This window comes from Peromyscus eremicus, chromosome 20, assembly GCF_949786415.1.
Source record: "Peromyscus eremicus chromosome 20, PerEre_H2_v1, whole genome shotgun sequence".
Classification (NCBI taxonomy): domain Eukaryota; kingdom Metazoa; phylum Chordata; class Mammalia; order Rodentia; family Cricetidae; genus Peromyscus; species Peromyscus eremicus.
The window spans coordinates 13,284,488-13,428,666 of NC_081436.1; the positions used below are offsets into that span (position 1 = coordinate 13,284,488).

The window sequence follows — 144,179 nt, forward strand, 5'->3', positions numbered from 1 at the left end:
CAACTTTGGATATAGAAATCAATGGTGGTCTTCACACTGTCCCTAAGTAGATGAAGGAGGTGCTCATATGATTGTGTCTGGCAGAGTCATTATGAAGAGACATGACCACAGAGCTCCGATCAATTTTCTAAGAAATGGTTAGCAGCTGCTCAGAATGTTCTCCTCTGGATGAAGCCACAGGAAAGGGATCCCAGGACTCCTGCTCAGGAAGCCTTCCATTACCAGAAAGGGTAAAATTGACTACCAAGTCATTTTGTGTTTGAGCCAATGCTGCTTTTCTGAGCAATTATTCATTCCTGTGCTGAAAATCCATTTCGAAAAATATTTCAAGAGGTTTGTCATTGGTGTGTACGACTAAATCCTTAGTGATACCATTTAGAAATTAGTGTGATGACTGTGTTTTGGGAGAGAATTTTTGTAGAGTGACAACATGGCCACATTAAGGTAGAAACCGAAATGTGTGTCTTAATGTCCAAGGAGGAAAATTAGTTATCACAAAAGAAAGAAAGAAAGAAAGAAAGAAAGAAAGAAAGAAAGAAAGAAAGAAAGAAAGAAAGAAAGAAAGAAATGAAGAGAAGAGAAGAGAAAAGAAAAGAAAAGAAAGAAAGAAAGATGTATAGCAAGACTTTCTTTGGACCACCAGCTCCCGAATAATGACACTAAGACTTCTTATTAATTATGAAAGCTTGGCTTTAGCTTAGGCTTGTTCCTAACTAGCCCTTAAAACTGAAATTAACCCATTTATATTAATCTACATTCTGCCATGTGGTTCATTACCTCTCCTCAGTACTGTACATCCAACTTCCTCTGTGTCTGGCTGGTGAATCTCTTGAGCCTCAGATTCTTTTCCAGAGTTCCTATCTCTCCCCCCACCCCCAAAAGTCCCACCTATCCTCTCCTGCCTAGCTATTGGCCATTCAGCTCTTTATTAAACCAGTCAGAAGGTATCTTAGGCAGGTAAAGTAAAACAGAGACATATCCTCACAGATGTACAAAATATGTTTTTCTGTATTTTAAAATGAATATTCTGTTGTTTCCCAACTTGGTTCCTGGAGAAATGGCCTCTGTATTTTCATGTTTCATGCCATTTATGGTTCATTTATGTGTGTGCTATTATGAGTGGGATGGAACCAAGCTTGGTTCAGGTGGTACACCATAGTCTTGCATATACTACATTTGTTTCTTACATTTTATATTACATTTGTTTATAAAATAAAACAATATATAAGCCGGGCAGTGGTGGCACATGCCTTTAATCCTAGAATTTGGGAGCAGAGGGAGGTGTATCACAAACCAAAAACAAAAAAAAAAAAAAAGAAAAGAAAAGAAAAGAAAACATACAAAGCCAGCATTCCTAAGGGAAGCATGGCCTTTACTGAGGTCCAGTCATTGTAAAAGCGGGCTACACAGTGATTCCTTCCTGCTTTCGGTTCTCACTTCATGTACTCCTATCCCACGCATCTCCCAATCCCTCCATATCCACCCTTCACCATAGCAGCACCCCCAACCATAAGAAAATTAAAAATTAAAATTTTAATTAAAAAAAAAGCCAATTTGCTCCTCTGTCTTTTCCTCCTCTCCATCACCTCTTCATCTGTCTTAACAGCTTTGGGAGCTGTCATGCAGTATACCCCTTTGTCCAAACAGCTTTACTTGAAAATGTTCATTGTAATGAGTTGTTGGTCTGGTTCAAGGCTTCTGGATTCTGGAACACCATCAATACTTAACCCTTACCAAAACTCCTCTCGGAGATCCTGCTGTTACCCCTGAGTAATGGAGATCCTGTGGCTATGGTTTTGCAGAACCAATCCCTTCATGTAATTCTGAGAGAGGCAGTAGAAGCATAAGAGAATGATTAGCTGAAGCCCAGCCAGAATAGAGTAAGCCAAGAAGGGAAGCAATTCAAACCTGGGTCTCTGGTTCTTTTGTGACTGTTCTCAGGTTCACCCAGAAACATCTGGATAAGATGAGACAAGACTTCCAAACCATCAGATCTTAAGAACTCACTTCTCTGCACTGCAAAGGCCTTGATCTTTGTCCTAAAGAATTAAGATAAGGTTGGTCCAGAGAATTGAAAGAAGACGCAGCTAATATTTTACTGTACTCCCTCTGGCCACGATATAAGCTGACAGAGAAGTGTGAGCAAATGAGATTTAAATTCAACACTGCCCTCCAGCTGGGCCTGTTTGGTAAAGATCAAGGGAAATGATCTAACTAAAGTGTCTATGTTCAGGCCCTCAAGGCTCTTTGCCAGGATAGGGGGCCATGAAAGGAAAATGGAAAAGGAGGGAATTAAGCCCTTCAGGCAGCAAAGGAAAGCTAATTATCATCCATCCACACCTCTGTCTACTGCATTCCCCTAAGGAAAATGTCTGGACCCTCAGGAACAATCAGAATACATGTTTCTTTTTCAAACATAGATCATAAACAATAAGTGAAAAAGTTAGGAGGCTTCTCTGGGGACTCCTAAGCCATCACTGGGATATTAGTATACACTGACCACATCTAAATATATCTTGTATCTTGATTCTCTCTTGGCTAGTGGAACTTCCTGAAAACATAAATTCTCTATCTCATGTCTCTACATTCTTTTGCCTTCCTGATGCTTTCCCGGACAGAAAATCATTTTCATCATGCTAGATCTACTGCCCAGAGTCTACTCCTGAAACTTACTAACACACATAACTGTGTTAGACAAGCACTTTCCAACATACAGGAAGCTCAAGCCCCATAGACCAGGCAATATTTTTGTTACCACTGAGTTAAATGAAGAAAACCAAGAATAAAGTCAGCTCGTAACTACTGACAGATTAGCTGATTCTATCTAAATAGGCTTACGTAAATAGAAAATATCTGTGTTCTATAGCTTAGGTGGCTGTGATTCTCCTACCTGGCAAGTTAGTGGCCCATACCTGAGATATTATGGGAAGGTCTATAGAAAACTAGCATTTGTTTATCTCTTTCCTTTTAGAGAACCCTTTCTACTCTTTTTATATTATTACTAATAATTTCACTCTAGTTATACCTTCTTGGATTACTAATAATTTCACTCTAGTTATACCTTCTTGGATTTAAGGGACCCCCTTGGTTTCATCAGTCTTCCTTCACCATTTGTCCCATATGATGGGTTAGGTCAAGGTCTTGATGACTGGATGACTTTGGAAGCATTGAGGACTTTGTCTTCTGCATTGACACTCCTCTTTTCAGGATGCACACTGCTTAGAGTTAAGTCTCTGAGGTCTCTAACATCTCTCTTCAAGAGAACAGGAATCTCCCCAGAACAGTAGCACTTTGGGGGATATTCCATCATCCCCTGCGACTGAGCTGACTTGGAGGCAGGCAATTGACTTTCCTTTAATCCCTGCATCTTCATTGGCTCTGTTCTCCCAGCTCATGGTTTAGAACACCCAGAAGTCCATCACACCAGTACTGAACTACAAAGTCACGCTTTAAAATTTAAGTATTGTAAAACATTGAGATAAAACTTTACAGAGATAAGGTTTTAAGTAAACCTTGACTTTCTTAAGATTTGGGATTATTTTAGTTAGAAGCCTAACACACTCAGTAAAACCATGAGCAATTATTTAAACAATCCAAAAAATCACAATTCTAAGAGAAAATGACATCAAGATTAAAATTTAAAGGAAAGTCAGATGGCAAAGAAAGTATGGTAAGCCTGGAAGCCCTTCCCTTCCTGGGCTTCATGTACAAACAAAGCACACACACACACACACACACACACACACACACACACACACACACACATACACACACACACATACACACACACACAAACACACATATATATACACACACATACACACACACATACACACATACATACACACATACACACACATATGCACACTACACACACACATATACATACACATACACACACATACACACACATATACATACACATACACACACACATATATATACACACACATACGCACACTACACACACACACACATATACATATACATACACACACACATATATATACACACACACACATACGCACACTACACACACACACATATACATACACATACACACACACATACACACACACACACGCACACATACACACACACAAATAAATAATGTAATAATGTTACAAGCCTGGAAGAAATGAAGATACTTTTGTTTCTCAATCTGACCATTCAACTATTGAAACACTGGACCACAAACAAGTGGGAATTTCCCCAGGAATCTCATGCTGAGAGAAGGAGAGATCGAGAGAAGGAAATCGCTCCCATAAAGAGATTTCACACAGTTCTAACAACTTGTCAGACCACCTTACGAGACGAGACTGAAGCACCGATAATAATGAGTCAATGTTGGGTGGGGCCACACCTTGACCAGGCCTTACCGGTAGCCCTCTTTAAACTTTGATCTGACTTGAATGGTTTGTCCCTCTTCCCACTGGGGCCTCATTGAATAAATTCCCTTTTCTGATTTCTATTTTAAATTTGAGTCTCTTAACTGGCCTATTGAGAAGGGTAGCCAGACCTGAGTTGGGGCACAGATTCTGACCCCAAGATATATGACACTACCACTACTACCACACCCAGGTTTAGAAGCCCTGAATTCTTTCATGCAACTTATGTACCTATGGACAAGATCGTAGGCAGGGGACAAAGAGACCACGTACAAGAAGCCTTCATTGTTCTTCATGTTGCAATACCGGTTGGTAGAACACAGGAATGGAGCCTCCCAGACAAGTCCAACCAAGCTGAAAAATGTTTTGCTCATCATGTGGTTAGGAAAGGAGCATGTCAAGCTTCTATTCAGATTCCACCAATCACAGTGCACATGAGAACAGCTTCCAGATCCACCAATTGAGACAAGCCTTACATTTATACAAAGCATGATATTTGTCAATGAAGCATTCACAAGCCCTGTAGTACCAATCACACAGGCTTTTCACTGACTTACTGGAGACATGATCCCTAACCTGTCCAACTGAGAGCAGCTACAGGAAGAGCAAGGATCATACAGAGGTTTCTAATGCCCACAGTGTCATCTTCCAGAGCTAGTACAAATTGCCAGACCAAACCCTCCTGGAGCAGCTATGGTTTCAGTTGTCCTTGTGCCTGGGGAGTAAGGAGTTCTGCTTACTGGCTTGCTCCTTGTGACTTTGACAGACTTCGTTCTCTCTCTCTCTCTCTCTCTCTCTCTCTCTCTCTCTCTCTCTCTCTCTCTTCCTTCCTTCCTTCCTTCTTTTTCTCACCCCACTTCCCCTTTTTGGCTCTTTTGAAACAGGATCTCACTATGTCATCCTGGCTAACTTAGAACCCATTTTGTATGACCAGACTGGCCATGAACTCACAGAGATCTCTGCCTCCTCTGCCTCTGCCTCCTCTGCCTCTGCCTGTGGTGATATTTTATCTGTGTATCCCAATAAAGTTTATCTGAGGATCAGAGGAAAAAGCCAGCCACTATATTAAACATAGAAGTCAGACAACGGTAGCACATGCCTTTAATCCTATCACTCAGGAGGCAGGGATCTGTCTGGATCTCTGTGAGTTCAAAGCCACACTGGGAACAGAGCCAGGAGTAGTGGCACACGCCTTAAATTCCAACACTAGTTAACCATAAAGGTCTGGAGGTCTGTACAGACAGATAGAAAATGACAGAGCTGGGTAAGAAGAGGAAGTGATGTAGCTGGGTGGAGAGGACATGAGATGGCAGAACAGAAAGGCATATAGGCGTGGGTATAGAGGAAATAGGTCTCTTTGGAAGCTGTGGAGTTGGTGAGGTGAGGTTAGCTGTGGTTTTTCCTATTCCTCTGATCTCTCAGGTTTTAATCCCAATATCTGGCTCTGGGTTTTTTTTTTATTAATAAGACTGTTTAGCACTTTGTCTTACATCTGCCTCTGCCCCTGCCCCTGCCCCTGCCCCTGCCTCTGCATGGGAGTCAAAGGCATGCATCACTATGCCTAGCATCATAGATTGCTTTTTTATACCACCCAGGACCACCTGCCAAGGGGTAGCATGGCCCACAGTGAACTGGGCCCTCCCATGTCACTCATTAATCAAGAAAATCCCCTACAGCTTGCCTAAAGGCAAGCTGATGAGACATTTCCTAAATTAAGGGTCCTCTTCTCAGAAAACACTGATTTGTGTCAAGCTGACAAAAATTACCCAGGACAATCGACCCCCTTGTCAAATTGACACATAAATACATTACCATTAAACCATAACCTTTCCTTTTTTATTTATCCCTAAGATCTCATATTAATATCAACATCAAAATATGAAACACATTTCAACTTTTAAAAGTCTCAGTCTTCAAAAATTCAAATACTAAGAATTCAGGCACTTTAAAACATCCAAACTGTCGTTTAGAGGTCAATTCCCACCCCCTCAAAAAGGTCAAATCCACTCTAAAATATTTAGAGTCTCTCTAAAGTATCTGAAGTCTCTCTAGATTATCCAAAGTCTCTCAACTGTGGGCTCCTGTTGGGAAAACAAACAAACAACACCAAAACCTACTTACGTACTTTTACTCCAAGAGGGAGGATCCAGAATATAGTCACGAATCAAAGCAAAGCAAAACCCAAATTCAACAGTATAAAAAGTTCAGTGCTTGATATCTGGAACCCAGTCACAATCTTCTTTGCTCCAAAGAGACTTGACAGTTCCACTTTTCCATTTCTGCCATTCAAAGCACACACCCCTTGTCTCCTAGGCTCAGGCAGGCTCCACTCCACAACTGCATGTGTCCCTGGTGGTTATCCTATGAAACTGTCATCTCCAAAATACTGGAGTCTACTGCAACTGGACTGCACCTTCACCAACTGCCTCTCCTGGACTCTAACTGCCATATGGTACCATGCCTCAACTTCTCTCAATGACCCACAAACCCTGGGGCTTCTTTTGCAACCGAGGCTGCAGCTTCACTAATGACCTCTGCTGCCCTCCATGACTCCTTTATGCCTTCAACACCAGTACCCACCAGAAAACTCTCACACATGACCAAGTGCAGCTGCTAGCACAAGGTACAGCATGAGAACCCTCAGGAACACAGCTTCTGTGTACCAACCCCAAGGAAACACTTCCCAGATGATTTTGCCTCAATAACGCTTGTCTTTTTTTTTTTTTTTTTTTTAATCATAATCAGTTGTTCAGTCCCAGGTGACCAGTATCAATTGTCCCAGGAAAACAAAGGTTTCACTTTAGGGTTCTTAATTCAAAATATTACATAATTAGCCCTGATAGAGTCTTAGCTTCCCTCTGAAGCTTCACAAGTCAGGACTCCATCATGTGCACTGCTCTCAGCATTATCTTCTAAGTTCCCACAATAGCTCATTAAGCACTGCATTCAATGGCTTCTCTAGTCCAAAGTTTCAAAGTCCTTCCACATACTCCCTAAACCATGGTCAGTCATAATAATGTCCCATGAATATGGTACCAATTTCCATTTTAGGGTTTCTATTGCTGTGGTTTAACAAGATGATAAAAAGCAACATTAGGGAGAAACTGTTTAATTCACTTAAACTTCTAGGTCACAGTCCACCATGAAAGGAAATCAGTGCAGGAACTCAAGGCAGGAACCTGGAGGAAGGAACGGAAGCAGAGATTGTGAAGCATTTCTGTTAGTTGACACTTGCTCCCCATGGCTTTGTCTGTCTGCTTTTATATACCATCCAGGACCACCTTCCAGAGAGATGCCCACTTGTTGTTTTTAACAAAATCTCAGTCATTCTATTTTACCAATAAAGATTTAGGAGCTGGATGCTGGGGTGAAAGCCTGCTAGTCCAGAGAAGCAGAGAAAGCACCCACTGACCTTCCTATTCCACTGATGTCCCCGAAGCCTCCTCCTATGCTGCCCCCCCCAAAAAAAACCCAAACTAAGATGTTTTTCCCTTCTACTTCCTGTGCATCTCTCTATCCATCCTCCTGACTCCCTTTTACTCTCTGATTTTATTATTATTATTATTATTATTATTATTATTAATCATCCTATGTTCACTTCCTATAAACTGGTTGCTTGCACCGACTCTTGACCTATAGTTGACTTTATTTAATCCTGATTACAATATTCAAGCATAAAGCTCTTGGATTAAAGGTGTGTGCCAGGGCTGAGCCCCACAACTAGGAACAGGTTTTGACAACACGTAACACAATCTCAGGGTTCAAAGTGTGATCAAATATTCTGCAACATTTCCCCTGCTTTGTCTAAATAAAAAGGAAATGTTTTACCTCTAACACAGTAAAACTATTTACACTAATGAAGCTATTTCTGCCAAGCTTTCCACAATATCCTGCTTGGTTGTATTTGGCAGTCTCAGGATTATTTTTGAGTTCAAAGTTCTGTAAAATGTTTGTGTCAGTCTCATATGAACTCAGAAATTTGAATGTCCTAAGACATTTGTAGTCTGAAGCTGATCTTTGGGTGGCGTTTGTCAGCTTAGGGATAGCCCAGGCTAGGTAGAACACAGCAGTCAATGAAAAAGTGGCCACTGTTTGCACAGAACTCTTTTTCTTGGGACATTTTCTCTTGATGTCCATTCTCTTTCTTCAGATGTTTCACTTGTTCAGTGGTCTCTAGATTCCTTAGTTGGAAGCTTTTATTCTCCTGGAAAAATAAAAGCAAAACCCTGACCTAATCATAATTCAGAGGGGTTCCTTTTTTTGGCAGGCTATATCTTTTCTAAGGCAATTTTTTTGGCAACAGAAAAAATATTATCATTCAATTAAAAAAACTCTTTTGAATTTTTGTAGCTAAATATACCTTAGTAGTGTGGATAAATATAACTATATTACCCTTTCCCTTTAAATATATAAATACAGGGTTTAAGTGTATTTAGTTTTAGATCACAAAAGACATTCACTTTGAATTTTAGCGTCCCATTTGCAGGCTTTTAAATTTAAATCACTGCAATTCTTATGCACCTGCCTCTCTGCCTCCCAAGTGTGAGCATCTGCCTGGCTACGGATTTCTTATCATAGCTATTCTCATGGGGTTAGCCTCAATTAACTTAGTTCTCCATTTCTCCTTATTTTTTAGTGTTAGGGGTAAACTTTCAAATTTTTTGAAATATGTAATCTATCATTCTTGCTGATTTATTCTGAATTTGTTCCCTGGCAAATATTGAAATTCTAGTCCTAATTAAACATGATGCCAATTTGTCTATGATTTCATTATTTTGAGACATTTTGTCTGTCTTGTCTGTTTGAACTATATAAAATTTGATGTCCTTTATAGGTTTTGTTGGGTTTTGTCATTTCCATTCATGCCTCTCATGATGAGATATCTTTGCCACTTATCTGTTAGTGGTTTTCCATTTTGATGACCACATAGCTATACCATTGCACATGCACCATGAATTGGAGAAGATAGAGATTTTCCTTTTGCTTTCCCAGCTGTTTGTTTAACAGCCAATAATGCTGTACTGATTTTGTGGTTCCTTCCTCAGTATTCCATCTCCTGGTCTACAGGCTACCTCTTTCCATTAGTTTTGGTTCCATCAGTGGTTGATGAACCAGCAGTAAACCATGCATTAACCAAATGTTCTGACCATTGTGTTGGTCCTCACAGTTCACTAGGTGCCTCTTTGGGAGAAGGAGGGGAGTGGTTTAGGGATGGGGATTATGGGCAACTGAGCTATCTCCTCAGTGAAGGAAGGTACAGACCCCTTTGATACCACATTTTGGTCAAAAATTCAAATAGAAACCAATTCCACTGTAATACCTTTTTTTCCATTTCTAAGCCTGCAAAAGACTCTGCCTTTGAACAGATGAAATCCATCATGGTAAGAGGTACCCTTATGACCGTAGGGTGGTTGGCAATGATTGAATATAAGGTTATCCATGCCTCGTAAGATCTCCTAATTTGTGTCTCAAAGAGAATATTTACTCTCTGTATATGGAAAGCATTTGCAATAGAAGCCAACAGGCAAATGTTGGTGGACTCATTTTTGGTTAATGAAGAGTCCCCAGTTGCCAATTCGCCAATAAATATGATATCTATAAATAGAGTATCATCTGGTTCAATATTGGTCAGCATTGCATCATGGAGAAGACCTTATAGGCAGTCACAAAAGCTGCTCTTTGTTCCTGTCCCCATTGGAAATTAGCTCCTTTCTAGTAACCCTATAAAGGGTTTTTATAATAATCTGTAAATATGGTATGTGGCTTCTTTAGTGTGTAAACATGCCAATTAGGAGCTGTATCTGAGTTTGCGGGATTAAAGGTGTGTGCAACCACCACCTTGTTCACTGTAACTCTAGAATTTAGAAAACAACTAAATTATAGAGATCCCCCTGTCTCTTCTGGGATTAAAGGCATGGGCTACCACTGCCCTGTTCAAATATTTTTATCTTAGCTCCAAATCACTCCACCTCTTAGAGATTTAGAAAACAAGTTTGAACTGTAGTAACCCTTTGAATTTCCTAAAACATTTAAATCCCTTAATTGCATTTGTAATACCAAACAACAAAAATATTCTTTTTATTTAAAAAGAAAACTCAAAAGCTGGTGTCCAGGATGGCATGGACAATGTGGCAATCTAAAGTCTAACATTCTAAAATAGAATTAAGACAGAAACTTTTTTTTTTTTTTTTTTTTTTTTTTTGGTTTTTCGAGACATGGTTTCTCTGCGTAGTTTTGGTGCCTGTCCTTGATCTCACTCTGTAGGCCAAGCTGGCCTCGAACTCACAGAGATCAGCCTGGCTCTGCCTCCCGAGTGCTGGGATTAAAGGTTTGCACCACCACTGCCCGGCTCCAGAAACCTTTTATACATAGGTCTTTAACTTTTTACTCTGTTTGTGTGCTACATATATCCATTCTAGGATATTATCTTCTCTCTGCATAAGAATTCCTGTGGGAGAATGAGTAGAAGGCAAAATAACTAAAATACAATCAAGCTTTGGATCCAAGCACTCCACATATGCATCCTGTAATTTCTTTGCTACCAGAGCCAATTCTCTCTTAGCCTTATCTGATAATTTTCTTGGACTATTAAAAGTTCTTATCATCTTGTAAGGTTTGAAATAAACTACTTAGTTCTTGAGTACTTAATCTAGTTGTGGGCCATAGCAAGTTAGTATCTCCCAGAAATTTCTGAAAACCATTAAGAGTTTGTAATTGATCTCTTCTGATTTGTACTTTCTGTAGTCAATACTTCTGTAAACCTATTTTATATCCTAGATAATTGATAGACTCTCCTCTTTATATTTTTTTCAGGAGTAATTTGTAATCCCTGGCAAAGCAAAATTCTCTTTACTCCATCAAACATTCTTTTCTAGGGTATCTGCATCTGAACCAGTAAGTAAGCTATCATCCATATAATGATAAACTTTACATTGAGGAAAGTGTTGACTAATTATTTCTAAAAGCTACTGTATAAAACATCAACACAAAGCAATGCTATCTAACATTCCTTGTGAAAGGACATTCATTGATACCTTTTAACAGATTGAGCACAATTATAAGTAGGCACTGTGAAGGCAAATTTTTCATTATCCTGTTATTGTAAAGGTATAGTAAAAAAAAAAAAGTCTTTTAAATCAATCACTACAGTAGACTGTCCCTTAGGTAATAAAGAAGATAAGGGAATTCCAGACTGTAAAGATCTCATTGGCTGAATCACCTTATTTATGGCTCTTAAATCTGTCAACATTCTCCATTTTCCAGATATCTTCTTGATGACAAATACAGGAGAATTCCAAGGACTGGTCAATTCTTCAATATGTTCAGCATTTAGCTGCTCCTGTACCAGCTATCTGTAATTTTTCTGATGTCAGAGGCCATTGTTCCACCCAGACAGGTTTGTCAGTTAACCATTTTAAAGGTAGGGCTGTTGGTGCCTCTGAAAAGCCAACAGCTGTTGTGTTCTGCTGATGTACAACCTGAGTGGTCTGTGAGTGTTCTTGATAATACCTTTTAATGTCTTCTCAGAAGCATTCTTTATTCTAGTATTTATTTCTGAGATTGGAGGAATGTTAATCTGTGTTTTCCATTGCTGGAGCAAATCACGTTCCCATATATTTATGGTTATATTAGCCTCATATGGTTTTAATTTTTCTATTTGTCCTTCTGGCCCTATACACTCGACCCATCTTGCACTTTGTTTTAGCTGAGATAAAGTTCCAATCCCTAAAAGCTGAATACCTCCTGAAGAGGCCAATCAGGATGCTAATATTTTGGTGAAAGTATTGTTATATCTGCTACTGTGTCTACTAAACCTTCAGTTTCAATGCTATTTATTTGTATTTTTAGCTTTGGTTTCTGATCATTTATAGTAGTTTGCCAAAATACTTGTTTTCTGGGCTCTCCTAAATTTTTGTTTTATCTACTGAAGCTGTTCTGTCCTTGATTGTATCCAGAGCAATGTTGTTTTTAACAACAGTCATTAAATCTTTTAATTTCTCTGTGGATGAGTTTTTCTGATACTAACAGGGAATGATTGAATCCAATTTGATACCATGGCCTGTTGAGGCTCCTTAGAGCATTTCTTAATGGGAAAGGATTACCTTGCCTGTCCCTTGTTGATTTGCATTCATTAGTCCCATGCCAGCCTTTGCCATACTGTCTGCATACTCTGGAAGGCTGGAGCCTTCTTATTGGATTATCTATAGAAAAATCATTGTTTCTAGGAATACCTTTCCCACAATATCTTTTCAAATTATGTTGCTTACCACAATTAAAACATCTGATATTTTGATTTTTTAGAAGCTTTTAGAAATTACTTCTCCTATCAGAGGAGCATCATGAACATGAGATACAATACCACCTGTATTTCTAATCCATTCATCTATTGGTGCTGATATTTCCTTTAAAGGACTCATCATTCTTTTGCATTCTGAATTAGAATTTTCAAAAGCTATAGATTTGATTAATATTTGTCTGACTTCTGAATCTGATACCATTCTATTATAGCTGAAGTCAATCTTCGTAAAAAAAAAAAATCAGTGAAGGCTCCTTTCGGACCTTGTATAATTTTAGTAAATGACTCAGACCTCTTTCCTGATTCTTCTACCTTCTCCCAAACATTTAAAGCTGCTAAATGACATAGCAACAAGGTGTGATCATTAAATTCAAACTGTCTTTGTAGCTCAGCATTTTGATCTTCACCTAGTAACTGACCTTGGGAAATATTAATACTTCTGGCCTTATTTCATTGTTCTGTGGCCCTAGTTTCCTCTTTCCATATTCTCCCTTTCAACTGAGGACCAGCTTCCAATATTTCTGTTACCAAATCTTTCCAGTCTTGAGGCATAATTCTGTTCTGAGTTGCCCGTGAATTTTATATCTGCTTCACACAGGGTGGCTGCATACCATATGAAACAACCTCTTCCTTAAATCTCCTCAAATCTAACATTTCTATAGGATACCATTTAACTTCCTGATAATCATGGGGGTGCCTGTCATCTCCTGGTAGTTCTTGCATAGTAACTGGATAAACTAAGGTTGGTTTTCTAACAACCTTGGGTTGCTCCCTTCAGTTTCATCATGCAGTGAAGCAGTAGGTTCTTGTCTAAATCCCTCTGTCTGTGTCTTAGTGTTTTTCTTATTTTCATCTATAAGTCTTTCTAAGACTTGTATCTTATCAACTCACTTTTCATGTATGGCACAAAAAAATCACTATGGTTATTCAGGATGAAATATGAATTACCAGACTGATAGTGATTATAATTGGTATTATGTCAATCTCAGTTAAGTCATTTATCTTTTCATCTTCTGATTCTATTTTCAAGCCATATAAAGCAGCACTATACAGGGTCCTAATGCCCTGTGTTATGATGTTTCCCATCTTTAATGTGGAAAAGATTTTTCCGCTTAATATCATTTAATTCTCTCCTTAAGGACTCCTCAGGTGTCTTACCAACAGCTGACATGATTTCTCTGTCCATGTGGTCATGCCACACATTGGAGCATCAAATGTTGTTTTTGGTTTGGTTTGGTTTGGTTTGGGTTTGGTTGGTTTTGGTTTTTTAAGACAGGGTATCTCTGTTTAGTCCTTGCTGTCCTGGAACACACTCTGTATACCAGGCTGGCCTTGAACTCAGAGATGCACCTGCCTCTGCCCCCCCCAAGTGCTGGTATTAAAAGTGTACACTACCACTGCCCAGTCCAAATGTTGTTTTTATCAAAACCTCAATAAAGACTTAGGAGCTAGATGCTGGAGTGAAAGTCTGCTAGCTCAGAGAGGAAGAGAAAGCATTCCACTGACCTTTCTCCTCTGCTGATGTCCTGAAGCTTCCTTCTCCTATACTGTCTCAAAACAGCCCTCACAAACTAAAATGTCCCTTCCTTCTACTTCCTGTGTTTCTCTCTTTCCATCCTCCTGACTCTCCTTTACTCTCTATGGTTTTTTCTTAATTATCTTATGTTCACTTCCTGTAAACTGGTTGCTTGCTCTGGCCCTTGACCTGTGGTTGACTATATTTAATCCTGTTTACAATATCAATCAGAAAGCTCTTGGACTAAAGGTGTGTCCTAGGGATTAGCCACACCACAACTAGAAATAGGTTTTTCCAGTAAATAATGCAATCTCAGGGTTCACAGTGTAATAAAATATCCTGGAACAGCCATCTTCAATGATCTGAGACCACACATATCAATTATTAATGAAGAAAATGTACTAGACTTGTCTGCCAGCAAATATTGTGAAGACATTTTCTTTTTTTTTTTTTTTTGGTTTTTTGAGACAGGGTTTCTCTGTAGCTTTGCGCCTTTCCTGGAACTCGCTTTGTAAACCAGGCTGGCCTCGAACTCACAGAGATCTGCCTGGCTCTGCCTCCCGAGTGCTGGGATTAAAGACGTGCGCCACCACCGCCTGGCGAGAAGACATTTTCTTAAATGATAAACCCTCTTCCTAAAATTTTGTTGGTTTGTGTAAAGTTGACATAAACCAAGGCACTATCTTTCTGAATCACTGTTTCAGCTATATGCACATGCACACAAATGCAAGCAAGTGAGATCACATACACAAAGGCACAAGTTTTTCCTTATCATTTATGAGCTATTATTACTCAGCCTCCTTAGTAACTTCCTCTCTTTTCTGCATGGATAAGCAAATTTCACACCATAGTTTTCATGTAAAAGCTGTGTTATACTACCTATCAGAGGGCAAAGTATACATTAGACAAATATAACAAAACTGGTTAGAATTTCAAGGTCACTGACTCAGATCATGTAATTTGTTGGGCCTTTTGCAATTTCTTCTCATTCCTGTAAATGATGCCTGCACCATTGTCATATGTTGACAAGTCAGGGGGTCATTTTCTTTTGTCCAGAGTGAGATTCCACAGTTCATCATTAGGTTATAAAGTAGCAGTTAGTCAAGGATCAGGCTGGCTTTGTTTCATCCAAGGTCAGCCTTTGACTCTTCTGTCTCTATGAGATAGCTACTTATATATACAAAGTACCCACAGATACATTCATTACTAAAATTAAAATTCTAATTCAAGAAAAAGCAGTGCCCTGAAAATCCCAATTTGACAGAACAAAGAGATTCAGGCCAAGAGTCCTATAAGCCTGTTTCCTAAACTAGTTTATCCTATAGGAATTCAGAGCATCCAAATATGTTAAAATGGCTTTTAGGAATATGAGTACATGATGAATCTAAACCAAAATTGCTACTGTGAAAGACAAGAGAGAAATATTATACAGATAGGACAGCAGACGTGTAGCATACTGGTTCTCAGAAAAGCTTAGTAAGTACCCACTGGACCGTAAACTCACACTGCTAAGACAGTGTGCTTCAATCAATTCCATGCAGCACTTCAGTCAGTCACCTGCTCAGACTAAAGCCTTGCTAGTCTCATCTTCATTTGTACCAGGGCATGGGGAGCTTTAATATCATGGATGCTTCAGAGATAGCTGTGGGTTTTGTTGCTATGAAGAATATGGTCTTGCTCTTAGACATTTGTAAATAGACTCATATTCTTCAAAACCTTTACTAAACAATTTTCTAGCAGAGTAGAAAGCATACACTCAGCTGTGAATGCTAATACGAGCAATTTTATGGCTATGAAGCAGGCACAAGAGAATGCAGTAAATTCCAGGGTCATGGACTTCATTTCAGACTTGTTTTCAGGCTTAATAGTAGAAGTTTACTATGTGGGCATATTTCCACTCCAGGAAGACTTCTGGGTGGCTCCTGCAGTGTGTTGCCTTGGGTGCTGGTTGTCATTTGGAGGGAAGTCTCTGCGTCCCTTCTTGTTTCTGTGGCATTTGTAACTTCGCTCTGGGATTTTGATTGACGTAAGGAACACAACCTACTCTTTAGTAGGTAGGAATTAGCTCAGGGTTTTGAATAGATTGAGAGTTGCTTTTTCTGGCTCCTACACCCTTATTTCATACAACAGACTATCTAGAAATGACTCATAGAGCTCAGTTTGATGTAAGTAAACACCCCAGGACTTTGCAGTAGGGAACTAGATGCTTCACCATCCGAGGGCAATCCTTGCTTTGATGAAACACTTTAGTTTAACACCCCTGAGTAAGGTGACCATTAGACTCTTACCAAATATCTATGTTCTGTGTATGTTCTGGTGACAGCAGTTCTTAATGACTGGTATAGCTTAGAGCAAAAGAGAAACAAACATTTTTCTGGAACCAGAAAAATATGGCTCTGCTTGTAGTCACTGCAATTAATTTAGTCAAAGATGGACATCTATATTTTGGAAGTTGTAATCCACTCAGTCTTTGAAGTAATGAAGAACTTTGCAGAGTTTGATGGTGGTGGTGCATGTCTTTAATCCCAGAACTCTGGAGGAAAAGGCAGATGGATCTCTGAGTTTGAGGCCAGTTTGTTTTATAAAATGAGTTCCAGGACAGCCTGGGCTGTTACACAGAGAAACCTTGTCTTGGAAAACCAAATATAAACAAATAAAAATATAAATAACTTTGAAGTAATTAAGTCTCCACAAAAATAAATAAAGCACAATAAAATGATAATTCAGAATTGAGCCCTCTTCCAAATTTAAGCATTTTAACTATCGGTCTCCATAATGGCTCAGTCTCTCTACAGAAGGAATATATGTATTACTCCTGAGTGATGAAATTACTGATATCCATAGAGATTAAATACACACATTATTTTTGAGTGGTGCTGGATGTTAACTTGAGTGTGTTTTGAAGTTCTCTATCACTGATCCCCAGCCCATGATTTCTTTTTAGTAATACGTCAAGATCCTGCCTATTGTTTTCTGCCAATAGTTCAAGAAGGTCCATGTCAAGATCCTGCCTATTGTTTTCTGCCAATAGTTCAAGAAGGTCCATGTTAATGGGTGATAACAGAAATGAACAACAGTAGTAATGAATGAGGGCAGAGAAATAACAAAAATTCTGGATCATATGGAGATTTAAGAGTCAAAGATATGTGCTTTTATTGTAAGTGTGTTGAATGTTATTAAAGGATTTGGGTCATAGATGTAAAATAATGTGATTTATGTTTAAAGTGATACCTCTGGCAATAATATTCCAAACACCTGTTGGAAGATAGAGCAAACACTCATGTGTTGGGACCATTAAGATTCTACTGTCATAGTGGCAAGAGCTGTTTATGATAATGGAAAACATCAGAATTCATGCTAATTTTGACTACAGCCAAAGGGCTATCTCAGGGGGTTGTAAGTGAGGCATGAGATTAGGATCTATCAGGAATAGCACAGTGTTGTTGAACAAACACCTTTTAGGATGTAGAGTCAGCCCCCTAAAAAAAAAAAGAGGCTATAATCAGAGATCTAGAATATCTGAAGAGATTCTCTACTGAACAAGTGCAGAGTATTTTACTATGATTTCCTAAACAGTGGAAGTATAACAATTGTTATATAAACATTTATACTTTATTAGGATTAAATAACACAAAGATTATTTCAAGTACACGAGAAAAGGTATATGAGCTGTATATAAACCATGCACCATTTTGTATGTGGAACTGGGTATCCATTGGGGGAGATCCTAAAACAAATCCCTGCCAAGGTATTGGTGAAGAAGACAGTGAAAAGAGAGGGAGGTACCAAAGTACCAAGAGGGGTGTGGAAATTTTCAACTGATGCTTCCAATTATTCATTCAAGTGGAAAATTAAGAGGCAGGAATCCGAAGGTCAGGAAAAGATCTAAGCTGGAAACACAGGAGATGTTTCAGAGAACATTATGAGGCAGTTTCTGAAAGGTGTGGGTCATTGAGCTTGTAAGGGCTGGTATAGATAAAGAACTCTATGTCCGTGGATGGAGCAGGGTGCATCAGCCACAGATGGTCACAAACTCTGAACTTTACTACTGAATGAGATTTCAAGTCATCAGCCAAACTTGCTGATTTTCAAGGCCTCAGGGGCACTCTGGTCCTTACAGCTGTTATATTACAGCTGAAGGTTTCTCACTGGACAGAGATACTCCATTGGATGGTGATCCTAGAGGTGGGAAGATGAGGAGATTGTATCAAAGGAAAGCAAACAAGAGTAAGTGTGACTATGTGTCTCCAGGCTGTGTGAAAACAATGTATCAAGAAGGAGGGAGCAGTAGCCAGGCGTAGGACTAGGAGACAAAACCTCAAGATGGGTGGATGGATGAATCAAGTCATAAGTTGCGTCATTTTCTGCTATATTTAGAGCAAATACCTAATCAGAGTAGCTTCAAAGGAAAAAGGACTGAAAACACAACAAAAGTGAGTATCAACTACTACTTTTTCAAGGGTATTTGGTTGGGAACAGAGAAAGAAAACTAGCAGCGGCAGGAGGTCATGGTCAGTAAACGATTTCCCTTACAGGAAAAGCAAGGGAGGTTAGCATTCATCTTCTGGTGGACAGCATCCAGACCAGGGAGAAAAGTCCGGCTGTAAGGGAAAGAGAGATTAATGGTAACTTGGATTTAGCAATGTCTTTTACAATGGAATCAAGAGTACTGTCTACTGGCGAATGGGATAAAAAGAAGAAAATAGAGAACATGGTTGCAAATGAGAATTAAATGGGTGGCTGTGGGTGATCCCTTGCTTTTTCAAGGACATAGGAAGCATGATTACCCATGGGAAGGAACTGCCAGTGGTTTAAAGAGAATCAGTCAGGTAGGAATGAAATGGGAGAGTGAATGACCCCCCCCCCCTCACTGAGTGGTGACCCAGTTGTGGAGCAATCTTTGTGGCTTATGCCTTCCACACATATGAAGCTCAGGGTTGTGGTTACACTCCAGACCTTCCAGCCACATTTTTGAACAGTGGGTGGATAGTTGAATTTAATCACCATGAGTTAAAATAAAGCAAGGGTATGAAGTGAAACCAAATGATGGCATGTCACAGTAGAGTCATGCCACATGCCGGTGACGATGCGGAGGTGGGAAGAGACAAGGGTGTGAGGTGAAATCAAATGATGGTGTGTCACAGTACGGCCATGCCATATGACACTGACAGGGTGGAGGTGGGAAGAGACAAGGATGTGAGGTGCCACTGCACGGTGTGCCACAGTACAGCTTGCCACATGCCAAGGGAAGACACGAAGGTAGGATGAGACAAGGGCATGCGGTGATACCAAGCAGTGTGTCACAGTAATGGCTCTGCCAGGTAGCAAGCGGGACATGTGGGTGTGAATAGATAAGGAAGTAGTGATGAAGAGACAATCAGTAGTTTAACAAACTGGTTGAGCAAGCTGAATGCAGAGTAGCAATTGGAGGATTAGCAGAAGTGAAACAGGTAAGAGAAGATCAAAGATGGGGGTCCAAGCACTCCGTGTTTAGAACAGAGGTAGGGGGAACAACTGTTACCGGTTGTCACAGGTCAAGACTGACCATGAGTCTCGAAACTATTAAGGAAGCTAAGTAACTGAGAAATGAGTGTGGCAATGCTAAGAAACCAAGATGCCAGAGGGGTGATTTCTGTGGCCAAATGAAACATGCCCAAATCAACCAAGTGTTGAGAAGAGAAACTAAGTGGGAGACAATTTCCAAAACTTCCATGATACCTTCCTTGCTAAATAAATGCCTGCTGGGTGCTGTCGATGAAGTGATATTCTGGGTTGTGGAAGGAGGACAAATATGATTGATTTTCATATGAATTTGTCTAGCCTAATGATTAGTACAAAATGACACTAAAGAAATTAAGTCTTAATTGTATTATTTTCATCTCTGCTTGATGGGTCCTTAATGAGGGAGTTAATTTATTTTCATATAATTCCCTGTATTCTGGATGAATACTCAGCCTTTGGTGTTTGGTTTCGTACAATAAACATAACAATTTAGAAATAAGCCTCTGAGGATGCAGAAACTTCAGTTACCACGTGTACTGGCTGGTTTTGTGTGTCAACTTGACACAAGCTAGAGTCCTCAGAGGAAGGAGCCTGAGTTGAGGAAATGCCTCAATGAGATCCAGCTGTAAGGCATTTCTCATTTGGTGACCAATGGGGGAGGGCCCAGTCCATAGTAGGTGGTGCCATCTCTGGGCTGGTGGTCCTCTGTTCTATAAAAAGGTGGGCTGAGCAAGCCATGGGAAGCAAGCTGGTAAGCAGGTCCCTTCCATGGCCTCTGCATCAGCTCCTACCTCTGGGATTCTGCCCTGTTCAAGTTCCTATCCTGACTTCCTTCAGTGATGAAGAGCAATGCTGAAGTGTAAGCCTAATAAGCCCTTTCCTTCCCAACTTACCTTGTGGTCATGATGTTTTGTCACAGCAATAGAAACCCTAAGACACCATGGAAGCATTTTCTTCACTTACCAAAAATAGTTTTAGCATTAATAATGTAGATCTTACCCAATAATGTATATTTTTCCCAATAATGTAGAAAATAATGTTTGGTCACATAAGTATATATTAAATAATATAAAATAAAGAAAAAACATTTCAAATAGACCGTAAACACATTTTTCATTGTTTTTCTGTACATTTGTTGTCACACTAAAAGTCATTGTTCTGTAATTTACAGGGTTTCTCTTTCTTTTAATTTTTTTCAATCGTGCGTGCGTGTGTGTTCGTGTGTGCATGTGTGTGTGTGTGTGTGTGTGTGTGTGTGTGTGTGTATGGGTATTGCACACAAGTATAGATGCTCTTGAAGACTAGAAGTGTTGGACTCCACCAGTGTTGGTCACAAGTGGTTGTGAGTCACCATACATTGGTGTTGGGAATAGAATTTGAGTCCTCTACAAGGATAGTTAATACTCTTTGCTACCGAAGTTTCTCTCTAGCCCCATGTGGTTTCTCTTATATCAATCACTTTAAAAACATTTATGTGGTTTTGGTTTTTATTCTTACAACAATCTGAGAAACATATATTATTTTTAAATTTGTAACTAACATACACACATAGGATAAACTAATCAAATCTCTCTTCCTGTTTCCATGTACTACCTCCCTGTGCCAGTCACTGGTAATCACTATTCTCCTTTATGTTCATTTTTTTAATGGTTACACACGAGAAGGAATCCAGGGCACTTATCTTTCCATTTGCAGTTTATTTAATTAACATAATGTCTTCCAATTCCATCCATTTTGTGGTAAATGGTGGTAGACTTCTTCCCCTGTTATTATAAAATACTTTTCTTCTTTGTCATAATTTTTGGAGACCATTTCATGTACCTCTGCCCACTGGCCTCCAGGTACCTGAGGATGATCTTAAACTTCTGATCCTCTTGCCTCTGGCTCCTCAGTGGTGGGAATATAGATTTGCCAACAATTTATGTGGTGACAGAGACGGAACACAGAGCTTTGTGCATTCAGGTAAGAGCTCTGACAACTGGATCAGGTCCAGCCAGACATTCATCATTTTTTGACAGAATGCTTTTGAAATATAGCAGCACTGTTCTGAGTCCTTTTTTTTTTTTAATGAATTCCTTATTTTGGCTTACATTATCTATCTGATACTACATTGTGTTTACTTTAAATCTTTTAGCATAAAGGTTATAGAGGTTTTTAAAACTCCTGGTATGATAATTCCAACCTTCCTGACTCAAGTTCTACAACTGTGTTCTCTCTCTCTCTCTCTCTCTCTCTCTGATTTTTGTTTGTTTGCTTGGTTGGTTGATTGGTTTTGGACTGTAGTATGCCTTGTGATTGCTCTATTAAAAGGTGGACATAATTACACATTGAAAGTGAATAGGTACTTAACAATATGGTGGTACTACACTGGATTTTAATGATCAGTGAACCTCTGCCCTGTGAACTTCATTGGTGCATTCCAGTTCTCCTGTTATATAGAACCAGATGTCCTCTAAGTCCCCTGCATACTTGCATAACTTGTATATTTCTATTCTTCCAGATAAGTTGGGCAAATGAGTTAACTCTATCTATTGAGGTTCTCCTAAAGCATTTTCTCAGAAGAAAAGTACTTTTCTGGTAGATATGAATGTCACATGGCTCACTAACAGGGGTACAGCCTGAGAATTGTGTCATGGTCGTTTTTATCACTGTGTGATGATCTGAGATGGTCTAGATCAATCACTTGTCATAGTCAATTGATGGAATCAAGAAACATAATAAGATATGAGTCTGTTGCCAGCATAACATACTAGTTTACATGAAACATTTAAAAGTAAATAGGAATGTATTCTAAAATTATAATGAAGTCACACCTGGTACACAGGCCTGTAAACCCAGCCATCTAAGAGGCCGAGGCAGGAGGATTTCAAGATCAAGGCTTTGACAGCCTAAGGAGATCCTGTATAAAGATGAAAAGATGAAAGAAAAATAAAGAACTGGATATAGAGCTCAAGTCAGAAGGGAGAATCCAGGGTCAGTACACAAGACTGCAAAATACCCAAGCATGTGAGTAACCTCAGACAATGTAAAGTGGTAAAACACAAAGTGATAGCATAGTCATTTAGCACCAAGCATACTGGAATTGTATCATAAGAAGTATAGTTAGTATTAAACTCATTTCTTTCTTATTAGAATAGCAATATTCTAATACTCTCTTCCCCGAATAACTTGTCTCCACCAAAATGATTTTGTCAGTTGCAAAGTTTTTCTCTCTTCTTAATTTGGCATTTGTACATGCATGATTCTGAATGGGACATTCGGGTGGTTTAGAGGCTGGAGTTACTCTCTCTACATTCTACATCTTGATAAAGCAGGCAAAGTTAATGAAGTCAGCCCACATGATTTCATGCCCTTCAATGGAAGTGATCTCATACTTTATTCAAGATGACATTATATATAGCTGAAATTTTAATAAATGACTTGACATTACCTAACTAGTTCTCAGCCACTTTGTGGTCTTCAAACTGAAGTTACCCCCACGTGTCAACCACCCAGTGTGGACTGTTTATAATAAATTTATTTTTATTTTTATTTTTTTTTAAATTTTTATTTTGCAATGCAATTAAGTTCTACATACAGGCACAGATTCCCTTGTTCTCCCCCCTCCCGCCCCCCTCACCTTCCCCCCAGCCCGCCCCCCATTCCAATCTCCTCCAGGGCAAAGCCTTCCTCACAGACTGAGATCAACCTGGTGGACTCAGTCCAGGTAGGTCCAGTCCCCTCCTCCCAGGCCGAGCCAAGGGACCCTGCATAGGCCCCAGGTTTCAAATAGCCGACTCATGCAATGAGCACAGGACCCGGTGCCACTGCCTGGATGCCTCCCAAACAGATCAGGCCAATCAACTGTCTCACCCACTCAGAGGGCCTGATCCAGTTGGTGACCTCTCAGCCATTGGTTCATATTTCATGTGTTTCCGTTTGTTTGGCTACTTGTCTCTGTGCTTTATCCGACCTTGGTCTCAACAATTCTCTCTCATATAAACCCTCCTCATTCTCGCTAATTGGACTCCCAGAGATCCACCTGGGGCCTAGTCATGGATCTCTGCATCCAGATCCCTCAGTAGTTGGATGAGGTTTCTAGCATGACAATTAGGGTGTTTGGCCATCCCATCACCAGAGTAGGTCAATTCGGACTGTCTCTCGACCATTGCCAGCAGTCTGTTGTGGGGGTATCTTTGTGGATTTCTGTGGGCCTCTCTAGTACTTTGTTTCTTCCTATTCTCATGTGGTCTTCATTTACCATGGTCTCCTATTCCTTGTTCTCCCTCTCTGTTGTTGATCCAGCTGGGATCTCCCACTTACCCAAGCTCTCTTTCCCTCAACCCTCGCCCTTCACTACCCCCACTCATGTCCAGGCTGTTCATGTAGATCTCATTCCATTTCTCTGTCATTGGGCGATCCCTGTGTCTTTCTTGGGGTCCTGTTTTCCAGGTAGCCTGCCTGGTGATGTGAGTAGCAGTCCAGTCATCCTTGTTCCACATCTAGTATCCTGTTATGAGTGAGTACATACCATGTTTGTCTTTCTGAGTCTGGGATAATAAATTTAGATTGAATCTCTCTCCCCTCATTTAGATTCAGGACACCAAGTTATTACAGAGGGCAGCTTGTGACTTCAGTCCTGGAAATCCATCTTACACAAATTCTTTCTTATTATTCCTATTTGTTTTTCCATGTGTAAGTCTTGTGATGAAGATGTCCACAGTGGAACAGAAGCCTAGCCTGTGACCATGGTATTCTTTGGTATGTGATCCTAGATGGCTCTTAGAAGAATTTGAGAGTAATCCTTTGGGTAGCATAACTATTTACTAAAATATAATTTAGATATTTTCCTAACTTGGCAGAAAAATAATACTTAGAATGGTTTTTCAGGGGGTTCTAGTGCACACACACACCCCAAAAAATTTATTTGAAGAATTTATATGTACTTCTTGGAATCCAAAGGGAGAGAGAAATGTAGCTAGAGTTGAAGAAGAAACTACAATAAGAAATTAAAATGTCATTTGAGCTGTGTGTTTCATCCATGCTTATCTTCTCAAGTCCCTGTATTCTGTCTTCCTGTAGGCTGCTTTTCCTTGCTTTCCCAGCTACCCTGCAGAGACTGCCTGGTGGTTGTTGCAGTTGGAGGGTGATAATTAATCGCACCTCCTTTCCCCAATAGGGAACCAATTTTAGAAATACAAGAACCAGACAGATGAAGACAAAAATACTAGGCTTACCCCTTACTTGAAGACCTGGTAACAGACTGTGAATTGGATTTAAGGCAAAATTGAATTTCTACTACTTTCTGCCTTGAATTAAACCCTCTCAAACATATAAGGTCTCACCCTTTGTAAGGACAGTCACCCCAGGAAGACAAAACCAAGCAGCTCCCAGAAAGGGGGCTGAACACAAAACATTGTTAGTCTGTCTAATAAAAGCTGTGAACAGTGAGAGTCGAGGTCTCACGGTCGCCATCTGCTCCCTTACAAAAGCAAAGATGCTATGCAGAGAAAGATAGAAAGTGAGGATACAGGGAGTAGCATTTCTTCTGAAGAAATCATTTAGTCTTAATTTGAAAAGGCCAACCTGAAAAACGTAATTGTTTAACTTGGGTAAGCTATCTTCACTTTTGCTTTGTAAAGTCACATAAACATAAAGAAAAGGACATTAGGAAAACAATACCAGTCATAAGTTTCTCAAACACACACACACACACACACACACACGCACACACACACACACACGCACACATGCACACATACGCACGCACGTGCGCGCGCGTGCGCACACACACACACACACACACGCACATGCATGCATCTTGAATCAATGAAGAAAAGATATATACAATGAAAACTTTAAGGCACTGAAAAAAAATTGAAGAAGATTCCAGAAGATGGATAGATCTTCCATGCTCATGGATCGGTAGGATTAGTATTGTTATAATGGACACCCTACCAAAAAGCAATCTACAGATTCAATGCAATCTCCACCAAAATCCATCACAGAAATTGAGAAACTAATTTTAAATATCGTATGAAACACAAAAGATACAAGACAGCCCCAAAACCCTAAACAATAAAACATCCACTGGAGGAATCACCATTCCTGGTTTCAAATTATACTATGGAGGTAAAGTAATATAAACAGTGTGGTACTGGCACAAAAATCAGACTCATCAATTAACAGATTATAAATGAAGACCCACAAATAAACACACACTCCTACCAGCCACATGAATTTGACATAGACTTTGACATAGGCTAACAATACACAGTGGAGAAGAGGAATCTTCAGCAAATATGCTTGGTTATTCTGGATAGATGCATGTTGAAGAATGAAATGAAATCCTCATCTCTTACCCTGAACAAACTCAACTCCAAATGGATCAAGAACCTTGTACTGGATACTTTTTTGTCAACTTGACAGAAACTTAGTTCATTTTTTTTTTTAAAGATTAGCATTCTTTGCTATCAGGGAAATGCAAATGAATACTACTTGATATTTAATCTTTCTCTACTGAGAATTTGTAAGATTAAAAAAATAACTAACAACAAATTCTGGTGTGGTTGTGGGGAAAGGGGAACACTAAGTATTCACTGCTGGTGGGAATGCAAATTGGTGAAGCCATTGTGGAATATAGTGTGGCTGTTCCTCCAAAAGCTAGAAATACATGTACCGCATGATACAGCCATACCAGCCACTCTTGGACATATACCCAAAGGACTCTATATTCTAACATACAGATAACTGCAATAAACAGAAAACTGCTTATCCATGTTCATTACTGCTCTATCACAATAGACAGGAGACAAAAACAGCCCAGGTGTCTACTAACTGATGAACAGATAATGAAAATGGCATATATTTACACAATAGAATATTATTTTGCTGTTAAGAAAAATGGATTTATGAAAGTTGCAGGTAAATAGGTGGAACTGGTAACTATCACTCTGTATGAGGTAACATAGACACAGAAGGACAAATGTAAAAAAATTGTCTCATTTGTTTATGTTATCTTTGAATCATCAGATATATATGGTTCATTTGGAAGACCCATCAGAGTCAAGAAATTAGTACGTTGCCCTAGGCAGGGGGAATTTCAAGTGAGGGGGGGGGATGGAATACAATGGTACAAGAGCTTACAGGAGAATAATGGAACAGACAGGGTTAAATTAGGGTGGAGGATAGGAGAATAGGATAGAGGAAAGAATAGAGGGAGGGATAAATAACCTTTCAAAAAAATCACATGAAAATCTAACCATGACTATAGAGGCCTCTTAAAACATGTATATATTCGCATATATAAAAAATAAATACAGAAATGCTATAAAGGGATGACAATGCCCCCATTAGACACCAATAAATTAATAAAAAGCTCAGTGCAAGAAATGAGTTACCTCTTTTGGAGTTGTTGGCCAGAGAGGCTCCATTACCCCCCCAAACATTACAGGCTATTAGTTACTTTATAGAATTTGATGTGTGTTTGTGTGTGTGTGTGTGTGTGTGTGTGTGTGTGTGTGTGTGTGAGAGAGAGAGAGAGAGAGACAGACAGACAGACAGACAGACAGAGAGATAGAGACTTAACATTTAAAAAACATGCAATATATAATAAATGAATCTGTAGAAACTAACTTGATAAAGCTATACAAAATACATGTTAGTTAGCTAATCTAGAAAATGAAATAATCAGAAAATTAAAGTTAAAATACAAGCTAGAAATAAAATACAGATGTCAGTGCCACGCTCTAGAACAGCAGTTTTCAACCTGTGGGTCACGACCATCGGAAAGCATGTCGCTCTGATGGTGTCAGGAACTGAGACACCACTCAGTAGCAAAATTATAGTTATGCAGTAACAATGAAAATAATTTTACGGTTGAAGGTCACCACGACTGTATTAAAGGGTCACAGCATTAGGAAGGTTGAGAACCACTGCACTAGAAGATTCCCCCCCCAAAAAAAAGTAATAAAATAACAAAATACCACAAGAATAAATTCAACTTAGTGGACTTAAAAATCTAAAAGAAATCAGTACATATTTTAAAAAAAAACTGCTGAAAATATGAGGGGTTTACTAAAACAAGTTGAAAAAGACCAGTGTAGACAAATTCACTCCCCAAAGTCAATGTAAACATTGGTGCTAATTCAGAGTGCACAGTGGATCTCTAAGGCAAAGCAATTGGTCTCATGTCCTAGGCCACCATTTCCCAGACTACAGCTCATTGTCAGCATGTTCCTGTTTTAGATTGGGTCTATTGCCACAGCTCCCCAATATAGCAGTTCTGGGGTAGAGCCACCCCTCTGCCTAAATCTCATCCCAGAAAAAAAAAAAAAGAGGAAGTATACATATGACATTTTTTAGTCTCTGTTAGCATTAAAGCCAAACTAGTGGAAACACATGACTATGAACCAAAAGCTGAGGAGCCCCCAACTGGATCAGGCCCTCTGGATAAGTGAGACAGTTGATTAGCTTGAACTGTTTGGGAGGCCCCCAGGTAGTGGGACTGGGACCTGTCCTTAGTGCATGAGCTGGCTGTTTGGAGCCTGGGGCCTATGCAGGGACACTTTGCTTAGCCTGGGTGAAGGGAGGAGGGGACTGGATCTGCCTTGACTGAATCTACCAGGCTGAGCTGAATCCCCTGGGGAGTCCTTGCCCTGGAAGAGATGGGAATGGGAGGTGGGTTGGGGGTAGGGCGGGGGGGGGGGGGACGGGAGGAGGGAGGACAGAGGAATCTGTGGCTGACATGTAAAATTGAATTAAATATAAAATAAAAAATTAAAATTAAAAAACCTCATATTTAAACAACAGATGATGTTGCTGAGGTTATTTCAAATCCTTACCCATTCGATAATCTTGGAAATATCTTTTGGGTGATTCCAAGAGAAAGAAAAACTGAAAGAAATATCCCTTATAATTAAAATAGCACATGGCTTTCAAACTTTAGAATAAATAAAATTGCCATACATTGTTCTCAAGTTCATTTCATTCTACATGAATGAATCAAAATCTCATATATGCTGGAGAATAGCACCAAGTTTAGGTCAGGCCATTAAGGAGTCTCAACCTCCTTTCTCCTTCAGGACATGGATGAAGGAATGGGGCTTCCCATTGCTATGCAAGGTAGGTTGTAGTCTTATCTTTGCTAGCTAAGTTGTGTCAGTCCTGATGAAGAAAGTGTAAATAGTGATCCAGGAATGGAGAAGACGTCTGTGTGACTCCATCATGCCTCAACTCTCAAGGATCATCCTTCTTCCTCTTGGCAGTCCACACACACACATCTTCAACAAGAGCCTCAACTCTTTCCAGTAAGGTGCATAATGTGGCAATATTTCTTACATTTCAAATTGCCTCTCCAATGAGGCAGACAAGGTTAACAAACTTAAATCACGTGGTATACAAGAAAATGCTAACCTTGGCCTCTCAGACTGGAGATGAATGCTCAGAAAATCTGATTCAATAGGTATAGACTGGTGCGTGGACCATTTAAAGACATATTCTAAGTGTTTCAATACTAAAGAGTATTATTCATCTGTACCATGGTTCCCCCCTTATGTCGGTCATCAATTATTCGTGTCTGAGAATTCACAATTTCACCTGCTTATTAAAGTTTTGGGGGAGACTAATTACAAACAAAACTTTCTTGGTGATTTACTGCTCCCTGTCTTATGCCTTCTAATGAGAAGGTGTTTCTCACCAGCCTTGCCTCTGCCAGCTCTTCAAATAGGAAGCAAAGGCTTCACTGGGGCACTACTCTAAGGAGCAGAGAGGAAGCAAATGAGAGCCCCAGCACAGACACCATAGCAAGTTATTTCATCAGCGAGATGAAGGGGAAGAGTCTGTCTACAAGCAACAGAAGCTGAGAGGGATCCCTATTCCTACCAATCAGAAATCTATCTTCTTACGCACACTGGTGGGCACATGTGACCTATACCAATATTTTCAGTAAGACGTGTGAGATTTCCTGTGATTGAAATTGTCATATTTGGCATGCAAAGAATGAAGCATATATTGATTAATTGATCAGATGGAGAATGAATGGAAATAAGAGAGGAAACATGCATTGTTGGCATGTATATTAACAAGATAAGTTGTGTAAGAGAAAGAGAATATTGGGGTAATATGCAAGGCAACTTATTTTGTAATTTTATCTTTGAGCCATAGAAGACTATTAAAGATAGAAAGGACCTTATAAAGAAAGTACAGTAAGCCGGGCAGTGGTGGCGCACGCCTTTTATCCCAGCACTCGGGAGGCAGAGCCAGGCGGATCTCTGTGAGTTCGAGGCCAGCCTGGGCTACCAAGTGAGTCCCAGGAAAGGCGCAAAGCTACACAGAGAAACCTTGTCTCAAAAAACCAAAAAAAAAAAAAAAAGAAAAGAAAAAGAAAGTACAGTAATAGTATTCTGTGGTGAGAAAGTATGTGATAGAAACAAGACCTAGTGAGATGGCTTGGCAGATAAAGGTGCTGGCTGCCAAGACTATTGACCTGAGTCCACACCCCATAGTGGAAAGCCAGAACTGAGTGCTAAAGCTGTCCTCTAAACGCCTATATTTAAAAGACCATTTTGTTAAAGAACAAGTTAAAGCAAGACATTTTTATTCTGGCTCATTGTTTCGGAAGTTTACATTCACCACCTCTCAGCTCTGTGTTTTCAGTTCCTGGTGAGGCAGAGCATCGCTGAGCAGTGGTGTGACACTGTAAGGTTACTCACCTCCTGATAGCCAGGGAATACAGAGAAAGAAAGGAAGATATGCCCTTCAGGACACATATCCAATGACCTGCTTCCCCTAACCAGGTCCCATCTGCATATGGAAAATTCATCAGTGGCCAATCTGTGAAAAGGCTAGCTCTCCCGTGAGCCAGTCATCACTCAACAGTGTCTACAGCAGGGGACCAAGCCTTTAGCACATGGGCTTTCTTCCTTAGACAGCTTATATCCAAATAATGGCAAAAGAGATGCAAAGTATCATTTAATAAGTTTCTAGTGTATTAGTTGATGATATTCTAGGTACATTTATTCTCACAATAATTGTTAAAGACTTGGCTATATTAACATTATGAGTGGAGTGTGTGTGTGTGTGTGTGTGTGTGTGTGTGTGTGTGTTTTCATATGCGTGTGATAGGGTGGTTGTGAATGTTTGTGTGTGCATGAGTAAACCACAGGCTGACATTAGTTATCTGTCCCTCCACCTTATTTTCTGAGACAGAGTATCTCACTGAACATGGAACTTAATGATTTGGCTGATCTGGCTGTCCAGTAAGCTTCAGGAACCCAGCTGTCTCTAACTCCACAGAGATGGGGTTAAAGGTGCATGTGACCATATCTTGTTATGTGCACCCTAGGGATCAAACTCAGGTCCTCATAATTTAGTGACCAGCACTTTACTAACTGGACCAACATCCTGGTCTCTTATCCTTCTGAACGTAGAGAACCCAAAACCCAGAAAGAACTAAGACGTTAAACATCCAGTTCAAAATGCATTTCTTATAAGTGACATAGATGAACTCTAAAATGACAAGTGGGGATTTGGTCAGTACTTGACCAAGCATGAACTTTAAAACACACAATTCCATCTTACCAGGTGATTTCTAAAGAAGCCTCAGTTTATATTACCTTTGTAGTAAGCTCAGTTGGAAACTTGGAATTGGTGTTTAGATTTCATTCCAGTTACTTACAATACAAGTATATCCCTGATCTTGTCATTTCAACTCATAAAAGAAAAATATTTTTGAGGCTCTGTTTCAGTGCCAAATAAAAATTGTCACCAAAATCCACTAGTCTGCAGCTAGTCTATACCTCCCAGACATTTTCATAATTATACATAGTCACATGATTGAATTCTAACCAATGACATGAGTGGGAACAAGGCATAACTTCATAGGTAAAGACTTAAAATATTCTCAGTGTTCTCCTTTCCCTGTTGAGAGAAAGTGAGATAATGACAAAGTCCTAGGGAGGGGTAGGAACACAAGAAGAACGGATTCTGGGTGTCTGACCCAAACAGGGGCATTTGCTTCAAACTCCTGCGTAAGAGAGAAACGTTAAGTCCAACCAATAATAGCTCACCATCAAAATATAGATAGCTTGGAATTAAGAACATTTGCTGAAGGAACTCATTGGCTATATACAGTTGTGAACATATATATCCATGCATATACATGTACCAATAATAATTCAAGAAGAGATCATTAATTAATGTGGGAGGAGGAAGGAGGAGTTGAAGGAAGAAGTCGGGAGTGAGAGTGATGTAGATCCAGTACCCATGTGATGAATTCTCAAAAAAAAAATCAATATTTGGTTTGGGTGCCAACATACTAGTTAGACTGCCTTCTCTGAGTCCATTCCCTCAGTAAAATAAAAATATTTTCACTACATGAAATTATTATAAAGATTAAATGGTAGATATGAAGCTGCTTTGTATATAATAATCAGTAGGCAAAGGTATTACTAGGAGAATGCAGTTTTCAAAACCATGTTTTGTTCTCAGTCTTCAGTGTTTGTAGCCACTTGATGCTGTCAAATAGGATCCTGTTGCATAGCTGAAGCACGTTTTATTGTTTGTTTGCTCACTGATGAACAGTGGGTTCCTTCCATTCCTGGCAGTGATGAAGGTAATACTGATGCACAGAGTTCGCTCTGAAACTCCAGGTTTTTACAGGTGCAGATTTGGAGTCTCTTGACAAGTTTGTAATATCAGGTGTGCAGAGAAGGGAAGTGTGACCTGGAAGCATTTCCCATGAGCCCATCCAGCTGATTTGCAGCTTTGGTGTGACAGCAGTTCTACACAACTGAGAAAGTGTTCTGTCCTCATTTCCTCCTCCCTGAAATCTGTTTTCCCGTTCTGAAAGAGACTTCCCAGTGATGGACACGTCAATACACTTCTGCATTTGGGAAACTAAGAGGTTTGTATGCTGAGTTCGCATTTCTGCCTTTGAGAAAGAATGCCTGAGCTGATTGCACTACACTTTAAAGATGGTAAAGGGTAGGAGATTCCTTGGAGATAGGAAATGGCATGTACCATCATCTCAAAAAGATCTACAAAAATAACTACTAACTAGTGTTGGCACTGATTATTGGGAAATATCCCTCTGACTTTTTAATTTAACCATTTATGACTCTTTGCAGAGCCAAATAAGCCTTTATTTTCAGCTTTGGATAGTACAACAATTTGAAATGCTGAGTTAAAAGATTGGAAAGAACTCATAGTCCTGAGGGACTATTCACTGTGTGAATTCAGACCCCTAGGACCACCATAAAAAGCCAAGTGTAGCCACATGCTTCCATAAATGTTCCTTCCATCACCGATGTGGGGGTGAAGACAGGATGGTCAATGAAGCTTAGGGCCTCCAGCTTAGCTGCACATTCACTGAAACTGTCTTTTACAGGAATAAGGTAGAGAGGGATAAATTAAGACACTCAAAGCCATGTTTTTTTTTAAGAAAGATCAAAAATATAGAATCATACATACCTATTAACATATAGAAAGTATGTAGATAAATAATATGGCTATATAAGAATCTAATATATAGTGATATTAGATACATACTATGTTTATGTGCCTGTGTGTTTGTATGTCTGTATGTGTATGTTGTTTTGCAGTATTTTACTACCATAAAGTGTTTATTCTCTTATTATTGGGCTGATTTTAGGCACTTTTTAAGTAGTGCTACTCTAAACATGCCTGTCCATGATAGTTGCTTTTTAATAGTGCTGTGGGGATGCTGGGTATTTGTATGTGTTATTAGTGTCACGCTAGCTACATCTTACACTGTCAATTGCTATAATCAAACCTTCTTATCCCAGGAGTCATCACTTGCCCTTTTATCAGACAAGCTCTATTTCAAACGAAGTTGCCATTGAAGTATACACCCCATTATGTCACCTTATCATTATTTCTGGCCACATGAAGTGCAAATCGGCTTTAGACACGGGGATTCACCGTGACGAAATCAGTGAGTTGCTAATTAGCATAACAAACATGGAAAATAGAATGTCTCTGGGGAAGTCAGGACTGACAAAGGTCAGTAGTTTAGCCTAAACATTTTAGACAAACTCATATCACTAATTGTGCGAGGAGGTTATCAGTTACTGAGAATAGCTACATTTTCTCTAAGGTTTATAATTTTGCATCTAGAATATTATCAAATTTGTCTCCAGTAAACTATGTAAGATCAGACAACCACCAAAGGGGGTGCGGGGAATCAACATGTGTCATAGAACACAGGTTAGGACCATTACTTCTTTCTTCTTCTAAAGAAATTTCATTCAGTAACCGTCAATAGGCATGTCAACTTTTGTCTGAGGTCTGCTTCCTTTTGACTTCCTAGTGAGAGACGAGCTAGTGTCACCTCACTGAATTGCAGACATGATAGTCAGCAGCTTCTACTCAACTACACACTATTCTGGCTCAGGTGGCATGGCTGAACTAGAGGCTGCCATCCCTCTTCTGCCCATATCCAGCCCTCTCATGAAGTGGTTGTGTATTTTCATAGCTTTGGTTCCTTGTCATCGACTTCAGGCTGGACAAGTGAAACCAGTGAGATCTTGAGCAACCTGATGAAGGTGAGAAGTTTAGCACAGCTCCTTTCAAATTCTTGTATCAAACCAAAAAGCAACACTGTGGGATTTCTTTTTTATTCTTTTTTTTTTTTTTTTACTGTTCAAAGGACTGTGTTTTTCTCAATTTCAAGAATAATTTTTAAGATTTCTAAAAAATTATTCACTTTGCTTTATTTGTACATATCTGTGTCAACATGTATATTTGTGCTCTGTGATACATGCAGTGGCTAAGGGGGCCAGAAGAGGGTGTTTGATCCCCTAAAACTACAGTTACCAACCATTGTGAGTACTAAGTGGGTGCTGAGAAATAAAACCCTAGTCCTCTGCAAAAGCAGCAAGTGCTGTTAACTACAAGACCATCTAATGTTATTTTTCCGAGAACTATATACAGGACATTGCCTTTACAACATTCTCCCCTCCATCCCCTCTCCAACTCCTGTGACCCCTTCCCAAATTCATGATCTCTTTTAAATTATCGTCAGTAAATACATTTATACTTGTAAGTACACACACACACACACACACACACACACACACACACGCACACACACTTCAGTTTCATTTGTACATATGATGGAAGTCAAGGTTATTTTTGTTTATCACTCTGAATTGTAAAGTTTATCATACAATGTTATTGTGGCAATGAGTTTACAACTGCCTGTACTATTGTGTCTCCCATTTCCTCATTCTTCCTTCGAATGCATCATTTCTGTGTCATCGGCAAGAGTCTGTTTAATTTTTAAGAAACTCACAATGTACTATATTGGCTGAGATGATTTACATACTAAAGAACACACAAATATGTGGCAGCTACCTATGGGAAAGGAGTCTGCATCAATATGAAATTGTCCACACTTTACCCTCTTTTTTACCTGTCATTCTGAGATCAGCATCCTTGCAGAGCACAGGCTTCTTAACTGCAGTAACGTTTTGAAATGAGAAATTTCTGTAGATGTAACCGACCGTCTTATTAAATAAGAAACACAGAACCAATGCAAAGAAGAAAGCCAAGAGATCAGAGCTAAGAGCCTTACCCGCCTGCTGCAGCTATCCTCTTCAGCCAAGAGACCTTTCCGAAAGAGACCTACTTTCTGTCTGTTTCTCTTTATATAGACTTTCTGTTCTGCCTTCTCATTGGTTGTAAACCCAACCACGTGATTGCCTCGTCACTGCCTGTCTGTACAGACCTCCAGACACACATTGGAGCGTGTGTCTCCAATGCTGGCTGTATCCTTGAACACAGAGATCTACCTAGCTCTGCCTACCAAGTGCTGGGATTAAAGGCGTGCGCCACGAACGCCCAGATCTGCTATGGCTTGCTATTAGCTCTGACCCCCGGGCAACTTTATTTATTAACATACAATTAAAATCACATTTCAGTACAAATAAAATACCACCATAAATTTCCCCATAAACTCGGGCATCCCCAGTTGATGGCACTGTGTAGAGAAGATTAGTTAGTGCAGCCTTGCTGGAGGAAGTATGTTACTGAGGGTGGGCTCCCTTCTCCATGCTTACATTTGAGGATGCAAGTTCAAAGCCTCACACTCCAGTCTTCATGCCTTTGCTATACCATGCCATCTGTCTCTGCCACTATGGACTCTCACTTTCTGGGTCCGTAAGCCAAAATAATCTTCATCTGTAAATTACCCTGGTGTGGTGTTTTGAAAGAAAATGGCCCCATAGACCCATAGGGAGTGTCACTTTTAGGTGATGTGGCCTTGTTAGAGGAAGAGTGTCACTGGGGGAAGGCTTTGAGGTTTCAGATGCTCAAACCAGGCCCAGTCTCTGTCTCTGTCTCTGTCTCTGTTTCTCTCTGTCTCTCTGTCTCTCTGTCTCTCTCTGTGTTTCTCTCTGTCTCTGTCTCTGTCTCTCTCTCTCCCCTGCTACCTGCCAGTCCAGATGTAGAACTCTCAGCTACCTATCCAGCACCATGTCTGTCTGTGTGTCATCATGCTTCCTACCATAATAACAAGGGACTAAACCTCTGAACTGTAAGCCAGCCCCTTAATAAATGTTTTTCTTTATAAGAGTTGCCATTGTCATGGTATCTCTTCACAGCATAGAAACCCAAACTAAGATACCTGGTCACAGCGTTTTATAACAGCCACAAAAACATATTGTGGAAATGATGTAACCAACTGCTTTAAACTCCAGCTGCCTTGATGGACTGTATTTTGAACTGAACACTAGAATAGACCCTTTCTCCCTTGAATTGCTTTCGTCAGGGTATTTTACCCCAGAAACATGAAAAGAAACCAAGACAATATGGTATATTCAGTGTTTCAGAAATACAGACTGCTATACATGGGTCACCACTCCATGCTCTGTAGCCATCCTTCCCACCTTAGGATTTCTTCTGTGATGGCTAACTTTCTCTTAGAGAAGCTAAAAATATTGAATAACCACCTATATAGCCTTCATTGTATCAGGAAACGTGACTCACTTCTGGCCACAATGATCCAAAGGGAAGTCTGACTCAGCAGCTGAACACGGGAGGAGACTTCCTCTACCCCTGAACACTGTTCCTCTGCCTTCCACACATAATGCGCAAAGCATCTCGCAGCATTGCGTTGATGATTGGTTCAAGGTGAGTGACTCAGAACCCAGTGAGTTTATCACTCTGCAGGCTGTTAGTGGGCTTTGAAGAGTGGATGATTCCTGGAGTCGAAGGGGGATTTTGGTTTTGCCAGCTGAAAAGAAGAGAAGGGTAAGATCTGGTGGTTTGGATCACACACTTAGCTTCCTTGGGATATGCTGTCTTCACTTTCTGTCTGTTTTAATACCCTTTGTTCAGTGTACAGTTGGACAAGCCTTGGCTCATGTTGCCTTTATCACAATTAAGATATAAAAAGTCCTCATCATCCCCAAATATTTATTTCTCCTATTCTGTTGGTCTTTTCAATTTTCACTCTGACTACAGTCAACCACCTAGATTTTAGTAGTTCTCAACCTTCCTAATGCTGCAACCCTTTAATACAGTTACCCATGTTGTAATAACCCCCAACCATAAAATTATTTCGGTGCTACTTCATAACTGTAATTTTGCTACTGCTATGACTCGTAATGTAAGCATATGATGTGCAAGATATCTGACATGAGATCCCTGTGAAGGAGTTGTTCAAACCCCAATCCCAAAGGAATCAAGACCTACAAGTTGTGAATCACTAGCCTAGAAGGTGTTTTAAGCTAATTATTAAGTAAAAACATAGTGTATGATAAGAAGCTGATGATAGAAACAATAGAGTAGAAAAAAAACATTAGAAACTCAAGTCAAATTCAGACCAACAAAAACAGGACATGTAGCTGTGAGATAAAGAGCATACCCAGTGAGGTGGCTGGGAGAGACTCAGTCTCTGCAATGGTAAGGAAATTCTTAATTAAACAGAATGCTCCCACTTTATTGATGACATTGTAAAAGTATGAAGTTGATTATAGTGTTTCTGAAATGTCAAAAAATGAAATTGTATAGACCTTTGATAATAAATAATTTGCTCATGGCTTTACACATTTACTTACTGACCAGGGCTGCCTCACTGTTTCCCTCAGCTGGCTGACATTTAGACAAAGTTCATTTTGCTTTGAGGTACCTGGTCTGATGTCATCCTCATGATGATAAGGATTCAAGTAACTTAACCATGAAGAAATTAAATATTCTGTATTTCAAGATGACAGGATCCAGTATACATAGAAACTCTAAAACCACTACCAAAATACTGTTAACAACTAATAGACAAATTCAGTAAGGTTACAAGATACAAGATCAGCATTCAAAGTAAGTAGCCTTTCTGTATACTAGCAAAAAATGGTTGAAAAACCAAAACTAACATCTCATTTACCATATTCACAAAAATAGTACAGTGAGAAACAAGCTTAATTTGGAGGTAAAGATCTATACACTGGGAACCATGAAACATGAAAGAAACTGAAGAAACTTCTCACTAAATGAAAATGTGTCTATATTTGTGTATTTTGAAAAATAGATCCAAAGCAGGCTATTGATTTAAAAAATGCTATCAACATTCTGATTGATGGTATATTTTTGATACTAAGGTGTAGGCCAGAGGATCAGGTGTTCAATGCCATTTTTCAGTACATAGAAAGTTTAAGGACTGTTGTTGAATAATCTTTTTATACAGTGTGAAGATTTGCCACTCTGGTTTAATAAAAGCTGAATGGTCAATAGCTAGGCAAGATTTTGGGGGTAGAGAGAATACTGGGAAGAAAAAGGCAGAGTCGCCAGTCAGATGCAGAGGAGGAAGGACATGTAAGAGATGAGATAACAAGCAATGAGACATGTGGCAGCATGTAGATAAATAGAAATGGGTTGATTTAAGTTATAAGAGTTAGTGAGACAAGCCTAAGCTATAAGCCAAGCTTTCATAATTAATAATAAGTCTCTGTGTTGTAATTTGGGAGCTGGCTGGTGGGACAAAAAATTCCAACTACAGAGGGCACACTGGGCTTCATAAAAGTTCATCTTTAGAAAAGCATCATAAGAAAGCATACAATTCCAAATTATCGAGACAACCTTGGACAAAAAGGCCAAATGCATCGAACGAACTGACTTCACAGAATGATCACTCACGGAAGAATGAACTTAAAGTCCTCTCTCTTTTTATACCATGTACAAAAAAAATAATCACTCCACTGAACAAAAGACATTACAGATATGAAGCTATAAAATCATGAGGAAAAAAGAAACTAGGGGAAAGTTTTTTTCCGTGTCTTTGGGATAGTCAAAAGCAAACAGACAAATGGATCTTATCAAACCAAAAACAAGTTAAAGTGAAAAGGCTCCTGCAGAATAAGAGAAATACAAGAAAGCCATACACTCCTAGAGATTAACATAGCAACTGTGCAACACACTCTGACAATTCAATATTAGAAAGAAAAAAAAAGTCCCTAGTCATTTACAACAGATTCAGCTCTTCTTGCCACTGCCACCCATTTCATCTCTCAAAAGAGTAAAAGGCCGAGTTTCTATTCATAGTCACAGGGGTTCTTTACTGCAGATTTTAGCCTGACATATCCTATGATCTTCTCTTCTCCATTGTTTCAATGCTGTCCTTTATTCTACACATCCTGAGAAATAAAACCCTAGTCCTCAGACATCACACTAAGCTGTGTAGTGAGAATACTGAGGGCCTTTGTCATTTTCAGAATCTTCTCTTAGCTGTTGCCTGTCCTGTTGCCAGGCTTTCAAGTACTGGGGAAATGGCCTCTGTCCATCAAGAATAGAAATATTCAGGGGAATTATTTCTTATTTTTTTATCTCATTTTTGCACTCTTTATTGCTTGACGGTGTAAGTACGTAGTTTTAAGAAATTGATTTTGCCCTTTTCTTAGAAGGCTTAGATAACCATCATTTTTCTTCTAATTCTTACCTCAACCATACCATCTTTCCAATATATCCAAAATTAATACTTTTTATTCTGCAGTTATAACAGTATCTTTAAGATCTTACTTCTAAGAGGACTCTGCTCTGTAAAAGTTTCAATTTTTTGTAACTCAAGTTGAGACCAAATCTTGCTAGGGAGCCCTGACTGGCTTCCTGCTCAGCATACTCATACTCATATTCAGCCCCACCCCTGAAAATCTGGGATACAAGCTATACCTCCACATGGTTGCTGGAACCTGAAGCATCGCCCATGCAAATGGTCTATCATTGAGCTACATTCCCACTCTTCAGCCACATGTCCTTCTACCAAATGTCCTTGGAAGGAAAACTTACGAATGGAATTCCTGTGTAGCAGAGCTGGATTTGTCTGATATGCAGCAAGTAACCTCAGCTATAGCAGTTTCTCATTTGCCAGTTTTCAGCAAAAATGGTGTTTATAGTAGTTTGTGCCATACCTGCTAAATGACTTCTTCACGTTCCCATGCACTCCTCAGTGTCACTTCAATTAATTTATATATGATAAGCAGCCAAATCCAAATTGTATCTCTTAAAGTCAATCTCTTCCAAATATTTGTAAGGATCACTTACAAGTTACAGTAATTTTTTATTAATTCTCTTGGATTTGTTGTCGCCAGACTTAACAACTTATCATGAGTTATATTTAGATAGGAATATTCTAGTTGTCAATATATCGAAAGAGTTAAAGACACAAGCAGTAGACGAGTTAGAAGACTTGAAATTGAGGACAGAAGAGGTGCTTGGAAATGGATAAAATTTGAAAGCTTGAAATGAGATTATTTGTTATTTGTTAATGTTAATGTGTGTGTGAGAAAAACGTTGCCATGACATCTGTTTATTTAGTGTCAGTAACCCCCCCAAAAAACCCTCCATGTGCTCTTTGAATTCTAGCATATATACATATACATATACATATACATATACATATACATATACACATATATCACAGCTGAGTCACTGATGAGAAGATAGACAGCACCATGGGAGACCCAAATAAGACTGAATGTGTGGAGAAACATAAAATAGAAATGACAGCCAGGAGAAAGCAAGTCTTAGGATTCCCTGATGTCCCACAATGGATGTAGGACTTTCCAGGGGAAAGATGTGACTTCAGTTGGCATCTGAGAGCGCTGTAGCTTACAGAATGAGTGCTTTCTAGTCACAGCTTAGTGAATAGGCAACTAGCCTAAATATTGAACTTTTGCCACAATGTGGGTGAATATTTGTATTTTGTGGTTTCAAAGAGAACACAAGAAATAAACATATGATGAGTCACTCCATGCCATCACATTCGATGTTTGGCCCAGGTTTTTATCAAGTTTCTATAAGCCTCTTTATCTTCCTCTTAATGCAATCATTACATTTCTTACGTTATAATTTTATTATACTCTTGATGTTATAAGAAAAACTATCTGTAGCAATAATAATTTCAAACACCACAAAATATCTGCATCTACCAAGAAATTTGGGGTGGGGTTTTCTTTTAACTCCCTGGAAAGAAGTACAATAAAAAATTAATCTGGTAATCTTAAAGTGATTAAATTTCATAAAAACGTAATGATCATTCCAAGCAATTTAAAATCAGGGCCTGAATGAAGAGTCAGAAAGATGGCGTCCACTCTCCCCAGCTTGCTCTTAGGAGGCAATGGCACAGCTTCGCTCTGAGACTTCTTTTGAGGACAAGTTGTGTCGCCCAGAATTTCTGTTCCAAATGGTCTGTGCTCACAGTGATGACTATTGAAAGCTCCCTTGCTGGAAGTTTGCTAAAAAAAAGTCATTTCTTCTTAACAGAAGGGCAAATTTTCCCTGGAAACACCAGGGTATCTCAAATCATGAAATGGCCAACTCGTCTACAAAAATCAGAGGCCATTGCTTCCTCTTCAGAGCTCAGCATGCCATGGACCTGAACTAGTTGGCTAGAGTCACGTGGTGATTACATCACTTGCCAAAGTAAAGTTTTTTTAAAATCCTGTTAAGATGAACTCACAATTATTGTGCTGAGAACTCTAAAACTTCTCAATCTTTAATGTTTATTTAATATTTAATAATGATAATCCTTGAATCAAACATTTTAATTTAATTTAATTTCTTTATTGTTGTCTGTTTTCCATTCTTCCTCTTAAAGACAGGTATCTGCATTTATTCAACCTTTCCCCAACCCAAAGCCCTCTATTATTCTTATCAGAGTCCTCTTTTTCTGTTTTTGTTTTTGTTTTTGAGACAGAACTTCCCTATACAGTCCTGGCTGTCCCGGAACTCATTCTGTAGACCGGGCTGGCCTCTGCCACCTGCCCCAGCTTCCCAAGTTCTGGGATTAAAGGTGTGGGCCAGCGCCTTCCAGCTCTTATCAGAGTCTTGATGCCTACAAAAGGAAAGGAACTGGAGACAGTTTCCTCAGTCTTGTGGTGACTTTTGTGTGCTCTGTTGGGCTTTGGCAATGATCTTTCTCTTCTCTTTTCCATGTGCTAGGAGCATAGATAACAGTAGCTCTAGTGGGAGCTCACAGACTCTGGACCGACAGCTAAGGAGCCTGCATGTGGGTGATAGTTGTGTAGTTTGGTCTGTTTATAGGGGCCCTAACAGTGGGATCAGAATCTGTCCCTGGCACGTGAGCTGGCTTTTAGGAACTAATTCCCTATGCTGGGATGCCTTACTCAGCCTTGATACAGGGGGAGGAGCTTGGTCCTGCCTTAACTTGATGTGCCATGCTTTGTTGACTCCCATAGGAGGCCTGCCCTTTTCTGAATGGAGGAAGAGTGCATGGGGGGGCGCATAGAAAAGAGGTGGGGGAGGGAAGGGGAAGAGAAGAGGGAGGGGAAACTGTGATTGGTATGTAAAACAAATGAAAAAAAATTAGTTCTTTCCACTGAGTCTACAGGCCCATTGCGAGTGCCTGGTCTGTACATATAGTGTGTTTGTCAGGTGTGTCGATAAATAATACAATGAGTATAATGAAAATACACTGTGGGAAAATATGAGTGAAGAGAAAGAAATCTCAAATGGTATAGGTTTCATGCTGTACTGGCTGCACTTTCTTCTACAAAGTTGAAATAAGTCAGAATTTTCCTTCATCTCAAGGAGGTACTAATAGTTATAGGAACTACAGCAAAACCCAAGATAGTGTGATGCTAGATCCTGAATATATGTAATTTGCTTTTCTTTTGGCTGTAAGCCAAAAAGGCTAAATAGAGCTAGGAGGGTCCTCCAGAGCCAATAATTATCACCTGGGAAAGACAGATCTCTACACACAGAGAGAATTTTTGACTAGGAAAATAGTGTGGATGTTATACTGATTGAGTATTCCTGAATAAACTTGAAAACTTCAACATGGTGATCAGGAATTAAATAAAACCAAAGGATTCCTTAGAGATAATGAAAAACAAATATCTCAAAGGCACAGTTACTTTACACAACCAGGCATAAGGCATTTCAAATGTCTTTCTCAGTTATTATTTGGCAGTTTGCCAAGTTTATTTGATTCTTTTTGTAGTTCTAATTCAAAATGACTAATCCTTAAACGAGGATATATGTTTCAATTAACACATTTTTTTCTGGTAAAATCATAGTCTTACTTATAACAGATAAAAAATTAATTATAATAGATACATGAAAAAAATCATCTAACATTATCTTGGATCTTTGGGAGGGAATAAAGATCCCATGTAAATGGCATTTCACAAGTATACATGTAAGCCATTAATGACATTCTGAAATAAAGAGATTTATTCTATATTTGCCTTTATCTTTGCCTTTATCTTAGCTTAATGCTATTTACTTCAGGGTCAAGTGACATCTTAGATGCTTGATAGACAATGCCAGATGAGAACTTGATGGGAGGACTTTGGGAATACAGCTTTAATTTTGCCAAAATCATATACATCCGTGAGACTAGAAATTGTAATGTTTCTTGTCTTTATATATGGTTTCTATTTCTTATTATGCACCACTAATATTTATGATTGTCTTTTAAAAAACATTTATAATATCATTTCTTGACTTTTCTCTTTTAACTATTAAGTGCCTGCTCTGGAGTTGATTGTTTTTCTTGTTCACATTGCCCAAATAACACCCATTTTTTTCCCTTTCTCTACTCCCAAATACTTTCAAAGTCCCAATATCTCTACAATTCACAGTATAAAGCCTATCATCAGTTTTGGTTTAACAATAGATACTCAAATACAGGACTCCTTCGATGTGGGAGTCCTTCCACTCAGGGGTCTTCTTTTGGCTTGCTTTCTTGAAGTTTTACCACCCAGTCCCATAATGAATTCTAGCTTTTTCTGGATCAGCTCAGAGATTTCTGGAAACTAGTCCTCTTATTTTATGATAGTATAATATTTTGATGGTATAATAAGGCTCCATGCAAGCTACCAAAGGAGGTAGGCAACCAATAGTCCTAGTTATGATTCTTATGAACCACATCAACAACCAGCATGGTACAAGAAGCCCACAAGCATAGCACATACATTGGTGGTAACAAACAGCACTCTAATTGGACTTAAGACCCAATCAACAAGAGGGAAATCATGTCTATTACTGGAAACCTATCTAACTACTCAGTACTAGTGAAGTCATAGATATTGGAGAACCTACAACATACACTTTACTAAACCATCATAATCCCTAACAATAATCTAAACATTTATACTTATGCCTACAGGTAAATACAGTGTTAACCCCTAATGATACTTTGAAAGAAAGTGACCCCCCAAAGGGAGTGGCACTATTAGGAGGTGTAGCCTTATTGAAGTAGGTGTGGTCTTGTTGGAGAAGTGTGCCACTAGGAGGCAGGCTTTGAGGTCTCATATATGCTCAAGATATCACCCAGTAGTTTAGTCTACTTACTGTAGCCTGAAAGATGTAGGACTCTCAGCTACTTCTCCAGAACCATGTCTGCCTGCATGCCACCATGTCCCACCATGAAGATAATGGACTGAACCTCTGAAGTGTAAGTGAACCACCTCAATTAAATGTTTCCCTTTATAAGAGTTGCCATGATCATGGTGTCTCTTCACAGCAATAGAAACCCTAATTAAGACACTCCTTATCAAGGAAACTTCTCCTTGCTACAGATGGATACAACTACAAGAAACCCCAACCAATCCAAATGTAGGCTTAGGGATCCCAGTCCCAATGGTTATTTCTACAAAACACTCTGGCATCTAAGGCTCAGACAACATTGTAGAAGAAGGAGCAGAAAGATTGTAAGAGCCAGAAGGTCAGGGAATCTTCTCTGATAGTGTGTCTTCTTGTTATATCAGACATTATACTTGCAATGTCTCACCAACATGACTGCCCAAACATGAGCTAAAAAAAGACAACACCAATGGACATGCCATAGTACACCCTATATAAAAACTACAGGCAAATAAGGAATGCTGAGATTGGAGAAATAGTCTTCCCCATAGAAGAGCACAACAATTGGTTATCCAGTACCATACATACAGGTATGAACACATACATACAGGTAACATTACATAGATGAGCAGGTTATACTTATGAATATTTATGTATATGCATACAACAACAATTAATGAAAAAAGAGGCCATGAATTTGAGTGAGAGCAGTGAAGAGTACATGCAAGAGTTTGGAGACAGGAAAGGGAAAGGAGAAATACAATTATATTATAATCTCAAAAATTAATAGAAAATAATTAGAGATGACAAAGAAGACACTTAAATGGATAACAATGAAACATAGCAAATCATAAAATTATAGTTTTTAAAACCTCTATTCTACTTCATTGGAAAATCCAAAAGGAACGAACCAGTTTCTAGATACCTGTGATATACCAAAATTAAATTGAGATGAAGTAAATGATTTAAGTAAATCAATAACCACTGATGAGATTGAGATGACAATAAAAAGTCTCTGGTCCAGGACCAGATGTAGTAACTACAGAATAGTAGCATTACTTCAAAGAAGTAACTCAACACTAACCAAGTTATTCCTTGAAATATAAAATGAAGAGAAGTTTTTAAACTTTTATTTTTTTATGATGCCAATATTATCCTAATGCCTCAACCAAATATTGACACACACACACACAAAAAAAAAAAAAAAACACCAGTCTCTCTGATGAGGATCAGTACAAAAATTCACAATGAAATACTGAAAAACTGGATTCAAGATTATATTAAAAAATGGTCATTTATCATGACCACGTTGGGTTTATTCCAGAGATACTGGGATGAGTTGACATATGAAAATCAATAAATCTAAATCCATCACATGAATAGACTCAAAGACAGAAAGCACATGATAATCTCATTAGACACAGAAATGGACTTTGACAAAATTCAACATTCCTTCATGACAAAATTCATGGAAATTATAGAGATTGAGAGAGCATACCTCAACAAAGTAAAGCCTATATGTGAAATATCTATAGATAGCATTATGCTAAATGGAGAAAAACTCAAGCATTCCCACTAAGATGAGGAACAAGACAAGGATGTGCACTCTCTTCACTTTTATTCAATATAGTACTTGAAATCTTAACTAGAGCAATAAGGTGAAAGACAGAAACAAAAGAAATATAAGTAAAAAGAAAGAAAGAACAATGTATCTCTATTTGCAGGTTATGAGATTCTATACAAGAGACTCTAAAGACTACACCAAAAATTTCTTAAAGCAAGCTGATAAACTGTTTCAGCAAAGCACCAATTACAAGGTATGATGAGTACTCTGAAGTAAACACACTCCTATCCATTACACCTGGGAGGGGCATAAAAACACATTCCAAGAACAAACCAGTGTTTTGAAGAAACAGAGTTTACAAGATCCTTGTCTTACTTTCTTGGAGTGTTCTCACAATAACTCAAATTCTCCTTACAGGACTCCATCTCTGGACTGTGTTCCAACATTGGAGAAAAGACAACATCTTCAACAAATCTTGCCATAAAATCCAAATTTCAACATGAAAAAAAAGAAAGAAAGAAAGAAATGAAGCTCTTCTTTCATCCTGCACAAAACAACTCCAACTGGATCAAGGACCTCAACATAAGACCTTATATTTTGAAGCCTATTATAGAATAAAGGAAGACGTCTACTTCAACTTATAGGTACATGTAAGGATGTTCTGCACAGTGCTCTTGTAGCACAGAATCAAGACCAATAATTAACAAATGAGCTCTAATAAAATAAAGCACTGCTGTACAGTAAAGAAAATCATGCAGAAGCAGTCCACAAAAATGGGAGAAAGTATTTGTCAGGTATATAACTGATAGCAGTTGTGTCTAGACTATATATACAAAGAGTGTAAAAAAATCTAACCACTGAAAGAACAAACAATCCAAATTTTTTAAATGGGCCATGGAATTTCAACAGAACATTATCAAAACAAGATACACACATGGCTTGTGATGGACAAACTTTTTGTCAACTTTTCACACTTGAGAGAAGGGAAGCTTAGTTGAAGGATTTCCTTCATGAGATGGGCCTGCGGGCATGTCTGCAGGAGCATTTCTTGATCATTCTTTCATGTGGGTTTAACACAGTGTTTACTGTCTGAACCCTAGGCAGTTGGGCCTAGACTGTATAAGAAAGACAGCCAAATGTGAGCCAGAGAGAGAGCAAGACAATAAACAGTGTCCTATGGGCTTTACTTCAGTTTCTGCCTCCGGATTCCTGTTTTGATTTCCTGCCTTGGCTTTCCTCAATGGTAGACTGTAAGATGAAATGAACTCTTTCCTTCCCAAGTTTCTTTTGGTTTACTAGGACAGCGAGTAAACACAAAAAGAAGTGTTTGATATCTTTGGCTGTCGGGGAAATGCTGTTTCCATTGCCCTTGGTTGCCTCACAACTAAACAAGAAGCTGAAGATCAACCCACTTTGGTTGTATGATCAATAAATAAATCTGACACTGACCAGGGAACTGCCTCTCTAGCAACCAATGTTCATAGTTCTAGAAGGTGTTGTGCAGGCTGCTAGGGGAGAAAAGACATTGGTGGTCTTACAGAGTCCTGCATCCTACTTGCTACAATATAGACCTGCAAAGTCTACACACACTGGTGCAATAACGATCTCATGGTTATAGGGTTAATCAGCGGCTTTCTAATCAGATTTGAGGCCTGCTCCAGAGGAAGGATTTCATGTCTGGTACTGTAAACCCTGTCAAAAGTCCTCGACTGGGATGCTCATAGGCCCTTAGAGGAAAATGGATTGGTATTGTTACACTAAATGGTCATGCTGTCAAATCACCTTAATATTTGTTTTTTATAACAATAGCTTTGTGCTGCTTTCAGTTTGGGCCACAGAAGGTGCTATGGCAGTGTGTAGTGGTTCCTGCAGAGGCTCATGATAGACTAAACTGCTTAGAATATAGATGGTGAGTGCTCAGCCATCAATGGGTCTGTATCCACTTCTCCCATCCACGGCTCAGGGAACATCAAAGAAGAGGAGTATAGAACAAATGTAAGTACCACATAGTGGGGAAGAGAGCCATAGATACTGTTTTCTACACAAGACATTCCTGTTGCACACATCAACTCGAGACAGCTGTGGTTGCCAACATGAGATCAAGCCACTCAAAATTCCAACATGGATTGGGTGGGGCAGAGGAGCTATTAGCAACTGATGGCTTTTCAGAGAAGAACAGTCATGTTTCTCTGTGGATATGGCCCCTGGTGATTTGGTTAGGACCCAGCAGTTGACCCCACATTCATGAGTATGTGGTCAGAACTAATTAGACTCAGGGAGGCTCTTAATAGCAATAAAAAGAGAAGATATGAAATTGGAAGGGAAACTGGTTGGTGGGTCCTTGGGGTGGTAAGATCAAAATACATTATATACATGTATGGACTTTTCAAAGCATAAATATAAATATTATCTTCAATAGATAAGCATATTGATAAACATCATGGGCATTTTCATATGCTCATTTAAAACTATGATGGTTATACAAAGTAGAAACTTTGTTCACTTGCTTCATATGTCACTTAAATTTTGACATCTGGATTGTTCCTAAAAGTGATTTTATAAATTAATTGTTTTAGACCAATGCAATTGTCAACTATAGGGATTTTCTGGTGAAGTCTTTAGAGTTTTTTACATACAGGACCATATTGTCTACAGATAAGCAAAATTTGACTTCTTTCTCTGTCTGTATCCCTTTTATCTCTTTTAGTTGCCCTATTGCTCTAGCTAAGACTTCAAGCACTATATTGAACAGTAATGGATAAGAGACCTTTGTTGCTGGCCTCAGGACCTCCTTCTAGCCTACCTATATCCTCTTAAGCTGAAATTAATGAGCTAGAAATGAAAAAAAAAGTTAAAAGAAATCAATGAACAAAGAGTTCGTTCTTTAATTACCCCACTTGGGAGGATTGTTTCTAGTTCCTTCTATTTATTTACAAATTTCATAACTTCATTTTTCTTAATAGCTGACTAGGGAAAAACAGTGAGCAGGATGCATTGTGCACATGTGTGAAAGTGTCAAAGAATGAATTAATAAATGTACTCTCTTAGAAGAAACATTTATATCTAGCTTAAGTTCAATAACCAGGCATGGCTCCATAAATCTCTTCATAAGCCAGTCCTTGCCAAAAGAATAGAACTACCATGACTGTTTCGAGACCAAAAAAATATTTGTTTTGTATTTGAATATGTAGATGAACATTGGGATATAACTCAGATCAGCTCTATTTTGGCCACATGGCCTTATGGAGATTATATATTAATTCAATCAAGATAATTAAGGGTATACTCTGACAAATAAAAACAAAACAAAAGTCAAACCTAGGTATCCCAAAGTTCGTGTCTCACCAACAAAAATGCCTTGACGTCAGTAAATGCTCTTCCCTGTACTTCTCCTGTGCAGTCTCCCCACCTGTCTGCTTGGCTTCTGTGTTTGTTGATTATGGGATGGGACAGAGACTACTCCTGCCTAATTTCCAAAGTCTGTAAGTGGCACACCCCACATCCATATGTTTTGTTTGTGAGGGCTAGTCACGTGATCTCCACCTGCTAAGAAAAGAGGATGAGAGACGGATAATAATCAAACACATCACTAACAATGTATCCCTCACGCCTCTTCCCTTGCCCATGCCCTCTCCCAGTAGATCTATCTTCTCTTCTCTTCCCTCAAGTCCTCTTCTTGATTTTAAATGATGTTCTGTGCCCAATTGGTGTTGCCCGTATGCACATGGCTGTGGGACCATCCACCAGTGCATGTGGAACCCACCTAACGTAAAAGTGCCTCTCCCTCCTGTAGTAGCCACCAACTGTCATTCGCTCCAATGGCCTCGGAAGCTCTGCCCCTCCATGCTAGAAGTTTAAAGTGTTTTGAAATGTCACACCTCTTGTGTTGGTGGCCTCAGTTTCTGTGCATGTAACAGCCAGAGCCGTGTTTCACAGCACTCCTCTCCATCCCCTGGCTCTTATATTCTATCTACCCCTTCTTCCAAGATTTTTTTCCTGAGCCTTTGATTGGATATCTCATCTACAGCTGGTCACTTACAATCATTTATTCCCAGTTTTTAGTCTGTCTTCATCTTCTCCTCCTTCTCTGTCTCTTTCTCCTTCTCCCTCTCCTTTTTCATTAGTATATAGTACACTAGTATGTGTAGTCGATTCTCTATTAATATTGGTTGATTTTGATGTGAGTGGACTGCACCTAAGATCAAATCTATATCCTTGGCCTGTCTGCCACCAAGGGCTATGATGGTGTCCATGGCCTGTGCTGCAGCAGAACGCTGTGTTGATGTCCATGGTCTGTACTGCTACCATGTCTGTGATCTGTACTGCCACCAGAGACCATGTGGAAGTCCATGATCCCTGATCCACTGACTGTAAAGGACAAGGAAGCTACTTTTGCAGTGGTATCAATGACTACAGACTCACAGTTGAGAAAGAGGGACATAGAAGACTTCTGTGATGACCCCTACCACCTTCCCCAAAAGTAACTCCTAGACAGGAAACCACTAAAGATATCTTAAAAACTGTGATAAAGATTCTGAAGTGTAGCTCTCCACAGCTGAGGGCTTCTGGGAGGAGTGCAGGTGGGGAAAGACTCAGTTTTCTTTAAGGAGCTGGCCACCAGGAGCTTGATCATGCTCCAGTGAGTATACAGGCAACACAAACTAAACTTGTGGTCCTCCTCCTCCTCCTCCTCCTCCTCCTCCTCCTCCTCCTCCTCCTCCTTGTCTTCTTCTTCTTCTTCTTCTTCTTCTTCTTCTTCTTCTTCTTCTTCTTCTTCTTCTTCTTCTTCGGGGAAGGTCAAAGGATGGGGAAGATCTGAGAGGACTGGGAAGTGAGTGTGATGGGGTACATGATATGAAATTCCCAAATAATAAAAATCTTAAGTTGAGGGAGAGCTGCATAGGCCTGTATAATTGAGAAGGTGGAGTAATAGTTCATCAAGAAGCTATCTTTATACAGGGTACCCCAGGTTTTTTTTTAAGTGTTTTCAAGAGCAAGGGAAGCAAAGCCAGGACAGTACAGCTGTTTGAAGGAGAAGAAGGAGAATGCATGGGGCTCAGAGAACCAAGCAGAGGAAGACCACGATGAGGAATGCTAAGTTTTGACTCGGACGTTTATCTTGGAAACAGCTCATTTGTACGTTTGAAGAGTAATACGTAATAAGAGAACTTCTAGGCAGGTGATAGCAGATATGAAAGAAGCATAATGTCAAAGAACAGTGTGGTAAAACAAGTGAGATGCAGAGGAAGCACAGGGCTGGAGAGTCAAGTCTTGTTCCAGGGCTGGGAAAGAACTTGAGAGCTATCCAGCCTTGCTGTCCCTTGAGGCTCAGGATGGTCACTGTCAAATCCAGAACAACTGAAAATTCTCACTGCAAGGCCTTTCCAGGAATGAGAATTCATCAGTGAATGGAAACCGATATGTTTCTCTTTGTTTCAGGACAGTCTCAACAGGGCTCAACACCTAGAGTTGCGCCATTGTGTCTGATTTTAAGTCTATGAGTGTGCCATTTCGGTTCAGAAGTTACATTTACATCACGACTTGTCTAGAAGCTCAAATATAAGTTTCTTTTACATGTCTAGCTGGGACCTTCAGAAATATCAGCTTGCACTTGTGGGTATTGGTCTAAGACATTTGTAATTGAGAAGCCTCTGAGAGTGAAGCAACATTTTCAAGAAGGAACCTGTTATTACTCATACAGAAATGCTCTGTGCATCCCCTGAAATTAATTCTCAATCCCACCAGGGATAAGACTTTATGTTAGGCCAGGAGAACTTGAGTGCTTCTGAAAATTTTGCCAGTATTAGTTAAAAATTTAATTAGTTCACTTTACATTCAGTTTTATGGAGTTTATGGGTAATTAGACAGTATCATTTCTGAAAAAAATACATAATGATAGAGTGGTTCTCACTAACAGAAATTTGAGATTACCCAAGAGTTGAAAACACAAAATTACATCATTTCCCCACCAGGATGCTCATATGTCTACAGTAAGAAGTACTTCTACCCACCCTGGGATGGGGGTGCTCACTGGAACCCACCATGTGACACACATGTCTGTGCTTACAAATGCCACAAGCATGAGCTCTTGATGATGCACAACCTTCAGCTTTCCAGGGGTTATGCTGTAGACAGGAGAGACATGCATCCGAAATACTTCAGTGTTGCTCTTATGGCTACATTACCAGTATTGACTCAATGCAGTGGCCAACATTCAGTTACCGTGGTTGCAAATGCCCTCTTTTTTAAGTCATGTTTTTATTCCTTTAATAGCTTCCTGTCCTCCCTAGTTGACTCTGTTGTGTGTGCTCATGTTCTTTTCTCAATATGGAATCAACTGAATTCCATGAGAACCCTGGGGTTGTCCCCCTTGCTTAATATAAGACTTGCTTAACACGAGATCTAGGCTTCCTACAACAGAAGCCCATTACCCTCTGAGCCCCAAGCTTTACCACCTTTGTGATTTTCTCCAAAAAAAAAGTATTCTAAGGGTCAAATCTTCCAACACTGGTAACTTTCCAGGGTTTCCAGACACTCTCAGCAGCCTACCTTTAGTTTCCACCTGTTTAAATTCTTCTAACAGAATTCATTATTCTCACAGAATACATATAACAAGAGGCCCCTTTAAGTAAGTACTGGCATGGCATTTCCTTATGAGAAGATGTGATGTCCACCCTTCATGTTTCAATTAGAGGTTATCCTGTAGCCTTAGCTGTCGGGCTTTAGACGATGTTTAAACTTGAAGATGCTTCAGTGTTACCCTTGTTAGTGAGAGGGCAATTCTCTGTCCGGCATTCCAAATTCCAGGACAGAAACATGAGTTCCTCTCCTCCATGGTGAGGTGGATTCCTTCTTTCTTTCTGCACACTATGGTTAAACTCCTATTATCTTTGGATTCGCATGTTTTGAACACAAGTCTTCGAGGTTCCTGTGTCTGTTTCAGTGTAGATGATGGGTCTATTTGGCCCAGCTATTCTTCATTGGCTTTCAAATTTTTCACTAATACAATCTTCAGCACAGGACACTCTCTCTCTCTCTCTCTCTCTCTCTCTCTCTCTCTCTCTCTCTCTCTCTCTCTCTCTGTGTGTGTGTGTGTGTGTGTGTGTGTGTGTGTGTGTGTGTGTGTGTGTGATCCTGCTTTAGATCTCCTTAGATCTATGAGATAATGCTTTAATGCTTATTGCATTTGAAACTGTTTTGGTGATTTCCCCCTAGATATGAATCAGTCTTTTGAGGGACCTAGAATCCCATGTTAGCTCACAGAAATGTCCTGACAGGCTGCTGTTCTTGTATCTGAGCCCCATGCTTTGTGCCAGCAAACACCTTCCTCCACTGCCCTGTCAGTTATTACTCATGTGTCCAGTGCCTGTCTTTAACATCATAGTCATTCCTGATGCTTTCTTTGTACCAATGACATTTCTTTCAAATTTATTTGTAATTATCTTATAATGGTTTCCAAATGAGGAAGAGATACATGAGTGAATTTGGTATCTTTTAAAAAGAAAGTCTTTCATTAATCTCCAAGGCAATAAAGGACAAAACAAAATGAACAACAAAAAAATCCACCCCATACCCAAACCTCAGCTGAGAGGTGCTCCAAGAGCAAGTTTAGAGCCTATGAGGAACAAACTAATCTGGATCTGGGTCCTCTTCATCAGCGCTGCAGTACAAATCTACACATTACTTTAACTGGAATCCGTTTTCTTGGCTGTGTTTGGGTTTTTATTTGATTTGACTTTTTATTTATTTTGTTTTGTTTTGTTTGCTGGAAAGGCTTAGCTGTTCTGCGAAAGTAAGGGAAAGCAGGTAATAAACTTGCTTCAGGATGAGAACGTGGCCTGGAGTCAGAGGCAGATGGGAAGCCAGCAAATCAGTGGGATTTGTTTTAAAGAGAAAAGGCATGCTTCCAATAAGTGACTATCAAATCAAACCATCAGTATAGTCAAAACGATGATTGATACAAAGTGGCATTGTTAAACTGGATGTTATGAGGTGGTGAAATCTCACTGGTAACACTAGGGTGAGGGTGAGTAATCTGGAGGGGCTGAAGATTGGAGTCAGGGAGCAATGCATGCTGGTTCAGGATTTCACTCAGCTCTTTCTTTCTTGAGTGTATTATACAGAGACACTGAGATGGAGTTAAGAAAAGCCACCTGACTTTACAGGTTTGGAGGAAGTGAAAGGTTCCTGGACCCAGTGGCTGACTTGAATTCCAGTTTGAATAGTTGAATCTACTTTTGTCATTATTTCAAAGGAAATTACTGGGCATCTGAAAGTGTTCTGTTGCAGACTGCCTAATCTCAGATCATCAAATACCAATTTAGATAGAAAACTTTGAAGGAGGAATTTATTGAGACATGCATAATTGATTTATAATTGCAACAATATAGGAATTAGAAACAAAAATAAACATGTCCAATTAAAGGCGGGGCAGTGGTGGCGCACACCTTTAATCCCAGCACTCGGGAGGCAGAGGCAGGTGTATTTCTGTGAGTTCGAGGCCAGCCTGGGCTACATAATGAGTTCCAGGAAAGGTGCAAAGCTACACAGAGAAACCCTGTCTCAAAAAACAAAAACAAAAGAAAATTTTTAAAAAATCAAGTTATTGCAGTGTTAGCTGGCTGCATTGGATCTCACACAGGAGTGTAAGGGGCAGCTAGGCATCTATGTTGGGTGACAGCAGAGATAAGCACTGTGTTTTCTACCTTTCAGCATGTTTTACACATTATTAGACTGAAAGACCTTGTATATTCAACATTCAATAAACAGTTATACAGTTGAGTTGAGATAACTAATGAGAATTTAAATGCTAAATTGGGACTATAAATGGTGTGGAAGTTATTGAAATTTTTAATTTTTTATGGTTTTAATTTTTACTTTTTAAAAAAATGTACTACAAAATTTAAATTCACATATTGAGAAGTAATAAAAACAAAAGGCATCAAGATCAAATTCAAAGTGAAACTCAATAAAAAACAGTTTAATATACAGAAATGTACAAAACCTATACAATATCTTCTTCCTTTTTTAAAATATACTTTATGAGATGTAATTCACACTATAGAATTCACGCAACTTGATGCATCTTCCTGAATGGATAAATTCTGCAGTCTTAGAGTATGCTTTTGTTCTTTGAGCTTAGGAATTCTTTTTAAATGTTTGCTTTACATGTTTCTACATTCTTGATACTTTTATTCATCTAAACAACAAAATATTATTATATTTACCTCATATTTCTCCCCTCTAACTTCACGCATATATCCTCCAACATGTCCCTTTCCATCTTTGTTTTTGAGGGCCAGACTGGTCCAGGACTTTCCCTCACTCCTAATGTATCTAGAAGGAACTTAGACCCTGTCTAAAACCAGGTACATGCTTGCTAAGGCTAGTGATGGCCTGGGCCCAGGATCTTGGGGGAGCCTGAGAACTGTACCCTCCTCTCCTTGAAGGACTGTGTTTCTCAGTCCCAAGGCCACTGAACACTCAGTCAGTGGTTCATTTGAGATACGCTGGGTTCCCTTTGAACAACATTGTTTGATTAGCTTCCTGCTAACTTTGTCCCATTGTGTGATGTTTTTCTGTAGACGCCACCCCATCCCCCCCCACACCCCTTGCCCCCGACACAAGATTGTATATAAGATGCTGTACTTCTTAATAAACTTACTTGGCATAAGACACAGCTGTGCAAGACCTCCTGATTCCAAACTTCCCTGTTTTTATGTTTGTAGGTTTTTGGTTTTGTTTTAAATTTTCTGATCTCCTGGTCCTTTCTTTTACGAACTTGTCACTGAAGACCTGCTACTCCAGGTCATTCATGTCTTCTGTGTGTGTGTGTGTGTGTGTGTGTGTGTGTGTGTGTGTGTGTGTGTGACAATCTACTAAGTGCAATTAGTGCTACACATGTGTTCATGGATGTGGAGTTATCCACCGGAGCATGGGAAACATACCAGTAGGAACACACTGAAAAAATAGGATTTTTCCTCTGCAGTAGGGGTGGGGACTACAGAGCACCTCCCACATTTATGTCAAAATCATGGCTGGCTTTATACTGTGCAGGTCTTGCACAGGTGACCACGGCTACTGTGAGCTCAGGAGTACAATTGCTATGTCATATCCTCCAAACAACATTTCCCTGAGCTCCTCCCCATCCTCTTTTTCTTGCATTCTTTCCCCTCCTCCCCTGTAGTGTTTACTGAACTTTAGTGAAGGTCAGGGTTGGTAACAATACCTGAGTTAGGACTTAAGCACTGACTCTCTTATTCTCAGCACCTTGGCCAATTATGAGTCTCTGCATTGACTGCTGTCCAGAGCAAAAAGAAGCTTCTCTGACCAAAGTTGAGAGGAGCCCAAGCCTATGCAGAGAAATATAAATATTTATAAAGTAATTTGGCATCATGATCATTTATTAAAATGACAGTAGCAGGTTCTATCTCAGAGCCCATGGCCGGACTCTGTACCAGGTACAAAATTCCATCCCCTGTAGCACACCCCAAAACTAATCAGAAAGCAGTGTGCTGGTTACTTCCATAACTGCCATGCCACTAATGCACTAGACAGCACACTTTGCCTGGCTGGTTAGGATTGTAGCATGCAGTGTTCAGCACTTGTTAAGACTATAGTGGAAATTAATGAGGCAATTCCATGTAGTTTATCTGATAGTCAAAAGAAGTTTATTTTGGGTAAACTTACAGCAAGCAAAGGGGTCAGTTAAGGGACCCAGGAGAAGTGAGGCACAACCCAACGTGGCTCTCTGGAGAACTCTGACTTGATCTGCAGTCCAGCATCCAGCATCTAGGATCACAAGGTAGCCAAAAAAAAAAAAAAAAAAAAAAAAAAAAAAGAGCAAGCATGTACACATCTCTGGTGTTAAGGTGTCCCCGTCTCGGCCACGCCCTGGGGTGGGGGACAGGTACCTATCAGTTACCTGCTGCCTACTAGGGGTGGTGCTTGAGGGTTGAAGCACAGACAACCACCCCTACATAAGACCATTTATTTCTTTTCTACCCACAGCAGCCTCTATACCATCTTCAGGTACTACAAAGGATATCCAACAGGAGAAAAATTTCTGGTCCATTTGTGATTGATTTCTATATGTCCTGCAGCCAATTTGTAGAATGTCTTCAGCAACAGGATCTTATCGTGTAGAAGTGCAACATTTTTTAGTAGCGTTACTGATCAAAAAAGGAAATGCATCTGGCAGCAATTGAAGAGCAATTTCTAACCAGTCATATTAAGGAATTTTGAATTAATTATGAATGATCAGATGCCAATCCAATTAATCACAATTAATAACTTTTTAGGTTATAAAATGCATAGATAATATTTACTGAGATTTAATTATAGGATAATTGTCTGGTGGAAGTAATTATTTTTTCTTCTCATGGCCCCTGTTCTAATTTCCTGGCATCTATTACCCTCACTCCCATGAAGATACTGATATTAAAAAACAGAGGCTTGGCAGTGGCACACGCCTTTAATCCCAGCACTCAGGAGGCAGAGCCAGGTGGATCTCTGTGAGTTTGAGGCCAGCCTGGGCTACAGCATGAGTTCCAGGAAAGGTGCAAAGCTACACAGAGAAACAGAGAAACCCTGTCTTGAAAAAACAAACAAACAAACAAAAAACAGAAGCTAAGATCCATATATGAGAGAAAAACATCACCTATCTATATTTCTAAGCCTGAGTTGCCTCACTTGTAATAATTAATAGTTCCACTAATTTTCCTAAAAATTTCTTTTTTTATTTTTACCATTGTGCAAATTACCTTTATGTATTTCCCAGGTGATGAACATCTACTCTGTTTACATTTTGTAGCTGTTGTGAGTAGAGAAGCAGTGAACACTGAGGAACAGGTATCTCTGTCCTAAGACACAGACTCCTTTGGGAATATTCCCAGAGCGGCATATCTGGGTCGTATGAAAGTTTTTATTTTTAGGCTTTTGATAAAGCTTCCACGCTGATAACCGTAATGGATACACCAGTTTACACTTCTGCAACAATCCACGAGTGTTCCTCTTTCCTCACACCCTCTCTAGCTTTTATTGTCATTTCTTTTCTTAATATAAGGCTTTCTGACAGAGGTGATATAATCTCAGAGTTCTTTCAATTTGCATTTCCCTGATGTCTGAGGGTGTTGAAGATTTTCATGTATACTTATTGGCCATTTGTATCCCTTCCTTTGAGACCTCTCTGTTCAGTTTTACACCCATTTTTATTGAGTTGTTTGCTTGCTTATAAAGGCTTTTGAATTTTTTGTATATTCTAGATAATAACTTCTGGTTCAGATATTTTCTCATTCCAAATAGGCTGATTCTTCAATCAATTAGCAGTGGTAGAAAAGCTTCTTAATTTCATAAGTTTCCATTTGTTAATAATTGGCCTTAATGCCTGAGGAATTAAAATCTTATTCAGAAAGTCCTTACTTGCACCCAAATCTTGGAGTGTTTCTTTCCTTCTCTAATGTTTTTAGAGTTTCAAGTCTTATATTAAAGTCTTTGGTCAATTTGGAATTGATTTTTATGCAGACGAAAGACAGGATGTATTTTCGTTTCTCTAGGTGTAGACATCTAATTTTCCAGCACCATGTATTTATTATAGACTGTCCTTTCTCCAGTGAATAGTTATGACATCTTTGTCAAAAGTCACAAGGCTGTAACTGTGTGGGTTCATATCTACATCTTCTTTTCTGTTTCGGCTAATACCATGATGAGTTTATTTTTATTTTTTTATTTCTACAGATTTGTAATATAACTTGAAATAGCTCTAGGAATACTCCTTTTCATCAGGTTGGTTTTGCTATCCAAGCACTTTTGTACATCCAAATTGTTTTTAAGTTACATTTTTTAATTTGTGTGTGAGAGGTTACATATATGCTGTGTTATACAAGTAGACATCAGGGAAACTTGCAAGAATTAGTCCTCTCATTCTATCACAGGGGTCCCAGGGATCAAACTCAGGTGGCAAAGTGTATAATCAATTTCGTTTACCATCTTACTGACCCTCCCAAAATTTTGGATTGTTTTCTATGTTCCTGTGAAGAACAGTGTTGGTATTTCAATTAAAAGTATATTGAATTTGTAGGTTGATTTTTAAGATAGCCACAATCATGATACTGATTAATTCACCTAAGAGCATGGGAGATCTTTCAATTTTTTTTAAGTTTCTTTTTCAATTTATCTCTTGAGTAATTTAAAGTTGTTATTACAAATGTAATCCACTTCCTTGGTTGGTTTATTTCTATGTATTTTATTTTGTTGAGGCAAAAATATATTTGATGTGTGATATGACTTAACTTAGATGGTTATTTTTGTATGGATGATCTGTCAATTGCTAAGAGTAAGGTGATACAGTCTCCACTGTTATTGGAGGTTGATCTTTTACCTCTAGTATTATTTGTTTCATGAAATGGCATAAAAGCCATGTTTAAAATGTATATAGAGAGTATTGTAATGTCTCCTCTTGAGGTTGATTTCTTAATTAATATGAAATTATATTCCTTATCTCTTTTGACTAACTTGTCTTAAAGTTTATTTTGTCAGATATTACAACAGCAGCTCTTGTATGTTTCTGAGTTCCACTTGTTTGGAAAAGATTTTTTCTTCCTATTATCCTAATATAAAGTCTGTTTTTTATATTGTGGTTCACTTCTTAGAGAAAACAAAAAGGTGGGTCCTGCCTTTTAATCCAATCTACCAGACTTTGTCTTTTACTCTTAGGAAATAGTTTTATATTTAATTATTTTTTTTTTTTTGGTTTTTTGAGACAGGGTTTCTCAGTGTAGTTTTGGTGCCTGTGCTGGATCTCGCTCTGTAGACCAGGCTGGCCTCAAACTCACAGAGATCCGCCTGGCTCTGCCTCCCGAGTGCTGGGATTAAAGGCATGTGCCACCACCGCCCAGCATTATTTAAATAATTTTATTAAAACTTTATTATAAAGAACTTGCAAATAATAAACACCACACCCCCAAAATTAACCAGAACTAAAGTTCATACACAGAAATTAACTTCTATACAATTAGAACAGCCATTGCAAAGATGTGGGGTTTCCCACTTTCACTATTGAATAGATTTTATGTACTTATCTATGACCCAAAATATGAAAAATACATGACAGAATTAGAAAAACAATTAATTTTATCCCTGTTTCATGACTCACATGTCCATTACCATTATTTAGGATAAACTGGAATTAGCTGATATATACAGAATATTCCATACAACAGAAAGAGAATATACATTTTTTTTTCAGCAGCACAAAACCTTAATCAAGAGCAATCCTATGACAGGGCACAAATCAAATATCCACAAATTTAAAAAAATGAGATAATGCCCTGTGTTCTGTCAGACCAAAATGGAATAAAACTAAAAATCAACAATAAGAAACTATAGAAATGTCCAAAGTACTTAGAGACTAAACAATACAACAATAACTTGGACAGCAGTTCACCAAGAAACCATAGAGGAAATTGAAAAATGTCTAGAGACACATGATCATGAGAACACATCCTATCAGATCCTATGGTCTGTGAGTAAGGTAGTCCTAAGAGGAAAGTTTATAGTGATCAGTACTCATATTAGGAAAATAAGAGAAATATAAATTAAATAAACTAAAAATATCCCCAAGATTCGAAAAAAATGACAAGCAGGCAATAGCAAACACAGTAGATGATAAGAAATAATAAATATTAGGAAAGAGATTAATAACAGAGATTACAAGAATAATACACAAAACCAACCAGATTTGGCTCTTTGAAAAAGTTACCGATTGACACACTCTTAGCCAATCTGAAAAAAAAAATGAGTGAAATAAAACACAAGTTACTAAAATTAGAGATGAAAAAAATAGTGACCAAAAACATATAATTAAAACAGATTCCAATGAAATACAGAACTCATTAGAACTTACAATAACAACTTATATGCTGAGCAGCTAGATAACCCAGAAGAAATAGAAATTTTTCCAAATGCATATCATCCACTGAAATTAAAGCCAGAAGATATAAATAACTTAAAGAAACCATTACAAGCAATGAAACAGGTGCTGTAATAAAGAGTCTCCTATCTCAGCAAATTCCAGGACCAGATGAATTCACTGCTGAATTCTGTCAGACTTTCATAATAAAGATCTTACATTGATTCTTCTTAACTAGTTGCATGAAATTTAAGAAGTGAAGAAACTACCAATTTCACTCTGTGAAGTCAATATTATTCTGATACAAAAGCCAGTTAAAGACACATCAGTTAATAAAATCTACAGACGAGATTTCTTTGATGAATATAAATGCAAAAATTCCCAACAAAATACTTGCAAACTGAATTTAAGAGCATACTAATATGATTATATATTAATGACCAAGTGAGATTTCTCCCAGAAAGATAAGGTTGGTTCAACTTATGAAAATCAATAACCATATAATTAAATCTATGGATAGCACATAACCCTTTTAATTAATGCTGAAAGAGCATTTGACAAAACTCAACATGGCTTCACAATAAAAATTCCAAAGACTTTACTAATAGATAAAACATACCACAAATCTGGTATTATATTATATGAAGACAAATTGACTGCATTTTCTCTAAATTAACATGAGACAAAGATTCCTATTCTCTTCCCCCTTTGACATAGTGCTCAAAGTCTTAGGTATAGCAATTATAAGAGAAAGACACAAATGGGGGAAAAGGTGCAAGTCAAGCTGACCTTATGTGCATATGACACGGTACTTTACTTAAAGAACCCAATATCATCTACTAGAAAATTCTTGGACCTAGTAAGCCCAGTAACACTGCAGTATACATAATCAATATAAAAAACATTAGCCTTTATATAGACCAACAATATACTTTTTGAGAAAGACATTAGAAAAATTTTCATATTCAAAATAACTCCAAAAATTAATTATTCAGGAATATCTAATAAAGAAGAGAAAGACATCTACATGGAGACCTTCAAGACACTGAAAAATGAAATCACAGAAGAGACTACATTATGGAAAGACAGTACATACTCCTGGTTTGGCAGAATTAATATTGTAAAATTGATTATACTATCAAAATTAATTCACAGATTAATAAAAATTCCTATGTCATATTTCCCTTGTTTATAAAAACAATGCAAGAATTCATATGGAACCAAACAAAGACCATGAATCACCTAAGCTATCCTGAGGAGTAAGAACGCATCTGGGGGTCTTATAACATTCTACCTCAAATTATACTATAGAGAAATGGTGATAAAAGCAGCCTGATACTTCCATGAAAATAGTCAACTAGATCAACAGAAGAGACTAGAGGACTCAGAAATAAAATGATAAATCTATGCCCACTTAATATTTTATAAAGGAGGAAAGAATATAAATGGGGAAAAAAGGTGGCCTGATCAACAAGCAGTGCTGGCAAAACTGTGTATCCACATGCAGAAGAGTGAAATTACCCCCATGCCTCTCTCCTTCTACAAAAACAAATTCAAACTGGATCAAAGGCATTCATTTAAAACCTGAAACACGAAAATTTCCAAAAGAAAATGTAGCTAGAGTTTTCCTGCCTGGCCCACGGTCAGGGCAAATCTCTTTCACCTGCCAGTCCCACAGCTTCTCAGACCCAAACAAGTAAACACAGAGACTTATATTGGTTACAAACTGTATGGCCGTGGCAGGCTTCTTGCTAACTGTTCTTATATCTTAAATTAATCCATTTCCATTAATCTACACCTTGCCACATGGCTTGTGGCTTACCGGTACTTTACATCTTCCTTGTCCTGATGGCAGGGGCAGTGTCTCCCTCTCAGCCTTCCACTTCCCAGAATTCTTTTCCTTGTCCCGCCTATACTTCCTGCCTAGCCAATGGCCAATCAGTGATTTATTTACTGACCAATCAGCAACACACTTGACATACAGACCATCCCACAGCAAGAAAACATAGGCAACACCCTTCAAGACACTGGAATAGGCAAGAACTTTCTTACAAGAACACCAATAGCACAGGGACTCACCTCAAGTATCAACAGACAAGGCTGTAAGAAAATAAAAAGTTTCTGGACAGTAAAGGAAACTGTCAGCTGAGCAAACAGACAGCTCATAGAATGGGAGAACACCTTTACCAGCTATACCTCAGACAGGAGGCTAACATCCAGAATTTATGAAAAACTAAAGAAGTTAAATACCAAGGAAATAAAACTGTCAATAAACAAATGGAAAAATGAATTGAATGGACAATTTTTAAAAAATAAATGCAAATGGCCTATAACTGTTTTTTAAAGTGTTCATTATTGCTAGCCACCCAACAGAGAAATGTAATTAAAATTATTTGAGAAACCACCTAACCCTAATCATAATGGTTATCAAGAAATTTGATAATAAATGTGGGAGAGAAGAGCCCTTATGCATCATTGGTGGAGGTGCAAATTAATATGGCCATTATGGAAATTTCTCAAACATTTAAAAACAGAGCTATGATGTCACACAGCTGTTCTGCTCCTGGGCATACACCCAGAGATCTCCACACCCCTATGTTTATTGCTACTTTATTCACTATAGGAAAGCACTGAAATCAACTTAGTTATCTATCAACAGATGAATGAGTAATGGACATTTGGTACATATTTAACATGAAATATTATTCAGATATAAATAAAAATTAAATCACAATTTTTTAGGAAAATAGACTTCATATTGAACAAGGTCACACAATCTCAGACAAAAACAAACATTGCCCCATATAGATATATATATGTATGTCTATATAAACAAATGTGGCTATATAACATGTAGAAAGTAGAACGAGAAAGGGTAAATAAATATTAGCTGATAAGGCAGGACTGAATGCATGTAATAACTTTAATGTATTTGTTGAAATTTTTGTGCATGCATGCAATGTCATATCTAACCCTCTTATTCACTGCTGCAACTACTCAATTCCCCATCACATCTCCTCTCAGATTCAGCTCATCCTGTTTGTTTGTTTGTTTGTTTTTGTTTCCTTACTTATTTTTTGACCTACTGAGTCCATTTAGAGTTGTGCATATGCACATGGCTGTCAGATCATTCCCTGGCATCGAAAACCTCCTAATAGCCACACTTTTCAAGAAAAGTGACCGTCCATCTGTCATAAGCCATCTACTGCTAATAGCTCCTCAACCATAGGTCAAGAGGTGGAGCAAGACACTAGGCGACAGGAAGTGAACACAGGATTATTAAGAAAAAAACAGAGAGTAAGGAAGAGTCAGGAGAATGAAGAGAGAGCACATGAAGTAGAAGGGAGGGACATAGAGTTTGGAGAGTGCTGTTTTCAGATGGCATAGGGAAGGCAGGAGGCTTCTGGGATGTCCACTGAGGAAGAACGTCAGCTGTGTACTTTCTCTGCTTCTATGAACTAGCAGGCTTTCACTCCAGCATCTGGATCCCTAGCCTTTATTGGTAAAATGAAACTATAGAGATTTTGTTTAAAACAACATTTGGTACTCCAACACATGGCACGATCACATGGCTAGAAAACTCATGCCAGTAGCAGACAAACTGAGAAGCCCTCAGATTTGGTAAAGACACTTGGGAAGTCCTCAAGCAGAGAGCTAAGTAATATTAGGAGGAAAAATCTTTTCCATGCTAAGGATGGGAAATATCATAATACAGGGCATTAGGACCCTGGATAGTGCTACTTTAGATGGCTTGAAAATAGAAGCAGGAAATGAAAAGATAAAAGACTTAACTGAGATTGACAGAATACCAATTATAATTACTATTAATCTGGTAATTCATATTTTATCTTTAATAACCAGAAGTGGGTTTTTTTGTACCAAATATGAAAAGTGGTTTGATAATTGTGTCAAATATGAAAAGTGAATTGATACAATACAAGCCTTAGAAAGACATAAATAAAAACAAGAAAAATACCAAGACACAGACAGAGGTATTTGGACAAGAACCTACAGCATCACTGCATGATGGAACTGAAGAGGGGTTGCTGAAGGTTGTTAGATAACCAACCTTAGTTTATCCAGTTGTTATACAAGAACTACCAGGAGATGACAGGCACCCCCATGATTATCAAGAAGTTAAATGGAATATAACTTTTTCCTATAGAAATGTTATATTTGAGGAGATTTAAGGAAGTGGTCGTTTCATATGGTATGCATCCACCATAGCCAGATGGTGGTTCACACCTTTAATCCCAGCACTTGGAGGCAGAGGCAGGCACATAAAAATTACAGTGACATAAGTTCAAAAGCCACTTGCAAAAGGCAGGCTGAAATTCAAAGAGAATGTCCTTAGTGATCTAAAAATTAAAACACTTAAACCTTGAATTTATATATAAAGAGAAAGGGGGAATAAGGGTATTTTTATTCAAACATACTACGGTATATTTAGTTTCAAAATTTCAAAAGAATTTTTTAATTGAAAGATAATACTTTTTCTTTCGCCAGAAAATATTTTGCCCTAAGAAAGATATAACCTGCCTAAAAAGGAACTGCTCCCCAGAGTTAGGATTAGGTCAGGGTTTTATTTTTGTCTTTCCAGGAGAATAAAAGCATCGAGCTAAGGAATCTGGAGACCACTGGACAAGTGAAACATCTGAAGATAAAGGACAGATCCTCAAGAGAAAATGTCCGAAGAAAAACAGTAAACCAGCCTAATGGTATAGCCCACCTCCAGCTGGCCCGCCTGAAATCCTGGCTTGGAGCCCTAGACTAGTGCCGGCACATATCCCACCATCTTGCTGAGTGGCTGCCCCTTCCCACTGGACAACCACCTGATGTCTAGCTAATCTCAGTAGGGAATGTCTCTGTAGGGGAGTAGTCATTGGGATACAGATAAGGCATATAGGGAGAAACTATGGTGGACATTTTTCTATATTCACACACAAACCAAAGAAAAGCTTCATCCCTCACAGGGAGGGAAAGAAGGGCCAAGATTGTGTCATTTTCCCATGTGTCTGAGGCTCTGGTCCTTGACATAGCTGTGACCATGTCAATATCACATACTCACTTAGGATTTCATTCATTCAGGGCTTCCTCCACTCCCCACAGTCTTCCATGATTCTTTCCCCTGAGCTGTGAGGTGGGGAAGGGTTGATGTAGAGGTCCCATCTATGCCTGAGCACTCATAGCCACCCATTTCCAGTACTTTGAACAATAATGTGTCTCTTCATTTAACTCAGTGCAATGAAAAGCTACTCTTACCAAGACTGGGAGAAGCATGAATATATGGATATAAACATTTAGTAGGTAGTTTGACAGTATGAACACTTAGAAAAATAATAGCAAATAAATTGTCAACTGTGGCCTATGATTTTCCTAGCTGTAGGTTTTGATTGAAATTACAGTACCAGACAGGAATTCCCTCTTGTGTAGCAGACCTCAAATTTAATCAAGAAAGCAATTGGCTATTCCCATAAATTGCCTTGCCATTATTGCTCCAGTGAGCATACCTTGCCAGGCAAGTCAGTATTACAGCATATTGGGTAAGATCATTGATGTCTTTTCTCCTGCAACAGCCTACATATCCTTGCAAGCACTATGGGAGCTCTCCAGCGGGGAAAGAGTTTCCTGTACAACACTGATTTCTCTTTGTCATGTGACGACAGAGTCTGGTATCTTTAGCAGCAGAGTCTTGCTGTCTAGTTATGGTGAACCACCAAGAGCAATGACAGTATTCTGTATTATTTCAAATGCTCTTGAACCTGTCTCACTCATACATGGAAGGAAGTTAATACATGCCGGGCACTGAAATTTTCATTTAACAACCCAGGTCTTCTGAGAGCAGTATTGTTCCATAATGTGGGATATTTTCATTTGAACTCCTTTATATTTCTATTTTTATTTTTTGATTAGCTTTAAAATCAGTTGACTTTATAAGGCAGCTTCACACACCCTTGTTTTGATGAACACAACCCTTTACCCTCTTTTTCTGACTGTCTATGTCCATCCCTGATTAAATTTGTAGACCCAAGTAGTCTCCCCCGGTCCTTCATGTCATTTTTGTTGTATATCCTCTCAAACTATACTTTTACTGTGAATTGCATTATGGGTTACCAAGTAGCTTATTCACACACACACACACACACACACACACACACACACACACACACTTCATTTTGGTTAAGTCTTCCCTAGTCTCCTAGTTTCCCATCCTCATCATTCCACTACTTGGTTGAATCCCTGTGCATCCATTATCCCACCTCTGACTTCCTTTCACCTATATTCTATTACTTTCCCTCTACAAATGCATCCTCTCTGCTAATGGTTTGTATCTAGTTTTCTAGATTGCTCATCTAGCTTCATGTTAAACACACAAAACAAAAAAGATTGAAGCTAGGACCCTAATACGAGAGAAAATATTACAGTGTTTGTCTTTCGGGGCTTGGGTGAGCATATGAGCATAATTCTTCCAGCTCCATCCATTTACCTACAAATTTCATGATTTTGTTTTCTTTATAGCTGAATAACATTCTGTTATGTACTACATTTTCATTTTCATTTTCATTACCCATTTGTCATCTGATGAATATCCAAGTTGGTTCCATCTTCTAGCTGTTATGAAAAGAGTAGAAATGAGCATGAACATGCAAGTATTTCTGTAGTGAGATAAATCCCTTTAGGTATATAACCAGAGTGTAGCTGTATAGCTGTGACATATGGCAGATCTATTTTTAGTATTGTGAGAAACAACCAGATTTCTTTCTTTCTGGACTGGCTGCACTAGTTTACATTCCCACCAACAATGCATAAGAATTCCTGTTTTTACATCCAGGCCAGTTCTGTAAGTTGTATTCCCAATAATGGCCATTCTGACTGCGGTGGGATGGAAGGCTAACACATTTTTAATCTGAATTTCTATGACAGCTAAGGCAGATGAGCACTTTTTTGCTGTTATAATATTTTTTAAATTAAAATTTTAATTTTTAAGAATTTCATACATAAGTACTATATATACATCACTTCTACACCTCTCTCGCCCCACACAACTCTTCCAATGTCTCCTATCACTGACACCCTTTCTAATTCATTACTATTTCTTCTATAACTACTATTGTGGTGTGTGTGTGTGTGTGTGTGTGTGTGTGTGTGTGTGTGTGTGATCTACTGAGCCCCTTTAGTGTTGCTCATGTGTACATGTGTTTAGTGGTGACCTCTGGGACTGTAGTTTATCTATCAGGGGACTCATCCTAGGACAAAACTGCTTCTCTGGCTCTCAGCAATCATTGCTTGTTTGTAGCTCTTTATCACCCTACCCATGTTAGCATGTTGACTGGTACAATAATTAAGCAAGTCTTGTTTAGGCAACCACATTGTTGAGATTTCATGAATACAGCATCCCCGTTATACATAAGACACTATTTCACCAATGGCACCCTGGTCCTCTGACTCTTAAAGTCTTTCTACCCACATGTCTATGATAGTCCCTAAGCCTTAGATATAGAGGTTGCTTTCCAGATGAAAATTGCTTAGATAAACACCAAATTACATAATTTAAGAGCAATCATAAACTTCATTTAAAAAAACCCAAAGAACTTAAAGAAGACACAAATATAACTTAATGAAATCAAGTAGAAAGAGCTTAGAGAGAATAAACCACTGAGTGATGTCCAAGAAAACACAAACATAAGGGTGATGGAAATGATTAAGACAATTCAGAACTTGAGAATGGAATTCAATAAGGAGATAGAACTACTACAGAAGACTCAAGCTGAAATGAATACAGAATTGAAAAACCCAATAACTCAATTTGAAAACTCAAAAGAAATCAAGTAGAAAATTGAGCAGAAGATAGAATATTAAGATTATAAGATAATGTAGAGGATCTAAACCAATAAGCAAGGAATATGGAGGTGATGGTTAAAGTCACACAGGAAAGTAACAGAGAGGAAATATGGGACACCATGAGAAAAACCAAACCTCATTAAAGGGTTAGATGAAGAAGAAAAACTCTAAGTCAATGTCATAGACTAGATCTTCAACAAGATCATGGAAGGAAACTTCCCCAAACTAAGGAAAGAAATGCCCACATGGATGTAAGAAACATAAAAAATGACAAATAGAAAAATAAGCCAGAAAAGAAAATCTCCAAAGCATATTATCGAAATCCCCTCAGGTGCCTACCCTGAGGAAATTTCTCCCAGAGTCCTAGGGAGGATGCTACAAGCTGTGTGGGTTACTAATCTGAGGGATATCAAATGAATCTACTTACATGAAACTCTTAGGTCCATTCACTTTATTCTTCTGAGACAAAATCCTATCTACATAGCTTCCATTCTGTTCTCATATTTAGCTCCTCTCTGTCCCTTCTCCTTCTGTCCTCTCATAGTTCTATCTAAGTGCTTTCCATCTCCTTCTCATCTTTGTCTTCACTCCTATTTCTACCCTCATTCCTTCCTCTCCTCTCCCTGTGACCCGTGTCCATACACCTACCATCAGCAATACTCTGGCCCTGCTCCCTTCTGGTTGGGTGGGGTAACCTGCCTCATAGCTTGACTGTACCTGGTATGAAAAGTCCTTTGGTTCTAATAAGTTGCTCCAGGGTGCCAGTTGGGCTGTGAGAGAAAGGGGTGGGGGTGGGGGTCTGAGCTTAATTTGTACAAGAAGCAAAGCTATGTACCTAATGTCCACCTGGCCTGGGCGGTGTCTCCATATGGATATTTACCTATCGGGTGGTCTGGAGAGCTTATTCTGTCTGCTGTTTGTCCTTGGATGCTTTTGTCCAGAGCTGGCCCTGGCTTTGTGTGCTTGCTAAAGGAGATAATTGCAGAAGGCAGACATCTGAATTCTAATGCTAATGAGAAGCAGAAAGCCTGGAAGCAGGAAGCCTTGCCTGTGTGACTGTATCTAAACACCTTAGTTGTATATGCCCAAGGAATGATCAGTCCACACTGTTTAGAAGTTCTTAGAAAAAGAATCAATTGGGAAAGCTCCCATAGTGCCCAAGAAAATCATTGCAGGAACTGGCATATATATGTGTGTGTATATATACACATATTTACATATACATAAGCTAGTATCACCAAGACTCCTTGAGGCTTGGCTTTTTCCTCTGGAAGAGCCCTGCTTCTTCCAGATATTAGCCTTTGCTATAGTCAGATAAATTCCTGCTTCATATTTCTATGGCCCACAACAGCATAGCACAGTTAAAATACTATGTATTCAAAACAAAGAAAATGTACTGAAATATACACTTTTTGCTCTTTTTGGGGCCTGCTACCCAGCTCCCAAATAAATCACACTCAGAGGCTTATTCATAATTATAAGTGCCTGTCCTTAATTTGGCTTGTTTCTTGCCAGCTTTTCTTAACTTAAATTATCCTGTTTATCTTTTGCCTCTGGGTTTTTGCAATTCTCTTACTTCTATAAATCTAACTCTTACACTGTGGCTTGCTGTGTAGCTGAGTGGCTGGTCCATGGAGTCCTCCTCCTCCTCTGGCTACTTCTTTCTCCTCCTACTTATTCTCTCTGCCTGCCAGCCCTGCCTAGCCTTTCTCCTGCCTTGCTACTGGCCGTTCAGTTCTTTATTAGACCTCAGGGTGTTTTAGACAGGCTCAGTAACACAGCTTCACAGAGTTAAACAAATGTAACATAAACAAAAGCAACAAACTTTAAAATAATATTCTACAACACTAAATGCTGCAAGAGAAAAAGCACAAGTTGATATAAAGGAAAACCCACTAGAAAAACAGCTGATGATTCAATGGAAAAATCTAAAAGCTAGAAGAGCCTAAAGCACTGTATTTCAAGTCCTGAAAGACTATGACAGACAACTTAGATCAATAAATATAGCAAAACCATCTGCTACAATTAAAGGGGAAATAGAGACTTTCTATGGTATAAATAGCGTAAAAATCCGACAATCCAAACATAAAGAAAATACAGGAAGCATTATTTCAATCTACAATGGTGTCCTGCCTGCAAGAGACACTAGTGCAATACTTGCATAAAGTTTGTGGAATTAAACAACCAATATCTGATCTGACTTAAGCCTACTCCATGAGATGAGACCCATACCCAACATTGCTTGGGTGACCGAGGATCTGACACTAAGGGACCTGGAGTAAAACCAAACATTACTGTTTTTTTTAATAGCAATAAAATGACTCCTAATGACATTCTACTATACTTATAGATCAGTGCTTTTCCCAGCCATCGTTAGAAGTTTCCTCTTGTAGCAGGAGGGAAGAAATGCAAAGACTCACAGATGGCTATTATGCAGAGAATTAGAGACCTTGGAACACTCAGCCCTAAATGGGAAGTCTTCATTAAATTCCTCACCTCAGGGCTCAGGGACTCTTGGGGAAGAAGTGGTAAAAAGAGACTAAGAGCCAGAGGGGTGGAGGAAACAAGACTGTGTCAATCGATAGGATAAAAGCTCATATGAACTCATAGACTGATGCAGTATGCACAGAGCCTACAGGGGTCTGTGCATGATGGGGTCCTAGAGCTGAAAGAAGAGGACACAGGCCTCCATCCCTACCTCAGAAGCTTTATCCAGTTGCTAACTACTTGCAAATGAACATCTACTCTCCTCCTAGGGAGTCTCACTGAAGAAATGAAACATTCTTTTTCCACACCATGGAAGTTTACTCATAAATAACATAAGCACCATATTGAGTCATGCGACAACAAATATGAACTTTGAAAACACTGTGTCAAGCACCAGAAGGCAGCCACAAAGTATCATATACCTTATGTTCTATTTATTAGAAGTTTTATATAAAATGCAAATCTACAGAGACAGAGAATAGAGTAGTGCTTGCTGGAGACTGGAGGGCAGTAGATGGAAACTGACAGCTAGTAATCCCAGTTACTGTTTAATTACTACTACTACTACCATTATTATTACTATTATTATTACTATTAAAACAGTTTTTTAAATTAAGTATATTTTGATCATGTTTTCCCATCCCCCAAGTTTGCTAATTACCTAAGATTGCTGATTACTTAAGAGTTCCTAAAAATTCTACCAGAAATCTTGTAGGAAAGGCAAACTAAGTCAGCAGTGTGGCAGTGTACAGAACCAAATTGTACAAATCAATAGCTTTTCAATATATTAACAAAAACATGCAGAGAATGAGATCATAGACACACCTGTATTTACAATAGCCTCAAAGAAAATAAAATATCTAGGAATAAACCTAACCAGGGAGGTCAAATACCTCTACAGTGAGAACTTTAAATTTCTGAATAAAGAGTTAGAAAAGGATATTAGAAAACAGAAATACATATCAGGCTCAAGGATTGGTAGAATTAAAGTTGTAAAAATCACCATTATACCAAAAACCATTTACTGATTCAATGCAATCTGTATTAAAGTCATCATCTCACTTTTCATAGAAACAGAAAAATAATATTCTAAAATTTACATGGAACCACAAAAGGACTTGGGTAACCAAAACAATCCCAGGTTAAGAAAAAAAAAAATGCTGGAGGTATTACCATTCAAGATTTTGAGATATATTATAGGGATGTACCAATAAAAATAATAGGGTGCTAGTACAAAAACCAACATGTAGACCCACAGAACAAAATTGGTCCAAACATGAGTCCCTATAAACACAGCCATATCATATTTGAAAAGGATACCAAAAGCATATCCTAGATAAAAGACTGAGTCTTCATGAGATGGTGTTGGGAAAACTGGATGTTCACATGTAGAAGAAAGAAATTAGACATGTGTCTCTCACTATGCTCAAAAAATAACACAAATGGATCAAAGACTTGAATGAAAAATTAGAAACAATGAAACTGCTAGAAGAAAATACAAGCAGTACCCTACATGGTATTGGTGTAGGAAAGGGCTTTCTCAAGATAACCCCATTTGCCCCAAAATTAAGGTCAACAATCTACAAGTGGAACCTCATAAAACTAAAAATCTCTTGTACAGCTAAAGAAATAATCAATTGAATAAATAGCTCACAAAATAGGAGAGAATCTTCCCAGCCATACATTTAACAGATGGTCATTCAGAATTTGCTTATATCTAACCACTTGCTTTTTTTCCTATTACTTTTGAAATTCTCTTTATACCTGGCTTGAGATCATTTAATAGTGACACGTATTGATGGGTGAAGGTCTGGTGATATTCTTGGTATTCTGTTTATTTGAGCTTTTCTGGGTATCATGAACCTCAGCATTCATTTCCTTCTCTGGATTCAGCAATAGTTTATAGCTATTTTTTAATGTTTTTTTTTTAATTTTTCTATTTGTCAGTCATTTCTGGTAGTATCATATACTGTGTTACTTAATGCTCTGATAAGGCATGTGGGATTCTTCATTCTTCTTCTTTTAATAACTGAATACTTTTTAATGCCCTGTTTTTAACTTTTTGATTCTGTTTAATTGGGTCTTATGTTAAAACTCTTTAAGTTTTCTGTCTACTCTATATGCCTCTACTATAAAAAATTTTTGTAATTTTTTTATGTTCTACTCTTTTCTGAGAAACTGCTTTTGTTCCTATTTTGATCTTCTGACTATTAGTTGTCCAGTTGTTTTCTCTTCTAGCTTACCATGCTTCTTTAATGTGTTTATCTTGAATTCTTTGTCAGGCAATGTGTAGCTCTTTATTTATTTGGGTTTGGTAACTCGGTTATTAGAAACTATTTTATTCTTCTAGAGGCATTCTGATCTTCTGATTTTCTTGTTTTTTGTAGCTTGTCTAAACACATGTGAAAACACCCACTTCTGCTAACCTTTAATAACTCATTATGACAAAGAAATAATCTCGTATCAGCTGAGTGGGAGGCCATAATTATTTCTTGAGAAAGGGAGATATGTTTTAGTTTTTATAAAGCACTGAGGGCTGAAATCAGCATTTCGGAAACCCATGGCGACCATTTGTGGCTAAGACTACAGTTGCCTGTGGTAGTGGTAAAGGGCTGGAAAGATCTTTGATAGTAAAGACTTTTGGATTCAAACAGTTCTTTTCTCCCTGTGAGAGATCTCGTTGCTAAAAGAAATTTGCTTGGAAGTGGACCCAGCCCACTGTGCATTTGTGGTGACAGAGGTATCCATCATGTATGCATACATAGGGAGCAGATGAAGATCAGGATAGGGATTATGGGTTTACACACAGAGACTATTGGTTGAGGCCTAAATTATGGATGGTCCTCCTACAGCACAGGCACTGGTATCTACATGGAGCTAGGAACTGGGGCACAGAGACACACAAGGCAGCCATGACTCCTGTGTTCAGGATGTTTACTCTGGGACAATGGTATTGGTGGTTGATCACCGACATGCGTGTTATGGTAGTATGTGAGATGTAGCCAATAATTAAGTGGTCACAGAGCTGATCTTTGAACTACAAACTTGCATGGCCGACTACAAGTCTGCTCTTTCAATGTGGGCATGACTACTGAAGTGTTGACTCCAAAATCTGAGGCACTGCTATGTTTTCTAGTTTTTGAGTCATAGGTACATGTGGAAGAGCTTCATAGGTGGGATCAGAAACACCGATGTGCATGAAGCATTCATAGATCCAAGACTTAGGCATACATGTGCTCACTGAGCGATGGGGTGGGGAGGAAATGGTGGTCTAGCCCAAGCTGCAGACAGAGCATGTATTTTGATTCTAGACTACTGAACTCTCTGCAGACCAAGTTATTAGGATCATTCTTGAACTTCCTGTGTGGTTCATATAGTTTCTAAGCCCAGACATCTCAACCATGCTGATTGCCCTAAAAATGAGTGGTGTGAAATCAAGGTAAGAGAGCTGATTAATTTCTTTGATAGATTTTTTTTTCCCTTTCAACGTATAGCCAAGGATTTTGTCTTAGCATAGGGCACTACTGGGCTTGGACATGAGAAAACACAGGCAAAAAAAAAAGTGCTCCTCATTCCTTAGTGCTCAGGTATTATGTTTTGCTATACTTGGACGCTCTAAGTTCTTTTGTTGTTTTGGTTTTTTAAGACAAGTTCTCTCTGTGGAGCCCTGAATGACCTGGAACTTGCTCTGTAGACCATGCTAGACTTGAACTCATGGAGATTCTACCTCCCAAGTACTGAGATTAAAGGCATACACCACCATGTCAAAATACTTTTAAGTTCTTAACTGGACTGACCTGTGCCACAGCTATTTTTACTCATTCGTTACTGATGAATTGTGATTGTTTTTATGTTGAAACAAATGCTAGCACATCCCACTGTGCTGTCTTGCTGCCAGCACCCCTCAGCCTTGTCAGGGTGTCTGATGGCACAGGTGCTTAAGACTTTTTTTTTAAAAGCTTTCATTTGAAAAATGAAATAGTTTGGAAGCAAAGCCTAGGCATTGTGAATACATCTTATACACTAGTCTAATAAATATCTCATCATTGAGTAATAAGGTCATGATCATTTTGCCAATTTAAAGCAAAGCAATGACTTCTGAGGCTTGGGTTTGCATATGCTCCACACTCTTTCTCTGTCTCCTTCCCTTACTCACCCTTCCAACTTTGTAGTCAAGGGGGTTAGGACAAACTTGAAGGGCAGTCTTTTTTCAAGGCTAAGACCAGAAGTTTTCATTTTAGGTCATTTCCCTAGCGGTTGCTTTTAAAGTTCATCTGAATTAACATTCTGTGATATTTTTGTCAGCCGTGGCTGCAAGCAACATCATTCCAGTGGCAGAGAATGCAAATAACTCTGCAAGCTCCATTAAATGCCATGCTGCGCTGTAATGGAAGTGACATTTCCTTATTACTCAAACATCAAATGTAACATGGCACTTATTCTCAGTTATACTTTAGGCAAATTAATATTTGTGACAGATACAATAACTCCAGGAAGAGTAAAAAGAGAGAGAGAGAGGGAGAAGGATGCCTGATGGGGGCATAATAGTTAGCTGATATGCTTATGAGGCCCAATAAAACTGAGCCATGAATAGAGAGTATAATTAGCAGTGACCTTATCTACCCTGCTGACAGAGACTAGGAACCTGTCATTCTGGCATCTGGAAATACACAAACCCTGTTGCCCTTCATTGCCTAAAATATTTTATCAGTGGTCTTTTATGTGATGTGATGGGCTTCAATAGATAATTTTGAAAAATCTCTTCCACAGCATTCTTAAAGTATGTGTGCAGGGGTGTGTGTTTGTGTGTGTGCACGTGCACTTGAATGCATGTGGGGGCCAGAGGCCAGCACAGAATTAGAATTTTGGTAAAGATTTCACATATGCCTGAGGACATCCCTGCACAAACCACACTGTTTTATTAGGCATGTTGGGAGAAGATCTACCTGATATTATGTCATTTTAATTTAAGCTGCTAATCAGCAGGAAGAAATGATTAAGATGATTGTAGTTGACAGTGGAAAGGTTGAAGGCAGGTAACTGAATGGACCAGAGTAAAGAACTGTCTCAAGAGCAGGTCTCAGCCAAGTAACAAATTTCTTGAGGAATATTGGTTCTAATTCCACATGGACTACACTCCGTGAAGTAGAGATGGTTTGTATTGGGAATACAGAGCAGCATAGTGTCAAATACGTCCAAGGTGCTGTGATTTACTTTCATCTTATGCACAAACTGACTCCTTAGGTTGCTCATGTTTCACCGGAGCTGGGAGAAAACAGACTATGCTGGTCAGGGAGAAAGGGTTTGTTTTTTGTTGTTGTTGTTGTTGTTTTTTTGTTTTTTTTTTCCTCAGGACAGCAGGCAGCTTGAGCCTCATGCTTTCCTTGTTCCCTTGCTTTAAGATCCTTTCAGAGTGATGCAGCTATGGCTGCCCAGGCAGCTGCAGAATACCCTGAGCTTTATTTCACAGCTGTGGAGTCACAAGTGCAGGAGACCAGGACAATCTATAATTGGCTATAAACAACCCTGCCTTGTATCTGTCCTATGGTGAGCCATCATTTCAGTGGATGAAGAAACAAATCTGCTTCTTCTCACGCAAGATATATGACCTCTACCTTCTGGTTGTAGTTGATACACAGTATTCCAGAAAAGTCAGTCCAGCACACACACAAAAAAAAAAAGAAAAGAAAAAAACACAACTATTTTTTTTTCTGCCAAGAAGTGTCTGACCCTCACACATGTGTAGGACCAGCAAAAACAAATCTTCCAACAGAGGTGCCTATTCAGTCAGGATACATCCCAAGAAGACTGTAGGTCATAAGGGGATGAGAACAGGTGGGAAGAACAGTTACTCTGAAAATCAAGGATCTAATTATTACAGATTGTTAAAGTTCAAACTAAGAACTTAGGGAAAAGTCTGGCAAGCCTGCATTTAACGTAAGGCCGGGCGACTGTAGCATGGAGCTTGCATGGAAAGCCATGTTCATAGGCTGCACTCACTACATCTCAAGGGTCTCTAAAATACTTCCAGGTCTGTTGCGTGGCTCCATAGACAATACGCATTTGACTAAGAGTATGCGTCTTGTTTTTTGTGGTGAGACAAAATTTTCAACTTAAAATTAGGGATTTTTTTTCATTTTCTAATTTTCTGTTGAATATCTTCAGACCATAGTCGAAGACAACTAACTGAGACCACAGAGGAAAAGAGCATGGCCATACATTACTCTGATTATGTTCTAGACAGCAGATTCTCTGTAGTATATGGGCTCTACAGAAGGAGACTCAAACCTGTTCTCTGGGTTTTAGAGAAGAGCACTGTCATTCACATTAAAGTACACCAAACAATCAGGTTTTGGTTTGCTATGGATGGTTTGGTACTTTTCAGATTTCTGCCTTTAAAAAATATAGAGATAAAAAATATATAAAGGGGTGAAATGCACAGAGCACCACTATTTATACAATCTGTATCTGGAGATGTGGCCACTGTTACACCATGTGATTTCCCTACACATTGGACATTCTTCTAACATGAAGTATGATGTAGGTTGGCAGGATGGGTTCTGCAACAACTTACAAGAAACTGCTGAGCATTCATTCTGGATAGACTCATAGTGATATTAATGACGTAATTTTATTAAAGTAACATCATATCTATGTAAGATGGCATATGTGGGATGTTAGGAAAATAGTAAGAATAACTATGATATATACAATATATTTGATTGGTTCTTCATAATCCTCTAGATTTTATACATGTGTGGTCCCTACAATACATGTTTCAAAATTAAAAAGTTAAGTTTTAAAAAATATTTTCTGCGTACACCAGAGTGGAAGATTGAACCATTTATTTTGAAAATGGAAGAGTAAAACCTTGAAACTTCATTGTTTTAGTTATGCCTTTGACAACTATTCCCCTAAGGAATACCGGACTGGAGAATAGCCCCAAATTGTGTGACTTGTTCATTCATTGTTCATTTAAATGGTTAGTTGGGTGAGGTTCCACTAGATGAGCACCTGCAATGCAAGCTTGTTTATTTATATATTACTTTGCCTTTCTTACTGGTTAGCAAGTTACCATTTAACTTCAGAGATACAGACATAGAAAAACCTTTGACATTTTTTGTCATTTGTTTCAATTTTGTGAGTGAAAAAAAAAAGGCTTTTTAAGTTTTGTAAGAGATTATTTTTTTTCTCCTGCTGTCTGTCAACCCTAGACACTTTAGAAGCCTGGGCCAAGTCCCAGTAGGAAGTCTAGCTGACCTTTTAGATCAAGAGAAAAAGTGATTACTAAATCACCAGGCAGTATTCACTCCCTCTGGCATTCTGATTTCCTCATGTGCCTTCTTATTCATTAAATAAATGTTCACTAAATAATTATTATGCAGTTGTAGCAAGTATCAAAATCTGTCACTGTTACATTGACTTCCTGGAGGATCCAGGGATCAAACTCAGGTCCTCAAGCTTGGAGGCAAGCACTTCATGCACCATATTGCAACACACACACACACACACACACACACACACACACACACACACGCACACACACAAGCTTTTGTTAAGACACTTACTAGACAGTAAGCTCATCCAATAGACAACAGGAAAAGGAGAGCCAGAGCATCAACACATATAACATATTTAAGAACCGAAGCAATCATATGGAAACACAAAGAAACCAGGATAGTCAAACGATCTTGAATGATAAAAGAATGGCCTGAGGTATCATGCTCCCTGATTTCAATTTGCACTATAGAGCTATAGTCATAAAAACCAGGAGTATTGAAGTATGCACAGGAACTACATGGGTCTGCACCAGGTCCTTTGCATATATATTATAGCTTCTAGTTTAGTGTTTTAATGGGATTCCTGAGTCTGGGAATGATTGGCTCTCAGATTCTTGTGCCTTCTCCTGGTCTCTTTTCCTTCTGTTTGTTTTCATCCACATCCAATATGTTAGCTTTTGTTTCATCTTATTTTATTATTATTATTACCCCTCAAAAGTAGGTTTGTTGTTTAATGAGAGACAGAAAAGGAGTGGATCTGGATGGGAGGGGAGGGGTGGAAGGGCTAGGGAGAGTGAGAGGAGGGGAAACCATAATCATAATATATTATGTGAAAAAAATCTATCTTCAATAAAAGGAAAATTGGTTCTTGAGAGTTTAGAAATAGAGGGAACAAATCTCAAAATAATTAAGGCTATGTATAAGAAACCTATAGCCAACATTGTATCAAATGGAGACAAACTGAGAGTGATATAGGAATGTCCAGTCTTCCTTTCTTATTCAGTATAGAACTGGACTCCTTAGCTATAACAATGAGACAAGAGAAAGACATGACAGGTACAGCAGCAGCAAGGGATGAAGTCAAACTCCCCCTATTTGTAGATGACAAGATTCTTGACCTAAAAGACTCCACTGAGTCTACGAGAAAACTCTTTGATCTAATAAGCACTTTTATAAAACTTCATCATCGATTATAAAACTTCCTCTGACATATAAAACAATTTCCTGTAATAACATCTGTACACACTGGAATGTCCCACAGAAACTGTCCTGTGTTATCCTTCCACCTAGTACATTTAGAAGAACTAAAAAGCAAACCAATAGTATAAGAAGATAACGTGTAAATATTATACCTCCTAAAAAATAAATATAACAACTCTGCTAGGTTAGATTTTGTGTTTCCTTGGTCACAGTCAATAAATCCCCCACCAGGATCTCTATGCTGCTGCCCCTAATAGGCAGCAGCTTCCTAGTCTCTTCACTCTGGGGTTATTTTTGAGGCAAGAGTAAAAAAATAAATAAATAAATAATAAAAAACAATACATATCTATGCCCTTAAAAATGCAACAATATCAGTATAAGCTTTAATCCAGCTTTATAAATGTAGACTAATTTCATACAGAAAATAAGCATAAATAACTAGTAAAATTGAAAACCAACAAGGGCAATCTATTCAGGCAGACATTACAAATTGAGTAATCTCTAAAATTAAAATGTTTGATGTCAATCCATGACATCATGGAAAATTGGAGTCTAGAATATTGATGGGTGATATTGCTCTGTATGTTGTGAATGTGTTGCTCTGATTGGTTGATAAATAAAACGCTGATTGGCCCCAGGCAGGAAGTATAGGTGGGATAAGCAGACAAGGAGAATTCTGGGAAGAGGAAAGCTGAGTCAGGAGATGCCAGTCTGCCGTCCAGGCAGCAGCATGTAACAACACACAGGTAAAGCCATGGAACATGTGGCAACATATAGATTAACAGAAATGGGCTGAGTTTAAGTGTAAGGGCTATTCAGTAGTTAGCCTGAGCTAATGGCCAAGCAGTTTTAATTAATATAAGCCTCTGTGTGTTTACTTGGGTCTGAGCAGCTGCAGACCAGCTGGGACACAGGAAAACTTCCAGCTTCAGAATATGAAAAGTGAGTCTTTACTACAACTAACGTTTCAAATCACCACAGTGAAAAATGTCCTTTTAAACACCTGCTACTCAGGTAGCTGGATGGCTACAGTAATGAATACTTAGAACTACCTACCAACACCACACATGGGAGGAAAGTTGGCTGACTGGCAATGTAAACAAGGGAAATGAAAGCTTATGAGAAGTGAAGGAAACCGTCTAAATATAAAAAAGACCATTTACTTAAATTTTGAATTTAGATAGTAATAAAATTTGTTGCATTTAACTAGACTGAAGAAGACCATTGCAGACTAGAATGCAGATAGGCAAACCATATGAGGAGCTGGCAGCCAACAGTAGCAGCATGAAAAGGAATGAAGCACCACAGCTAATATTAGAAGAATTAGAATAGGAGATAAAGACCAGAAAACAAACAATAGAGGAGGAGGCCCATTAATTCAGTACCTTGTTCATTTATCTTAAAAACTTCCGACAGGAAAGAATGCTCCTTAGGGCAATTGTTCTCTGGCCATACTCTATCTCCATGAGAAGCAGATTCTGGGAGTCACAAAATATAATTATGGACCTAGCATTAGTCATGCTTTTTCTTATCAGCCCTCCCTTTCACTCTGTCAGGAAGAATCAACCTATGGAAATAATTATCAGGAGGATTCAAGTGGAGGAGCCAAAGCTATTGCCTCCTTTGGTTCAATGGACACCTTCCCAGGCTTCCAAGTCATCATCTCCATGCAGTTGAATACCATGAGATGTTGAGGTTCTTAATATCCCCCCAAATGCTCATGCATTAGATTATTTTATATGTTTGGTCCCTGGCATGCACTATTGGAAAGTGGTGAGATCTCTACGAGGTCCCAGTACACCACTGAAGGAATAATTTCCCATTTTCCTGAATCTATCCATAGGAAATAGTTCAGTAGGGAGGGGTAAGGCCTCACAAGCCCCTCCTCCATCCTTGTCTGGCTGTTGGTAGGTCCATTCTTATGCAGACCTAATACAGTAATACAAGGCTGTTTAGTGTTCAAAACTGTAATGGCTGTGTATTTCTTGGCCCTTTTCTCTATCTTCCTGCCTGAACAGTCTTTCTTTTCCAGCTTCCACAATTACTCTCAACACCTTATACAGCTGTGCCGGATAGTTTCATGTCAATTTGACACACACTAAAGTCATCTGGGAGGAGGGAACCTCAATTAAGAAAATGCCTCCATAAGATCGGATTGTAGGCAGGCTGTAAGGCATTTCCTTAATTAGTTATTGATGGCAGAGGTCCCAGCCCATTGTGGGTGGTGCCATCCCTGGGTTGATGGTTCTGGGTTCTATAAGAAGTCAGGCTGAGCAAACCATGGGGAGCCAACCAGTAAACAGCACCCCTCCATGGCCTCTGCATCAGCACCTGCTTCCCGATTCCTGCCCTGCCTGTGTTCCTTACTTCCTTTGATGATAAACTTTGACGTGGAAGCGTAAGCTGAATAAATCCTTTCCTCTCCAATTTGCTTTTGGTCCTGGTGTTTCATTGCAGCAGTAGAAACTCTAAGACAACAACCGTGAGTCTGTATTCATCACTATTTGCTCAAAGAAATGTTTCTCTGATTGAGGCTGAGAGTGGCCATTTTCTGTAGAAATAACACACACACATAGGAAGCATGTCTATGTCAGTTTAACTAAGCAGAATTGACCTACCTACCCCAGGGCCCATTACTCCTGCCCACCATGGACTTTTAAATAGGTTTATAGTACCAGGTATGGATTTCTTCCTGTGAGATAGATTGGTTATCTCCACATCTGTGTTACTATTACCTGGCAGGTTGGCAGTTCTCAAAGATGCCTGTTCTCCCTCAGAAGTCTGCACTGCACTTTACAGTACTATAAAAGTTACTTGGCAAGGAGGAAGCTTCCTAGTTCAGTTCCAGGTGGATATCTCGATATTTCTTCTGGTTGAGTGTATCTAGGAATGAAATTTGAACTTTCCTAATGAATAAGATGTTGCAGCATTATATATTCTGTAGCATGAATCTTAAAATTTCTTATTAATAAAATCAAACCCGGGGCCAGTATTGGGGTGAAATGCTGAATGGTCAGAGAGGCAGAATAAGCCACAGCTAACCTCACCTGGCCAACTTCTCAGCTGATCTTGTTTCCTCAGACTGGAAGCTTCTGTATCCTCATCCCAATGGCTCTCAGCTGAACTGCTGCTCCAAATCCTGAACGCTTAACCAGCCAAATGCTTAACCAGCCAAATGCTTCTAGTTTCTGGTCTCCACGCCTTATATATCTTTCTGCTTTCTACCACCACTCCCTGGGATGAAAGGCTTGCTTTCTGGGATTAAAGGTGTGTGTCACCATGCCTGGCATTTCCAATGTGGCCTTGAACTCACAGAGATCCAGAGAGATTTCTGTCTCTGGAATGCTAGAATTAAAGGCATGTGCTACCACTGCCTAACCTCTATGTTTAATATTGTGGCTTTTCTGTTCTCTGACCCCAGATAAGTTTATTAGGATACACAATATTTTGGGGAACACAATACCACCACAATATTCTGTTAGTAATGTGCCTCCTTTGGAAAAACTCCAGTTCAAATGTTAAGTCATTTTAAAATAATGTTCCTAACATTTAGTTTGGAAATTCTCAGATGTCAAATTATTTTCAGTTAGAGAGAAAGTCAATAATTTCTGGACTGTGGGAGACCTTTCCATACTAGGATATGTCTAGATAGACAATTCTAGATTTCCCTTTTACATAAAGCCCCAAAGTATTAGGAAGTTTAAAATAAGAAGTTCATTTCTTTTTGCTGCCGTGTGTTAAATATGCACCATCACAAAGCTCTGCTCGGCACACATTTTCAGGTAACAAGATAATGAAGACTTGTGGGAAGAAAAAATAATTGAAAAGTTCTAGGCTTGTGACTACTTGAATTTCTATGTGACTGGCTTTGACAGTACGAATGACTGGAGGTGACGACGTGTGACATGAATAACAAAGGCTCATCTCTTCATCATTTCTTCCCACAGTTTGATCGACAGCCATTAATGTTCCTGCGTTGCACACTCGTCAGTAATAATGCCTTCATCGATAGTAAAAATTCCCGTGAAACTACAAAGATAATATGTTAGATGCCTTTTCTCTAATGAAGTACATTGAAATCTCAGGATTCAAGTTTTCCAGATCTGTTTTGAAAAAAACAATAGACCTGTGAAATGTGACTTTAATAAAAACTTGTTATTGTATTTCTCTGCTGTTAACGATTAACATCAAAATAGATATTAACACTATCCAATGTTACGATTTGAGAAAAGATTATTTCCCAGTGCTATATTTACTCAAGCAATAGTTGAGAATCTGTGCAAGTATATGTGATCAGAGATGCACTCACCAGGCTCTCATATGAGTGAGGAATAATATTGAAGAATTTAAAAACATTTGAACTATGGCGAACAATGTAATACTTAATTTGAATTACAAGAATGGATCCTCAAAAAGTAAGTCAAATACGAAATTTCATTACACTGCAAATACTTCACACCCAGATTTACATGAGCTACAAGCAAGCAGAGTCTCACTGCTTTCAAAATGTTCATGTTTACACTAAAGGGATCTTCAATGTAGTGATTATCATTGTTCAGAAAACAATTTCTAATTTTTGTTTGTGAACTCACCTCTTACACACATATGAAAGTATATATGTGTGTGAACATATAATTCAAATTAATCACATTAATATTAAAAACAATCATTACCCTTTAAAGATAAAATGCTTTGATCTAGATAATTATAACTAAGGTACAGTGGAATTCTCATTGATAGGGTTATTATGTGTGCTTATTAGGATTTTTACAGTTTCATAAGACAAATGATTTATGACATATTTCCTTACATTTCTTTTTTTTTTTTTTTTTTTTTTTTTTGGTTTTTCAAGACAGGGTTTCTCTGTGTAGCTTTGCGCCTTTCCTGGAACTCGCTTTGGAGACCAGGCTGGCCTTGAACTCACAGAGATCTGCCTGCCTCTGCCTCCTGAGTGCTGGGATTAAAGGCGTGCGCCACCACCGCCCGGCCTTCCTTACATTTCTTAACTGAGTTGTTTAAATAGTTCATGTATTAATGTTCCCTTGCATTATCATATGTCTTCACATGATAGATTATTTCTGTTACATGCAAACTATCATGGGGGAATAATCTGACTTTTATATGTAAGAACCTCTTAGTTCTGGTCACAACTTGCCATCTGCCATGCGTTTTGAGAACTTGAGAGTAAATCCATTCTTCTGTTACATGAAGTAACTGGGACAGAAGTTACTGAGATATTTGTCAAAGTTTGTGTTCTTTAGAGTGAGCAAGGTTGCTCTGTCTCTTAGGTAGGTATTTTGTCTAGTTTTGTTCCTGCTTTGGGTTTCAATGGCCAGAGAAGAAAAATGGCTGAGGATTCTTACTAAATGGAGAAAGCAAAGGCATAGAGCTTGCTTGGTCTTTCTCCCCTGGGTAGAAGTGGCAAGCTGAAATACCAGATGTGTTCTTTCCTTTTCCACATGCTATGAGCCTGTACCTACAGGAAAAGAGAAAGGCTGGGTGAGCCTCAGACTGGCACCATAGTCTACACGGAGTCTTTCACGTCATTCTGGAAAGAGAATTAGAACTTTAAGAGACTCACCAGGCCCTGAGACTCTCCAACAGAACTGTTGTTAACTTCATTTATAGAAAAGCTAGCCTACCCTCCTGCATCCCTGAAAGTCATGCTTCCACAGCATCAATTGCGGTCTTGTCCGTCAACCCACAGGAACCACCCAGCAGCAATCCCACTTAAATTCCTTAACAACACTTCGAAGATAACAACTTTTGGAACTCTCTGAAATCAGCCCGGTGGTGGCGCACACCTTTGATCCCAGCACTCTGGAGGCAGAGGCAGGTGGATCTCGGAGTTAGAGCCCAGCCTGGTCTACAGAGCGAGTTGCAGGACAGCCAGGGATACACAGAGAAACCCTGTCTCAAAACAAACAAACAACCTCACTAAAACGATATAAATGAGGAAAAGAGATTCTTCCTTAAGAAGGTCACACATGTTAACTTCTTCATAATCCTCTTGTTGTGAGTCATGACCCCTTTGCAAAGGGGTCACATATCAGATATCCTGCATATTAGATATTTGCATTACGATTCATAGCAGTAGCAAAATTACAGTTATGAAGTAGCAATGAAATAATTTTATGGATGGGGTCACCAAAATATGAGGAGCCGTATTAAAGGGTCGCAGCATTAGAGAACCACTAAAATCTGTATTGAAACATCTTTATTGAAGCCTGGCTCTTGTTTATACTATCTAGGTCTGAAAGCCATGAAAGCTGTTTTGGCCTGAGTCAAGATCCATAAAACATTAGGAAAACTCTTCAAGTTCCTGCATGTGACAGTGGGGGGCTGTGCCTTTGCCTCTGTCCCCCAAACATTAATACAACCAGCATAGAATTTAAGAAGCATAAATTACCAACCTGTCAGAAACCCGCTCTGTTGTAGGTGATCGTTTTCTGGATTTTTGGGTAATGCAGACTTTTCCTGTCTGATGTTATATCATGGCCCATGCAGCATATGCTCCTGTGTCTGTTCTCTGTGTCTGCACTTGGCCAGAGTAATTCTGACTGAGGCCCTTTTCTCTTCTGTTGGAGCCTTGGAAAGCCTGTTGCACATCTTCCTTCTCCGCTATTCTTGTCTTTCTTTCCAAACACACTATCTTCCTTTTCCTCTCTGTCAGATCTTCTTTAGGAAGGGTCTTTCTCACTGCCTATTGGCTATCAGGCTGAGTGTAAATTGTGCTTTGTACTATCTTGGATCCTTACCTTTTCTTGTGACTTTCCATTTGCTAAACCAAAGGCCACATTTTTGGGTTGGTTCATTTGTCTTTCCTTCCGTAACATCTGTCCCTATGGAATTTCACCTTTTTTTCCTGAAAACAGCACCCGAATAAAAGGCAGATCTGCTCAGCTGTCCCTGTCATCTCTGGCTCTCTTCCGTTTTCTTTTCACAATTCCACTTTGTACATAGGTATCACAAGGATTTACTGTCAAGTCTTTTCACTTCTTACTCTCTAGCCATGAGCACCACTGTGGTGGTATTGTGTTCCCCAAAATATTGTGCACCCTAATAAACTTATCTGGGGTCAAAGAACAGAACAGCCACTAGATACGGAGGCTAGAAAATGGTGGCACTCACACCTTTAATCCTAGCCTTCTGGAGGCAGAAATCCCTCTGGATCTCTGTGAGTTTAAAGCCACACTAGAAACAGCTAGGCATGGTGACTCATGCCTTCAATCCCAAGAAGTGAGCCTTTAATCCCAGGAAGTGAGGGCAGAAAGCAGAAAGGTATACAAGGCGTGAAAACCAGGAACTATGCTGGTTAAGCTTTTAGGCCTTTGAGCAGCAGTTCAGCTGAGACCCATTCGGATGAGGACTCAGAAGCTTCCAGTCTGAGGAAATAGGATCATGAGGAACGAACTGGCAAGGTGAGGTAGCTGTGGCTTGTTCTGCTTCTCTGATCTTCCAGCACTCACCCCAATAACTGGCCTCAGGTTTGATTTTATTAATAAGGACTTTTAAGATTCCTGCTACACACCACAGCTTCACTCAGGTTCCTGCTCTGTGCTGCAGACATCACATGAGGAGCAGAGCTGAACCTTTTTATTCTGCTACAGCTCAGATGCACAGAGAAATATGATTTGATGGCAGCTCCTTCATGTTGGTGATGTTATCCTTGTGTATCCTAGCCCACCAACCAGGAGGAAATACAGTGTTGAAAGCAGAATCCCTCTTCTGCTCATTACCCTAAAATCATGTCCTCCTGATCCATGTCAGAAGTTTAGCCCTTGTGGAATTGTAGCTCAGGTGCTGAGGCTTCTGGCTTCTCTCTGGGTCTTAGGAAGCACCGGCAAGCAACCTCCATTTACTCAGTCAGTACTATTTTGCCATCACAGGATTCAGATGCTATAGTGGACAGGACTACCATTTGCAGTTGCTAAGACCATGGGGCTTTCTGTCCACTGAGCCAATGACCCCAGGGCATATTGTGCATGGTCTTTCTGCTGACTTGCATCCTTATGTATACCAACGCTGGCAGCTCCATGAGTTTCTGCCATGCCTCCAATTCAGCCCCTTGGTTAAATTGTCCTTCATATGTGATTCACTTCATGCCATTTTATATCTTCCCTTTCAGCCCTTCAGCAGACTGTTAACCCTAATCTTAGTTGTCCTTTTTAGGAGGAAAGTTCAGGAGCAACAACTTGACTGTCCTCTTCTGACCACGCTTCTCTGTCCCGAGTAAGCTGAGCAGCTTCATGCAGTTACGTCTCCTACACAGTAGGCCTGTCTTTTCCCTGGAGTCTATGCAAGAAGTGAGGATAAGGACTCTCTGTGTACAATACTCTCAACAATTTTTTCTAGCACTGCTTTGACTATGGCATGCATAGTAATCCTGCCTAGCACAGAAATTGTTACCAGGGTTGTGGGTTATTGCTGTGACAACCTGACCATGTAGTTTTGAGGAGGACTGGGGAAGGACTATGGAACTTTGGGCTAGAAAAGCCATCGAATGTTCAGAGCTTGGTGAGCTGTTCTGTGGGATCAACACGGTAAGAGTGTTGAGACAAACGCAGATGATGGAGGCCCAGCTTGTGAAGTCCCACGGGGCAGTTTGAGAGTCATTTAAAAAATCTACTAGATATTTTAAGTTAAAAATCTGTGATTCTGGTCAGCTGGGGCTGAAGAATCAGCTGTGATTAACAAGAGACCAGCATCACTGAAGTGAAACCTTTGCTGTACTGGGAAAATTGATGCTGCTTAGCTGGAGCTGAGAAATTAGCGGTGATTAAGAAGAGCATTGAGATGAAATCTTCTGGGAAGTGTTTTGTCAGAGTCAGCACACAAAAGTTGTATTACAGAGGCACCAAGGTTATACCTCATGCTGACAATTGACATGCCAATCTCCTTGATTCTTTCTTTTTATTTAAAGTATTTTTTTAATATATTCTGATCGTGGTTTCTAATCCCTCCTCCTCTCTCTCTCTCTCTCTCTCTCTCTCTCTCTCTCTCTCTCTCTCTCTCTCTCTCTCTAACAGGCAAACAAACAAGAATTAAAAAAATAACAAAGAGAAAGCAAAAGAAACACACACAAAACAAAACCCATAAAAAAAACAAAAAAAACCATAATATACAAGCAAAAGACCAGTAAGACAAAAATAAATAAATTCCCAACAAAGCAATATGAGATTTAAAAGTCTACAAAATTACCACTGAGTTCATTTTGTGTTGGCCGTCTACTGCTGGGCATGGGGCCTGCTGTTAAGTGTGGTTAAATGTGCTTTGTATACCCAGTGAGAATGTTTTGGAGAAACTAATTTTTCCTTTGCAAGCAGTTGTCAATTACAGAGAGCTTCTTGGTTAGGCATCTTCTCTTCATATACCCTCACCATACCTAGAGATGTGCTTTATTAATTTTCTAGATATTTCTCAATGTCATCAGTTTGATGATTGATTCTACTCATCACAATTATCTTATTAAGGAATGAATAAAATTTCCTTAGAAGAGGCAAACATTTGCTTGCTAAATTCCAGAAAGAAGTTTCTATGTGGGATTTATAATGTGTATATAAAACCCCCCAAAAATGGCTAGATTTTCTTTTCTTTTTTTCTAGAAAGCAGGAAGAAACAGTGTTAAGTAGATGTAATTGAATGTGTATGGTATTGGATTCATAAACTCCTTCTATCAGCATCACCACTGGCAAAATAATTCAACCTCAGTTATTTTAGTCTATAAAATACATGTAATAGTGGCTGCCACCTCAAAGAATAGTGTGTCACCCCTTTCTATTGTTTATATATGGTTTGACTGTGTCCCCCCTAAGCTCATGAGCTAGAAGCTTGGACCTCAATGTTACAACAGAATAGGTTAATGAATCTTGCAGAAGTAGGCCAATTAGAAAGTGGCTAGGTCATCAGCAAAGACATTCTTGAAAGGAATTAGTGGATATTTCTTATCGGACTCTCCAGTTAGTTTCCAAGTGGGGGAATTGCTGTCAAAGGCTGAAATGTCCCCAATCACTGGGTCGTGTCATGCCATACGATTTCCTTCTCAAACTGTCCCTCATCAGGATGCGACCCATTGTTAAGCCACATCTATGTAACCGTCTCCACATACTCTACCACCATGGGAACACCATCATTGACATACCACCCATGGAAAAGCCACCACCTCTGCCAGGAGAATGAATGGTACATGCTTTTCAATCTCCTAAACTGTGTGTGTATTGCGGGGGTGGGGGGGGGGTTCCTTTATGAGTTTCCTGTTTCAAGTACTTTGTTTTAACATTTAAAGATGACTTACTGGTTACTATAATAGTTTGATCCCTAATTTTATATCATAATAAGAGCTAAAGTACTAGGAGTGCAAATAAAGGATAATCATTAATCAATCACAATTAAATATAAATTTCCATCCTTGGAAGTCTTAAGAGACAGGAGGGTTGTATTGAGTATGAGGGTAGCCTGGGCTATGTTTGCAGGATCCTATCTCAAAAAAACACCTGAAAAAAAGGAGAGATAATGAAGTATACATATACCTTCATTTTTTGAAAACTTATATTTCTAACAGAGTTTTCATTTCAAATATATAAAATTTTGACAAAAAAATGATAATCTTGTTGCAGGTAAATCTATAGTCTTTGGATTCTTTCTAAGTCTGCTTTTCTGAATAATATTAAGTAAATATTAACTATCAGAAACTAGTTACCTTTTCTAGGTCACCAGCTCAAGAGATTCATTCCACAGCAAAAACTTAGAGTCTGCCATCAAAACTGCTGTGCGAGGATGAGGGGAAAAAAAAAAACCAGAACCTTAATGGCAACAGTAATTTTCTTTCTTTTGAAGAAGAAAAGCAAGCCTAAGATCCTCTGGGAACTGGAAAGACTTCTCACAAGTCTCATCAGCTTGATTTCAGAATGAAGCCACGAAGCCGCTGTGTTGTGCTTTCATCGACCGAACCAAGACGCCTGCTAGAGGGTCAAAGTGATAAGAGCTTTTCTAATGAAAAAAATGTCACAGAACTTCACAATCTCCCTGCCATGTTCCAACTCTGATTTTCTGTGGCTGTATCTATTTATTTGAAGCCATGCAAACATCATTTTTAGGAGGTAACTGGCACTGACAGCCAATATACCGTGACTTTTGGAAGAACTGTTTTCTTGTTACTAAATACAATGACATAGATTTTTTTGTTATTGTTGTTCAGAGTTTTCTCTCAAAATTCTATGTAATGGAATCAGTGAAAAATGAAACGTCTTTGAAGTTCTTCATTTTTTAAAGTAAAAAGTATTTGTCTAACTCTGTCCAGAAGCATTAAGTCAAATCTATTTGATGACTTCATGTCAGTCTCTGTGCCGCAGGTGATATCACCACTTGAAATAATCCTGGGATGATTTTTCATCTCTTGGAATCTCTCAAAATATGTATTCTCTGAAAAGACCTTGAGAGAAGCTGTTAAACTCTGGCTGTCCAAAAGACACTGGAAGGGAAAGGCAGGAAGTATGGAATAGCTGTGTTTGGTTTGTTTGGTGAATGAACGAGGATAGGAAGGAAGTGCTTTGAAAACTTCCTGGTTGTTTTCAAAGACCTCTATAAAACACTGGTGAGTTCACAATTTGATCACAGGTAACTTAGACAACAATGCAGCATGTACAGCCCAGGTTCTACGTAATTGATCTTAGATAGTCAAACACCAATTAGGCAATGATCTTGACTTGATGTATGCTGTGAAGAGGCGTGGAACCATTCTTTGATTTTTCTGCTGGGTAGAAATCTGAGTAGTCATTCCTGGTGACAACTTCTGCATATAATGAATTTAGCCACTAGGACATTTATCCATGTTTAATTTCCTCTGTGCTAAGCTGTCTTTAAAAGATTCAGGATATGCTTTATGATTTATAGAAGTTAATTTTAATCTCTATTCAAGGGGATACCTGTCAGCCTATGAATATATGGTAAATCTCATGAACAGTAAATTAACACTTCAAATGCATTCATCTAAGCATTTAAAGTACTTATCACTACAAGTCATAAGAAATATTTTATTATGGAGAGAAATGTGTAATATAAGTAGATAGAAAGACTGGATTCTATGGTTCTTGTCAGGTACAAAGCTTACAACACTACATGCACAGCACAGTTTAACTCAGACAACCATCATGCAAAGCACCCTTCTAGTTCATGCTGGGCTCTTCACCTGGGCCCTTTGGGGACTGGCTCTTCTTGCTGCTTCAGTGTCTCTTATTCTGTTGTTACTAAGACTGAACTTTCACTGGGATTTCTGACCAGTGTGCCTGAGAAGAGAAGAAACCATCCCTCCGGTTATAAAGCACCATGGAAGACTGAACTAGTCAGAATTTTCTCTAATGCTAATTTCTACAGGCAAAGCTTTCTTCATGGGTAAAGTATAACCCCTGCCTGACACATGGTTTTTGCTGTCTGTATTGGCTAATGCACACTTGCTAAAATACAGAATGCTCTAGGACTATTCACTCAGATCCAGGTAACCAAAGTAACTGCATTTGAACTTAGAATTATTACATACACACACATATACATATCTTATTCATGGATTTGCTATCATTCAGCCTACCACCATCTAACTTTATCACAAAGAGTCACCAAAATTCTATGACTTTAAGTGGAATGTGATGTAGATGATTGTTCATTTTAATCTCTATTGAAGAGAATGTTTGTTATACAGAAACAGAAATTTACACTTGACATGTAGACAACTCAACCTATAGTTGAAGCACTTATTACCAAATCATAAGAGGCATGTCAAGAGACTATGGTAGGACATGCAATGTTTAAAACAAGAGGTTCTATGAAGTATGACCTTGCATAAACTATCAATCATTGTTCACAAGTAATCATGACTTAGAACCATACATGACAAAAGTTAGTCCCTAACTTTACACACTGAGAAGCAAACATCAGCATCACACCCCCTCATATGTTACTTAAGAGACATTTTGTAAACATTGCTGGGCCTTCTGCAGGTTCTCAGTATAAAATGGTTTTCTTGTACAGTCATGAGCAGAGCATTTTGCTGTTCCATATACTCATGACCATGATACACTGTCTCACTATAGCCTCAACTTCAAGGAGAAGCAAGTATCGATGGGCTGAGAACTTTGAAAACATGAAATAGACCCTTCCTCCTTACAGTTGATTACCCCAGTTATTTTGTCTTAGTGACGGAAACTTATAACAGCACTATGAGTTTCAGTATTTTTTAAGTTCATCCAGTTTCTTTGTTTTAGGCAGCTGTGTAGTTTTATTGAAACAGAATTTAAATCACAAAACTTACTACAAAACTTATCAATACTATCCTCAAAGTCTAGAACATTGTAAATGGTTTAAAAATACATACAGAGTTACTGGATACCCAAAGACTCAACAAAGACAGAGATTTACAGATCATTTTTCCCTTATGAACATAGATGCAAAAATACTCAATAAAATACTTGCAAACTGAATCCAAGAACACATCTAAAAGATCATCCACCATGATCAAGTAGGCTTTATCCTAGAGATTCATGGATGGTTCAATATATAAAAAATAAGTAAATATAATCCACCATATTAACAAGCTGAAAGACAAAAACCACACAATCATCTCCTTAGATGAAGAAAAGGCCTTTGAAAAAAATCCAACATCCCTTCATGAGAAAAGTCCTGGAGAGATCAGTGATACAAGGGACACACCTCAACATAATAAAGGCAATTTATAGTAAGCTTATAGTCAACATCAAATTAAGTGGAGAGAAACTCAAAGCAATTCCACTAAAATCAGGAACAAACAAAATTGTCTACTCTCTCCATATCTATTCAATACAGTACTTGGAATTTTAACTAGAGCAATAAGACAACTGTCTTATTCATCGGGACTGCATTTACACTATCAGCTTTCCTCCTCTTGATCTCAGATTTGCCTGTTTCGCTGCCCACACAGATAATTTTGAGCTGTCACTAATTGAAACCACCCAAGTCTAACACTCTCTGGTGTGCCCCCTGAGAAGAACGAGCCTTTAAAATGGGAGCTGATTTGTCAATTGTAGGTTGGTTACTGTCAGGGCTCATTCAACACATGACCCCCAGAGGATGGTAGCCTGTCATGCTGAGTAGACAAAACTGCACTACATTAGAAAAAACCTCAGAAGTAAGATTGTTTAGATTCCATTGAATCCCAAGGCTGGTCTTTGAAGCTCTAATTCCTCTCTCCCCCAAACATACAACTTAGTACTTTCATTGTTTCTCTACCTTTATCTGCAGAATGGGTCATGAGGAAACTTTTTCCCTCATCCTGTCTACTAACAGATTGCAAGGACTTCATGACAGAAGGGTCTCACCAGAGAAAGAGCTGCTCCCTGAAGTGGCCAAAAAGAACCTGGCAGCAGGGCCCTGGGGATTCTCCTTCATTTGCTCAAATGCTTCCATCCAGTCTTAGTTCCTCTTGTTCATTCTGCTGTTAATTCTGTGTGGAACATGCATTTAAAAAATATACTTTCCCAGCATCCTCAGGTTATCATTTCTGGTCTTCCATGCCATATGAGTTTCAATAAATAAATGTAAATGGTTTTTACTGTTTGTCTAGCAAGGAGCTCTAAGAGTGTTGAGGCAAATTTCCTCCTTTTATACCTCTTTGCTGTTAGATGTTGGCCCTTGCTATTCTCTTGTTGGACATAGACAATTTTACAGTCGCTAATGTCAATGTCACATTGAAGTCATAATGAAGTGAGGCAAAGTAAGATCATTCTGTGCCATTTTGTATACACAGACACGTACCAGGCTTTCTCTTTTGGGACCACCAACCAGTTTCCAAATCATGACATGGAGACTTCTCCCTAGTTATGAATGCTCAGCCTAGCTTAGGCTTGTTTCTGGCTAGCTCTTTAACTTAACTTAACCGGTTTCTCTTTATCTACCTTTTGTCTTGGGGATTTTTACTTTTCTTACTTTCTTATTGGGAAGCAGGGTCAGCTTAGAGTGAAGGGAATGCGAGACTTCAAACAACTCAGCATTCAAAGGTGGATCTAAGAAGGGAAGCCAGAATGGGCAGAACAACTGAAATAAACTATCATGCTTACTTGATAAACTAATTAAATAAACTACCATGATGGTAGGCTGGTGAAAAGCCTGGCTCTATAGAAGAATGGTCGGAATCATTGCTTCCAAAAGCTCAGCAAGGAAAAAGATGGAAATATTCATTGCACTGAGAACTTCTGGTGGCAGAACTGACCTTAGTGAGAGATGAGATATTTGAAGATGGTAATAGGAAAGGAACTAGAACAGAGTGAGGAGGAAACTAGTGGGATATGCAGATATGAAAGAGAGCAGAATGTGGAGAAGCAAAAGGGCCAGTTGTAGAGACTGGAGTGATTCAAGAATTTCTCATGGTTCGAGGGAAATATCCAGATGCAAGAACGTATAAAGAATTAACTTTGTAAGATGATTTGGAAAGTAGGTGGTAGTGAAATCGGACTGAACACTTGCTCTATTGTAAGGGGGCAGAAGAGATAATGAGGAGGATATAGGCACCGTTGCTAGGACACCAAGCAGATCCATTCTGATGTCCCCGGCTTTACTTCCATATAGGAAGAGAAATAAATGTCAGACGGGAGTTCAGCAGTGTGAGGAGACCAAACATGATTTTAAATGCTTTCTTTATGTTGTAATTTCAAGCACATTCCACACTGAGGGTTATTCTTTACTTCTTCTGCATTTTCTTTATGGGTTTTATTAAAATTTATGCCCATAGGATGCACTTCCTTTAGGCAGATATAACAGAAAGTTAGGCATCGGTTTATTAATCAGAAATCGCAAAATATTCTACAGGCTGCTCTTAACACACTTAAAAGAAATACTGAATAAAAAAATTGTTTTTATGTAGCATAATTCCTTTCCAATCAAGTAAGAGAAATAAAACTGCCTTAACAAAAAAAGTGCACTTGTTAAAAACCCTCAATTTTGATCTTTCTAGACATATTTTGGAAGAAAGAAAACACTTTATTTTTCTCTTTTAAAATAACTGAACAATGTCCTCATACTTTGAAAATGTGTTGTGCTATATAACAGGTTATACTCTATTGTAAACATAATTCTAGTTGACAATCTCATTATATTCAATTCAAATTCATGGTCTTTCCTGCAAATGTCCACTATATATGATTGCCATGTTCATTGAGTTTAAAATTACATAAACATATCAGTGCTAGTATGTTAATACATTCTTAAAAATATGAACAAAAATAATTATTAGCACTCTATCTTTTTATTTTTATTATATGTGTATAAGTGTTTCGCCTATATGTAAGTCTGTATACCACTTGTGCATCTTATGCCTGCAGAGGCTAGAAAAGCTCACCAGATCCCTGGAACTGGAGTTACAGACAGTTGTGAGCCACCACGTGGGTGCTGAGAACCAAACCCAAGAGCTCCGGAAGAGCCAATACTCTTAACCACTGAGCTTTTTTTCCATCTAGCTATCTGTTTGTTTTTAATTTCATTTAAGAACTTCTTTTTCAATTTTATTTTTTGAGGATTTCATATGTGAGTACTGTGTTTACATAAAATACCCACCTACTTCTCATCCCTCCAACTTGTTTTGTGTACACCCCATGCCCTCTCATATTCATAATATCTTATTTAAATATATATATATATATATATATCTCACATATAACTATATGAATAAATCCCAGCTGAGTCTCTTTAATGTTGCTCCTATGTACGTGTTTAGATCTGACCATTTCGGATTGAATAACCAATTAATGACACATCCCTGGGGGAGACTGATTCTTCCTCTCAGCAGACATTCTTGTCTGTAGCTCTTCATCTGTGGGTAGGGCATGTGAGACTTCCCCCATCGAAGCTGGCATGTAAAGTAGTGTTCTCATTTTTTTCAAGTCTTGTTGAGGCAACCATACTGTTAAGATTTCATGGACGCAACTTCTCTATGTTATACAGACCACACTCTCACAAGATGTCCTAGTCAACACGGATTTACAAATAATACTTCTTAACTTGTTCAAAACAGTAAAAACAGAAGGAACACTTCCAAACTCCTTCTGTGAAGCAAGTATTAGTCTACTATTAAAACCAGGTAAAGACATACACATACAAACAAAACAAAACAAAACAAAACAAAACAAACAAACTACAGACCAAAATCCCCATTCCCAAGGAACACAGATGCAAAATTCCTCACTCAAATACTTGCAAACCAAATTCAGGCATATATAGGTTTCTTTAATGTTGCTCCTATGTGTGTGCTTAAATCTGACTGTTTGATTTGAGATTGAATAACCAATTAAATGGCACATCCTGTTTTTCCCTCTCAACAGACATTGTCTATAGCTCTTCATCTAGGGATGGGGCTAGATGAAATATATAGAGAGAGATTATTATTTTTTATTTATTATATTTATTACCTTTATATATATTATTTCCCACAATAAAGTTGGTTTTATGCCAGAGATGAAGGGATAATTCAATATATGTAAGTCAATAAATGTAATAAATTATATAATGAACTTAAAGACAAAAATCATGTGATCATCTCAATAGAAACAGAAAAGACCTTTGACAAAATTGAGCATGCCTTCATGATAAAAGTCATAGAATGAGTAGGACTAGAGGGAACATGCTTTGACATAATAAAAGCTATATATGACAAACACACAGACTAGTCTCCTAAATGGAGAAAAACTTAAAGCAATCCCACTGAACTCAACAATTGGGTGGGGCCATCCATCGTTCCACTCCTTTAACTGTGCTGGAAGCACCAGTTTAAAAAAAAAAAAAAGAGAAGAGAAAGAAACTAAAGAGATACAAGTAGGAAAACAAGAAGCCAGATCATCCCTATTTAAGATGATATTACATATAAGAGATTCCAAAAATTCCATCAGAGAACTTTGAGAAATGGCCACCACTTTTAGCAAAGTGGCAAGATATAAAATCAACTTAGAAAAAACAATAGCCTTTCTATGAACCAACAACCGACCTCCTGAAATGAGATCATGGAATGCTCCTATTGACAATAACCACATACACACAAAAATGAAGTATCTGGAATAAACCTAGCCAAGAATGTGAAAGCCCTCAACAGTCAAAGCCTTAATTAAATCTATGAAGAAACTGAAGAAGACAATAGAAGATGGAAAGACCTCCCATACTCACATGTCACTAGAGTTAATGTAAAAATGGCTGTGCTGGTTGGTTTTTGTCAACTTGACACAAAGCTGGACACACCTGGGAATAGAGAATCTTAACTGAGAAAATGCCTCCACATATTTGGCCTGTAGGTCAGTGTGAAGGTTTGAAAGAAAATGGCCCCCAAAGGAAGTGGCACTGTTAGGAGGTGTGGCCTTGTTGGAGTAGGTATGGTCTTGTTGGAGGAAGTGTGTCACTGTGGAGGTGGGCTTTGGGGTCTCATATATGGTCAAGCCACACCCAGTGAGACAAACTACTTCCTGCTGCCTGTGAGTCAAGTACAGCTTACAAGAACTGTCAGTCCTTTCTCCAGCACCATGTCTGCCTGCATGCTGCCTTGCTTCCTGCCTATAATGGACTAAACCTCTGGAATTGTAAGCGAGCCACCCCAATTAAATGTTTCCTTTCTAAGAGTTGCCATTGTCATGGTGTCTCTTCATAGCAACAGAAACCCTAACTAAGACAGTCAGTCTGAGGTGCACTGTCTTGATTAATGATTGATATGGGAGGGTCCAGCTCACTGTGAGTTGTGGCAACCCAGGGAAGGTGGCCCTGAGTTGTATAAGAAAGCTAATTGTATAAATCATGGCAAGCAAGCCAGTGAACAGGGATCCTTCATGGCCCCTGTTTCTTTCCTGACTTGAGTTCCTGTCCGGAATCCCCACAGTGATGAAGTGTGACGTGAGAGTTGTAAGAGAAAATAAACTCCTTCCTCCCCTAGTTTGCTTTTGGTTGTGATGTTTTATCACAGCAATAGAAACTCAGACTAAGACAATGTCCACTGAAGAATTCTGAGAAAATGAAACTACAATGTTGTTGTTCTGTGGTTTCTTCAGTTTGAATCAGAACAATCTGGATTCTTTTAGTCTTTTGGTACCTAAAAGATTAAATGAGAATAATATCTTTTAGATTTTCTGTCCCTTTTTGAGGTGAAATATTAGAAGGGTCATAGGACTAAAATTCTCTCTCTCCACTCTCAATTTCAGAGAAATCTGTATCCAGGTTTTGGTAATATGAATGTAACTGGCCCCCATGAGCTCACAGGGAGCAGCACTATTAAGAGATATGGCTTTATTGGAGTAGGTGTGGCCTTGTTGGAAGAGGTGTGTCACTGTCGGGGGTGGGTTTTGAGTTCTCCTGTGCTCAAGCTACACCCAGTGACTCAGTTCACTTTGTCATCCTGAAATTTGACGGAGAAAACCAGTTCCATGATTTTGGCCGAATTCAAACAAGTTTTTATTAAAATGTTAAATACTGACCAAGATGGAATTTGGTCAGTACTACCACTTGGAAATTTTCCAGCTGAGTGGCCCTGAGACACATGTTGGCAGGGCTTATATGGACAAAACCTACAGACCACCACATTTTCCCATGAGGCTTTGTTGTTATTTTCTAAGCACTACAACTCCCAAATCCCCAGAAGTTACCTAGTCTTTGGACAGGTGGTGTTTACAACTTCTGTTGTCTGCTGATGAAGATGTAGAACTCTCAGCTCCTTCTCGAGCACCATGTCTGCCTGCATGCTGCCATTCATTCTGCCATGATGATAATGGACTATACCTCTGAAAGTGTGAGCAAGCCTCCATTAAATTCTTTCTTTTTTAAGAGTTGCTGTGGTATTGGTGTCTCTTCACAGCAATAGGAACCCTAACAAAGACACAGATATAGAGAAGTTCAGAAACTTCAGTTGTTGTGTGTGAATGAGCAGCTTCACTGAATCAAGATTACTGTCTTTTGCTAAGGATGGAATTATAAAACCATAGCTTCCTATATTTGTTTTGTTTTTGTTTTTTCTTTATGATTTTACCTCATTTCATCAATGTTGAAGGTTAATTGTTAGTGAGCAACTGAATAATAAGATTAAATGTTTCCCTCAACAGTATGTACTTAAGATAATTTCGAGTAGGCACAGGCACTGTTTACAGTGTCGTCTCTGGGTAAGCTTCATACATTGACTGGATCCACCCATTCAAGGCCAAGAATGGTTTTTTTTCTCCTCACTGTTAGCCTTTCCAGTCACCTCCCTGTCCTTACCTCCTCTGTCAACTTTAAATTTTGTGTTTACAAACACCTCTAGTAACTTTAAAAAAAAATAGTTAAGATGGAGCGTCTTTGATTTCTTCTGGGTAAATACTTACTAGAGTATTCCAATAAATGTACTTTATGGTTTTTTGTTTGGCTGATTATTTCTTTGTTTCTCCTTAAGCTAGTGAAAGACAATTTATATGGCTTACCTCAAAAGGAACAGCTACTACTGAAATCAATTTATAGCACATTCACTTTGACTACAATTCGGGAGAATAAAGACTCATTAGTTATTCACTGAATAAACAAAGGAAATTATTTCAGTGAAAATGATGATATTCTCAGAATAATTAGATTTGGGACAGAATCCAGCTGGGACACCTACTAAATGAACTAGCGAACGAATCTGAGGGTAAACAAACTACAGCAGGAGACCTGCCTTCTGAGTGTCTGTCTGTGGAGCTCTTCTCTGATTCCACTGGTTTCAACTCCAGCTGATCGGCTGGGATTTGCTATTGGGTTCTGTACTGTGTCACTTTCTTTCCCTGTAGTTTCCCTTTTATTTATATTAAAGTTGACTCTTCAATGTCACACTTTTCCACCTGAAATCCTGCGAAGGCTGAGAACCTTCTTTGTCTCCTTCCACTGCCATCTTTCTTACCAGACCCTTGAGAGCAGAGTGAACACGCAAGGTGATTACTGTGAATGCAGGTATTAGCAAAAGAAGCCAAATACCTTAAATGAACACATATATAAGTGAAAATGTAGGTTAAACATAACAAACTTTCTTACAAGAGAGAGTACTGACTTCTTGCATTCCCTTTGCCTATAATACTTTCAGGCTCTCTATTTCAAAGAAAATCCATTTAAACAATCCTCCTTGTACCATAAAATGTTTTTTGCAAGGTTTGAAAAGCTAACAAACTCCGTATAACTCATGAGTCTTTTATACTAACCCACATTATCTAGTCTTCTCAGTTCATGGATAGATGTCAGGAATTTTGTTGAAGTAAATGTTTTTGTTTAAGTCGGTTTTTATTATAGGGAGCAAAATGCAATAGACACCAGACATATTGACATGAAAAAAGCACTTATGGTCTGAAGGGTTGAACTCATGGATGGAACTAGAAGGAAGAACCAGAGTCATGAGTCCTGTGCTATATTTTATCCATAAGCGATGAATCAAGGATATGTCCGTATTTTGAGAGCTGAAAGGAAGGGGAGATTAACAGAAGAAACTCTTGGAAATCAACTGAAAGGAAGTAGCACTTAGTAGACTGACTTTGAACAATGGAGAGGAAGGAAGATCGCAGCATTTCAAGTACTGAGATGTCAATGAGTGGAGAGATCAGGCATCCAAAGTGAGTTCAGACTGTGCAGTTTTTTATATAGCGTCAAAAGTAAATTCTGAAGAGGATGTAGAGACAAAAGAAAGAGAGAGAGAGAGAGAGAGAGAGAGAGAGAGAGAGAGAGAGAGAAGAGAAGAGAAAGAAAGAAAGAAACAAACAAACAAACAAAGGAACGAAGGAAGAAAGGAACGAAGGAAGGGGGAAAAGTAAAGAAGGAAAGGAAGGAAGGAAGGAAGGAAGAAAGGAAGGAAGGAAGGAAGGAAGGAAGGAAGGAAGGAAGGAAGAAAAAAGGCCCCATATAAAAATCCAAGTTCCTCCATGTTCTTAACAATCAGACCCCAAGTGTCGGAGCATGACCCAGGGACTTACAATTGCCTGATATAAACAATTAGAACCTTGTATTTTATCACAAATGGCCAGTCACAGGAGAGAAAAATAATATAAATTTACTACTGTCACATAAAAGAGCAACTCCTACCTCAAAGGAATAAAAGACTTGGTTTATTCAGGAGTGTATATGAATGACCATAGCTGAGGAACACAGACTTAGGTCACCCCAAATTCCATGATCCAACATGGAGGCGATTTCATGAAGTTTTATAGTTTTACAGAACAAAGAAAGTTATAAACCAGGGCGAATTTAAAATACATTGGTGGGTGTGTCACAGAGGTAATTCTACAAAGATTAGGGGAGGGTTTTTTTTATATATATATATAGATAGATGCTATTATATAGATAGTTTTTAGAAAGATGCTATATGATGACATTCTTAGCTCTTAGAATTCCAATTTATAATGCTGTTCTCATCCTTGGACAGTCCATTGTGAGGTCAGGTCACAGAGGCAGGTCTCACCTTTACAGGTAACTTTGCAATGCTGGCCCTGCCCCTGGGCAGCCCTTCCTGGTGTCTGGCACATGGGTTGGAACCTGAGTATTATGTTCCCCTAACAACTCCAGATTCTGATCAGTATTTTGCCTGGATGGACACTGTGCAGTTTTGAGTCAAAGTTTGTTTGTTTTTGTTCATTCCCATAAGCCAAAGGAATTCTACTGGTCAGAGTTCTGCTGGTTGAATGACACTTGCTCTGATTTTCTTAACAGTATATTCATGAGTGGTCTGGGGCCATGAAGATATCAACTGCAGGAGTTTGTTTTTTAAAAAATGGCCTAAACATTTTAATAAGAAAAACACACTGTGACTAAAAGCACAGCAAAGAAATCATCAGAGGTAGAGTGTCTCTCTCTCGTGAGGGCATGAGGTTTTACCTGGCTTTGCCTAATACACCTTTCATGCAGGGTTGTATTTGAATAGATAAGAGGCGGGGCTGCAACTAAAGTGTTCAGTACTGTGAATGAGAATTCCTGGAGAGAAGCTGTGTCTGCAGAGGCTGATGGACTGCTTAGAACAGCAGAGCTGTGGAGAAGTTATAATGTTGCAAGTCTGGAGTCTTATTACTTCACATTAGCCTAGTTCTAGCCTCACCTCCTTGCCCACCTCTATGTCTGAACTAACACCTTGTGATTAATAGGTTTTAGAAAAATCTTTTGGGATTAGCAGACCACTAGCTTCCACCAACCCAAGAGCTAAAAAATGTCATCCAGAGAGACATCAGTTCTAAGAACTGACTTGTGAAATACTATGCACTAATGGGACCAGCATCTATGGCATGACCTCAGCCTCACAATGGTTTGTCCAGAGGTAAGAGTAGCATCAGTTCAGCAACAGAAGAACTGTCCAGATGTGTGGCCAGCATCTGTGACCTAACCACTCAGGGACATGATAGGCATGTGGGAGCCCAGGAAGGAACTCTGAGAGTAGAACTTATAATAACAACCAGCCAAGACTACATTCATCTCTCTCCCTTATTCACCTTTGACCCCTTCACATTTATTTATTCCTCCATATATTTAATATTCAATACCTACTTACTAGGCGCTCTCTCTCTCTCTCTCTCTCTCTCTCTCTCTCTCTCTCTCTCTCTCTCGGCACTGAGCTCCCTCCTCTGCCTTCTTATTTCTATTTTCTTTTTTTCTCTCCTTTCTTGTTTTCTTTTCATAGAATTTTCAGAACAACATAGACTAACTGGTCTGTGGGTTCTCTGTGCTTAGTATCTTAAGACCCAAGTCTTCTGTAGCATTTCTTTCCTTTTCTTTTCATTCTACCTTTAAGCCCAAACTGTTTCTCCTCCGCAAGCCCCATTGTCCCCTTCCTTCTATTTACTCTTCTCTCAACTCTTTTCTCCATCAATCTCAAACTATTCACTAGATTCTGTTTTCTGGTTTGATTTATTTTTGTATCCACAGTAATTAAAATCTTAGTGTATACCACCCAATCCGTGTTCTTTTAATTCTTAAAATATTGGCGTGTCAAGTGTGATTGTTACATGTTCTCTGCAGTACAATTATAGTGGCCTACACCTTGACAGTGATTGTTTTGCCAACAGTATTCCATGTGTATTCTTGATGTTACTCTTCTGTCAGAGGTATAGCTGGTAAAGATTATCTTCCATTGATTGTTTCTTATCTATGTAGAAGCATTTTAGTTTTATGAGCTCTCACTTGTTGATTGCTGGCCTTAATTCCTGGGCAAATGGGGTTCTACTCAGAAGGTCCTTTTCTACATCTATATTATGTAAGGTATCACCTGTTTTCTTCTACCAGTTTCAGTGTTTTGTGTTTCATATCTAGGTTATTGATCCACTTGGAGTTGCTTTTTTTGTGAAAGGTAAGTACAGGTCTAACTTTATTCTTCCACATGTCGACATCCAGTTTTCCCAGCACCATTTATTGAAGATGCTGTCTATGTTTTTTACATCTTTTTCAAATACTGGATGGCTATAGTTATAGGTACTCATGTTTAGATATTAAGTTTTGTCCCACTGATCTACATGTCTGCTTTTGTGCCATTACTATATTTTTGTTTTTATCATATTTTCATTTTTATTACTATGGCTCTGTTATATAACTTGAGATCTGGACTATCACTCACTCTAACACTATTCCATTTTTTGCTCAAAATTGCTTGGACTATTGTGGACCCTTTGGGGTTCAATACAAATTTTAAGACAGTTTTTTTTCCCTATTTCTGTGAATGATATGGGAATTTGGATTGGAATTGCATTGAATCTGTAAATGGATTTTGGTAGAATAGCCATTTTCACAATATTAATTCTACCAGTCCACGAGCATGGGCTCTCTATTTTCTAGTGTCTTACTCTATCATTTTTCTTGAGAGATTATATTCATTGTTGAGGTCTTTCATATTCTTGGTTATGTTTATTCCTAGATGTTTTATTTTCTTTGATATTATTGTAAATGGGAGTGAGTCAATTTTCTCTTTTTGTGTATGTTTGTTGTTGGTATATAAAAGTTGATTTAAAGTTGATTATGTATCCTGTCATTTTTATGAAACTTTTTTCTAGAAGTTTTCAGGTAATATTTTGTGACCTCTGATGTATGCTATCATATCACTTAAACTAGGAATAGTTTGATTTCTCTTTTTCCTCTTTGTATCCCTTTTGTTTTCTTCTCCTGTCTTGTTGCTCAAACTAATGCTTTGATTACAGTCTGTAAATGGAGTGAGGATAGTGGACAGTGGTGTTTTATTCCTGATTTCAGTGGGATTACTTCAAGACAATAAATATCTAAAGAATATTTCTATGCCACCAATTATTAGAAAAATCCAAATTAAAACTACTTTGAGTTTCCCTATCACTCCAGTTAGAATGGCAGTCATTAAAAAAATATAAATGCTAACAGATATGAACAAAGAGGAAGACTTATATAACATTGGAAGAATTGAAACTAGTCCAGCTGTTGTGAAAAGCAATATGGATGGTTCTTAAACATCTAACAATAGACATAGTAGATGACCCAACTGTACCCTTCCTGGTAATTTTACACAAAGGACACATCACAAAGATTCTTTCACATCAATGCTTACTGCCAGACTAGTCACAAAAGCTGTTGTTGAACCAGTAGAGGTGTGAAACAACAAAAAAATTAATAAAGAAAATGTGGTTGTGATGGTGAACATTGTATTTAGAATATTTGTAAATTGATTGTGCTGGGAAGATTTGTAAAAAGGAAATTATTTTTAGCTGGTAAGCCATGAAGAAGTTGCTCCTATCTTGAGAAAAAAAAAATGAACCTGTCAGCTAACTGGCCCAAAATGGATGACTTCCTGGAGCACTTGGGCTAGTCTTAAAAACATGGACTGTTGTAAAATCTTTCATTACTTCAGCTGTTCTTACAAGATATGGGTCTCAAGGCCAACAAGCTAACTGCTAGTTCCACTTTTGTATGAAACTCTTGCTTGCTCAGGATCCCTGAAGCATCTCTTGGATATCTGCTACAAAAAAAATTAAGCTTTGTCTGCGCCCAGACACAAAAAATTAACTCATAATTAACTCAACCCTCCTATACTCCCCCAAATTGTATTTTTATGGGGTTTGCCTTTAAGAATCCTTGAACTAACAATAGTTGGAGACTTTCTTAGAGAATTCTGAGTCTCTGGTTTGGTCCTGGCCAGTATTTTTAATAAATCCTCTTCTTATTGAAGTCTTATTGGTTGTCAGACTGGTGAATCTCTGAACAACCCCAGACCCATAAAATGGTTAAGTAGGTTTTTAAGCCATAAATGAAGTTATGTCATTTGTAGGAATGTGAATGTAAGTAGAAATGATCCTATTAAGTGACTTACACCAATTTCAGAAAAACAGTGTTATTGTTTTCTCTCATAAGTGGTTTTATTTATGTATATAAAGTCTGTATGCTTACATGACATGAAATAAGAAGCCAGACTGTCTAGGGGACAATGGGGAGTGGGGACTAACTTAGAAAGAAGAAGACAGATATATGCAGGTGATGTGCTCAGCACACAGTATGCCTGTCTATGAAAATGTTCTTGCATGACACAATACAATATATGATAAGTAAACTTAATGGACATTTTAAAAATTGCAGTAAAAAAGTTATGTCAGTTCTTGTCTGGCAAATTTTTACCCTCAATGCTTGTGCTCATTATTTCTGGTACCACAGAGATTCTGATGATCTTTCTGGATAAAGGAACATTTTCTATATAGAAACTATGCAGCTAAGAGAGCCAGACACTGCCCATGGACTACCTTTAATAGCAAACACGTTTAGACCTCAATATTTTTAACATGCTTCTAGTTCAATTGGGAATTCAATGTGTTTCAGCAGATTGCATGGAGGATCATGATTAGAATTTCTATGGAAGCATATTGTAGGGTTAAAGAGAGAACTCTGTGATAAAACTGTAAGCATGAGGACTTGAGTTCAGATCCTCGGTACTCATGTCAGAGCTGAAGACTACAGCTGTTCTGTAACCCTAGTGTGGGGCAGAACAAAGCCATGTCACTTGCTGGCCAGTTAGTATGGCTAATCAGTGATCTCCAGCTTCAGTGAAGACATCCAATCACAAAAAAATAAGGTGGAAAACCATAGAGAAGGACACTTCACCTCTGGCTTTCACACACATGTGCACACATACAACACAGAGAGAGAGAGACAGAGACAGAGACAGAGACAGAGACAGAATCAGAGAGCAAAGACACACACCAAGATTTACAGAAAGTGCAGACACATAAAGCAAAGACATACACACACATAGTAAACACAAAGAAATAGCAAAAGTGAACACACATACACACATATATCAAATACACACATATATACACAACAATTACATACACAGCACCACATACAAACACATACACAGAGGAAATACACAAAAACAGCAAACATGCATAACATACACACATACAACAAATATTTACAGCAAACACACACACACACACACACACACACACACACACACACACACGCATCCACCTACACAGCCAACATGCCCATGCACACACTTACTACTCACAGCAAACAAACACACACACAAGCATATTATAGTGACACTTTATGCTGATGAATTGAAAAGTGCTTTCACTAACAGTGTTAGTTAAAAATAAGTCTTCGAAATAAAAATTACATGCACTGGTGAGAGCTGAGGATAAGGGACGTAAGAACACCTTTAACAGAAAGAACAACATGTGTGAACACAGGTCTGAGTCTGAGGCCTCTGTCAACTGCTTTGTTTATAGGACAGTGATAAGGAAACAGGAAAGGGAGAGAGAGAGGAGGAGGTAGAGAAAGGCCCAGTGAGCCAGGGAGAAAACACCAAAGGTATCTGGAAAATCATATTGTCTCTCTCTATTGTCTCTCTAGTAGACTTCTGATTGTCTTTACTGTTTTCTCTTAACTGGTTATTTTTGTTTCGAAATAAGAATTGCACAAATCTGCATTTGTGCCCAAATTTAGCAGACTTTTTATTGAAATAATTAAATACATTATTTAATAGCCTATTTGGAGTTTCTACTGAATATGAAAAAAGCTCGGAAACATGTTGACTATAAATCATAAAAGGAGTTGTATGCTCACATGACACTGTTCCAAAATGCTGACACAGGAGTCTGGGGCACTGGGCTCCACTGTGAACCTAAGCCAAGGTTCTAGCTGTGCATTTATGACTTGGACACTAGCTTGTGGCAGGAGCAGGAACCTGAGGGCTAACATCCTGAACAGCATGCAAACTGGAAATGGCATGAGTCTTTTCACTTTCAAAGCCCTTCTGCAGTAACACACTTCCTCCAATAAAGCCACTCCTCCTAATCCTTTCCAAACAGTGCTACCAACTGGGGACCACGCATTCAGATGCCCAAGACTATGAGGGGCATTTACCATTCAAACCACCATAGCCATTCCTAAGCGCAACAACGTCAGTAGGAATAGCAAGTGTATCTGTTCTGGAATCCACAGATGCCCTTTCTAAGAGTGACTGGGGAGACCTGCAGAGCCAGCAAACACATTCCTTTTATTTTACATAATAAGGAAAAATAAGTAAACAATGAAAAAGAAAATAAAAGGGTATCTTTAATCAGCGGCATCTTCTAAAGGAAAGAACAAACCACTCCCTCAATACGAATCGAATTTCTAAATTGGGCAGTCCCTCCAGCAGCCTTCTTTGTCCCATTCTGCTCTTCACAGTAACTGCAAGTTGCCTGGGCAGCAGTCAGCTTCCTCAGCCCAATGCAGGCATGTCTGCCTTACCTGCCTGAGCTGCACTTTAGCATCTGGAGAGCTTCATCAACAGAAGAGCAGTGCCCCATCCTTCTTTCTCTAACCTGTCAGTGAGGCCAGGCAACGGCTTTACACATCTACCCACGCAATTTCACTGTTCCCAAGTTTAGGACACGCTGTCTTAGCACGTCTGAGATCCCCTGCAGCTAGCAGACTCTGCGATATTTACCTGTCCGATCTCAGGCCACGGGTTAGGACTTTTCTCTCCAGCTGAAACCACAGCCCACTCATTTTCACTGTTTCCTTAGTCTGTGTTATAGATTTGGAGATTTTAGCCTTTTAGTTTCTAAGTAACACCTGGTACATTTTTATACCTAGATTTACGTATTCAGTCACAGTTGCTACATCTCCATAAGACTCTTTTTTTTCCTGTGGTTTCTGCTTCACTGATAACCTGACGGGAGCTTTCTGCAATGTTGCCATTATTTCACTTAAATAAATTTGGCTTGTAAATACCACACCCCAACATTCAAAGATAATTACAGCCATAAAAGTAACATTAGAAGGAGAGCCAGTTCAGAGTGAAATTTAAATGCTTACTTCCCCTGTCTCTCTCCAACTCTAGGACAGGAGCTGGCTGTCACGCAGGAGAGGAGGCATTCAGATTCTGCCCCTCCTTTGGGTTAAGAAACTGTGGACCAACCTGACCCAAAGAATTAAATTTCTGCCTAGAATTACACACTGGAGAGAGGGAGGGCACAGGGCCTGCTGCAGCAGAAGAGGAACTTGCCTTGGAGGAGGAGACCTCACATAGCACTCAGGGCTTACCTCAGTTAACACCAGCTCCTCCTGGCTTTTGTCTCATCTTTTCTGTTAAATCACAACACTGCCGCAGACCAGTCAGAGAGAAACTCATTTTTCTCTTTCCTGGTTTGGCCAAATTGTAAATCCAGTTTTCTTATTTGAAGATACAAGAAAAGTCTAAAGCTGCCTGTACTTCTAAGTGCCACAGAGACTGTGAGTGAAAGAAGACAGTTTGCCCCACTGAGAGCAGCCTGGACTGCTGGATGGCGGAATTATTGCATGCCCAGGCTTTTGTGTCTGAGCAAGACAGATGCTCTGTATGTGTGGATGGGAATTCAGGGTTTATAAGGCAACTTTAATTAATGATTTCATTCAACCATAAAATAAGGGCATTTTCTGTGTAATGCAAAACATGCTTGGAGCCTCTGGATTATAATATGCTAATACCTATTTCTCTTTAATGGAAGTCCTATTCCTGTGCAAGAATGGCTTTTGGAAAACAAATATGTTGTTAGTAGCAACATGTTGGCAAGCACATGGGCCAGCTTGGAGACGCCGGCCATTATCAGGAGGAGCAGACAAAGGTGCTGTGTGTTTACAATTAAGTTAAATCCAGATGGAGCTTCACCGCTACTGTTCTTTTGGTTAAAATTACCACTGTGCTATCCAAGATTGTAATTCAATAACTTCCAAATTTTAGCAGGGTTTGCACTTCAGTTTTATTTGAGACTCTGAAACTGAAATAACATCAAAGTAGTATTGTTTTTCAACTAGTTCATTTTAAAAAGATGAAAGTTCTGCTTCAACATATGAGCCCCATAGTGTTAAGATTGTAGAATACTGGCCTACTTATTTATTACATTAAAAATGTAAGCAAGCATTCCCTAACCATTGAACCAAATCACAACCAATCCGCCTTATTAGATCTTTTGGCCCAGTAGTGAAGGATGTTTAAGAAAATGCATTTGCTAGCATCTTTCATCTGTACGTTAGTATATCAAACTTTAGTGGCTATGACTCCTACATGTTCCTGTTCTTTACTACTTAAAATAGGCACAAGCTATGCAATCTATATGGGTACATATGTAAAGCAAAATGCTAGAGCCCATGGTATTTCCTGTTCTATTCTGGTTTAATTTTTAAATATTTGATTAACCAAATTATTTCCAGTACCCAGTAGTTGGTTGCTACCTTCAATGGAAAAACTGTTTTAAACTTCATTTTATGGCACAACAGGAAGGAAAAATGAGTCCAAAACAATAGCTTTGTAGCATTATGATGTCATAGTTAAAAGATGAGACATTAGTTGCTTAGCTCAAATGTAAAGGGTCCTGAGAACAGACATGAGATCACATATTAATACTTGCTAAAACTGGTTTAAAGTATTTCTATTATTTTACCAGTATTATTTTGTACTAGCCTTAGAATAAATTCATGCAAATGTTAATACTAAGAACACATTTCTTAGTGATGTTTTACTTGACAGAATCAGAAACCTCCAGGAGGCTCTACTTTCTCCCCTCTCCCCTTAGTTTTGAGAAACGATGGGTCCATTTTGTGCAATTGTGGGAGCTTTATTCTCCAACCACTCTGGAGCCCAGGAGTGAGCAATTCTGTGTTTTTCACATGTTCTCTTGCCTAAACTGAAGCTGCCCGGGTTTCTCAAGACAGTCTTCCTGTGAAGAATGAAACTAATGATGCCTCTGGGGCTGCACAGGTGGAACAGCTTGGCATTGAGCTCAGTGCAAATTCTGAGGTCTGTATGTTGCAATAGCAGCTCTCGAGCATCTGGTGTGTTTAAAGTATATCTGTTCTGTCTGTGTGGGGCGACTGCCTCTTACTGTCCCAATGCTGTTTCTCTCATCTTTGTTATGTAGGTAACTGTGGACCCCAAGTATCCTATCAACATGGGTCTCAAGCCTTTGTTCTCTTCTGCTTAAGATACCACGGCAATGTGCCCATGGAATCATGGTTTTCCAGGGGATTCTTAGAGTCACATCATTCGTGGTTTTTTTCCTGGTTTATAGTTCTGTTTCTAAGCTCATGACATTAAGGGAAGTTCAAAGAACTATGAAGCATGAACATAGAATAAAATCTATTGGTTTCCTCTGTCCAAACACCTGGTTTTGATGAGTTTGTCTTTTGTTGATAAAAACATACCTCTGCATGCACGCGGACATCTGGAAGGTTGGGCTTCACCAAAGACGGTGGAAGTACATGCTGTTATTATCTTATTACTATGTTATCTCTTCCACAGGGTGATGTTCAGGTGGCAGGCTGGCATTGCCTTCACAAGTGTCTCCTGTGACGTAGCCTCTGACCCTACACTCACTCAAGTTGTTGAGGCTCTTGCCTTCTTCTCCCAGCTAGGTTTCTTTATTTGGAAACACAAGGGCACTGATGACTGATCCAGCCAGTGTCACAAACCTCAGGATGTTCCTTTGTCAGCTTGAGGAACTCCATAGAAGTGTCACCATGGATTTGAGCTGGATTTTCAGGTTGATGCATTTACTCCAATCATTATGAGCTAGGATTAGACCTGCCACATTTACCAGCCACTCATTTACTATCAGAACCTTTCTATTCAGACTTGCAGTAGCTGAAGATATAAAGATTTATCACATTTTTTTTAAAAGTTCATCCTCAATAATTAAATTGAATATAGTTTTAAAACACTTAATAAGATAGTGATAACCAAATACCTAGTGTAGTGTTGTGTATTTTAAATTTAAATACGTGACTGTAATTTCTCTTTTCTTCAACTGGTACAATGTCTTTTAATGCCTGTATATGTATTTTATTTTTTCAATAATAGTAGAATATTAAAATAAAATATTATGCTTGTCCCGTGACTTGAGTGACTGAATAAGTCATTGTACATAAAATCTAATGAAACACAATGTTAAGGATACAAATTAATACAAAGTCTATAAAGAACATAAAAGAACTTTGAAAGTACAATGTGATTATTTATTGGACAGAACACTGAGCACATGAGGTTGTGTATCATTAGTGGTTATCACTCATGGAAGGACATCAGATACCTTTCATAGTTTCTAAACTTGCTGCATTTCCTGCACTGTACATCTATCACTTAATGGCTTTAGTTAACAGCTGTTGTGCATTTATTATCATTTATTATTTGGCACCTTCCTTATTTCATCAAAATAGTCTGTCTTCCATGCGAATGTCTGTTCTGCCAATTCTTGTGTCATTGACTATTTCATTATAATGCATACATACAAAATTTCAAATGGCTACACATCAGTCACGGATATGTATGCACAAGTTTATTTGTGACAGGGCAAAGGTTTCTCCATCTTGTCCCAGCTGCAGCCTCTTTGATTTAACTTAAAACCACCACCACCACCACCACTACCCCCTTTTCTACTTCCACTGTGAAAAGTCCTGTGGGAAAGTACCCAACACTGTTCTAGAAACTCAGGGTCAAAATGCCCCAGCTAACTGCTTATTTTTGGCTTCTGTTAAATTGCTTGCTTGCTTGACTTCCTTCTGCAACTACCATCAACCAACCAGAATATATGTAGTTTCTCTGTGTTGTTTGACTTTAAGAGCTCCCTATAAAATTCATTCAGGGCTGCTCTGTGAGAAGTGCTTCTCTCCAGGTAGCTAACTGACAGCCTTAATACAGACTCTTAATTCAGATTTTGGTCATGATGAGTGGTCTTTGGGTCTCTACCCTGCAACATACTTACTGGCTGAGAATTTATAATTAATAATAAGTCTCTGTGTGTTTGTTTATTGGGGGAGCCAGTGGTCCCCACAGAAAACTCTGCCTACAGAGCACCTCAGTAGACATTTTTCTAGAGTATATACCAACAAAAGATTTAAGGAAAGAAAAGATTAATCTCACTAATCACCATAAGAATGTAAATTAAACCACAATTAATCACTGCCTCACACTCTTACCAATAAATAAATAAGTAACATCTAGGCTGGAGAGATAGATGACTCAGAGGTTACAAGCGTCAGAGCAAATACTGCTCTTGCAGAGGAGCCAGGTTAGGGTCCCTGCACCCACAATGCAGTGCACAGCTACAGCTACAGAAATTCCAAGGCTGTCTTTAGCCTCTTCAGGCTGCTGAGCACATGGGATGTACATAAACTCACACAGGCTCCCATATATACAAGTTAAAAATAAATACATACATAATTTAAAGATAATAGACAGTAGTGAGAACATGAAGGGTAAGGACCCTTGCACACTTAGAGAGAAGGAAACTTGCATAGTGATGGCAGAAACCATGTGAAAGTTACACAGAGTATTGAATAAAATTAGCAATATGACCTAGTAATTGGAGCCTCGGTGTCAGCCTGCTGCTCTCCAGCCCTGCCAGGCATAGTGCTGGTGCTGCTCATCTGCATTTGATTTCTTAGGAGGCCCCTTTTGAGCCCTTGGCACCAGCTGGTTCCTTCTTCATTTTGAATTGTTTTCCTCCTTAATTAGAATTTTGGTGGTTGTACATCTGCTCATCTGAATTAAGTTTAAAGTCTTTACACGGTGTCCACAATACTTCACTATTTGCTATCACAATCCTGAGTTCATGCAATGGAATCTTCATCCGGGTCTGATGATAACCTTAGATTGTAGTGGAGAGCAAGTTTTACTTATTCATCTTTTCATTCCATTGTCTTGGATATTTCCTGAAGCAATAGTCACATTTCCTAATTAGTTAATAATTATGTACATATTAATTAACATCAAATATAGATGTTTAGAATAATAGATACATAAATATCAAGACATATGTAAAGTTAGACATTTATGAAAAAAGAAAATCCTGGACCAAACTTTCTAATCTTTGGAAGTGCTACAAGAAAAGGTACAGATTGGCTCCCTGTTGTTGGATACGTCCCTGGTTTCCTGTGTCTCATTGTGAATCAGTATGAAAAAAAGGAATTATATTCCCTGATGAAATGGAATTCTGACGTTCTTATCAGGCTCAAATGAGCTAAAATAAGTAGCTTATTAAAATTATCATTTTGCATTTTACAATTTAGGTAATGACTAGTTCTGGATGCAAAACTATTTCATGTCTATACAAGCAAAGTGTACTAATCCCAAAGGTTTCCAGATTGGTAATTAACATTTGTCTGTTTCCACATGTTACAAACCTCACCAGGATGTTTTTGAGGATTAAAAATATTCCCATCTTTTATGTGTACATAGGAAAGTATAGCAGAGATACTTTTTTTAATGCAATTACTTCCCTAAACTTCCATAAACAAGGATATTACTGCTTCTCTTGCAATACAATACTGTTGCATCCAAGACTCCTGGGTTTATTCTGAATGCATCTAATTAATCTCTTTTCACCACTCTATCCATAACTGTTATGGGCTAATTATTTGTCTTGTTTGGAGGCTTAAAGATGGTGCAAAGTGACTTTGGATAGTCAAATGCACAGCTCGTGACAGTCTCACTCACTGACATGATCATTTTGGTCATCTTAAATCAGTCCTGGTGTCTTTTCCTTTTCAACTCTTCCTTCATTAAGTTACAGTGCATGCATGAATCAGCCAGCCCATTCAATCATCAGAAATTGTTGTCTCTGAGAACTGGGGAAATCAGCATGGCTATATTTTTAGAGAAGTTGATCAGATCTTTTGGCATGCTCCAGTCTGCCCAGACTCATGCAGATCATCCTGCTGGCTGATGGGAAAGTAGAAAAAAAAAAGTGTGAGGCTAGATTTCCTGAAATCCCTAAGGCGCGTCTATCTTCAACAGTGAAAGAACTATATAAAACGGGTGACATTTCCCTCTCAGGGTTATCCAGACAGATTCTCCTGAGCCAATGTGTATTTTCTTCACTTTCTGTGGCATGTTGTCAAGATCCAATAGATACAAAGGCTTATTAAAACAATGTTTCAAGGTGGCTCAACTTCTAGAGAAAAATAAACTATAGCTGGACAGTGGTGACTGCCACCAATGCAAAGGCCTCTTGAGGTTTAAAGACAGCTCAGGTGTCTACTAGAAGAGAGCAGAAATCCCTTTATAGTCAATTACCCACATTTATTTCTTAAAGGATATTAAAATGATATGAAATTTCTATTTATATAATGTATTTCAAATCATACAAATATACCATACACATTCAACACCCACAGGCCAGCTAGGTTGCCTGCTGCATACCCCACTGATCCTTGTTTCAGGGACACCTGTGTGAGTCACTAGAAAAATTGTTTATTTAATGATCTCCTCTACACCCTCCTATGTTTATTCTAGTTTTTTATCTCCTGATCACTGTGTTTACTCCTAATATAGATCTGCCCAGATATGTATGTATGTATGTATGTGTGTATGTATATATATATAATGGCCTAGGTCTTCAAACCAATGAAAAAGGAGAAGCAAACTTCTAGAAGTTCCAATCTCTGAGTGACCAGAAATCTGAGTAAGTTACATCCCTCTTTGAATGGCAGCCCTGTCAGGTGGCTGCCACTCTCCTACACTACTGGAGTCCTACCATTTGGTGTGGTTCTACTCTCATACTTAACTATCAACACCCTCCATCTGTAATTCTCACCCAATGGATACAGAACTGATAGAAAATGCCAGATCAAACTCCGCTGCAGCCTTGGTAGGGAGACTGAAAAGGCAGGATTGTGCTAATGATGTTTCTGCTCCAACTCTTGGCATCTGCCATTCAAACCAGGAGTCTTGACTGGGCCTGACATTTTTGTCACCAGTTAGATTTTTCTCTGCTTTATTATTTTTCTTTTCTTGCATTAAAACCCTATTAAAAAGAAAAGGACAGTTTTTGACATATTATTTTCTTAATTAGCCTGCTTTGTATCCTGGCTAAACTCAGGGTCATATTGCACTGTGTAATTCTTTAGTTAATGTAAGAGCTATGCTAGAAGGTGCTATTCTAAAATTAACAGGAACATGTAAAAACTACATGTTTTATCAATGCTTTTTAAAAAGGCACCTATATCAGATATTTTTTTTAAAAAAACCTGCTTTTTTGGGTTTGCGGTTTGACTTGTAAGTATTGTTCTGGTTTGCTTTCTATTGCTGTGATAAAATACTGGCTAAACCAACTTAGGGGAGAAAAGGATTTATTTGGCTCACATGTCTCAGTCACAGTTCATCTGAAACTGTAAGTGAGCCTCCTCAATTAAATATTTTCTTTATAAGAGTTGCCATGGTCATGGTGTCTCTCCACAGCAATAAAAACTCTAAGACACTAGTCAAAAACAACATAAATAGTTATAGAAATCTAAATACTTTGGCATTTATTTGTTCAGTAATATGTACTCTATACAATGATAGTAAGGATATTCGAAGAATTTATTTTTTCTCTCATGAATGTCCTCGTAATAAAATGTCGGGACTTTCCTATTCCTGCCTAACCAACTGTCTTCTCCCTCCATCTTATTCTTCCATGTTCCATTCACAGGCTATTCTTCAGGGTAATGCTAAATTACCCTCTTAGGGATTTAAGTTGGGAACAGGTAAGCAAGAGTGCTTTCAGTCAAAGTGTCTGTCAGCTTTTAATGTTGTTGTTCGGATGTTTCCCATGGACCCAAATGAAGAAGCTAGGATTCATAAGGTGAGGGGTAAAACAGCCATGCCAAACCAGAATATGGGTTATTGAACAATTGGTTTCCAAACTCATTCTATTCAAGTTCTGACATACTGGCAAGATAAAAGTTTTGGTTTTTAACACAGAGTCTCATATAGCCCAGGATGACATCCAACTCTCTGTGTAGCTGAGGCTGACACTGAATTCCTGATTCTCCTGCCTCCTCCTCCTCCTAAGTGCTGGGATTACAGACATGTGTCATCATGCCCAGTATACAAACACATCCTAATTTTGAAAATGTTCATATTAATATTGATTTGATTCAATCCAGTCAGAATTTGTTTTCTTTATGATGATGTCGTTTACATTTACTGAAGGCACAGCTGTATTTACTCTGGTTTGATTTTTTTTTCTAGTGGATGCCATAATTCCATGTTATATTCATATTTTAATATTCACTTATTTTTAAATGTTTTTGTCACCAAATGGCTTATAGTATCATTATGCTGTTTTATGTGTGTCTCTATGTCTTCACAAATAGTTGATTTTATAGTTTTATAAAATTATGTTTTCAACTTGCTTTTCTGGTAAGAACATTAGCTAGCTTGTAGTGTATCCATTCTATATTTAGGCTGGGTGTATTGTTCTTCCATACCCCAATCTGAAAGACAAAGAAAAGAGCATTTATGGAGTGTATAACCTCCCATCTCCACCATCTACATTTTGTTGCTAATCTTGTGAATTATATAGAATCAAGGTTTGTAAATATTCTGCTCAATAATAATGACTTCCAGTAATTCTTCCTTAGCTTATATTTTGACAGATTGTTCTTGCCAGTAGTATTTTATTATCAATTTCCCCCATGTATCTGCCCAGGCAATTTCATCAATGGGCATCCTTTCAAAAAGAATGTAATATTGTCCTTTATCTCTTTTTTATTCAAAAATGTGTGTGTTTCTACTTCTGAGCCATAGACTAATAGACTAAACACACAGGGTAAAGGTTGGGAAGGAACTGGTAATTGGCACATTGGAGTTCATTGTCACGACTCATTTCTCTAGTTGGATGCCACATGATTGCCCTGACTTATCTTTACCGGTAAGATCTTTGCATTTAATGATCTGTAGTGAGCTTACATATCTCTTTTTACTTATATTGGCAGATACAGATCTTCATTCAAAGACTCAGCTCTCCTCCTATCCTGCCCTTATCGTACTTCTTAAGTTGCTAAACAGGGTCACATGTTTGAACTTCCAGGTGTGGCACCAACATGATGGTGACATGGCTTCCTTGTCCAGCGTCTTGTTGCTTTCATGTACTCACAATACTTGATGTAGATCTTACTTCGTCTATTAAGTTTTGGAATGGTACTTGTAAAAGTTCATTGAAGTTGAGTAGCCTGTGGGGGTCATCTTTTTTTGTAGTTTGAAGTTGGCTTGAGAAGGGAGAAGGTAGAAATGGCTTCAATTTTCCATTTTTATCTGAAAGTCTCCAGATTGCTTCTTTAAATGAGTCATGTAAGAAAAAGATAGTTGCTTGGGAACAATTTAATTACACACTATATATAAACTAGTAACTGAATTTTCTTTGAAGTTAAGTTAAACAATATAATTAATTGAAAGTAAAACATACCAATTTCCGTTTAGTTCTGATAGCTTAAGCCTTTTTAGGCAGGGTAAGGAATATTTAGCTTCAGAAACGAAGTCTTCTTCTCGGTTTAGCTGTCTTGATTCATCTTTTCTCAGTCAGGTCTCTACTGAATCTTGACTTTCATCCTGTGTTTCTTAGGATGCAGAGATTCTGGACTCTCAGTAAGTCAGTGTCTCATCCGGGCATCAAAACTCCAGTGTGGGGACTGGAAAGATACATCATTGTATATGCATGCCTTGATCTGTGAGCATGAGGACCTGAGCTCAAATCTCCAGCACCCAAGCAAAAAGATGGCCATGGCTGCCCATGACTGTAACCCCAGCATTTGGGGACAGGGATAGGTGGGTCCCAAGAGCTCACTAGATGAAATGAAGGGTTTTTGATTCAGTAAAACAATCTATCTCGAGATAAGACAGCAAAGAGCAATAGAGAAAGCTGCCCAGAGTACTGCTCTCACATGCATGTTCACAGGCCCACCGATACCTACACATGTACGTACATGCACCACAGACACACAGACACACACACACACACACACACACACACACACACACACACAATCCAATGTGTATAATAAGCAGCAGAGAAAAGTAAAAGTAAGTATGTAGGGGAAGAGGCTGAGGAATAAAAAGGGGTTCACTGTGACAAACTGAAGCTACTACCCCCACAGATAAATAAAAACAACTACAGTCATCTCTCCTGATCATCGGTGGGTGAGGAATTAGGCATCTGGCTGCCAGATTTCTAATAAATGCAAAAAGCAGATGTGAATACTGCCTGTTATAAAATGTCACAGATATATTTTTAAAACATGTAGAACAAAATGTCTATGAACCAAATGCATTTGGCCTGAGAGATACTTGTGCCCTCCTCTCTGACGGTCACTGTTATTTCTGCCAAGACTTTGGTAATTCTATATATACTTAAATATATTTTTCCATGCTTTTATCCCTGTGTGTGCATGGCTTAGGCTCAGAGCCTACATACCCAATTCTTCACATCCCATCTTTTGTTTTACAAATGTGGTCTATCCAGATGGCCATAATATTTTGTAATATAGAAGACTTCTTCCTTGAAGTATTCAAACATCTTGAATTATATACACTCTGGAGCTCTTTCTTGAGTTCTGCATTTACTAGTTACTTAAAATTTTTAAAAATTATTTTCTTTCATGTGTTTGGATATTTTGCCTGCATGTACATTTGGTCTGTGTATCATGTGCATGCTAATGCCTGTAGATGCCTGAAAAGAGCATATGATCCCCTGGAAATGGAGTTATAGACAGTTGTAAGCTACTGTGTGAGTACTGAGAATGGAATCTGAGTCCTCTACAAGAGCAACCAATGCTCTTAATCACCAAGCCATTTTTCCAGCCCTCCCTCCCACTCCATTCTAGTTACTTTTGATATTGCTATGACATTAAAAACCAACTTAAAGGAAAAATATTGACTTAGGCTCATGCTTTAAAGCAATATACGAGCCACTGTGGTAGAAAAAAAAATGGTGGTAGAAGTATGAAGCAACTTATTACACTGTGTACACATTAAGAAACAGAAAGCCGGGCAGTGGTGGCGCACGCCTTTAATCCCAGCACTTGGGAGGCAGAGCCAGGCAGATCTCTGTGAGTTTGAGGCCAGCCTGGACTACCAAGTGAGTTCCAGGAAAGGCACAAAGCTACACAGAGAAACCCTGTCTCGAAAAAAAACAAAAAAAAAGAAAGAAAGAAAGAAAGAAAGAAAGAAAGAAAGAAAGAAAGAAAGAAAGAAAGAAAGAAAGAAAGAAAGAAAGAGAAAGATGTAATGTAGATGCCTAGCACACTTTCTTCTTTTAATCCAATCTGGGACCCCAGTACATGGGATAGCAATGTCCACATTCCAGGTGGATCTTGCCTTCCCAGTTGAACTTCTTTGGAAACATCAACACAGGCATGAGCAAAAGTATGTCTACCAGATTATTTCAAATCCAATCAAGTGGACAATGAACATTAACCGTAGCTACACTCTTTGGTCAGCTCATGGGCACTTTTAATGTTTCTATGGCTATATGCCAGCAAAACTAAAAAATCTATTTCAGATGAAATTTTTCATGCTCCCTCACTCTTGTTACAAAGAAAAACTTGGTGGTGTTTACTAGGGAACAGCATCAGTTTACACGAGGGCCAACTAGTTTCCTTGACAGGTGACATCACACACGTCAGCATCATCAGATGGAGGAAACAAATCCTTCTCACAAGTTCATGGAGTTTCTAAAACTACTTCCTTTTTTTTAAAAAAAAAAAACTAAATAAACACTTGGTTTTGGATTTCAAAACACATTCCCCAGCATTTAATCTGTAATGTTTATTCTGTATGTTAAGACATGTATCACTTTCCTTATTATTTATATAATAGAAGTTTTATTAATATGAGACAAAGTTCATATTTTCTCAGTAATGCAGATTTTTAGATGCTTAACTTTGTGAATTACATTAAAATAGTACATGATGCTGAGAAAGATATAGCAAGGATGTAAAATTATAAACCTATTTAAAGAATAATACTTCAAGTTGTAGATTATACAAATGTTTGAACGCTTCACGGTGACAATTTGGTCCGTTTTCCAGCTGTTCTAACTACTAACATTTTAAAGTGAAAATGTGGGATAAGATGAGAGAGCATTGTGTTTTCCACTGAAAGTCTAGAAGTAGGTAATGAAATCTTTTATAAAATGCATTCTCTATTTATCTGAACAGAGGATGAGTGAATAGGAAATGGGGTGGTGCCTTGGCTGTCTGTGAGTTATGAAGTTATGAAGGAGAAACAAGACACCAAATGCCTTCTTATTGGCTACAGACCCCTGCTATGAAGAAAGTACCCTTAGTTTGCATCCATATTTTATTCTCAATTACTCTCTGCTTTGTGTTGCTTCCCACTCATCTATTTGCTTTACATTGAGCTATAATAGTCTTGCAAATTTTAAATTACAGGATTAATATTTTTTATTCTGAAATTTCATTTATTATATGTTACTCGAAGACAAAATATGTATACTGAATTCAATTTTTTTAATGTTCTATGAACGTGAAACCTCTTCATTTTAAATTTTTAGGTGCTACATAAAAGTGTAAAAAGTATATGGACACAAGACTGATTAAGAACATTTATTGGGCATAAGATAAAATGTTTAAATTGGTGTTTAAAGAAAACCTTGCAACAGTATGTGATTATAGTGTACATTAAGTGAATTGAATGAGCCAAATGCTGCAATGGACAGAAATGTAAACTGAAAATGTGATTTGAAAGGATCTGAATTACTTTTGGAGCATGCATTGTTCAAAACCATGATTTTATTGACTATAGTTGCTTATTGCAAACTCTAAGCTGACAAATGAAAATATATTTAAAAGCATATGATTGACATACCAGGAAAAGGGACAAAATGTCAGCACATAAAACCCTCAAGTTAAAACCAGCATAGAAATAGGCAGGATTTTTACAAAACTACAGACAAGGTGGAAATAAATCCAACTACACCCACAATGATTTCAAATTGTTGTTCAATGATGTCTAAAGGAACCACTAAAAAATTAATCAGTGTATTCCTTTAGAGACTTAATTATATATTATGTAAAATAAATCCTCCTTCATTTTTATTTTAATGTAAATGTAATGTTTGTTCATATTGTGGGGTATAATATGATCATTTGATACCTGTATATACTGTCCAATGACAAAATTAGCGTGAGTAGCATTTCCCTCTTCCTAAGCTGACTCTGCTGTGTGCCGAGAGACTAACACTTTTCTCTAGTTCCTATGAAATGTTGTTCATAGTTACCCTATGGTGCTCCACAAAACCAAACTCCCCCATCAGTTCAATACTCACCCTATATCCCCTTGCTGCTCCTCTGAGCCTTTAATGGCTTCTACTTATATGTGATCAATTGTTTCAGCTTCCACAAAACAATAAGAACATCCAGTATTTGTATTTATCACTCAGTTATTTCACTTTACTTACCTTCTAATTCCATCCGTATTGCTAATCTTATGATCTCATCTTTTTTTATTTTTATTTTGCAATAAATTCAGTTCTACATATCAGCCACGGATTCTCTTGTTCTCCCCCTCCCGCCCCCCTCACCTTCTCCCCAGCCCACCCCTCCATTCCCACCTCCTCCAGGGCAAAGCCTTCCCTGCGGACTGAGATCAACCTGGTAGACTCAGTCCAGGTAGATCCAGTCCCCTCCTCCCAGGCCGAGCCAAGCGATCCTGCATAGGCTGATCTCATTTTTTTATGGCTGAATATATGACATGAGGTATATATGACATAGTTTAAATAAATTCATTTTAATTTCAAAGACACAAAAGTAAGACATGCCAAAGGATGAAAGAAAATATATTATGCTAAAATAAATACAAAGACATTGGAGAAAGTACATTAATTTTAGACAGACCAGACCTCAGACAAAAGAAAGTTATCAGAAGGGAAATGGAGGAATGCATTATAACAACTTCATCTATTTCCCAGCAGGACAGAATACATAGCAGCATGTATGCAAAGCATGGATAGAAGCACCAGAAGAAAGTTCTTACCATAATTTAAGTTATAGGCAAATTATAAAAATTAAGCAAATTTTGCTGAAAATAGCCACTTCTTCCTCATTCTCAGCCTCTTAGTTAACTAGAAAAAGACAAACACAATTGTGTGGCCTTTGAGTTGCATAAACCACTTGTCGGTGAAATCAGTAAAAACTAGGAAATTGAAAGAGAGCTAGATATAAGACATGTGCTAAAAGTCATACTATTATAATTTACTTCTCTAAAATAGAAAATGTTAAATTTTAAAAATGATGTGTCCCTCAGGAATTAGCATATCCATCAGGCTGAAAGTCTATTAAGTCATAACAAAACTGAATCTATGAGTCCAAGAAGTCTAAAGGGAACACGTGTTACTCTAACTGAAAATAAAAATGCAGTCTACCTATCTGTGTTGGTTTGAAAAAAAATGGCTTCCAAAGGGAGTGGCACTATCAGGGGGTGTGGCTTTGTTAAAGTAGTTGTGGTCTAGTTGGAGAAAATGTGCCACTGTGAAGGCAGACTTTGAAGGCTCATATGCTCAAGTCAGGCTCAGTGAGTCAGTCTACTTCCTGTTACCTGAATATCAACATGTAGTAGCTCCTTCTCCAGCACCATGTCTGCCTGCATGTCATTAAGCTTTCCACCCATGATGATAATGGACTAAATCTCTAAAACTCTAAGCCGCCCCCTCAACTAAATGTTTTCCTTTATAAGAGTTGCCATGGTCATAGTGTCTCTTCACAGCAATAAATACTCTAACCAAGGCACTATCTATTTATTTATCTAGCTATCTTCCTATCTATCACCTACCTATCATCTATCTACCTATTCATCTATCTATCTACAATGTATCATCTATCTATCTACCATCTATCTAACAATCATCTCATATGAGATTCAATGAAAGCAATATTTAAAGGAAATTCATAGCTTTAGGAATATATATTAGAAAAATACTAACTCCAAAGTCAACTAGCCAAGCTTCCACACAGGAAGTCTAAAGATATGCTTGGGAATCATAGCCATGCCAGCTTCAAGCAATGAAGCACCATAAGCACCCACTTGGCATTCTCTAATCAATTCAGTTCTGGCTACATCTACCTAAAGTCAATATGAGACTTCACAGTTACTCAGTCTTATAAGATGTCTAGCTTTATATTTACTGAACTCTTATGAATTCAGATATCCCATGGCTCCCTTCTCATATTTGATTAATCTGCTAAAGTGATTCTTGGAACTTAGGAATCACTTTATCTACATGTATTGGTTTATTATAAAGACTATACCACAGAAAACCTAACTAGGGAAGAAATACATATGGGGTAAATTTCAGGAACAAGGAGCTTCCATTTTGCTTCTTGGTATAAGGCCTCCTCAGCCCTCCACCCGCTCATTGATCCAGAGTTCATCAAATCATGTTGCCATTTTATAGAGTTTACTCTCCAGCTCCTTCCCAGAGTGGGGCTTAAGATTCCAGCACTTCAGCCATGTGATCTTTCTGGTGAAGGCCCTAGTCAGTGATGCCAATGAGGAACAAGGGAAACTACAAGCGGGGTAGATAGAAGATGTTTTTCAGAAATAAAGGCCAAGCCCTCCTACCACAGGACAGGACCTGTGAACACCCCAATGCAGTGGCACTGCCTTCCCTTGTGTGTGTCGAGAATAAAAGTTTGTCTCTAACAGTTTAAAGAGAAATGGTATGCCATTTCAAATAGTGTGCTAAAAGCACACATTAAGGAAAAATTTTAAATTTAAAAAATTAAATGCTGAAATTTTGGGCAGCAAAAGATTGTAAATGTCTAATTTTTACCAAATGGTTGCCATTAATTACCATTTACTCCAAAGGACACACGGATATGCCATTAATGACATTAAACAGAACACACAGTTCAGCTAAAGAAGCAAGTGTCTTTGGCTTCAGTTACTAATTTTGTATCAAACAGATGTTAAAAGTGACAATTTAATACATGTACCTAAAGAAGCTGCATGTACTTATTGTAGCAGAAAGCAAGACATTTTCTTTCAAACAAATGCAAATGAGTCTTTTCTAAATTTCCTCTACCCATTTTCTACTCTTAAATTTTCTGTTGTTATGATGTTGGTTTTAGTCACAGAAATGCATGAATAATTAAATGGTGTTTGTCTTATGTCAGTCAAGACATGTTTCAAATAGTTGATTCATGGAAATTACTCTAACAATGGTTATAGCTTATTCTTTTGAAGATCAAATGAATAATATTAACCTTATTACAGATGTATAAATGTAACTATACATGTATAGCTAGCTATAGAAAAAAACTGGAGTTATTTTAATGTTTACATGAAATACATGAAATGAAAATAAAACTGTCAGAAATCTATGAATATGAATGCAGTGATAATGGCACCTGTAACCTGACAACTGGTATGCACATCACGGATCCACAGCAAAGAGTTATTTGGGGCTTCGATAAAACTCAGTCCCCACTGTTGATACAACCTACTTGAATTGCTGTCATTTGTCTGCCCATCTATCTACCCATCTGTTGTCTGTCTGTCTGTCTGCCTATCCATCCATCCATAACTGATCTTCTACCCCAGTTTGGCTCTGTATCTTTCACAGTTCTAAAACGAGGTTCATTAATATCTAACCAGTGTGTCAACTCCCTTCACACCTGTCTCAGCTCTCTGACTCAGGCCTTTTGAAGTCCTGGAACTCTGTTGTGGCCTTTTTAACCCTCTTTCTGCCATTCTGTAAACTATACACATATTTAATTATGGTATAACATGTGACCTAAGCAATAATATTAGTAATTAAGATGACAATAGTAGACTCATATGAGATTTGCAAGGGCCAAGTACCAAACCACAACCAGTGAAACTGACTTGGCTTGTGAATTCATTGTTAGTCAAGGAACTCTGACATTTTGGAAAGACATAAACTTCTATTTTTCTGACGGAACATTTGCAGAAAAGTAACAATGAAACTTAAAAAAAAATCACCAAGGGGGAAAAATAATGAACAGGTGCATGTTATGTGAGATTTCCTTTCCAGTAGCTCAGCTGGGAGACTGCTCTAGATCTAAGTTTAGTTTCTTTCTCATCGTGCCCAAAGAATTCTCGCTCTAAAGGTGGTCTGATCTCCTGGTCCACACTCAAAGGCAACTTCTAGTAGCTTTCTTTGTCTTCCACCAACCTGGAGAGCTAAGTTAATCAATACTGTAAAAGCACATTATCTGTTGGTAAAACACAGTTGTCAACTACTGTGCAAGTCTTTTGATAATAGACTTATTTTTAAAAGTGCTGTGCTACTAATGAAATTATTTTGTAGCAGTGGTTCTCAACATGTGGATCTCAACCCCTTTGGGGGACAAATGATCTTGTCACAGGAGTTGCCAAAGACCATTGGAAATATTAGATATTTACATTATGATTCATGACAGTAGCAAAATTACAGTTATGAAGTAACAACAAAATAATTTTATGATTGTGGGTCACCACAACATGAGAAGCATCTATTAAAGGTTCACAGCATTAGGAATGTTGAGAACCACTGGTATACACTGATTGGGAAGATCTGACTGACTGCAGTAAGTGGTCAGCAGAATTTAATCACCAGATCTTTGTCACAATTGGACCAGGTGAGCTTTTCCTTCAAAACTTTCTAAGAGTTGAAACCCACTGAAGAATTTGGACTCTCAGTTTGCTGTGAGACACACTGTCAATGATGATGTACCATGCAGAGCTTCCTCTACCTTGTATTCTTGCTGAGGACATTTCAGATTTAACTAAGATGTGGTCTTTTTGATGGAGAATCCCACAGAAATTTATCCAACTCTTATTTTAGGACCCCAAGGTCAAGATGCCCCAGCTAACTTATCTTGGCTTCTGTTAAACTGCTTGCTTGTGCAAAACCTCCCCCTGCAGCTGCAGAGCAAGATACCACGACTCAGTTTTTGCCTTTAAAAACCCCTTACTCTAAACACTCAACACTCTTTATAACCCTACTGTTTTGGCTATGCTCACTTTCTTGGTCTCTCTCTTCCTCATCCCCAACCCACCCCGTGTATGTGTGTGTGTGTGTGTGTGTGTGCGCGCATGTGTGTGTGTGTGTGCGTGTGTGTGTGTGTGTGTGTGTGTGTGTTTGTCTGTCTCTCTCTATCTCTCTATATATATCTATCTACCTCTATCTCTTTCTCTCTGTCTCTCTAAGTATCTATCTTTCTGTCTCTGTATGTGTGTCTGTCTTTCTCTCTCTATCTCTTTCTCTCTAAGTATCTATCTCTTTCTGTCTCTGTATGTGTGTCTATCTCTCTGTCTCTGTCTCTCTCTGTCTCTCTCTGTCTCTCTGTCTCTGTCTCTGCCCCTCTCCCTCTCCTCTCTCTCTCTCTCTCTCTCTCTCTCTCTCTCTCTCTCTCTCTCTTTCTCTCTCTTTCTCTCTCTCTCTGTCTCTCTCTCTGTGTGTGTGTGTGTGTGTGTCTGTCTGTCTGTCTCTACTCTGCTTCTGTTTCTCTCATGGTCAGCTCCAGTCTGCTGGCCATGGTTAATCTACTTTCTCTCTCTGCTCTCATCTGCTCTTCCAGATGCCTCTGGTTATTCTCTCCCTCTTATCTACAATAAAAATCTTCCCCCTAGCCATACCATGGAGTGTTCATGTCATCAGTTTATAAAAAGACTTGCCAAGAATGTGCTCTGGAGAGATATCATTGAAGTATGGTTTCATTCTTACAAGTTTAGGTATTTCACTTTAAACTCTGCAAGTGATTAAAAAACATTTTACTTTGTAAGGTGTTGTCACCCCAGAGATAGGAATACAGCTCCACACCATACCTTCAGCTGCCTGAGCTATTATCAGAGGCCTCACCCAGGCAAAACCAGGATCTGAGGCCTTCAGGAAGAAGTGCCTTTAGAGCAAGTCAAATATGAAGCAGTCATATTTATTAAAAATAAGAGACATGCAACCAAAAAAAAAAAAGCCAGGCGGTTGCACATGCCTTTATTCCCCCCAGCACACAGGAGGCAGAGGCAGGCATATCTCTGTGAGTTCAAGGCCAGCCTAGTCTGCAGAGAAAGTTCCATCAAAGCTACACAGAGAAACAATGTCTTGAAAAATAAATAAATAAATATTAAGAGAAATGCTTCAAGAGAAGGTAAAGCACACCAAAAAAGGACAATCGGTTGGATTTTCTAACAGAAAATTGAATTAGACTCTGTAAAAAGGGTATCTATGACATCTCTTTTGCTCTCAAGTCATCTCCAAAGGTTGCTAAGAAAACGGCCCCCTCTTTCTAACATTGCCTGAAGAGTGTAATTTGCAACTAGGTTAAAAGTTAAAGAATTTTATCCAGTAAACAAAGATATAGGGTGGATTTATAAGAGATACTGATAAGCTTTAGGGAAAGGAGGAGAATGCTGGGAATATAAGGTTATGAAATAGAAGAAACTCAGAGTAATAAAATTGATGTTATAAAGGTGTTACCAATGAGTCTGCTTAGGAGACATTAAATCACACAAATGGAATTTAGTTTTAGTAACACTGCCTTCAAAATGCAGCAACAGTAAGTAGTGTACTAACCAGGCCTGTTAGAGAGAAGTGAAATTTAGGATGCTAGGATGCAAATGTTTATTCAACAGGATTGATCAGCCATTAGGGTCTATGCACATAATAGAGGAGAAAGCATTGACTAACAGCCAGCCACTAGACCCCATTCCCATACCAAAGGCTTATTATAGCTGGAGTTTTCTCCAGTCCCGCTCAGACCCAAGTAAACACACAGACACTTATATTAATTAAAACTATTTGGCCTAATGGCTCAGGCTTCTTACTAGCTAGATCTTACACTTAAATTAACCCATAATTCTTATTTATGTTTAGCCACATGGCTTGGTACCTTTTCCCAGTTCTGCCGTTATATCTTGCATCTCATGGTGGTGGTGGCTGGCAGCATCTCCTGACTCAGCCTTCTACTTCCCAGAATTCTCCTCTCTCCTTATCCCGCCTACACTATACTTCCTGCCTGGCTACTGGCCAGTCAGTGCTTTATTTATCAATCAATCAGAGCAACACATTCACAGTATCCCCAGCAACATAAGTCTAATGGACAGCTTAAGGCCAATAGCATGGTCACAACCATCATTAAATTCTAGTCTGCTATAAAGTCTCATGTACTCTTATCAGGAAAAACCTAATTCTTCCCAGGTGGGCAAGATGACCCTGAGTAACAACTATTCATAAAGAAATGACACTGGCGTACTTAAAATAATTCAGGCAGTATACAACATCTTTACTGTGTAAATCTCCCATCTGCCTAAGCAGCCAGACTTGGGGTCTCCTGCCTCTGTTTAAATTGTTCAAAGTATAATCTGGGGCTATGACCTGAAAGAAATACAAGAATGACTATACTTATGCAGTGTCTGAAGTGTATGTAAGCTAGGAATGCCTTCTGTTCAAGGCTCACTCTTCCTTTAACATTAGCCAAAAGCAAGATAAACACAATTAAAGAGCTTTCCCTTCACATCTAAGTATGCAGAGTGATTTCTCACTAGGAAGGAGTATTATTTCTATTATAGCTACACATTATTTTCTCTAGGCAAACGTAGCTAACTACCATCCTGGATGTCCTTGATCATGGTGTCTTTGGGAATGTATTCTCTGGCTCTAAGTGAGAACAATTTATTTATTGTCTTTGACGAGATAGCTTTTGTAAAATGCCTACTGCCTGGTGGAGGGGTATGGGGCCCTTACTAGTGAGTCTTCTGCCTTTTTCTACAGTAAAAGGAAACTGGATCTCAGGAACAGAGCCTCCTTTTTTCTCCCAAAGGCCTCATAATTCCCTGTCTTTCTATCCTGACTCAGTATCAAATGATTTAAGTACTTCTACAGGTAAGAGAGTTTTCAAGACAAGATAATTTATTTCATTTATAAATGTGCTTTATTCGACTTGCAAGAATTGATCTGATATCTTTAATGATTCGATTGTTTTACAAACTTTTAAGATTAAGTTAGTATTATTAGTGAATGCACTATGCACATAATATATGTATAATATATGTATGTGGGTACAAATGCTACAGCCTGTATGTGAAGACCAGAGGACAACTTTGGAACTGGCTCTCTCCCCCTACTTTTATATGTTGAACCATCTGGATAGCCCTTAAGTCCTGCAAGTCTCTAAGTCTCAAAGCTGGAATCAGAATGAAACTTCCTTTCCACAGTGTTACAGGGAGCCCACCAGAGATGTCCACTCAGTTTATAACAAATTGAAAGCCTTTATTCTGGTTGGCTTTGACTACACTCAGGTATTTGGACTAAGTGTAGCACAAAGTGTCCAGAGAACAGGTTTTCTGAAAGCAGAAACCACATCCTGGTGTCTTGCTCAGCAGCTGTGGGGAGGGGAGAGGATAGGGGGGATTCAAGCTATTTAACAGAAGCTAAGGTAAGTAGTTAGCTACAGGCAGAGGTCTGCACAAGCACAGAGTTTAACAGAAGCCAAGATAAGTTAACTAGGGCATCTTGACCTCAGGTTCCTAGAATAGAGTTGGATAATTTTCCATGGGATTCTCCATCAAGGAGATCAAATTCTAGTTAAACCTGGAAGGGCCTCAGCAAGAATTCAAGTTGGAGGAACATTTATACCACCCTGCCCTGTCAAAATAGAACTAATTTGACCCTCTTAAATTGTGTAAATTAATCAAAATTGTACTCACCTCATTTTCATGGTATAAAGACATGGCTTGGAGGGTAAAAATGAATTAAATGCAGAACTTTTAAAGACTCATCATAGAAAGTAGCTGTTTCCAGTTTTCAATCCCATACAATTTGTTCAGTTTTCAAAGTGTAAATACCACACATACTGTTGATACTAGAAGTTAGATTCCCTGGTAGACAGAGAGATAGGGAGAAAGCCAATGGCTAGGTAAAAAAAGTAGTGAATTTCCAAGATGGCGAACTTCGTCTTCACCCTCCTTACCTGAGGCAAAAATTTGGCAGGTCAATACAAAGGCATTGTAGACATATTTTTCTCCCACCAAGAGCCCTTCTGTGGATGGACTGGCTCCAAAAGTTCAAGGCCTGAACAGGACATGTTACACAACAGTTGTAGACCAGTCAATGGTTCTATCTTTCTTCTAACTGACGAACCCTAAATTAGGGCAAGAGACTGGATTTTTGAGCAGAGGGTGTTTTCTCTGTGTGTCTGCTGCATGCATGTCCTTCCTCATCCTCAATAAATGCCTTTCTTTAACTATTGATCCTGTCTACTCTTGTTTGCTGTGTTTGAGATTTCTCCTCTGTTGCCTATTGAGCTCAAGATTTTTCCTGCCTTTTAATTCTTTAACTGGCAGAGAAAACCAACCCAATCAAGACCCCCAGACTGCATCACAATTATTTATGTTTTTATATCTATGTGTTATTAGTTATAGTTTAATTAATATTAAGATAACTTAATTTCAAACTTTATCTTTGTCATAAGCAATGGTTTCATTGATATCTTGGATCTAATGTACTTTTTCTTTTTATAACATGATTTTAAAAATAAATGTATATTTAAAAATATATGTGATTGCCAGTGGGTAGGCTACAATGATATTACTAACCAGTGTATAACATTCTTCACTAACTTAAAGAAAAAAGCAAAATTCTTCCTCAGTGGACAAAAATCACAATAACAGAGACTTCCAAATGCTTGTAAGTTTTATGATCATTATTTTTTTACTCCAAGTGAGTATGGGACACAGAGGATGTAATTCTAAAAACCAGACCCTCACAAACAATAAATGTAAAAATACCATGAAAATAATTATTTTATTCCAATAAGCTTATAAATTAGAACATGTAGACCAAACAGTTTAGAATAGTGACTAGCTTCAACATGTAACAGTCTTCACATAGATGAAAAATCACTTCTAGTAATTGGCAAATTATGAAGAAAGAATATATTTTAGAAAACTGAGTCATCTTAATTTTTTTTATTTAATTCATGAGTTTGTTATGGGTCTGAGGTCATTCATCGATTCACGAGTCTGACCACAAATAAATTTAACAACAACAAAAACGAGGCTTTATTTAGACTGGCACCAGGACCGCACCCAAGAGTTGGGAATCTTAAGATACAGTTTTGAGCCAGGTTAGTTAGCAGTTTACAAAGGCAAAAACCACAAGGTTATGTGCAAGCACACATCCTGCGAATGTGCAAGCAGGGGGCTCAACTTGGCAAACAAGTGTCTTTTTTATCTAGGGTTATCTCACACAAGCAAGCTTGTTTACAGAAGTGGTACACATGGTTAGCATTGTGATTGTCCTTGCATGAACAACAGTTTAAATTTTACAAGACGAGGCAATTCTAGAGCAAGACCCGGGAATTCCAGGAAGCCATCTGTCCTTGGACAAGCTGGCTGACAGTTCTGTTCTCACAGGTATAGTTTTTACAGACTAGAGATATTTATTTGCTCTTTAGATCTTTCTTAAGCCCAGCAACTTATAGGAATTATGGCTGGGCCAGAGACCAGTTTTACCCAAGATAATTTTGGCACTTAAAATATTCAGCAGCTCAAGATAAATTATTTACCTATTATTGCTTTTGTAAATTGTTGAGAGACATTTAAATGCTACCTTTCTGTGAACTCTATTAGCTAGGATTCTTTTCTCTTTGCAGTTTACTCTGCATAAGATCCTATCGTGCTTGTATTAAGTTATTCTATATTTAAGAACTGAATATTGTGCCGACTAGACCAGATTTTTTTAAAAAAATTAGTATATACAGATAGTGTATAATTACAATGGTTGATCTTCATTGTCAGTTTGAGTTGACTTAGAAAAACCTAGGAGACATCCTGCTTTGTGTGCCTGTGAGGACATTTCTAGAGAAGTTCAACAGGAAAGAAAACTCCACACTGAATGTGGACAGCACCACACCATATACTAGGGTCCAGACAGCAAAAACTGAGAAAGTGACTGACTAGTGTGGATAATAGCCTCAGGTCATGAAGAATTGAGTCAGGCTATATTAGGCAATAGCCCCTGGCCATAAAGAACGTCTTAGCCCCAGTCTGATTTTTCTGCTCCACTTGCAGAAACAATATGCCCAGGTATCAAAAACTACCCACCTTGCTTCCAGTCAAACCACACACATAGACACACACACACACACACACACACACACACACACACACACACACACACACACAGCTGTAACTTCCTGATAGCTACCAATGTGTATATACATGTCCCCCAGCCCTTCTAGGTGCCCTCAACTGTGGTGGTATTGTGTTCCCTGAAATATTGTGCATGCTAATAAACTTATCTGGGGTCAGAGACAGAACAGCCACAATATTAAACATAGAGGTTAGGCAGTGGTAGCACCTGCCTTTAATCCTAGCTTTCCAGAGGCAGAGATCTACCTGGATCTCTGTGTGTTCAAGGATACAGCCAAGCATGGTGATACAAGCCTTTAATCCCAGAAAGTGAACCTTTAATCCCAGGGAGTGATGGTAGAATGTAGAAAGGTATATAAGGCATGAAGACCAGAAACTAGAAGCTTTTAGCTGGTTAAGCTTCAGGCTTTCGAGCAACAGTTCAGCTGAGAGGCAGCCAGTCTGAGGAAACAGGATCACCTGAGGAATTGGCGAGGTGAGGTAGCTGTGGCTTGGTCTGCTTCTCTGATCTTCCAGCATTCACCCCAATAACTGGCCTCAGGTTTGATTTTATTAATAAGACCTTCTAAGATTCTTGCTACACTCAACCTTCACCCCTACCCCATAAATGTTAGGCCAATCCTGTTCCCATAGAGCAGTCTTAGACTGTTGATATCAAGTCTGTCTGCTTCTCTGTCTCATTTTTCTTAAAACTAGAGGCTAACATGCATCTTCCTTCACTTCCTGACTATGGATACAATGCGATCCGTCACTTCATGTTTCTGACAAGATGGATTCTATCACTTTTAATCATAAACCAAAATATACTTTCTTTCCTCAAGTTGCTTCTCTCAGCATAAAAAACAGGAAAGAAAAAAGAAAAAAAGACTGACAGAATATTGATTCTAAGGAGGAAATGAGATGATGTGATGAGATGGACTATGTGTGTGCAGGTCTTTAGAACTGACTTGTAAGTAGATTGTGGAAGAGCTTGGAGATTTGGGCTGGGGAAGCCCTAGAGTGCTGAATACAGACCTTGACAAACCACTGGGGTGGGGTTCAGGGCAGAATGCTGGGAGCGATGTGAACAGTGGAGGGGGACTCTTCTTGGAACTAGTCTAGAAGTCATTTCTGGTATATGTCCTGGAAATGTGAGTGTGGCAGATATAAAGAAAATGGATTGAACTGTCTGGAAGGACAAATCTCAAGGTGGCCTATTATGCAGGCTCAGCAACCTCCCTTCTTCCCTCACCTCACACCCTTCCAGCTCTGATCCTTCTTGACTGGGCTTTCAGGTCAATGTTTGTTTTTCTTTTTTGTTGTTGTTGTTGTTTTCCTGTTAGAATATATGAGAGAGAACAAGAGATTCTTGCTGTACCTAGATTACTTTCACTAAATGTATTGAAATCTTGTTCATCTATTTTGGGTACATGCCAGGATTTTATTCTTTTTTATGTTTGGATAAACAACAGTTGAAGTGCTTGGAGTTTTCCTTCAGACCTAACACCAGTGTCTCAGGCAATATTCTATTGCTGTGAAGGGGCACCATGACCAAGGCAATATTATAAAAGAAAGCATTTAATTGGGGGCTGGCTTACAGTTTCAGAGGCTGAGTTGCTGTGAAGGGGCACCATGACCAAGGCAATATTATAAAAGAGAGCATTTAATTTGGGGCTGGCTTACAGTTTCAGAGGCTGAGTCCATTATCATCATGGAGAAGAGCAGGGCAGCATGCAGGCAGGTATGGTCCTGGAGAGCTACATCCTGATCCACAAGCAGAGAGTACTTTCACATGATGCCTGCTGTGGGGCTTGGCAACTTTTCTTTGAAGTCTTTTGTTTTAAATAATGTTGTTTACATTTAACTTCATATACATCTTAAGTAATACTCTGAAACAAAGAATGCTCTTTTCTCTAGGGAATGCCATAGTGATATGAATGGTTGAATGGAAAATAAATCAGCAGTAAATCTATCCTGCTACTTTCTTCTACATTTCTTGATGCCCCATTTTCATTAATATAGCTTAGATCGCCGTCTCCTGTAGTGTGAACCATTTAGCTATAATTTATGCTATCATCTCAGTGTGGTGAATTAGCAAGAACTGTCCCATCACACAGCAAATCCAATTCAGTAACCAAGTAACCAGACTGCTCAATGTAGATATTTGCAGGTATGGACATATTTTTTTTATGCACAAGACAATATATTCGTTTTAAATAATACTGCCTAAAAGACTTTATTTTCTTTTTCTATTGCTTTTTAATGACAAACTTAATGGCTTAAAAGAACACACGCTTATTATCTTAGCTTTAATTCTCAGTTTGGCACAGCTAGAGTCAGTCTCACAAAGCTAAGGTCAATGTGACAGATGAGAAACATCTTCCTGTATTGCTCTAGCATGTAGCTGGCTGGCACAGTCCAATTCTTTAAAGTCGGAAGCCTTCATTTATTTCTCTGATGCTTGCTGTCCCTGGGTGCTCTCTGCTGAAGGAGGCTGCATCCTATCCTCACTGTTTGAAACTCTCATAGCATGGCAGGTTGCTTTATAATTAATGGACAGCCTCCAAATTTCTCTCAATTTGACACAAATGTGAGTACTTCCTTCTGGGCATAATTTCTATGGTTACTAAAGGGAACAGAATCATGTAGACTATAAGCACATTTTAAAAATAATAAAGTCTTTTTTTGTCATCTCCCTTCTCTTGCTTGACATAATATGGGTATCCCATTAAGTATTTCTATGTGCCAGTGGTTGGTCCCTTTGCTTGCTTTATATTGCTAGGTAGTGTGCTGTTATGTGGCCATACTATAATTTTTTGCCCATTTTCCTGTCCACAAACATGATCTATGGATTGCTTTTCATTTTGCTGAGGTAAATACTATGGAGTAGAATTGCCGCCTTGACTGGACTTGGATACAGCCCACTAAAGCCTACTTACAGGGAACATTCTAAAAAGGATTGCTATTACTAGGGATGAGGGCACGCTGGTTTCCATTTTCTTTCCTTTTCTAGTTCTACAATTTTATTCCATTTATTTTTCTACTATAACTATAATAACCCTAATTAATATGTGGGCACTGTAGTATTTCTACATATGTTAACTGAATATCAAAGTATCAAAAGACTTTCCCACTCCAGCCCTAGGAGCTATACAGTCTGGCAACACAAGAATGCTCACCCACAATCTCCTGAGCTGACTGTGAGAGGCAAGGGGTCACACAGCTTCCTGCTATGCTATCAGGGCACTGAGAGCCACAAACAATCCCTATAGAGCTGGACCCTGACTTCATGGTACAAATGATCCCCAAAGTGGAATAGAGAGTGCTTGAGGAGGCAGTAAGGCCTTAAACCTGGATGAGGCACCTAAACAGCCAACAAAAAGCTATGGGCACAAGGAGATGTTCTTCAGGAAGATGCCACATGTACTGATTGAGGTGGATATGCTGGAAGTTGCTCTGCCATTCCAAGAATCTGGCTATCTTCTCCCTATCAAATGGTAGATCCCAAAATGCTCCCAAGTAACCATGAGCCCAAGGGTGTTAGTGGTTATGGTTTTTGCATTTTGTGATTATGTGTATCTTTGTTGTGGCACCTGTTAGTTTTGCCATGGTGACACCCTGCCTTTCATCTAGACCCAACTATATGCCAGATATGGTGTTCTTGAGATCCAGTGTGTGTGTGTGTGTGTGTGTGTGTGTGTGTGTGAGAGAGAGAGAGAGAGAGATTAAAGGTTAAAAAGAAAGAAAGCATAACAAGAGCTCAAACCAAACAAACAAATTCTTAAAGATGATTAATTAGTGTCCTAATTACCAGGAAACCAACTCACTGGCTTTTAGCTGCACATTTTTCTTTTAAAATAAAATAAAATTCCTCAAACTGTACAGCAGACTATGAAACTAATGAGGATCCTGTTGATTTTTTTAATGCTTCATGGTTAATAAGCTAAAATATTTCAGCATCCAAAATGTATTTGAGGAAAATGGTGGGCATTTTATTTCTGACCTGGGTCGATATACACAAATGTAGCCTCTTCTCTGAAGGAATGTTTAGAGTGACTGATTAAAGTACTTCAATAAGAAAAGCATGCTACTGCATTCCTGGAAAAATTGGAACACTGAAAATGTCCAGGAAAGGACCATTTGTCATCTGGAATATTTTAAAATTAAATCTTTTTTCAAAATATCTTAAATTTTGTACCCCGAACTTATGAATTTTGAACACGGGTAATGAATATTGCCATTAAAAAAGATGTGTTGTTCCTTCAATTTGTATCGGAAGCTGACTTCACAAGGACATCTGAATTTAGATGCACAGAGCAGTATCTATAAATACTTTGGGCCCATGACTCATATTGCAGGGGCAGAAGATTGTCCCATTTACACTCCTCCCTTAATCATTACTGTAAAGAACTACCTGTCTAGATTGGACCAGCATGAATGACAGAAACCCCCTGCTTCAACTTTCCAAATTTGTCAAGTGTAAGTCTTCTCCTTTCTTCATTAATATTAATGAAAATGTGAATAAATAACATACTCAACATAGAGAAAGGAGGCCCTGAAAAAGCTCTGGAATGTCACTGTCCCCTCTAAAAGAAGTGCAGACCAGAGGGGAAAAAGGAAAAGGAAACATGTTCTAATAATGTCCAATATATACTGAAGACTGAAGAGGACAAATCCCTGACAGGTCAGAGCCCAGTACATCGTGGAGAAGAGGGAGCACTGTACAGTTCAAAGGGAGCACCATGGAAACCAAAGCTTAGTTTTAGTGATATTACCACAGGAAGAAGGTAAACAGCAAACACAGACAAGCCCGGGCTCATTGGAGACCACAGCTTGCATAGGTTGCTTTGTAACCAACCTCTGAGAATAAATAAGGACAAAAAGTAAATCAAAGACAAAATATAGTCATTGTTTATTTGGCTGGTTTGTTTTGTTGGGACAGGGTCTTTACTATATAGCCCAGGCTGGTCCATGACTCAATCCCTCTGCCCTAGCCTCCTGAGTCCTGGGGTTAAATTATTGTAGGTTAACCATAGTAGTAAAAGAATTTATTTGCAATACTAGTTATAGAAGGATAGAAATATAGAGGATGCATGAAGAATAAATAGTAAGTTTATTGACATAATAATTAACAAAATGCATGTTTGGCATGAATATATTTTGGAAACTAGAAACTGAACTTAAAAACAAAAATATGTCCACTGTCTTCCTTAAACCTCAGGAACTTTGGAAGGAAAAGAAACAGATGTAATAGAAACATGTATTTCAGCTAAGTGTGCACAGGTCATAGATGGTCCAGAGCTACCTTGTCACAGCAGACTCATCAAGATGCAGGGAAGAGCTAGGAACTCAACACTGCTATTCGTGAGGTCTTCAGATTTTCTCAGAGCTGAACAGTGGTTGGTGGAGTGGACAGAGTATTATAGGTCAGGAGGAGAGGAAGCAATAACTGAACCAGAGAAAGAATAGAACTGCCAATATAAAGGAGGCAATTGAAACCAGAAGACACTCATTTAAAAAAAGCAATAGCCAGCAAGGTATAGTGGGGCTCCTGCGGAGCATCTCTGACCTTGTCTATGAGCAGAGTTGGATCTCTCATTCCCAGGACAGCAGTGGGAAAAGGCATCTTTCCAAAGGGAAGTGCTTCTGCATTCCCCTTCACGGCCTGTGCATCCACATCCGGTAAGAAGATGAAGACTGGATCCTAAAGGGAGTGGGGCATACCAAAGGGAAGGAAGGGGCGGCTCTCTTGGGGAACTCTCTGGAAAGCCAGAATTGCTCTGAGACTTCACCAGTTTTTACTGAGGTCTCATCCAGCGAGGAAAGACGGGTAGGATTCAAAGGCAAAGGGACAAACCATCAACCGGATGCAGATTTTTGGATGGTGGAAGCTGTTTGCTGTGAGCCCCAATCTCACTCCCTAGCAGCAGTGAGAGAGCTGCAGGCCACACGTCATATGACTCAGAGCTACCTCCTCACGACTAGAAAAGCCCCTTTCTTCCATTTCAAACATAAAGCCTTCGAGCAAACATACTCATGTGTTAAGATATAAAGGATGCTGTCCTAATTTTCTCTGATTGGATAACCAATTGTCCCCAAACTTAGAACATTGAAGAATCGTCTCCTCACACATGCTGTTGGCTTTTGCTGGTACTAGTACTGACCAAATTGTTACTTCAAGCCTAAGTTCACTTTTGAGAGGATAGCCAGAATGCTTCCAAGGCTTCGTGCTCTCTCAAGTTCTCCTGGGATGAGCCTCCTTGCAGCTTGCTCACTTAGCCATTGACAGGACTCACTGTCTTACAGGCTGCTGGGCTGAGGACTTGAATTCCTTGCCAACTGAGGATCTCTCAGTTTCTTGTCACATGGGCCTTGTTATGGGGCTTGACTATGTCCATACCACATTCATGTTTGTTCTCTAGACCCACCTCAAAATGTAACTGCATTGTAAATGGTGCCCTTAAAGAAGTAAACAAATTTAAATAAGTCTGTTAGGTGGGCTCTTTCCCATCTAAATTGTCCCTTTAAGAAGAGGGAACTTGGATATAGAGACATGGATATGCATCCACAGAGGTACAATCTTGTCATGAGGAGTTAAGAGTGGCCTGTCTGCAAGCCAAGAAGACTGTTTTCAGGACAGGACAACCCTGATGTACCTTACTCTAGTGTGAAATACAACCTTGATGTTTAAATGGCACAGGCTGCAACTTTTTGTTATAGGGACTCTAGCAAATAGATATGATTTCCCTCAGCATAAGAGAACAAGAAAGGACATCTGACATGAAAGCCACACCCTTCCGGTACCCTCACCTCAGAAGCAACTCTAGGCTACTCCTGTTACAGCCTGTTCTTTTGGAAATAATGAAAAAACTCAAAGGAGATGAGAGCCAGATGTGAAACCTTGAGGTAGGGACAACAGGGGAATTCTGAGAAGCTGCTTTGCTGAGATACCAGTAGAACAGCTGTAAGGAAACAGACTGTTACATGACGCAGGAGGCCAACAAACTCTGAGCAAACAGCCTCTATAGGTATCAGAGTGGAGCTTCAATTGGAAGAGAAAATTGAAACCCAGGGCATCCGAAACAAGGTTTGTCACTTGAGATGGAATGCGAAACAGTATGCAGGTCCCTAGTCATCATCATACTGGCCATTAGTACTAAAGCCATTTATTATTATTATTATTATTATTATCATCATCATCATCATCATCATCATCATCATTATTATTTTGGTATTGCCACTTTATTATTCTTTATTATATATAAATATTATATAATATGTAATATGCTAATATACAAAAGTATATATATTATTATTATTCGATCTTACTACTTATATCTACTGTCTTTTCTCACATGCAAGGATAAGGATAGAAACAGTTTTTACTAGGTGAATGTCATCAGCTGCCCTTGAACTTCTACTTTTGAGTTCAGTATCGCTTTTGTTCTTAGCTTCGTTTACACCTCTTCATGAGTAAAGTCTGCAGTCATGTGACAGTACCAACTACTAAATACTACCACCCTAAATATATGTTCAAATTAATGGTTACACAGCCCAAGCCAGCTGGAACATTATTTTGGGTTCATCGTCCTGCCTCTGGACCATTATTAATTGTTCGGGACTTTTTCTTTCTTCAAAGATTCACTTGGGGACAAAAAAAGAAAGAAAGAAGAAAAAAAAAGAAAGGTAAATTTGCTCATAATCAACCAAGTTAAATACATACTATAGAGACGGAGGAAAGAGTGCTGAATCTCAGTCAGTCTTTAAGTTTAGAGTATTTTAAAATGTAAAAAGATCACCTAGGACATACTTAGTATGCTGATAGATGATGGATGGATGGATGGATGGATGGATGGATGGATGGATGGATGGATGGATGGATAGATAGATAGATAGATAGATAGATAGATAGATAGATAGAAATCATACCTAGATAACAAGGAGGAATAGGACAAATTTGGAGAAAAAAATAGCAATTGTAAATTTTATCCAGGTACCATTATTTTTTTAATGAGTAAAACAATATGTAAGTTTAAGTCCTATTTGTTTATATAAAAATATATTCAAGAAATCATTTATACTGGGAACCTGGCACATGAGAAACTGCAATCCCTAGAGTTTCAAATCGGTATTAGGAGATTGAGAAGTTTACAATTGGCCATAATGGGCACTGAAGATTGCTGACATACCCTAGTCCACTTCAGACTCATCTCAAGTGTGTCCTAACCATCCTGTGTCAGAATCATTGAGAATGTTGAGACAGCCTGACTCACTAGGCTAGCTAGTTTGATCCAAACTCAGTCCTTCATTAACTACAGCACATTTTTGAGATGTAATTCCTTAACCTTAAATCAGGGAATAACAAGGATGTTATAGGATATTATGGTTAATGGAAAGCTGTGGTTTAAATGAGAATGGCTTCCATAGGCTCACATATTAGAATGTTTGTGGACTCTTTAAGAAGGATTAGCAGTTGTGGCTTTATTAGAGGAAGTGTATACTGGGGGTGGGCTTTGAGGTTTTAAAAGCTGATTCCAGGTCCCCCGCCCCTTTATCTCTGTTTCTGGGTCAGATGCAAACTCTTAGCTCCTGGTCCAGCATTATTCCTTTATTCCATGTATCCCTCCATGATGGTCATGGACTCATCCTCTGAACTGTAAGCAAGCCCCTGACTAAATTTGTTTTATAAGTTGCCTTAGTAACAGTATCTTTTCACAATAATAGAAGAGTAACTAAGACAGAAGTTGCTGTGACAGACCTGACCACACCGTTCTTTGGAGATACATGGAAGACTCTAGAATTTTGGATTTGGAAAGTGGTTGGAGGAATGCCTTCAGTGGAATTTAATGGGCCATTCTAGTAGGAGCTTGGAAGACAGAAGAGCTGAGAGCTATACAGACTATGGGGGCTGGGCTCAGGAGGTTCCAGAAGGGAACAATATTACCAACTTCTCTAGAGATCACAAAATATCAGTCTTGTGATATTTGGCAAAGAATGTACCTTTTTTTTAATACTTGGCCTAAGAATTTGCCTGAGGCTAAGTTGAAGAGTTTGGACTAATCTCACTGGCAAAGTATACTTTAAGACAGTCTAGTGTTGGCTGTGTCATATGGTTACCAGTGATAACTCTTCTGCAGATCTACAATGAAAAAGAGGAAGCTGGGCAAAAACAAATGCAAGATGCACAGTTTGAGGGGGAAAACTAGCACCAGGAAATGTAAAAGTGAAGCCTAGAATGTGTTATAGGCCCTGAAATGTTGAAGATACCAGAGCCAGCTGTGGGATGTCTGCTGGGGAGAGATGAATACAAGGGGTGGGCCAGACCAAGAGAGAGAAGTGTGTCCAACACAACAAAGCTGGAAAGAGCGCAAGACCTGAAGAATCATCTAAGACTTTTGGCATCATGTGTCGAGCTATACAGGATTTTGCAGTTTGCCCTGCTGGGTTGTGATCTTGCTTTGGTCCAGTATTTCTTCACTATTCCTCCTTCTCTCCCTCTTGGAATGGTAATGTATAATCTGTGCCATTGTATCTTGGAGGCATATACTTTGCTTTTTTTTTTATTTTACAGGGGGTTACAGTCAAGAGATTGCCTTGAGTCTTAGAAGAAACTTGCACTTTTGACTTTTAATCTGTTGAGACTGTGGAAGACTATAGGGACTTTTGAAGCTGGAATAAGTGTGTTTATATTACGATATGGCTGCAAGCTTATGGTGGCCAGGGAATGGAATGTGGTCGTTTGGATGAGAATGACCCCCTTGGGCTCATATATTTGAGTGCTTGGTCTCTAGTTGATGGAAGTATTTTAGGGAGTATTAGGGGGTGTGACTTATTTGAAGAGGCATGTTACTGGAGATTGACTTTGAGGTTTCAAAAGCCCTCATCAGACCCAATCTCTCTGCTACCTGCTTGTGGGTCAGATATAAATTCTTAGCTACTGCTCTAACACTGTGCCTGCCATGCTTCCTGCCATGGTGGTCATGGACTCAGCTCAACCTCTGAACCGTAATTAAATTCTTGGTCATGGTGTTTCTTCACAGCAGTAGGAAAGTAACTAAGACATAAGGGGACTTTTGACCCAGACTGACAGATCATAAGTGCTTCAGCCAGGACTATTATTAAGTCATTTGACTCTTATGAACTCTTCAAACTGTCAACTTGTCAAGTGCATCTTTTCCTTCACATTACAATTGAAATAGTCCTGCAGTAGGTGTTTTGACCATAGGTCCTACAAAATCCATCTTCACTTCTCAGCTCTCTCTAATCCTGCCTATTTTATCGTGTGTGTGTGTGTGTGTGTGTGTGTGTGTGTGTGTGTGTGTGTATTCTGTGACTCTCCAAGTGATCTGAGCTCCCTGACCATGTTGGTCATGATATTTTCCTTGAGTTCCACATGGTGAGTGCTCAACCATGTTTATGAAATTAATGAATATCACATGCTGAGATGACATTTTCTTACAAAGCATATGGTAAGGTCGATTGAGTTATATTAGCTAGCAGCTTTGAATGAAAGATTAAGAAAAACATCCTATTTAAAAAAAAATCTTGAAACAGTATGTTCTATATAAAATGTTAGTCATTTACTGATATTTGATCTGATTGGACATTTTGATGAGGGAGTTCTTTTTGCAGACTTCATGTTGATGCTTCTCTGCTCACAGGGGCTCACTGGGATCTGTCATACAGTCATTTGCGGTTGACATTTCAAATTATTTATTAGAGTTGTATTTATTGGATCTAGATAAAAATAGCACATGGATATCTAAGAGTAGTTAAGAATATTTGCCATTCATAAAAAGTTCTTGAACACTGGTACCCCGAGAACTTGCTTAGCAAGCATTGTAGCCTTTTCAGGTAATCACATAATCACTATGGTTACAGTGATTGACAGTCATCCTGATTCACAGGGCAACACCACTATCCATTCAACCACAGAGGCAATTGAACACATCCCTGCTATCCACAGTCACATCATTCATCCGAAGAGCAATATGTCAAAGTGTCTGCTTCTAATCCAACCTTTGCTGACACACCTT

At 38.7% G+C, this 144,179-nt stretch overlaps 1 long non-coding RNA gene across 1 annotated transcript; it reads right to left on the bottom strand.

Moving 5' to 3' along the window:
• Positions 1–56,729: 56,729 nt before the first annotated feature.
• On the bottom strand, positions 56,730–111,697 carry LOC131896629 (uncharacterized). Its single transcript, XR_009375477.1, has 4 exons — positions 111,441–111,697; positions 82,535–82,682; positions 67,559–67,602; positions 56,730–56,873 (listed from the first exon to the last, which is right to left on the bottom strand). It is a non-coding gene; the product is annotated as an uncharacterized LOC131896629 (long non-coding RNA).
• Between the last annotated feature and the right edge of the window lie 32,482 nt (positions 111,698–144,179).